At 53.4% G+C, this 104,379-nt stretch overlaps 6 protein-coding genes across 8 annotated transcripts in view; 4 read left to right on the forward strand and 2 right to left on the reverse strand.

Annotated features, from left to right (window-relative positions):
- Positions 1-11,540: 11,540 nt before the first annotated feature.
- On the reverse strand, positions 11,541-15,306 carry IRGC (immunity related GTPase cinema). Its single transcript, XM_084770680.1, has 2 exons — positions 15,063-15,306; positions 11,541-13,068 (listed from the first exon to the last, which is right to left on the reverse strand). Exon 2 carries the CDS (start codon positions 13,005-13,007, stop codon positions 11,616-11,618), a length of 1,392 nt encoding a protein of 463 aa, XP_084626806.1. The 5' UTR covers positions 13,008-13,068; positions 15,063-15,306; the 3' UTR covers positions 11,541-11,615.
- A 17,969-nt stretch (positions 15,307-33,275) lies between these two features.
- On the forward strand, positions 33,276-51,572 carry PLAUR (plasminogen activator, urokinase receptor). Its single transcript, XM_084770681.1, is given in 11 exon segments — positions 33,276-33,319; positions 34,847-34,909; positions 35,686-35,771; positions 38,341-38,453; positions 40,896-41,006; positions 41,219-41,362; positions 47,558-47,713; positions 48,308-48,442; positions 50,124-50,170; positions 50,176-50,269; positions 51,168-51,572. Coding segments are annotated over 8 exon segments (984 nt in total). The 5' UTR covers positions 33,276-33,319; positions 34,847-34,909; positions 35,686-35,771; positions 38,341-38,386; the 3' UTR covers positions 51,398-51,572.
- Positions 51,573-59,189: 7,617 nt separating this feature from the next.
- Positions 59,190-80,563, forward strand: CADM4 (cell adhesion molecule 4). Its single transcript, XM_084769990.1, is given in 10 exon segments — positions 59,190-59,342; positions 75,429-75,575; positions 75,778-75,930; positions 76,208-76,222; positions 76,225-76,341; positions 76,809-76,973; positions 77,084-77,174; positions 78,308-78,480; positions 78,844-78,972; positions 79,538-80,563. Coding segments are annotated over 10 exon segments (1,164 nt in total). The 5' UTR covers positions 59,190-59,278; the 3' UTR covers positions 79,648-80,563.
- A 6,503-nt stretch (positions 80,564-87,066) lies between these two features.
- ZNF428 (zinc finger protein 428) lies at positions 87,067-92,426 on the forward strand. 2 transcript variants are annotated; one of them, XM_084771446.1, is made up of 2 exons: positions 87,067-87,200; positions 91,863-92,426. In XM_084771446.1, the coding sequence occupies exons 1-2, from the start codon at positions 87,128-87,130 to the stop codon at positions 92,360-92,362; spliced, it is 573 nt and encodes a 190-aa protein (XP_084627572.1). In that variant the 5' UTR covers positions 87,067-87,127; the 3' UTR covers positions 92,363-92,426. The 2 variants fall into 2 exon arrangements, with proteins under 2 accessions (XP_084627572.1, XP_084627573.1); XM_084771447.1 differs by having other exon boundaries at positions 87,073-87,200; positions 91,902-92,425.
- Positions 87,206-89,136, reverse strand: SRRM5 (serine/arginine repetitive matrix 5; the record flags this gene model as incomplete). Its single annotated transcript, XM_084770084.1, has 1 exon — positions 87,206-89,136. A coding segment is annotated over exon 1 (1,644 nt), but the record flags the coding sequence as incomplete, so codon positions are not given.
- Positions 92,427-101,525: 9,099 nt separating the features above from the next.
- Positions 101,526-104,379, forward strand: part of IRGQ (immunity related GTPase Q) — a 9,547-nt gene continuing 6,693 nt past the window's right edge. The window contains exons 1-2 of one of the 2 annotated variants that reach the window (XM_084771393.1): positions 101,526-102,625; positions 103,051-103,588. In XM_084771393.1, coding sequence (XP_084627519.1) covers positions 103,053-103,588 — 536 coding nt within the window. In that variant the 5' untranslated portion in view covers positions 101,526-102,625; positions 103,051-103,052. The other variant, XM_084771392.1, reaches the window with a different exon arrangement.

The following is a 104,379-nucleotide window of genomic DNA, read 5'->3' on the forward strand; positions in this document are numbered from 1 at the left end:
GCCTGGCCTTCACATCCCAAACAGTGTGTGCCCTCCTCCGCTCACTTGTACAATGTGGCCTTTCTCAGTCTGCTTCCCAAAGCAGGTCTCCAGCAGGGCCCGGTCAGCCCCGCTCGGTCCTTAAGCCACAGCACACCAGCCTGCCTGGCTGCACTTGGCCTCCCATTTCCTCCTTGGAGGCTGTCCTTGCTGTTCTGTGCCCATATAAGGGCCTCTTGAAAAAGCAAAGCTGAGGGGAGCAGTAAAGGGCAGGCCAGAAGTGGGGCATCCGTGTGGGTATACAGAGAGCAGAGCTTATTGTTGGGGAGGTCCAAGCCCCAAGGCATACTGTGGCCTGCAGTTCCCAGACGCCCCACTCGGTTCTTGCCCCATGCAGAAGATTTTTTTTTCCATGAATCTGTTTTACAAATACCCTAGAGAATTGTGCAACACCACCTACATCGGATGCAGTCTGGGGCCACAAGTCCACATACTCTTGCACCCAGACCTGTGATGGCAGAGCCTTTGGTGTCGCCATACTGTCTACTGTGATCCCTGTATTATTTTCAAAATAAAGGGATGCCCATTTTCCTGCTGTTGAGCCCCCACTGCTGGGTAGCTCTTTTCTCTCAGCTCTGGTTTGCCTTTCAGAACTGACTATTCCCCCGTGTAGCCCGCACCACCAGCAGGAAGTCTGTCGGCCACTCCTTCCCTGACTCCCTTCACAGACGTGATAAACTCAGATGTGGCCTCTGTGTTGTCAGCACAGCTAATCACAGTTCCAACCAGAAGACCCAGGGAAAACCAGAATTTCTCTCTGGAGGGCACACCATGTCCTCGTTTTGACATCTGGAATGCCCAGAAGGAGTCGGGAAGGAAGGAAGTGACAAGGACAGTGGGACGTGAACGTCTAGATGGTCACAAGGCCGCTCACACAGCACTTTCAAATCTGTATTCCGCATCACGTCCCCCTCTGCGTCAAAAACCTGTCAAAACTTGTGTCTCTAGCCATACGCAGTGGCACACAGCTGGAGGCCCAGCACTGCAGAGGGGGCAGGCTCATGAATTCCAGGCCAGCCTTGGCTACCTAGAGAGTAGACCCTGTCTCGGGGATCCAAGAACAGACCAGCCTATGCTCACCGAGGTTGCAGAGGGCATCCTGTGATTGGGAGTTTGGCCCAGAGTAGGGCAAGCGAAACAGGCCAACAGCCAGGAGAGGGGGAGCCTGAGCTCTAGTCCTGACCCCACCCAGCCCTGACCCACAGCTGGGTCAGCTCCATGTCTCACACAGGGCATCCGGGACAGTAAGGGAGATGCCTTGTGTCCAGGGCAATGACAGCAGAGACACGTCACGCATCAGTGTTTTCCATCAGCGCCATCTAGGGCTTATGGAGGGGCTGGTTGAGTTGCTCAGCCTGTCTGACAAGGAGTCAGGCGATGGATGACTTCAGAGCTGGGGAGCGTGTCCAGATCCCTGAGCACCTACCCCCCACCCCCTGCTGCCCAGCATGGGACAGGTTGAGAGTTGCATTGGCACCTGGCCAAATGAGCTCTGGAGAGCTCTTCTCTTAAGAGGAGGCATGAGATGCCCAGGAAATGCCACCCAGGGCTCTGCAGCTCCTCATCCTCGGCAGCAGCCAGCCCAGCGGGAGTCAGGTTTAACCACAGCCAGCAGGGAGACCTTTGTGTCCACTGCAGGAAACGCCACCCACTTCCCTCCTGTCCCACTTGGCAGCTGCCCTTTCTTACGCTCTGGAGAGCACAGCGTGTAGGATAAGCATGTGAGCCCTGCAACCAGGCCGCCTCTGCTCAGATCCCAGGCCTACCAATGGCGTGTGGCTTTAGGCAAGTGACCAGACACCTCTGAGCATCTGCTTTCCCTGCAAGCGTTTCTGACTTGGGCCTCCGCTGGGTCAGAGCTGAGAATGCGGATTTCCCCAGAGCCCTGACTTGCCAAATTTACACATGTGGCTGTCCTCTGTGGCCAGTGCGAGATGAGCGACTGACAGGAAGTAGACCCTGGGAACACTCCTTCAATGTGGGTTTTGGTCCAGTCACACAGCGTGACTTGGAACGCTTCGCCCACTCTCAACCTGCTCTGGAAGGTAGAATTATTTTGCCCAGCCCAGACCCACACCTGCAAGCGCCATCCTACATGGGAAGCTGCCGGGCTTCTGGAGGCAGGAAAGGCTGCGCTTGTCTCCCAACAAATGAGGTAGAATCAATTGCCCTGGCAGGCATAGTGTAATCACAGCACCTGGGAGGCTGAGGCAGGAGGATTGCCACAAGTTCTGGGTCAGTATGGGCTACAAAGTGAGAACCCCCTTCCCCCCCCCTCTTTTTTTTTTTTTTTTCCGAGACAGGGTCTCTCTGTGTAGCCTTGGCTGTCCTGGACTCAATTTGTAGACCAGGCTGGCCTCGAACTCACAGGAATCTACCTGCCTCTGCCTCTCAAGCGCTGGGGATTAAAGGCGTGCACCACCAAGCCCAGCTGAGACCCTATCTTTTAAAAATGGGGCCCAGGGAGAAGTTGAGAAGTAAAGTTGCTTGCTAAAAACCTGAGTTTAATTAATCTGCTGGGCCCACATATAACGAAAGACCTGCCTCGAACAGCCTGTCCTTTGACCTCCACATGCACGCCACCGCGCACACGTGCACGCATACAACATACATACACGTGATAAATGAGCATTGAAAAGGAAAGCCAGTGGGCCTGACTCCAGCAAGCGAAGTGTGGGCCCATGCCTGGACAGCTGCTGTTGGCAGGTACCCCACCGGCAGCTTCCCACAGCCCTGTGCCCCAGCAGCAGGATGAACTAGGCAGCCTGAGCCCTGCCAGGGCTGCCAGGCACCGCCATGCTCCCAGCATTCAGAGCGTCACCTTCCACAGGATGGGGATGGCAGAGCATTCTTTTTTTTTTTTTTTTTTTTTTTTTTTTGGTTTTTCGAGACAGGGTCTCTCTGTGTAGCCTTGGCTGTCCTGGACTCACTTTGTAGACCAGGCTGGCCTCGAACTCACAGCGATCCGCCTGCCTCTGCCTCCCGAGTGCTGGGACTAAAGGCGTGCGCCACCACGCCCGGCTTAGGGCATTCTCTTGAGTTGCCTGCTCTCTAGCTCCGTCCGCGTGCCTGTTCTAGATTATTCAGTATTCATGATAAGTTCATCTCCCTGCCTTGCCTTCCGTCTTTACATCTGTTGTAAGCTGTTTGAAGGCCAGGTGTAACTCTGGGCCATGTGTCTCGCCCTGCGGTGGTTTGAGACACAGCCCCTGCGCTTTCATCTCAGTGACGGGAGCCCTAGCACGTCTCACGGCACCCGACCACATCACAGTCGCATAAACAGTTTCCATTTCAAGGCCCTGGAATAGTGCCAGTGGAACTTAGTCAAAACCATAGCCCTGCATGTATCAGTTCCTGCCTCTCTCTCCTCTTCTCCCTATCACCTCTTCAAAGAAAAAGAAATCAAAACAGTAAGTGAGCTTCATACCCCGGCCCTGGATTCCAGCTACTTGAGAGGCTGAGGAAAGAGGATTGCAAGTTCAAGGCCTACCTGGGCCACACAGTGAACTGGAGCCAGTTTGTGACACCCTGTCTGAGAATAGATTTTTTTTTTTTTTTTTTTTTTTTTGGTTTTTCGAGACAGGGTTTCTCTGTGTGCCCTTGGCTGTCCTGGACTCACTTTTTAGACCAGGCTGGCCTCGAACTCACAGTGATCTGCCTGCCTCTGCCTCCCGAGTGCTGGAATTAAAGGCGTGCGCCACCATGCCCGGCAGAATAGAAAATGTTTAAAAAGACACCTGGAGATATAGTTCATCTGTAGAACACCTGCCTTGAATTGCCTACTGAGGGGCTGGGGATGTGGCTCAGTGGTAGAGCCCCTGCCTAGAATCCCCCAGTGAGGGGCTGGGGGCGTGGCTCAGTGGTAGAGCCCCTGCCTAGAATCCCCCAGTGAGGGGCTGGGGTGTGGCTCAGTGGTAGAGCCTCTGCCTAGAATCCCTCAGTGAGGGGCTGGGGATGTGGCTCAGTGGTAGAGCCCCTACCTAGAATCCCTCAGTGAGGGGCTGGGGGCGTGGCTCAGTGGTAGAGCCCCTGCCTAGAATCCCCCAGTGAGGGGCTGGGGGCGTGGCTCAGTGGTAGAGCCCCTGCCTAGAATCCCCCAGTGAGGGGCTGGGGCGTGGCTCAGTGATAGAGCCCCTGCCTAGAATCCCCCAGTGAGGGGCTGGGGGTGTGGCAGAGGCAGGCCGATCACTGTGAGTTTGAGGCCATCCTGGTCTATAAAGCAAGCCTAGGACAGCCAAGATAACACAGAGAAACTCTGTCTTGAAAAACTTTTTTTAAAAAAAAGAAAGAAAAATAAACAAATGAGCAATAAAAGTTGAAGTGACGATGTACACAGTACTTGAGGCTCTGCTGGCTGCAGGACTGAGAACAACATGGCTGACTTTCAGTAACATATGCTCACTGATAGTGCTGGCTCCTAACAGCTGGGAAAGGAAATTCCCTGCCTACTGGCACTGGGAGGAGGAATTACACGCTGAGGGCCACCAGCTAGCATACAGAGCGTTTAAGGATGGAACCCAAAGCCCTGCCTCAGTCTCCCATATGCAAGTGTTACAGGCGTGCGCCACCACGTCCAGCCTCACACTCAGAACATCACCATCTCAGAGAGCAGGAAACTGAGACCTAGAGGTTAAAAGTCTGTTCCGTAAAACCTTCAGCCCGCTCAGAGCCAGGACGTGGTCCAGCACTCACAGGTCTTTTTTGGCTTACAGCCCTCCTCCTCCATGGCCTCACAGCTGCATACTCGTCTGGGCCAGACCTCCAGTCAGCACGGGACCACCCTGGCCACCCACCTTTTAAGTACCAGTGTCTGCTCAGAAATGACAGGTCTGCAAACCCCAGCAAATCCTGCCTCCGGGCCTTGCTACCCTGATGAGTATGGTGGCCTGGGACAGTTGGAGTAGACGTTCCGTCATTGTGTGACCATGTGTGTCCCCAGCCAAGACATCAGGCAGGTCACGTCCTCGAGGCGGGCTGTGTGTGTTCTTGTGTGTGCATGTGTGTGTGCAGGTGCAGGCATGCGCAGTGCTGGTGCGTGGAGGTCAGACAGCCCCGAGAGTTGGTCCTCAGGGGCCTTCCATCACCTGTTTGAGACAGAGCCTCTAATTGGCCTGGCACTTTGCCATGTAGGCCAGGCTAGCCCATCCCTCAAAATCCCCCCTCACCCCCAGGGATCTGCCTATCTCCGGCTCCCATCTCATCATGGCTGGGATAACAGGGCCTTTATTTTATATTGTGTTTTGAGTCAGGCCGGCCCCTGGCTTCCTGTGTAGCAAAGGGTGACCTTTATCTTCTTTTTTTTTTAATTGATTTATTCATGTTACATCTCAATGGTTATCCCATCCCTTGTATCCTCCCATTCTTCCCTTCCCCCCCATTTCCCCCTTATTCCCCTCCCCTATGACTGTTCCTGAGGGGGATTACCTCCCCCTGTATATGCTCATAGGGTATCAAGTCTCTTCTTGGTAACCTGCTGTCCTTCCTCTGAGTGCCACCAGGTCTCCCCATTCAGGGGACGTGGTCAAAGGTGAGGCACCAGAGTTCATGTGAAAGTCAGACCCCACTCTCCACTCAACTGTGGAGAATGTTCTGTCCATTTGCTAGATCTGGGTAGGGGTTTAAAGTTTTACGGCCTCTATAGTCCTTGGCTGGTGCCTTAGTTTGAGCGGGACCCCTGGGCCCAAATCTGCCTATCATAATGTTCTACTTGTAGGTTTCTAGGACCCTCTGGATCCTTCTACTTTGCCATTCTCCCATGCTTCTCTCATCTAGAGTCCCAATAGGACAGAGTGGAGGGCCTTTATCTTCTGATCCTCCTGCCTCAGCTGAGTGCCAGGGTTATAGACACCACACCATTCAGAGGTTAAGTGGCGTTGGGACAGACGGAACTCGGCGCATTGACATGCCAACACCACACCCACTGCTACGCTCTTCCTCATCCTCAATTTTCTTTTTTTTCTTTTTTCTTTTTTCTTTTCTTTTCTTTTTTTTTTTTTTTTTTTTTTGCGTTCAAATCTGAACCAATGAGTAGGCAAGCATCCTACAGCAGATGCCATGCAGTCTTGACTCCCCCTTTCCACAGAGGGCTGGGTGGGAGGGTGGGGGGGCTGTTTTCTTACTTGTTCTGAGGAGAGGGAGTTCCCAGGAGCCCCCTGGGGAGACATTTACACAGGGGCCATCTTAGGGAGGGCCTGGCATGGCGGGCTGGGAAGCCACAGAAAAGTCGGAGCAGCAGGGGCACGCACACACACACACACACACACACACACACACACACACACACACACACACACAAATTCTCCTGTTGTCCTATATGACATGGGCATGACCAAGAAAGCAGTTAAGTGGAGCTAACTGGGGATGTGGCTCAGTGGTAGAGCCCCTGCCATAAGCTCTGAACCGTAAGAAACTGGGGGGTAGGCCGCGCAGTGGTGGCGCACGCCTTTTATCCCAGCACTGGGGAGGCAGCAGGCGCATCTCCGTGAGTTCGAAGCCAGCCTGGTCTACAAAGCGAGTCCAGGGCAGCCAAGGCTACACAGAGAAACCCTATCTCCAAAAAAAAAAAAAAAAAAAGAAAGAAAGAGGAGGAAAGAAGGAAGAAACTGGGAAGGTGAGGTGGAGGAGGGACACAGGGAAGGAAGGAGACAGGAAGTGGGGACCCATTGGCTGAGGGAGTAGACTGAGTTCGTACAGGCAAGCCCACAGTGCTCCTGGCCACCTTAAGACCTGGAGCGAGACTATTCCGTTCCTGGTTCTAACTCTTCAGCCCCACACAGAGCCAGCGCACCCTGCGGGTGGGATGTCAGCAGTCCATGGGGCACTGCATTGTGGGCTGATTTGAAAGGGACCGTCTGAAGGCCTGCGCTTTTTTATTTTTATTTATTTATTTACTTATTTTGGTTTTTCGAAACAGGGTTTCTCTGTGTACCCTTGGCTGTCCTAGACTCACTTTGTAGACGACCAGGCTGGCCTCGAACTCACAGCGATCCACCTGCCTCTGCCTCCCAAGTACTGGGATTAAAGGCGTGCGCCACCACCAGCCGGCTGGTCTGCTCTTTTTTTAATACATGTGAACACCTGCTTCTATATCTGTGTGTCCCATGCATGTCTGGTGCCTGCAGAAGCCAGAAGAGGCCAATGTTCTTAACCTCTGAGCCATTTCTCCAGTCCTGAGCTGGGGCTTTTATTTTAGGGGATGGTTTTGTTTCTTGTGTCTTTAAAACTGTTTTTGTTTTTGAGCTATCTGGGATGACCTCAAAGGTTTGTTTTTTTTTTAAGATTTATTTATTTATTTATTTATTTATTATTGTGTATACAGTGCTCTGCCTGCATGTACACCCAGAGGCCAGAAGAGGACTTCAGATCTCATTATAGATGGTTGTGAGCCACCATGTGGTTGCTGGGAATCGAACTGAGGACCTCTGGAGGAGCAGACACTGCCCTTAACCTCTGAGCCATCTCTCCAGCCCCACTCTTTATAAGGCAGATGCTTCTAACCCTGAGCACAGCCCCAACTTAAATTCTCAATGGCGCTGAGGGCAACCTTGAACTCCCGTCCTCCTGCCTCCACCTCTGCTGCAATTACAGGCGTGCCTCACGGTGTCCGGCCAGGTCTGTTTTGGTTTTGGTTTTTGGTTGTTGTTGTTGTTGTTTTCCCTACCCCTGCAGACAGGGCCATGAGTGCTCCTAAGTAATTCTGGCAGAGACAAAACAAGGGAGAGAAAGGCCTCCTGGGAAAAGGGGGAGGTCCGGGTAAAGGTACTTGCACACAAGCCTGGTGCCCTGAGTTCAATCCCCCTCCCACCCTCAGAATTGACATAAAGATGGGAGGAGAGAACTCACAAAGTTAACCATGTGTGCTCAGTGGCATGCATACTTACACACACACACACACACACACACACACACACACACACACACACACACACGAGGAGAGGAGAGGGAGGGGGACCGGTGAGAGAGGGGGCCAGAGAGGGGAGCAGAGAAGAGAGAGAGAGAGAGACAGAGAGACGGCCTCCCAGGGGCCGTTTGCTAGGTCACTCCGGGTTAGATCTATCCTCAAATTCTGGAATCCTCCAGAAGCAGATGGGACTGACTTGGGTGAGCCCAGCTCCCTTGTCCCACATCCTTGTCTGCCACCTGCCTTGTACAGTCTCCAGAACCTTCTTGGGAGCTTCATGACGCTTGGAAAATTTCCCATAATGTAGCTGCCAAGCGAGATCCAAGCCCAGCCTTCCTCCTCACGGGACAGGAGGCAGAGTCTGGAGGACTCTGTTTGCTGCTTCCTCTGCAAGCCAGCCAGACCCCCAGGCTGCCCTCCAGAAGGAGGCTGTCTCCGCTGCTGAGGCTGCTCAGGCTCCGAGGCGAGCCTGTCTCCCAGAGGAGCCCATCCTGTCCATCTACCTGCCCAGCCTCTCTGCCTCCCGCGAACCACAAACTGGGCTTCTCTCACATTACCAAGTTCCGGACAGCACAGGGTTGGCTCTGCAGCTCTGGAATGCAGGCCTTTCTTCTAGATATTTCCAGGCTGTTCTAGGCTGGCCACGCTGGGCTGCAAATTGAAAAGTCAGCTTCCTTACAGCCCCCAGGCCTGAGTCAGGCATTTCCCTCCCAGAAACTCTTTTACGTATGTCTTTCTTTCTTTCTTTTCTTTTCTTTTTCTTTTTCTTTTCCTTTTTTTTTTTTTGTTTTTTTTTTTTGTTTTTTGTTTTTTGTTTTGATTTTTGAGACAGGGTTTCTCTGTGTAGCCTTGGCTGTTCTGGACTCACTTTGTAGACCAGGCTGGCCTCAAACTCACAGTGATCTGCCTGCCTCTGCCTCCTGAATGCTGGGATTAAACATATGTGCCACCACGCCTGGCCTTCTTTTTTTCGAGACAGGGTTTCTCTGTGTAGCCCTAGCTGTCCTGGAACTCACTCTGTAGACCAGGCTGGCCTTGGACACAGATACTCACATCTCCCAATTACTGGGGTTAAAAGTGTGTGCCACCCCACCTGGCTTTCTGGTAGATTGAACACAGGTGGCCTTTCCTTAATAGGGAGTTCAGGCGTGAGCAGGCCAATGTCCACATCACTTTTGCGGACCGCCACAATAGCCACCACCAAGACCCAAGCACAGAGGAAGGCCCTAGAAAGTGCCTGGGGGCCTAATCTCCCTGGCACACTTGAGCCACACCCCTTATGGCATACATGCCATAGACAAGTGTTGGTGGATGCATCCCCGAACACCAGACACCCTCCTTGGCCCATCACCATCCCCATGACCACACTCACCCACCCTACTGTGGTCCGGATCTTAAGCACCACCCAAAAGGCCTCTGTGTTAAAGGCTGCAGTCCTCGGTGTTCAGAGGTGGGGAGCTGGGGTAGGATGCTCACCTAGCATAAAGCAAGCCCCGCCCCCCAATAAACCAGATGTGATGGTGCGCACCTGTAATCTCATCACTATGGAGATGGAGGCAGGAGGACCACAAGTTCAAGATGCTTCAAGATGCAGTTCGATGTCAAGGTAGCCTATGTGAGGCCTCGGCTCGATGGTGACACTTCTAGAAGTGGTTGGGCCGTGAAGGGCCTGAAGATGGCATCGGCGGACTGCCTCATCGATGGACTCGTGATACGGTGCATAGGGTTAGGGGTGGGAACCATAGCTCGGGAATGTGTGGCTCTGAAGGGCATATCTTACTCCTGGCCTTCCATTCTTCTCTCTCTCTCCCTCCCCCGCCCCCCTCTCTCTCTCTCTCTCTCTCTCTGTGTGTGTGTGTGTGTGTGTGTATGTGCCAGTCTGTGTGTCTGCTTCCCGGGTCCCATGGAGCAAGCAGGCTCACTCGACATGTACTCCTAGAGCCAAGAGGTTCTGTCTCACCATGGGACTGTAGCTATGACGCCAACAAACCTGACCTGAAGCCTTTGAAACTGTGAGCCAAAAGGAATCCTCTTGAATCTTCAAGCATTTCCTGCAGATCCACCACCTCAAAATCATGGAGACATACAGGATTCTAGATGATGAGGTACATTAGCTGTAGAGCCCCTGCCTAGAGTCCCCTAGTGAGGGGCTGGGGACGTGGCTCAGTGGTAGAGCCCCTGCCTAGAATCCCCCAGTGAGGGGCTGGGGTGTGACTCGGTGGGTAGAGCCCCTGCCTAGAATCCCCCAGTGAGGGGCTGGGGTGTGACTCGGTGGGTAGAGCCCCTGCCTAGAATCCCCCAGTGAGGGGCTGGGGTGTGACTCGGTGGGTAGAGCCCCTGCCTAGAATCCCCCAGTGAGGGGCTGGGGGCGTGGCTCCGTGGTAGAGCCCCTGCCTAGAATCCCCCAGTGAGGGGCTGGGGCGTGGCTCCGTGGTAGAGCCCCTGCCTAGAATCCCCCAGTGAGGGGCTGGGGCGTGGCTCAGTGGTAGAGCCCCTGCCTAGAATCCCCCAGTGAGGGGCTGGGGCGTGGCTCAGTGGTAGAGCCCCTGCCTAGGATCCCCCAGTGAGGGGCTGGGGCGTGGCTGTGGTAGAGCCCCTGCCTAGGATCCCCCAGTGAGGGGCTGGGGGCGTGGCTCAGTGGCAGAGCCCCTGCCTAGAATCCCCCAGTGAGGGGCTGGGGTGTGACTCGGTGGGTAAAGCACTTTTCTACTCTGTGTGAAGCTCTAGATTTAATCCACTGTGGAGAAAAAAAAACCTCCCACTGAAAGGCTCAATCTGGGCTATTGAGGGGCATCCATCTGCCTCTCTTCTTCTCGTTGTGAGGCTCCCCATTCTGCCAGTCGTCTTCCACAACCCACACAGAAGGAAGCCCCAGGCTTTGTCATCCTCCCTCCTCACCCACCTTTGTCCCCTGCTATTAGGGAAGGCTCAAAATGTCTCCTGTCTGCCATCCTGTCACTCCCAGGTGCCTGTTAACCATCTCTGCAGAAGTAGCCTTTAGGGTATGAGTCCATCAGAGTGGGACAAGGGTAAAGAAAGTTCAGTACACGGAGTTGGGGTGCAGCTCAGGGGTAGAGAATGCTTAGGGCAGGGCCCCACTTCCATGCTCAACACCAAATTATTATAATATAGGCTACCTCAGAAAGGTCCACACCTCTCCCTCTCTCTCTCTCTCTCTCTCTCTCTCTCTCTCTCTCTCTCTCTCTCTCTCCCTCCCTCCCTCCCTCCCTCCCTCCCCCCTCTCTCTCTCTCTCTCTCTCTCTCTCTCTCTCTCTCTCTCTCTCTCTCTCTCTCTCTCTCTCTCTCTCTCTCTCACACACACACACACACACACACACACACAGCCTCCCAGGCAATTGACTGTTCCCATCTTGGCCTGGGCATCAGGAAGAGAACCCCGCTGAGGAGCCTTGGGCACCCCCCTCCATCCCTCAGCCTCCCTTTCTTGGGGGGGGGGGGAGTGTCACGTTCAGTATTTGCCCCCTAGACCCAGTGTCACACCCTCGAATTCCACCCTGCAAGACTCTTGCCACCCAGCCCCAGCCCCTGCCCAACAACTGCAACTGTCGCCGGTTTGATCACAGTAGCCTTGTTTGCTTGGTGTTGGTTTTGTTTAAGGGCTCGTGGGTGAGATGGAGGCGGGGCGGGGGCGGGGAGGGGGGCGGGGCGTGCGCTTTCATTTGTCTTCTGACAAGTCACGCCTCTTCCAGCTGTCAAGAATGTACTTGAGGAGGAGGCCGAGCTTCCTGCGGGTGGACAGCGGGGCTTCCTCGCAGCTTCCCTCCCCGGAGGCCCGCTTTTCCACTCCAGGGTCACCAGCCGCCTCCAAGGCCAATTCAGCCTGGGGTTCGTCTTCCTCCAGGGCTTTGATGCGGACGCGTTGGGCATCCTCAGCCATCTCATTCAGACAGCCCTGGAGCATGGTGTAGACCGTGCCGAAGCTGATGCCCCCGGCCACCAGAGTGCCGAACACAGGGATGCCCCTCTCGAAGGCACGGGCCACCCGCATGGCTCCGTCCGAAGACTGAGAGTAGAGTCGCAGGACAGTCTCCGGTGAGACCTCGTTGGCCAGAGGGGAGCGGATGACGGAGCGCAGGTCCCCTGCCTGCTTGCCCACTTGCTCAGCCAGCTTGGCCAGCGAGTCGTCGTCTAAGCCGAAGCTGCGATGGTAGCCGCGCAGAGAGCGGATGAGCAGGGCGTCGTCGTAGGCGGCTGCCAGTCCCGGCACGGGCAGGGCCTGGATGACCCCGGACACCAAGGCCGTCTTCAGTACTTGCTCTTGTAGCATGTCCTTCTTCTTCTGCAGGGCCTCCAGCGAGATGTCAGGCAGGGACAGCAGGCCGGCATGGCGACGGTGGGCGGGCAGGTCGTGCTCCCAGGTGGACACGAGTAACGGGAAGTCATAGCGGGCCGGCGACAGGTTGGACACCAGGAAGATGCGTGGATCATTCACGCCGGCCGCCCGCAGCCGCTCCGCGCAGTGATCGCGGATCTCCTGGAGGATGGCGGCCTCGCTAAAGCCCGAGGGCCGCTGGCTGCGGGTGGCCGCCAGATCTTCATCCACCTTGGTGCGCACGAAGTAGAACTTCTTCCCCTGGCGCAGGATCTCCGCGGCCAGGCGGCTCTCCACGGCCCCGCAGCGGCGTGGGGAGACGAGCAGGAAGAAGTCATAGCGTCCGAAATCCACCTGCTTCAGGTATTTGTCTGCTGAGCAGCCTGGAGAACCGGCCCCCGGCAGGTCCCACAGGGTCACGTCGGGAAACTGTGGGTGAGGGTAAGGCGAAGGCTGCATGGTGGTCTCCACGACGCCGGTGAGAGCTGCACCAGGATCCTCGGCCCCGAGGCCACGCAGAGCATTGATGAGGGACGACTTGCCGGCTCCCGACTCGCCCGTGACGCCCACCTCCAGCCGGGTGCTCTCCGAGTTAGCCAGCAGCTCCCGGAGGCGTGAGGCGGCCTGAGGGATGTCGCCAGACTCGAAGGCCGAGCGCAAGGCCTCCAGCTCTTCCTTGGTCATGAGGATGGTGGTTTCCTCCTCAGGCACCGCGGGCAACTTGGCAGTTGCCATGGTTCAGAGTTGGGCAGAAAGATGGGGGAGTCAGTGACAGGATGCCGGGACTCCTCGGTGTCTACAGGGGAGGAGGGAGACGGCCGTACATCATGCCCTTGGACAGATGTGGAAGAGGTTTGAAAAGACTCTCTACACCGCCACCAGCGCTCGCTCGCTCGTGCTCTCTCTCTCTCTCTCTCTCTCTCTCTCTCTCTCTCTCTCTCTCTCTCTCTCTCTCTCTCTCTCTCTCCAAGGATCCGGGTACCCTGGTTTTTACCTCTAATCCAGCACCTGGGAGCTTGAGGCAGGAGGATCATCACCATGAGTTCTAGGACAGTGAGACTCTTATCTCAGAACAATGCCTGGGTGACACACCCTTTTAGTCCCAATATTGGAAGGCTGAGGCAGATTTATGTGAGTTCGAGGCCAGCCTGGACTACACAGTGAGTTTTGAGGTAGCCAGAGCTTCATAGTTGAGACTCTGGCTCTAAAAACAGCAGCAAGGCGGCTGGTGTGGTGACTCACACCTGTATTCCTAGCGCTCGGGAACTGGAGGTAGGGGGACTCGCTTGATTGGGAAAGTTCAAGGCTAGCCTGGGCTACACGCAACCCTGTCTCAAAACTGTAGGGGTGTCTGTAGCCTAGGGAGGGAACAGCTTTGTGAGGGATGTGTACCCCGTGCCCACGGTGAGGCTGGATGCTCTGCTAAGCAAGACCCAAACCTGGGTCTCACTGTGTAGCCTAGGCTATACTGTGTAGCCCAGGCTAGCCTGGAATCATAGTTGTCCTGAGTGCTGGCAATACAACCAAGAGCCACCAAGCTCTTTCTTCCAAATATTTGAACCAGAGCCGTCCAGCCCTACTGTAGCCGGGCCTCCCGTCCTGGCTGGGCAGGGCCTGGCCTGTGAGCTCAGGCCAAACTCAGAGAGTCAATGTGCTTTTCAACTGCTGTGGTTGCCTGGGAGCCAGTGTGAGGTAACAGGGTCACCTCTCCCACATACTGAGCCAGCACTGCCTCGTTTCCCCCTTATCTGTGAGATGTGGCTGCGCCTGTCCTCACGGCAGAATATCTCCAACGGGCTACGATATTAGTAAAAACAATGCCGCAGACAGCTGGTGTTGTAACATCCAGTGTTGTGCTTAGTATCTGTGGTCTATGGTTTTCTTACGACAGAGTCTGGCTGTGTAGCCCAGGCTGGCCTCTAACTCCCAGCAGCTCTTTCACCTCAGCCTCCCAAGTACTGAGATTTCAAGAGTGACTCCGTGCCTGGTTAGGCTTCTCTCCTGTTGAGGCCTGAGTGCCTCCTCTGAGGCATCCTCCAAGGCCTCTTGGGCCCATCTTAGGCCTACCTGTGTTGCCATGTTGCCCCCACCCACCCAGCCAACAGTGAAGACATTCTTAATTCAGCCTGCCCAAGACTGGCTTTGCTGGACCCTCTGTCTGTCTCTGTCTCTCTCTGTCTCTCTCGCTCGCTCTCTCTCTCTCTCTCCCTCCCTCGTCTCCTGCTCCTCAGTGCTCCTGATGGTGCCCCCTCAATCCCTTCACTGTCACCCTGAGTTCCAGCTCTCCCTCTCCTTATCCACGCACCATGTGCCCCCCACCACCACCACCACCACCTCGAAAATATAGTCACCCACCCAGATGTGGTGGCACATACCTGTAATCCTTAGCCCTTAGGAAGCCGAGTCAGGGAAATCACCGTGAGTTCCAGGCCAGCCTGGGCTACTTCCTAAGTGAGCTCCTATCTCAAACAAAAAAGCAACCCCTTCCTCCCTGACACCTCCCCCCACCCCAAAAAAAAACCCCCTCAAATCCTCCAAATAAATAATCAATGAAATCCCTTGCTTATAGAGAACAGCCTTGAAGTCAGCACCCACTTCATCTGGCAGGGAGAGGAACCTAGGCTCAGATAACACAAGGGGGCTGTCTCCCCCCACTCACAGACATGTCCCCCTTCTCCTCAGCTCGCCAGGGTTCCCCTTCTCCTCCTCTTCTTCCTCCTCCTCCTCCTGGGTGGCCCTCCTCACCTCTGGTCCTCAGGCATCCCTTCCCAGGCTCCTTCCCTAACCTACCTCAGGTGTGACCTGGGACAGGCCCCAGCAGCTAGAGGCAGAGGCAGAACAGTCAGTGGTGGTGGCGGGGTCAGCTTTTGGAAGCCTGGGTCTCTGTGCACTGACCAGCAGGGCCCAGCTGGAGAGCCTGGCCCCTCAGGGACTCACCTGCCCTGCAGGCTCTCCCTTTCCCCTCACACTATCCCCGCTGGTGGGGTCTCCTCCCCGGTTAGCCCAAGATCACAAGCCGTTGCTAGGACCCATTATAACAGTGAGCCTCAGCCCATTGGTCAGCTGGGTGCCATGCAATAATGAGCCGATGACATCAGAGGGCCAGGGCCCCAGGGAGCAGAGACTCCAGACCCCAGATGTGCACAGAACCAGTATGGGCCCTCAGAAGGATTTTTTTTTTCTTTGTGACAGGGTTTCTCTGTGTAGCCTTCGCTGCCCTGGACTCGCTTTGTAGACCAGGCTGACCTTGAACTCACATTGATCCGCCTGCCTCTGCCTCCCGAGTGCTGGGATTAAAGGCGTGCGCCACCACCGCCCGGCAGAAAGATCTTTTTCTAATAGACTTGTTCAAAGGCCCCTGTGGCACGAGGATGTAGCTCGTGGATGGAGGATTGTCTAGCACGCCAGCCTGGTGGCACACAGCCAGTGAGCCCCGCACTCAGTAGTTAGAGGCGGAAGGGTCAGAGGTCAAGGTCACCCTTGCCTAACATAGCAAGTTTTGAGGCCAGCCTGGGTTTCATAAACCCTAATCAAAACAAAACAAAACGCCCTACATGAATAAAGAGAAACTCTCTGTGGGCCCCATCATCCCCAGAACAAAATCCTAAATTAATAACTTGAACATCTAAGGGTCTGGCCTTGCTCACCACTCTACGCTAGAGCCCAGGGATCTTGCCAGCTTTTCCTTCATGTCCACTCATCTAAGGTGTCACAAGTGCTCTGGGGCATGAGGGCGAATGTTAGCTTGGCTAGCACTGACCGGGACAGGAGGATATGGGCAACGGGAGGGAAGAGCTTGCCATCCGGCCATGGAGGCTTACAACTGTGATCCTAGCGCTTGGGCGGTAGATCCCAAGTTCAAGGACAGCCTCCCCTACATAGGGAGTTGGAGGCCAAACTGAGTTACCGGAGACCTTGCCTTAAAACATGCACAGGCACATGTGCGCCTGCCTCTGCCTCCCAAGTGCTGGGATTAAAGGCGTGTGCCACCACGCCCGGCATATATTATATATTCATTATTCATTTATTATGTATACAGTGCTCTGCCTGCACATACACCACAGGCCAGAAGAGGGCACCAGAGCTCATCGTAGATGGTTGTGAGCCACTCTGTGGTTGCTAGGAATTGAACTCAGGACCTCTGGAGGAGCAGACAGTGCTCTTAACCACTGAGCCATCTCTCCAGCCCCCCTCCCCCCACTTTTGTTGTTGTTGTTTTGTTTTGTTCTGTTTTTCAAGACGAGGCCTCTCTGTGTAGCCTTGGCTGTCCTGGACTCACTTTGTAGACCAGGCTGGCCTCGAACTCACAGCGATCCGCCTGCCTCTGCCTCCCGAGTGCTGGGATTAAAGGCGTGCGCCACCACCGCCTGTCACATGTGTTTTCTATGATGAACTTCAGGCTTCTAAAACTCCAAGGCTCATTCTGGCCATTTGTGGCCTCTCCCTGGTTCCCCACTCCACTGCACCCCCTATCGTGGGATCAAGGCCATAGGTCCCCGAAGACAAAGGGAGTAGAGGTAGCGGAGGTGTGGCAGGGACTTGGAGGGAGAGCCGTGAACTTGATGGACATGACCTTCTGGAATCAGCTTCCGGGAGGCAGGTCAACTTTATCCCAGGGTTGAGGGGAATATGTAAGACTTTGGGGCAATGTGGGTAAATGTTATTGGCTGAAGAGCTAAGAAACTGAGGCTGGAGAGACGGCTCAGCGGTTAAGAGCACTGACTGCTCTTCCAGAGGTCCTGAGTTCAATTCCCGGCAACCACATGGTGGCTCACAACCATCTATAATGTTTTTGTTGTTTTTTTTTTGAGACAGGGTTTCTCTGTGTAGCCTTGGCTGTCCTGGACTCACTTTGTAGACCAGGCTGGCCTCGAACTCACAGCGATCAGCCTGCCTCTGCCTCCCGAGTGCTGGGATTAAAGGCGTGCACCACCACGCCCGGCTACAACCATCTATAATGTAATCTGAAATAAATAAACCTAAAAAAAAGAAAGAAAGAAAAAGAAAGGGGGCTGGAGAGATGGCTCAGTAGTTAAGAACGCCGCCTGCTCTTCCAAAGGTCCTGAGTTCAATTTCCAGCAACCACATGGTGGCTCACAACCATCTGTAATGGGATAGGGCGCCCTCTTCTGGCTTGCAGGAGTACATGCAGGCAGAGCACTGTATACATAATAATAAAGAAAGAAAGAATCCCAGGTGCTTGCTGAACAGGTTCTACTGAGAGAAAGGGAGTTGGCTGGAGCAGTAATTTCCCTAAAGACATGCGACATGAGGTTCCTCAGGGAGAGGGTGTGGAGATTCCAGCTCCCCAGATCAGCCAGAGAAAAGCGAGAGACTTCCTGGTAATGCCCAACTTCAACCTTAGCAGAAGGGTTGCCCCCCACCCTCACCCCCACCCCTGTCCCCAGCCATCAGAGGAACCTCCAGCCCTGAGGAAAGAGGCCACAAAAGGAATAGATTGTCTGGACTTAGGGCAGAAATGGCTGCTGTCCACCGTGTCCAGCATTTCCAAGCTTCTGACAGCAGCTGCGAGCTCCATGGCAAACGGGCAGTCTCGGAGGTTCCCCGGCCCTGAGCAGACTGGGGTGGCATGTCCCCCCCCCACGACTTCTTCTCCAGACTCGCAGACGCGCGCTCGCACGGCCCAGGAGGGAAAAGGGGGAGGCTCTACAAGTCCAGTGAACATAGCACCATCCAACAGATCCGCAGACACAAGCCATGTGCCCGGGGGAGGTGGTGCCAAGGTTAAGAGCACCCGCCGCTCTTGCGGAAGACTCAGGTTCGATTCCCAGCACACGTGGCGGCTCGTCGAGATCTGTCTCTCCGGCTCCAGGGAATCTCACACCCTCTTTGGACCTTCATGAACACCATGTACACACAGAGAGCAAATACATACATGCAGACAAAACATCCATACACACAAAATAATAGCCAGGCGGTGGTGGTGCACGCCTTTCATCCCAGGACTCAGGAGGCAGAGGCAGGGGGATCTCTGTCAGTTCGAGGCCAGCCTGGTCTACAAAGTGGGTCCAGGACAGCCAAGGCTACACAGAGAAACCTCTGTGTGTGGGCTGGGTGAGGGGCGTAGCTTAGTAGATAAAGGAGCTTGCTGACAAGGCTGGTAACTCAATTTTGATCCTAAGACCCACATGGTGGATGGAGAAAACTGACGCCCACAGCCTGTCCTCTGACTTTCGTATGGGCACCACAAGGCAACACACACACAGGCATTCACACGCACAATAAAAATGCATGAAGAAGAAGAAGAAGAAGAAGAAGAAGAAGAAGAAGAAGAAGGAAGAAGAAGAAGAAAGGGAAGAAGAAGAAGAAGAAACAGGCAAACAAGATCAGCCTGAAGAAGAAGAAGAAGAAGAAGAAGGAAGAAGAAGAAGAAAGGAGAAGAAGAAGAAGAAGAAGAAGAAGAAGAAGAAGAAGAAGAAGAAGAAGGAAGAAGAAGAAGAAAGGGAAGAAGAAGAAGAAACAGGCAAACAAGATCAGCCTGAAGAAGAAGAAGAAGAAGAAGGAAGAAGAAGAAGAAAGGGAAGAAGAAGAAGAAGAAGAAGAAGAAGAAGAAGAAGAAGAAGAAGAAGAAGAAGAAGAAGAAGAAGAAGAAACAAGCAAACAAGATCAGCCTGATGCTCACACCTGCCATCTAAGCGCTTGGGAGATGGAAGCAGGAGCATCCTCCGGGCTCACTGGCCAGTCCCTCTAGCCTACCTGGCAAGCCCAGGTGGCCACGCACAGCCTTGACATGGACGTTGAGACTTGAATTTAGCTCCCCATGCTTGCTTAGCAAGGACTCTTGCCCACAATGAAACTATTTCTATTTAATTTAATTTTGTTTTTGTTGTTTTCGAGACAGGGTTTCTCTGTGTAGCCTTGGCTGTCCTGGACTTGCTTTGTAGACCAGGCTGGCCTCGAACTCACAGCGATCCACCTGCCTCTGCCTCCCAAGTGCTGGGATCAGGCGCCACCATGCTGGATTAATTTAATTAAAAAAAAAAAAAGAATTTAGCATTATGTGCATGCTTAACATGCAGGAGCGGTTGGGTTTCATTTTCAGCGCCAGAGAGAGAGCAAAGGAAGGGAGAGGGGAGGGAAAGGGTGGGGAGGAAGCAGAGGAGCTGGAGGCAGAGGTCAAAGGAGGCCGAGGAGGAGGTGTGGAGTCCAGGAGATGACAGATGAGCTTGTCACGTTTACCCCTCCCTTCCTTCTGAATAACCCAAGATGCCTGTGGTTGTTGGACACATCTTTTTTGATCCCACTAACAAAGGAAGAGAAAAATAAAAAAAAAATGAGGCTGCCAATAAAACCACAACGTGACATTTCCTTATCACTTAAAATGTTTATTCTGAGAGAGCTCTGGGGAGCTTATTTGGGAAACACAGATCCTTATCACCCGTCAATTGTATACTCATAAAAATAGAGAGCGGTGCGGGAGGGTCGTGCCGCAGAGAAGGGAATTGAGAATCCAGGGTCAGCCTGAGCTACACAGACCCTGTTTTAAAAAAAAAAATATATATATATATATATATATATATATATATACATACATACACATATCATCTGGCCGGGCGGTGGTGGCGCACGCCTTTCATCCCAGCACTCGGGAGGCAGAGGCAGGCGGGTCGCTGTGAGTTTGAGGCCAGCCTGGTCTACAATGCGAGTCCAGGACAGCCAGGGCTACACAGAGAGACCCTGTCTCAAAACCGAACAAACAGTGGGAGGGTGAGATAGCTCAGTAAATAAAGGCACCTGCCAAGCTAACGTGAGGGCCTGAATTGGATCCCTAGGGGAAAACCAACACTGGACAGAAGTTGTCTTTTGACCTACACATACACACACACACACACACACACACACACACACACACACACACACAAAGTAAAAGAAAACAAAAGCAGGTAACAGCAACAACAGCCCTAAAGCAATTCCTTAAGCTTGTCTGTCAGGTGTGTTTCACCGTCTCTCCATTCCCAGCAACCCAACCCTGCCAGGCTGTGCCCTTCCTGGGTGTTCACTGTACAGATCACCTCTTTTTTTATTATTTTATTTGTTTGGAGCTCTCTCCCCTCTGTCTCTGTCTCTGTCTCTCTCTTGTTTTATTTTATTTTATTTTTTGGTTTTTCGAGACAGGGTTTCTCTGTGTAGCCTTGGCTGTCCTGGACTCACTTTGTAGACCAGGCTGGCCTCGAACTCACAGCGATCCACCTGCCTCTGCCTCCCGAGTGCTGGGATTAAAGGCGTGCGCCACCACTGCCCGGCCTCTCCTCTTTCTTTCTCTCTCTTTCCTTTTTGACAAAAATCGAGGTAGTCCAAGCTGACCTTGAGTCCTGTAGCTGAAGGTGACCTTGAACTCTGATCCTCCTGCTGGCACTTTCTGGGTGCTGGAATTACAGGGGTGTGTGTGTGTGTGTGTGTGTGTGTGTGTGTGTGTGTGTGTGTGTGTGTAAGAGAAGGACAGACAGACAGACAGAGACAGAGATAGGGACAGAAAGAGACAGAGACAGAATGAAATCAGCCTCCAGGGTTTCAATCATTCATTCAAGCACTGGCTGCCTTACAGGCACCGGTCCGGCTCTAGGCAGGGATAGCATAGCGGATAAGACTCTACGTCTCAGGCTATCCCAGTCCTGAAACGCACTATGTAGCCCAGGCTGTCCCTCCCTTGTTTTTTTTTTTTTTTTGGTTTGTTTGTTTGTGTGTGTGTGTGTGTGGAATTTATGTTTTTTGAACGCTATAGGTAATAAAAATAATTCAGACGAGGCCAAGTAGAAATGAGAAGAGAGATGAAAAGGAAATCAGGGAGGAGGCCATGCGGGTGGGAAGCCTCACGGTGCCTGCCACACGCGGGGTTCCCTCCCTCCCTGTGGGGGGGAGGACCCCATGCTTCCCAGGAGACAAGGAATTCTCTTGAATTCTGAGCTATCCTTGGGACTTGCAGTCACTGGTAAGGTTCTGGGACGGTGAGAGGGTACTGGCTCCATATTCTCTTTTGGGGGCACCCTGACCTGTTGGGGAAGAGGTCGCCTACCTTCCTGGCATAGGGACGTCAGCTGCCAGATGAGCCAAGGTGAACTAGCATGCCCCAGCCACTAGGGGGCACCAGCTGAATGCAGTCAGTGTGCAATGCCGGGGGAGGCCAAAAGAGGGCGCCCTGTCCACAGTGTGTGGCTGCAGGGAGCTAGGTGTTGAGAGCCCCAAGCATCCTTAACCACTGGGCCATCGCTCCAGACCTCTATTTTACACTTTAGGGCTTCCTCATCCTCCCTGCGTCCCTCCTTCTCCCTTTCTTCCTCTTTTTCTTCTTTTGTTTTGTTTTGCTTTGTTGGTTTTTTCGAGACATGGTCTCTCTGTGTAGCCTTGGCTGTCCTAGACTTGCTTTGCTTTGTAGACCAGGCTGGCCTCGAACTCACAGTGATCCACCTGCCTCTGCCTCCCAAGTGCTGGGATTAAAGACATGCGCCACCACAGCGCGGCTCTTCTCTCTTTTCTTGCTGTCTTTTTTTTTTTTTTTCCTTTCCTTTTCCTTTTTTTCTCTCCTGATCCTCTTGCTCCCACCTCCCAGGCATGCTCCATCACAGCCAGCTGAAATTCTTTCTTTCTTTCAACGCACGGGTGGGTTATGTCATCCAAGCTTTTAAAGATTTACTGGAAATTATTTGTGACCCGCGAAAACGGAAGAGACATCAGTCGGCGTTCCGTCATCAGGATGTTTTAATGCTGAGCCTCTCCTCGAGGGAGGAAGATAAAGGGGAATTGCGTGAAAAAATGCCCGGCAAAGGACGGCAGACCAAGGGGGTGACTGCGTGGACACCAGTACGTCTACCTGTTGTCGTGAGGCCCATGCCACACAGCCGAGGGCCGGGAGGGAGCTGATGACTTGGGAATCCCCATCAGATGGTTAAAAAAAACAAAACAAAAAAAACCCAAAAAAAACACGAGTGAAGCGAAGGTGGAGCCAGTCCGCATGGCGTACATTTTTTTTCCTCAGCACTGGAGAAGCCTGTGGTTTTGAATCGGTTCCTGGTGATCTATCCGCCCTTCCCCCCTCATACCATCCCATTCTAAGAGAAACTTCTGCTAACAGGCAAGTGCGGACATTCCCAAAGACTAGAGAAAGAACCTTTCCTTTTTTTTTTTTAAAGGTTTATTTATTTATTATGTATACAGCGTTCTGCCTGCATGTACACCTGTACACCAGAAGAGGGCACCAGATCTCATTGTATATGGTTGTGAGCCACCATGTGGTGGCTGGGAATTGAACTCAGGACCTTTGGAAGAGCTTAGGCAGTGCTCTTAACCACTGAGCCATCTCTCCAGCCCGAACCTTTCCTTTTAAAGTATCTACCTATCTATCTATCTATCTATCTATCTATCTATCTATCTATCTATCTATCTATCTATCTTTAAGCCTGAAAACCAAGAAGAGAAAGACCAGCTCCACAATTATCCAAGTAAAGCAAGTTTTATTTTAAGGTGCGCCTGGGACTAGCCAGCCGGCTGTCTGACCGACCCTGAGTTGGGATTGTGAAGAGCAGCCCCTCCTGGCTTTTACGGTCTCTTTCACGGGAAAGTGGTAAGAGATTAACAGCCGAGTCAGAGCGGTGGTGGCGCAAGCCTTTAATTCCAGCCACGTGGGAGGCGGAGGCAGGTGATCGCTCTGGTCTACAGAGTGAGTTCTAGGACAGCCAGGGCTACACAGAGAGACCTTGTCTAGAGGGGGTCGGGGTGAGGAGATTAACAGCTGTCAGAGACTGTTAGAAATACCAAGAAATAGGAAGAATAAACATCATGTGAATGGGGCCACATTTCTTCAGTTTACATCAGATTTAAGGAACAGAAACTTTTTTTTTTTAATGAGCTACTAGCCGCTTATTTATTTATTTATTTATTTATTTTTATGTTTGGCTTTTCGAGACAGGGTGTCTGTGTGTGGAGGACAGTGGTCCCTCGGATTTCCCGTGACTCCTTCCAACTCAGCTGGCACAGCTCATCTGTGGTCTCTTGTTAAGTAATATTAGCTGTCCTGCCTGACCCACCTCAGGGCCTTTGCGTGCACAGTTGCCTCTGCCTTAGAACGCCGCACCCTGAGCTGGGCATGCTGGCTCCTCCTGTCTTTAATCCCAGCACTCTAGGGGGTGAGGGAGGCAGAGGCAGGCGAATCTCCGTGAGTTCAAGGCCAGCCAGGGTTACAGAGTGAGACCTTTGCCTCAAGGAAACAAACAAAACCCCAAACCCTATAAACCTCCACGTCTTGGGCAACAGTTCTGTTCCTCTTTGCTGCACTGTTTCTCCAGAGCACACACTTCCTCCTGACGTGCATGCTTTGCTTTCTCCTCTGTCTCCGGCACTACCTCGCAGTCTCCACGCGCTTGTCACCTTGGCTGCTTCTGAGACCAGCTAAGAATCAAGGCCGAAGCCGGGCAGTGGTGGCACACACGCCTTTAATCCCAGCACGCGGGAGGCAGAGGCAGGCGGATCGCTGTGAGTTCGAGGCCAGCCTGGTCTACGAAGCGAGTCCAGGGCAGACAAGGTTACACAGAGAGACCCTATCTTGGGGGAAAAAAATAATAGTAATAAGGGTCAAAGCCACAGGGGAACCTGTGAGGAGTTTGCTTTGTTAAATTAGCTGAAGTGGGAAAACACATCCTGAATGGGGGAGGGGCACAGTCTTCACACAGCTCCTCTGTGTGGCACCCTGTCAGCTACAGGGGTGTCAGGAGGTCAAGAAAGAGAGCTTAGGGCTGGAGAGATGGCTCAGAGGTTAAGCGTACTGACTGCTCTTCCAGAGGTCCTGAGTTCGATTCCCAGCATCCACATGGTGGCTCACAACCATCTGTAATGAGATCTGGCGCCCTCTTCTGGCCTGCAGGTGTACATGCAGAGAGAGCACTGTATACACAATAGTAAATAAATAAATCTTTAAAAAATAAGAAATTAGTCGCAGAGAGGAAGTCCAGCTTGGTGTCCCCACTGTCCCCAGAGGCTACCAGGTCTCACGGTGGCCCAGAGGAAGGTCCAGCAAGGCTCTTCAGGCAGTGCAAGAGTGCTACACTCGAGTGGCTCTGTGGCTAAGCCTGGGCGGTAAATTGCCTCTGCAGTGTCTCCAGCAGGTAGCCTGGGAGCACTGGTGCCTCACGGTCACCCCCAAGTCCCGGCACAGGTTGCAAAAGCCACTTATCATGTAGAGAGGTGTTCTGCTAGTGTGAAGAGATGGTAAGGGAGAGATTTAGGGGTGACACCCAGGCATAAGTTCACACCAGCACACGGAAATATCTTACACACACACATACCTCACAGACTCAGTTTCCACATGTGTACACTCTGCACATGAACAATATTCTTTTTTAATTTTTTTTTATTTTTTGGTTTTTCGAGACAGGGTCTCTCTGTGTAGCCTTGGCTGTCCTGGACTCACTTTGTAGGCCAGGCTGGCCTCGAACTCACATTGACCCGCCTGCCTCTGCCTCCCGAGTACTGGGATTAAAGGCGTGGGCCACCACTGCCCGGCTTCTACGGGCTAGTATCAACTATGCCCTTCAGTGTTCTTTTTCTCACTTAGATGTGTGCTTTCCCTTAGAGCAATACTGACAACATCTGTGACACGCCCCCCCCCCCAGGCGGCTGTTTCACACACACCTGCCTCCCTTACACAACTACATCCTATGCTTCCTCAAAGCAGTGGACGAGCTCATGGTGTGACAGCCCGTCTGTAGTCTCAAAACAAACACAAAGGTGAATAGCTTGTAGAGGATTTGCTGGACAACTCGCAAGCAATATGCTTTTATTTTTCTAATGGAAAACTCCTGAGGCCAAACATGGCCGTGTGCGCCTTTAACCCCAGCACTCAGGAGGCAGATGCAGGTGGACCTCTGAGTTTGAGGCCAGCCTGGTCTGCACAGTGAGACTCTGCCTGAAAACACAATCTAAAAGGACCTCAGAAGGGGTCAGGTTGTAATCAAGAGGTAGAGCCCCTGCCTAGAATGCCCCAGTGAGGGGCTGGGGGTGTGGCTCAGTGGTAGAGCCCCTGCCTAGAATCCCCCAGTGAGGGGCTGGGGGCGTGGTCCAGTGGTAGAGCCCCTGCCTAGAATCCCCCAGTGAGGGGCTGGGGGCGTGGCTCAGTGGTGGAGCCCCTGCCTAGAATCCCCCAGGGAGGGGCTGGGATTGTGGCTCAGTGGTAGAACCCCTGCCTAGAATCCCCTAGTGAGGGGCTGGGGGCGTGGCTCAGTGGTAGAGCCCTTGCCTAGAATCCCCTAGTGAGGGGCTGGGGGCGTGGCTCCATGGCAGAGTGTTTCCCTAGCATTCAAAGAGCCCTTGGTTCTAACCCCAGAAAATGAAAAATAAGGAATCTCACATAATCATAGATCATGTAAGTCCTTATCATATATGTGTGTATACATTCATGCAAACACACAAGCATGTGTGTGTGTGTGTGTGTGTGTGTGTGTGTGTGTGTATGAGCTTGGGCTAGCTTCAAACCTACAATCCTCCTGCCTCCGCCTCTCAATGCTACAATTTAGATGTGCAGCACCATGCCTGGGACACGCACCAAGTACATCTGCACACTTCTGCACAGGACCACCTTCCTATTTTCCCGTCGATATCAGCTTAGAGTCCCTGCAGTTTCATCCATGGCACCTGCTAAGCTCCTGAATGACACTACTCAATGTGTGCACGGCGAGCCGCAGGTGCTCTCCTGAGCACTGAAGAATTTGCTAGTTAGTCTGCATCAACATGTATTGTGTAAAGAAAAACAACAAACTTCTGAGAAAAATTGAATGCAGTTTATACTTTCTTTCCTTTTGTTTTTTTTTTGTTTTTTGTTTTTTGGTTTTTTTGGTTTTTTGAGACAGGGTCTCTCTGTGTAGCCTTGGCTGTCCTGGACTCGCTTTGTAGACCAGGCTGACCTCGAACTCATAGCGATCCGCCTGCCTCTCTTCTTTATTTGTTTACTCAAAACAGGGGTTCTCTGTGTAGTCCTGGATGTCCTGGACTCACTTTGTAGACCAGGGCAGCCTCGAACTCACAGCGATCCAGCCTACCTCTGACTACCAAGTGCTGGGATTAAAGTCCTTTGCCTAAGTGTTTGTCAATGTACCAGTTGTTTGCAGTACTCATGATGACCAGAAGAGGGCGACTGTCTAAGTTGATTTTCTATTGCTGTGAAAAGACACCATGGCCAAGGCAACTTAAAGAAAGCATTTAATTAGGGACTTACAGTTTCAGAGGGTTAGTCCATAACCTTCATTGTTGTGGTGCATCTTGGCAGACATAGTGTTGAAACTGTAGCTAAAATTTCACAGCTGATTGGCAAGATGTGGGCAGAGACACTGCGCCTGGCATCGGCTTTTGAAACCTCAATGCCCACCTCCTCCGAGAAAGCCACACCCACTAATCCTTCCCAAACACTGCCACTGACTGGGGACCAAGCATTCAAACATAGGAGCCTATGGGAGCCAATTTTATTCAAAGTACCACATCATCAGATCCCATGGGCCCCACAAATAGAATCAAAACTGAGGTATGTCTTTGTCCCTAAGTAGCGTGTTCAAGGTTACTTATACACACACACATGTGCACACATTGCTCCATTCCAAGACCAGATCCAGGCAGACACAGAGTCTCCCCACAAAGCCACTGACGCATTGCAGAGCCCTGGATGGCCCTCAAGATAGGTAAGACTCTGCCTGCCTCTGCCTCCCGAGTGCTGGGATTAAAGGCGTGCGCCACCACGCCCAGTTGACACGTTTTATTTTTATTTATGTGTACATGCACATAGGTGCAGTACCCAGACAGGCCAGAAGAGGGCGCCAGATTCCCAGGCGCTACAGTTACAGGTGGTTACGAGCTGACCAATGTGGATGCTGGGAACTGAACTCAGGTCCTCTGCCATAGCAGCAAGAGGTCTTAACTGACTGAGACATCTTCCCAGACCCCCTACAAAAGTCCTTTTGTGTGTGCTTTTCTGCAGCGCTGATGTTCACAAGGGAGAATTCGCAGGGCTGTTTCTCCTCAGCCCATCCCCCACACACATCCACACAGTTATTTAGAACCGTCTGTGGGAGGGCGAGGGCTCCGCACTTCCCCTGGGCCCCACGTGATTAGGTATCCACTTGTCTGAACAGATAGATTTAGACACACGCGCTGACAGCTGGTCGCTGCCTCTCTGTGTGTGTTCTCTCGCTGGGTGTGGCTGTGTCTGCACCAAGATGTGGGGTGCTTGGCTGAACTGATGAGCAGCTGCAAGTGTTCCGGGTTCTCAACGATTCCTTTCAGAGGCCAGTGTAGTCTTTGCGCTTCTGCATGCTCATTAATTTTTCTAGACAGGGGCTCTACCACTGAGCCACATCCCCAGCCCCTCACTGGGGGATTCTAGGCAGGCCTTCTATTGCTGACCTACACCCTCAGCCCTTTGAGAATGGATCTAGGAATGGACATGTGTACATATGAATACCTCATGTCCAAATCCATAGGGACAATGTATGTAAAAATTCCACATTCCTAGTTTTCCTCCTAGTAATCTCCTCTTGTCCTTTTCCTACCCTGCTGTAAATTTCAAGCTCCCACATCTGCCTCTTTTTTTCTTCATTGTGATAATTAATTTAATCTGCTGCTTAGTTTTGAAGGTAAAAGCTGTTGACAGCTGGGAATTTTGGGACCTGAAGGTGAGAATGCTCAGGCGCTGCAGATTTAGCATTGTGGAGCATCTGCCTCTCAGAATGTTCCTTGCTGAGCAGTGTCTAAGAAGACATCTTCTGCATCTCTGAGTGGAGAGAACATTGTTCTACCGGGGAAAATACCTTTCTCATGTCTATACTATCTACAGTTGCGTTGGTTGATTCACTTTCTAACTGCCCAGGGTTTTTCTAAGTCTGTCTCTGTCTCTCTGTACCACCCCCAGCCCCTCACTGGGGGATTCTAGGCAGGGGCTCTACCACTGAGCCATGCCCCCAGCCCCTCACTGGGGGATTCTAGGCAGGGGCTTTACCACTGAGCCACGCCCCCAGCCCCTCACTGGGGGATTCTAGGCAGGGGCTCTACCACTGAGCCACACCCCAGCCCCACACTGGGGGATTCTAGGCAGGAGCTCTACCACTGAGCCACGCCCCCAGCCCCTCACTGGGGGATTCTAGGCAGGGGCTCTACCACTGAGCCACGCCCTCAGCCCCTCACTGGGGGATTCTAGGCAGAGGCTCTACCACTGAGCCACGCCCCCAGCCCCTCACTGGGGGAATTCTAGATATGGTTCTAATTTGCATGAGCTTCATCCTAGTAAACACCTCTTCTTTTTCTTTCTTTTCTCTTTTTCGAGATAGGGTTTCTCTGTGTAGCCTTGGCTGTCCTGGACTCACTTTGTAGAATAGGCTGGCCTCGAACTCAGTGATCTGCCTGCCTCTGCCTTCCAGAGTGCCGAGATTAAAAGGTGTGCGCCACCATGCCCAGCTAATAAAAACTTTTAAAATCAGCATTCCTATCAGTAAGACAAACACAGTGGTGACTGCTCTTTGGCGATGTCAAAGGAGAAGATTAGCAAACGCACTTTCCTACACAAGTAGGGAAGTGAAGTAAGAAAGAACTAGACCACGAGATATTTTTCGTTCCTTAAATAGAGCCTGGGCCTCCAATCTCACAGCTTAAAATTCCTGCAGCTGTGGAGATTCGCAGCGGGTGCTGGTATAGAAGTGTGAGTCTGTAGCGCGTGCCAGTCGCGTTCTGCTTTTGAATGTGTGAAGCGCTGGATACGTGGCTCCTCTTTAGAGCGCTTTTGGCACCGAACGCTCAGGGGACACGGGCACTGTCGCGAAGAGCATATGCAGAGCTGAACAGAGCAGGTTTGGAACACCCACAGGAGCGGGAGGGGCCGCGTGGTTTCGTGGGCGTGGCTTCACAGCTTGGTGGGAGGAGTCTCAGGGTTCTGGTCAGTCTGAGCTTTGAAACTGATCGTGTCTTCTGGACCCAGGTGTCATTCTCTTGTAGGTGGCTGCCTTCGGGTGTAACACAGCCCTCCAGGATTTAGAAATACCTTGCAAAACGGGGGGGGGGGGGGGGGGAGTGACAGGAGCCATTCAGAGGTGTGCCATCTTGTCTTGGTAGTTCTATATGGCCTCTGCTTTTTTTTTTTTTTTCCCGAGACAGAGTTTCTCTGTGTAGCCTTCGCTGTCCTGGACTCGCTTTGTAGACCAGGCTGGCCTCGGACTCACAGAGATCCACCTGCCTCTGCCCAGCGGTCTCTGCTATTTTTTTTTAAGCCTTTCTTTGTTTGCTCTTTTTTTCCCCCTTCTGCATTTATTTACAGGAAAGAGTGCACATCTATACCACAAATGTGCGTGTGCATCTGTACCACAGATGTACGTGTGGAGGACTGGGGATTGAATTTGGGCTTGGCAGCAAGTGCATTTTTCAGTGAGCTATCTGTTCCTAGGAATCTTCGGGAATCTTAACGTCTGAAGTAGTCCTCCCTTCAACCAACATCTTCCTAGAATGCCTCTGTTTCAACAATGTGTCTGTAACCAGGCCACGGTGATGCCCACCTGTGGGCAGACCCCCAGCTACTTGGGAGGCTGAGGCAGGAGGATAACTTAAACCTACATGTTGTGAGCAGCTTAGACTACACACTGAGACCGTGAATCAAAGTAAATAAGCAGAGATGAGCGTGGGTGATCCCAGCACTTGGAGAGGAAAGGGAATAGTTCAAGGCCAGCCTGGTTAATACAGCCACACCATGCCTCAAAAATGCAAAATACAGACAGACGGACGTGGTGGCGCACGCCTTTAATCTCAACAGTCAGGAAGGCAGAGGCAGGAGAATCGTTGTGAGTTCGAGGCCAGCCTGGTCTACAAAGCGAGTCCTAGACAGCCAAGGCTACACAGAGAGACCCTGTCTCCAAAAACCAAAACCAAAACACAAACAAAGCAAGGTATAGGGCCTGGAGAGATGGCTCAGCGGGTAAAGGGTGCTATGGAGCCCAACAACCTGAGTCCTAACCCCAGGACCTACAAGATAGAAGGGAAGAACTGACTCCCTTAAGTTGACCTCTGACCTCTGACCTTTGCGCATGCATGTATGCATATACACCTTTTCTTTTTGGTTTTTCGAGACAGGAGTTCTCTGTGTAGACCAGGCTGGCCTCGAACTCACAGAGACCCACCTGCCTTTGCCACCCCAGTGCTGCGATTAAAGGCGTGCACCACCACCGCTCAGCCCTGTGATGATTCTTAGTGAAAATATCTGACAAGCAACCCCTGTGGGCGCCGGGACCCACAGGTTGAGAACCGCTGGTCTACAAACACACAGTCTCACGTAGCCCAGGCTGATCCTTTAAAGGGTTATGTAGCTCAGGATGACCCAGTGCTCCTAGTTAACCTGCCTGCGCCTTTAGAATTCTGGAATTAACAGCATGCACCCCCAACCTCAGTTTACAGGGTTGCTAGGGCGAGACCCCCGGGCTTTGTGCATGCTAAACAAGTTTTTTTTTGTGTGTGTGTGCATGCTAAACAAGTGCTCAACGCCTGAAGTATACTTGGCCAGCTAGGAAGCAGCAGAGCTCCTGGGGCCCTCTCTCTCCTCTGTGTGACATTCCTGAGGTCCTGCCAGCAAGCAGCCAGCCCTCTTTGAGAATAGCCCGAGTGTTCCTGCTGTCACAGGAACCAGGAAGGATGCCCCAGGTCAGGGGGGAAAAAAAAACCTGCCTGCTCCATCATCTCATGAGTCAAGCAAGATCTATTCTCCAGGACAGTCTCCTTTCTACGATGGAAAACCTGAAGCTGTAAGTCCCACCCTACCCCACCCCACCCCCAGGCCCTCTGTCCATCTCTAGACATCACAGGTGTCACCACAGGGCCCCCGTGTCAGCCACTGGTGACACCAAGTTGACATTCGAGGCCACATGCAACCTCAGGGTACCCCCAAAGCCTACCCACTTTTCTTGGTTCACAGCTGACTGAACAAAAAAGAGCCTTGAACGGAAGAGGTGCAAATGTGCCGCAGAGAGCATGCTGAAGTGCCTTCCGGGGCATGCTGGAGAGATGGCTCAGTGGTTAGAGCACTGGCTGCTCTTCCAGAGGACCCAAGTCCATTTCCCAGCGTCGACATGGCAGCTCACGACTGTCTGTAACTCCAGGTCCAGGGGGGGGGGGGTCTGACACCCTCACACATGCAGGCAAAACATCAATGTGCACAAAATAGAATAAAAGTAAATAGATTTAAAAAGTCTCCTCTGGGCCAAGGAAAGAACAAAAACCACCTACTCACACCACAGTCTGAAATTAGGGGGGCGGAGGGGTGTGGCTGAGTGTCAATCAGGAACATATTTTGCTATTTTGGGTTTAAGGGTTCTTCTTCTTCTTCTTCTTCTTCTTCTTCTTCTTCTTCTTCTTCTTCTTCTTCTTCTTCTTCTTCTTCTCTTCCTCCTCCTCCTCCTCCTCCTGCTCCTCCTCCTTCTTTGTTTTGTAGTAAGTAGCCTTTGTGGGTCTCACTATATAGCCCTGGTTAGCCTGAAACTCCCTGTGTAGACCAGGCTAGCCCCAAACTCCAGCTATCCACCTGCCTCTGCGTCCTGAGGCATGCTGGAGTTAAAGGCGTGTACCACCACTGTTTGATTTTGTTTTGTTTTGTTTTTGTGATAGTCTTTTTTTTTTTTTTTTTGAGACAGTATTTCTCTGTTACACAGATTCCTGGACTCTCTTTGTAGACCAGGCTGGCCTTGAACTCACAGAGATCCACCTGCTTCCCAAGTGCTGGGATTAAAGGCCTGCGCCACCACGCCCGGCTCTGGTGGCTCACACCCTTAATCCCACTCGGGAGGCAGAGGCAGGTGGATCGCTGTGAGTTCGAGGCCAGCCTGGTCTACAAAGTGAGTCCAGGACAGCCAACGCTACACAGAGAGACCCTGTCTCAAAAAAAAAAAAAGAAAAGAAAAGAAACAAACAAACAAACAAAAGTCACTGCACTCCATGCCTGCCCAGACTAAGCCAATGGCGGTAGATACAGAGCTCCCCACAAGCTGGGCTGAGGGAGCGTTCTCTCTCCCAGCCAGCCTTCGACTTGACCTCCACAGGGACCTCTGAGAGTCTTGGATGAAAGCTCCGGGCTGGAAGAGAACCAACTTTTCCCTACACACTTTCCCATGCTAGATGACGAATCTGCGCCCTGGGGCTTAGGGTCTCAGTCAAGGTCACACACTGAATTCCCTACTGGGATCCAGGCCACTTAATTCTTAACCCAGGGCAGAGCTAGAAGAATCAGAGCCAAAGGGAAATGGACGCTCCAGGAGAAGCCCAAGACCTGTGAAACCGCCCTTGAATATTACTTCTCGTTCCCTGTTTGTTTGTTTTTTCGAGACAGGGTAGCCGCAGCACCCAGCTCACCCAGGCTTCGAGCTGACAGAGGCAGGGTGTTAGAGCCCAGGCCTGAGGGGTCAGGTAGGAAGCCGAAGTCTGGCTACTCGGCTCAGCCACCTTGCCCTACAGACCCCACAGCCCTTGGTTCTGGAGAGCTGGGAAGATGAGCGAGCAAGGGAGACCCCACAAGACGGGGAGGCCAGCTGGGGAGTTCCATGATCCGCTGCGGGATTCCACGGCAGAGGTCTCTTAGCCTCGGAGGTAACCAAGCTGGTCCCTCGGCTGCCTCAACGGGACCCAGGGTGCACTCACAGGACACAGTGACTTAAAGAGTGGAGGGGCATTTCCTACCCTGAACTGGAAAGAGGGGTGAAGCCTCAGTGTGCAGTCCGGGTGGATCTCAACCTCCCAATCCTCCTGCCTCAGACTCCTCAATGTCCGATTACGGTGGTTTTTGCTTTTTTTTTTTTTTTTTTTTTTGGTGGTAGCAGTCATACATACCACAGGAAGGTGCCTGATTTCGAGAAGCGAACACATCCTGCGTAGAAAGCGTTTTTACGAAACACAGCTCACCCCGGTTTCATGGAAAGTGTGGGGTGAACACTGGGTGACCGGAAGCAGGGGCCGGAAGGGGGTGGGGCTAGGGACAACTGAAGAGGCCGGAAGGGAGCTTGGATCCCCTAGAGCTGGAGTTACAGGTGGTGGTGAGTTACACAGTGTGGGTGTTAGGAACCGAACCCGGGTTTTCTGGGAGAGCAGCAAGCCCTCCTAACCATGGAGGCGTCTCTCCAGCCCTCATTTAGAATCCTCTTAAAAAATATTTTTAGAGGTTTGCTTATTTTATGAGTATAAGGGAAGGGCATGGTGGCATAAACCTTTAATCCCAGCACTCGAGAGGCAAGGGTGGATTGATGTGAGTCCGAGGCTAGCTTTGTCTACAGAGTGAGTCTAGGACAGCCAAGGCTACACAGAGAAACCCTGTCTAAAAAGAAAGAAAGAAAAGAAAAGAAAAGAAAAGGTTTACCTGCATGTACACTCTGGTGCCCAGAGAGGCCAGAGGAGGTGCGTGGTCCATTGGAAATGGGGTTGTAGACAGTTTCAAGCAACCATGAGGGTGCTGGGAATTAAACCTGGTCCTCCATAAGAGCATAGTGGTCTTAACTATGGCGCCATCTCCCCGACCCCAAGAGTCTTTTCCATTTAAGGTCACGTGGGCAGGTTTGGGGGCAGAGGGGGGTGGACATCCTTGAAATCACCATTTGTAATGCCACATGTCCCTCAGCCTCCTTTTTCTCACCTGTGGTGAGGACTGGGGACTGCGTAAGCCCCGTATGTCCCCAGAAAAGACCCCACACCACACAGGCACCCCGTGAAGTACCTCGTTTAAAAAGCCCCTCATTGGATTGGGAGGTTGAGGCAAACCTGGGCTACATGAAAAACCAAAGACAGAGGCTGGGGGAGACTGAGGCAGGATGTTTGCCAGGAGCTAGAAGCTGGGCTGGGATACACAGTAGCCCTGTTTCAGCCCGGAGGGGCACGCTTTAAATCCCACCCAGCACTCAAGAAAACAAAAAAACAAACAAAAACAGTCCTGTTTCTTGTTTTTTGTTTTGTTTTGTTTTGTTTTGTTTTTTTGAGACAGGGTTTCTCTGTGTAGCCCTGGCTGTCCTGGAACTCACCCTGTAGTCCAGGCTGGCCTCGAACTCACAGAGCTCCACCTGCCTCTGCCTCCCGAGTGCTGAGATTAAAGCCCTGTCCTACCACACACAGCATTCCTTTGTAAAGAGGTGGGGAGCTGGAGAGATGGCTTTAACAGCTGAGAGGAGCTGTTGCTGCTCTTCCAGGGAATCCAGGTACGGTTCCCAAAATGCACGGAACTCCCCTCCTTCTAGGGAGCCCAGTGCCCTCTGCTGCCTCTGCTCTCTTTTCCCCCCCTCAAACCCAGGGCCCAGGGTTTCCTAAGCAAGTGTCCTGCTACTGAGCTGTATCTGAGCCCTCTCAAGACTTTCTCACTCAGGGTTTCTCCTTCCCACTCCATCCTTAGCCCTAAGCCCCTTGGCCCCCTTCACTTCTGTTGTGCTCTGTACTCGGATGTACCAGTCCCCCCTCCTCTCCCTCCCCCTCTTCCTCTCCCCCCCCTTCCTCTCTTCCTCCCCATCCATCACCCCCTTGCCCCGCCCCCCCATCTCATACTGTCATCCTTACATGCAATCTTGTCTTTCCTTCCTCAGGCCGGGGAAGCCCCACAGGCTTGGCCTCACCCACAGTCCAGCAGCCGGCTGGGTGAGACTCAGGTGAGTCACCGAAAGGAAGGAGTGGACATTCCTGCAATTTTTCTACAGGTATCAGTGACTTGGCACCTTCCTGTCCCCTCCCAAAAATCCCGGAACTTCCCAAAAGTCACACAGCTGAGGAGGGACCGCGTAGAGAGATAGTTATGCCGAGGCAGATCGAGGGGGCATACCCTGGTAATGCCCAACACTCCCGATCCCCCTGCCTCAGCTTCCGGGACTCTGGGATTACAGGTTGTCCTTCGCCCTGCCTGGGGATTACAGCTAAAACTTCACGAACGCTAGACAAACACTGCGCCACGACCCAGCCTAGCCCAGTGTTCTTTCAATCTACACACCATCCCCAGAGGCCCCCCTGCCCTCCCCGTGCTCCCCCTCCCCCCCCACGCACCATTTTTTTTTTCCAAGTAAGGAAACAGAAGGACTGTGTTGTTTCAGGGTGACACAGCCAGGGAGTGGTCCAGCCTGGCCACCACCAGCATGACAACCACTGACCTCAGACTCCCTGGCTGGGGCCAGCTTCCTTGTCACTAAGGAAGAGCAATGCGGGGGAGGGGGCATGGATGGCGTGGGGGTGGGGGGAGCAGGGGGGGGGCGGATCGCGCGCGCGCGCGCGGGGGCGGAGCGGGGGCGGGGCTGGTGTAAAACACATCCCTCCCTCAAAGAGGATGAACGGGTCCTTCTGGAGCGAACCACGAGTGACCATGGACCGGGAACACACGTTCACGATGCCCTAAGCACGCATGCTTCCACACTTGACAGTACCGTGCCATTCACAGGAATGGAACGAGGAAGACGGTTCAACACCTCGCCTGTCAAACACACCAGTGGATGCTCAGAGCCACGTGGGGGATAATATTCTGCGGTAAGCCCCGGATTCTATCTGACGACACTTTTGAGCTTCTGGGATTGGTAGACGCTAGGGATGGGTTTGCACATCCCCCAAAACCATCCAACGGCCTCCAGAATATGAACTCAAACACCGAGATAAGCAATGAAAGACCATGGGTAGCCCAAGATAAATTTGCCTCTGGACCTGTAACAGTCCAACGCTCCACAATTAGTCAATCTGCTTTGTAGAATGTTTGATACGGACGAGGCTTTTTTCTTTCTTTCTTTCTTTTTCTTTTCTTTTTTGGTCTTTTTTTGAGACAGGGTTTCTCCGTGTAGCCTTGGCTGTCCTGAACTCCCTTTGTAGACCAGGCTGGCCTCGAACTCACAGCGGTCCACCTGCCTCTTGCCTCCCGAGTGCTGGTATTAAACACGTGCGCCACCAAGCCTGCCTTGACAGCCACCTGCTTCCAGAGCACACACTATGCCCGAGGCCCTAAAGCAATCATATGTTCTGGTTCCTCAGATTCCTTCTATCCCTGTATGTGACATCTTTGTGAAGCTCAGGCTGCCCTCAAACTTATGATATAGCCCAGGATAGCTTCTAACTCTCCACCCTCCTGCCTTGCCTGCCTGAACACTAGAATGTTAGGCAGGCACCACTACGCCTAGACGGATCTCCCATTGGACTCCATTTCACTCTTGCAGATGAGGCTAAGAAAGACACCTGCTAATGATTAGTCACACAGCCCTCGCAATCTGGGACCGGGCCCCCTCTCTTACTCACTGAATTATGACCTCTTAGGAGAAAGTATTTGTGGCTTTTTTTTTTTCCATTTTGGCTTATCTCAAACTTACTAAATCCAGGGCTGAATGGCTCAATGGTAGAGCCCCTGCCTAGAATCCCCCAGGGAGGGGCTGGGGGCGTGGCTCAGTGGTAGAGCCCCTGCCTAGAATCCCCCAGTGAGGGGCTGGGGGCGTGGCTCAGTGGTAGAGCCCCTGCCTAGAATCCCCCAGTGAGGGGCTGGGGGCGTGGCTCAGTGGTAGAGCCCCTGCCTAGAATCCCCCAGTGAGGGGCTGGGGGCGTGGCTCAGTGGTAGAGCCCCTGCCTAGAATCCCCCAGTGAGGGGCTGGGGGCGTGGCTCAGTGGTAGAGCTCCTGCCTAGAATCCCCCAGTGAGGGGCTGGGGGCGTGGCTCAGTGGTAGACTGCTTACCCTATCATGCAGGAGGCCTTGGGCTCCCTCCTTCCCAGCTGAGGCTGATTCAGTGACTCAGGACACTCACAGTACGCAGTGAGATCACTACTGTAGGTGGCTGCCACTCAGTCCTAGCTCGCTTCTCTCTCTGGCTCCCACTCATCAGCTACACTGAGCTGTGGATGATTCTGTGCCCTCAGGGCCTTTGCAAGACCCTTCCCTCTCCCCTGTAAAGTTTCCCTAGGCACGCACTAGACTTAATTAAATCACAGCTTAAGTGTCCCTCTCAGGGACTCATCTCATCGTCTCGATCTCCCCCACCTGCGGTTTACCCAACTCTTGTAATTTTGTTTCTTCTCTGAAGGTTTATCTCCATCACATTAGGTAACAAATGCAGCCTCCCCACCCTAGGAGCCTTAGGGGTGGGACCCTTGCTATTTCCTGTTGTGTCCTAACTCCTGGATCAGTGCCCAGCACAAAGGAAGTCCTTGGTAGGGTGCTAAAGGAACTTGGGGGGGGGGGTCCCTCTACTAGGTTTTCCTGCATGAAATTACTCTGCCTGGGCAAGGTGTAGTGGCATGCTGGGTCTTGAGACTAATCTGAGCTGCATACCAAGACCCTAGAAACTCAAATAAAACAAAATTTAAAAAGCTAAACTCCTATCTGGCCAAGGATTCTAACCTTTACGCTCTCTCTCTCTCTCTCTCTCTCTCTCTCCCTCCCTCTATCCTTCCCCTTTCTCCCTCCCTCCCCCTCCCCCCTCAATTAGCTCATGCTAGCCTTGAGCACAGAGATACCCCTTGTCTTCTGCCACACACAAGGCTGAAAAGGACTGTCGTTTTGTTGTTGTTGTTGTTTTTGGGTTTTCGAAACAGGGTTTCTCTGTGTAGCCTTGGCTGTCCTGGATTCGCTTTGTAGACCAGGCTAGCCTCGAACTCCACAGTGCCTCTGCCTCCCGAGGGCTGGGGTTAAAGATGTGGGCCACCACACCCGGTGAAAAGGACTGTCTTTAGGTGGACATTCTGTTACTTTACGTCCAAAGAGACTAACACAAAGCTCACTTTCCCTAGTAAACAAATTCCTGTGGTTCCCTCACCCACAGCCTCTAGCAAAACCCTAAGCCCTAATTTGCTTGCTGCTTAGCCACTTTCAGCTTCCTGGGTCTACCACCAAAGTGGAGTAAACTGCCCCAGCAAGAAAGCGAGACAGACACCTGGGATTTGAACCCCAGCGAGTCAGATTGACAGGGTTGGGAACTCAGAGTCCCTGAATCAGGACTCTTGGGAAGAGTAGTAGTTTTGTGGGTTATGGAAGAGCAAGGGGAGGCGCCCACAGAACCCAGGTTGACTCACTCTTAAGCAAACGGTGGGAGGAGCCCTGGGGCCACAAAACGGCCTCCTCTCTAGGGTCAGTCTGGAGCAGAGGTGAAAGGAGCCGAACCCAGACGCGAGCATGTGTCTCCCGAGGAGGCAGCTGCTGCCGTGGCTGCTGCTGCTGCTGCTGGCGGCCTGCGTCCCAGGTAAGGGCTGGGTGGGCGACACCCGGGGTGAGTTGGCGGGAGGATGTCCCAGCGCTCCACCCTTCTCCTCCCATTCCTGCTATTCTCGGGGTGTGTTCTTCAGCCGAGGCACAGTCAGACACCCGCGGGCATTCGTTTAGTAAGGTCGGATTCCAGGCGCCACCGTTCCAGGCTTCCCTGCAAAGACAAAACCGGAGGGCGGGGAAGGGCAGCGAGGTCGGAAACCACGGGGCCAGGGGTTGAAAGACTGGGCATGTGACCTCGCGGACGCTCCCCCACAGCGTCCTGTTCTCTGTGGGGACCCCGCTTTGGGACAGGAGGGAGACCGACATCTCGACCGGCCCAGAGTTCAGCGGGAGCCCAGGGCCTGTCCCCCGAGTACACTTGGCTTTGGCTGCTTCCTCACCTGCTTCCCCCCCACCCCAGCCCCCGGAAATGTGGGGAAGGGAGCAGAGGAAAAGGAGAAGGAACTGAGTCAGGGTTTGGCACCGTGAATTACACGGAAAAGCCCTCTCCGGTCCGCGGGAGGCCGGGGATGAGTAATGGGGCGGGAAAGGGACCTCCGCGGGGGGCCCGGGTGGTCAGGGAGCTGGAGGGGGTAGGAGTTAGGGGCGCAAAGGGGGAGGGGGCTGCTATTGCAGAAAGGAGAATTGGCCCAGAGGGGACCGGCTCGGAATTGCAGATAGGATCTCGGGGCGCAGACAGCTCATATTGCCAAACAGCCCGGGGAGGACCGGCGCGTGGTCAGAACCGTTATTTAGCCTTTTTCTTTCCGGAATGTATCTGGGAGATGGGGGCGGGCCTGCGGAGGGGTGCGGCACTAATATCCTGATTAGAAACCAGGCGAGCTGAGGGAAGGGCTATGACACTAGGGAGGAATTGGGGGACGGGTCAGAGCCTAGAGGTGGACCTGTGGGCGGGGCTTCTTCGGTCCTGGGGCAGGACTAGTATTTGGGGGCTGAAGTGGGTCTATGGCAGTGGTTCTCAACCTTCCTAATGCGGCGACCCTATAATACGATTTCTTATATTGTGGTGATCCCCAACCATAAAGTTATTTCGTTGCTACCTCATAGCTGTAAGTTTGCTACTGTTACGAATCTTTTTTCTTGTTGTTGTTGGTGTTGGTGGGTTTTGTTTTGTTTTGTTTTGTTTTTTTGGTTTTTGGTTTTTGGTTTTTGGTGACAGGGTTTCCCTGGGTAGCCCTGGCTGTCCTGGACTTGCTTTGTAGACCAGGCAGGCCTCGAACTCAGAGCAATCCTCCTGCCTCTGCTTCCCAAGTGCTGGGATTAAAGCCATGTGCCACCATGCCCGGCCCTGTTATGAATCTTAATATAAAATGTCTGATATGCAGGATGTCTGATATACGACTCGCGACCTACGGGTTGAGAGCCGCTGGTCTATGATATTCCGGGGAATCTTGAGCAGGGTTTGTCTATTGAGAATAGAGCAGAGAGGGGGCTGGAGAGATGGCTCAGTGGTTAAGAGCACGGCCTGCTCTTCCAAAGGACCTCGGTTCAATTCCCAGCACCCACATGACAGTTCACAACTGCACCCTCACACCAACACACATAAATTAAAATTAAATAAAATATTAAAAAGAATAGAGCACAGTGCGGTGGCAAAACACAGAATAGCTGGGTAGCTGTAATCCGAGTCCCTGTGGATCTCTGAATCTGAGGCCAGCTTGGTTTACACAGAGTTCCGGACCAGCCATATGGAGTGAGGGTTAGGGGCCGGAGGGCGGGGCTAGAGTCTAGATGAAATCTTGAAGCAAGGCTGAGGAAAGCCAAGGGTGGAGCTAGAATATTGGGACCGGAAGATTGGAAAGCTGTGGGGGCGGGGCTAGGACCTAGGGGAGGTGTTGGGGGGAAGGTGGAGAGGATGGTTTCGGAAGTCACCTCGTTTGAGGTTATCTTGGTGGGGGTTGGTGAGCGGGATTAGAGCTTCAGGATGGAAGCTCGGGCCTTGGAGAAAGTACTGAAGAGAAGCTACGGAAGAGAGTGAAACGAGGGGATAAGAGATAAAGATCCACTTGGCTCAGCGGTTAAGAGCCACTTGTCTGCTCATCCAAAGGTCCTGAGTTCAATTCCCAGCAACCACATGGTGGCTCACAGCCATCTATAATGAGATCTGGTGCCCTCTTCTGGTGTGTAGGTGTATGTGCAGGCATAACACTATACATAATAAATAAGTATGTAAAAAAAAAATCCCAGCACACAGGAGCCTGAGGCAGGAGAATTGCTCCGAGTTTGAGGTTGGAGAGGAGGAAGGAGTGGGAGGGAGGGAGGGGAGGAAGGAGGGGGGAAGGGAAAAGAGAACCAAGGGCAGCCAAAACATGATACACTAATCTGAGGGGACCAGGCCTCCAGACCAGTTTCACCGCGCTGAGTGAGAGGCAGATGGCGGCTCTGCACTCGCTGACGGCCGCTTCTCTGCTCCCAGCTTGCCAGGGCCTGCGGTGCTTGCAGTGTGAGAGTAACCAGAACTGCCAGGCAGAGGAGTGTGCCCTGGGTCAGGACCTCTGCAGGACCACCAAGCTGCGCGAGTGGCAAGGTGAGGTTGAACCCCGCCCTGCCCCGCCCTCCGCCCCCAAGTGAGAGTTCGAGGCCAGCCTGCCCAACACAGAGAGACCCCGGCTCGAAAAACAGAAACAAAACAAAAAAACAAAAAGAAAAGTCCCCAAGGATTGGCCAGTGAGGGAGGGAGTGTCAGGGCCGGCTAGGACTACGGGGTCTCTTGGGGACCAAAAGCTTCAATCCTCACAGATGATGACGAACTGGAGGTGGTGACGCGAGGCTGTGCCCACACAGAGAAGACCAACCGGACCATGAGCTACCGCATGGGGTCATCGATCATCAGCCTGGCAGAGACTGTGTGTGCCACGAACTTGTGCAACCGACCCAGACCCGGTGAGTCGGGCGTCCCCGCCGCCCCCCAGCCAAAGCCCGTCGGTACCTCAGTTCTACCCCACACTGCAGCACCAAGCCCATCACTTTCCCCAGTCACACACACCCCGCCCCCCACCCTGCAATATCCCCAAGACCTCTCGGGTTGTTTGGTTGAGACTGTTTAGCCCAGGCTGGCTGAGAAGGGGGTGGGGTGGGGGTGGGGGGAGGAGGGAATCCTGCTGCCTCAGCTTCTTGAGTGCTGGGATTAGAGCTTTGAGCTGCCACACCCAGCCCCTGCCCTGACCGGAACATCATCCTTAGGCCATGGCCATGGGGTAGCAAACATGGCTGTGCCGTGTAGAAGACAACACATCCGCCGGACTTGGTGGCGTGTGCCTGTGGTCCTAGCTCCTCAGGAGGAGCACGCAGGAAGATTACAAGTGGAAGGTCAGCCTCGGGTGACTTAGGCTCCGTCTCAAAGTAAAAACTGGAGGAGGAGCAGAGAGGTGGCTCCCTGGGTAAAGGTACTTGTTGCTCAAGCCTAGCGACCTGGGTTCAATCCCTGAATCTCATGCAAAGGTGGAAGGAGGGAAGTGATTCCCTACAAAGTTGTTCTCTGATCCACACACACATGCATACACACACCAGTGATAACAGTAACAACAAGAATAATAAATTTAAAATTTTTAATCTAAAACGTAGGGCTGGGGGCGTGGCTCAGTGGTAGAGCCCCTGCCTAGAATCCCCCAGTGAGGGGCTGGGGGTGTGGCTCAGTGGTAGAGCCCCTGCCTAGAATCCTCCAGTGAGGGGCTGGGGGTGTGACTCAGTGGTAGAGCCCCTACCCAGAATCCCCCAGTGTGGGGCTGGGGGTGTGTCTCAGTGGTAGAGCCCCTGCCTAGAATCCCCCAGTGAGGGGCTGGGGGTGTGGCTCAGTGGTAGAGCCCCTGCCTAGACTCCCCCAGTGAGGGGCTGGGGGTGTGGCTCAGTGGTAGAGCCCCTGCCTAGAATCCTCCAGTGAGGGGCTGGGGGTGTGGCTCAGTGGTAGAGCCCCTACCTAGAATCCCCCAGTGAGGGGCTGGGGGCGTGGCTCAGTGGTAGGGCCCCTGCCTAGAATCCCCCAGTGAGGGGCTGGGGGCGTGGCTCAGTGATAGAGCCCCTGCCTAGAATCCCCCAGTGAGGGGCTGGGGGTGTGGCTCAGTGGTAGGGCCCCTGCCTAGAATCCCCCAGTGAGGGGCTGGGGGCGTGGCTCAGTGGTAGAGCCCCTACCCAGAATCCCCTAGTGAGGGGCTGGGGGCGTGGCTCAGTGGTAGAGCCCCTGCCTAGAATCCCCCAGTGAGGGGCTGGGGGCGTGGCTCAGTGGTAGAGCCCCTACCCAGAATCCCCTAGTGAGGGGCTGGGGGCGTGGCTCAGCGGTTGAGCGCCTGCCTAGCCCATGTGATATCTTTGTTCTTCTCCCCAACAATCTTAAAAAGAAAAGAAAGAAAGAAAATGATGCTCCTTGACAAGGAAAGTATGAGGAGTGTGTGGAGAGAGAGAAGCTTCCATAAAGCGTTTTATTGAGCCCTGTGGCTTTAGGCCATGGTCATTGGACAAAGTCCCCACAGCGAAGGTGAGGGAGGAGCAACACTCCTGTTCCTCCTGAGCATCTGGGTCCTGGATGGAAACTGATGACAGGCCTGCTGTCCCAGGGTCCTCACGAGGGAAGAGACTGCCTGGTTCTGCCTGGTTCGTCTTCTTTCGCCTCCATCCCTCCTCCAAACCATCTTCTGCTGCAAAGCTCAGTCGTGTGCAGGGATTTTTCTCTTGAACCAAACCGAACCGAACGAGACAACCGAATTTAGGCTTGCCATGGCACATGGTGTGACGGTCAAAGGACAGCTTGTAGGAGTCGGTCCTCTTATTCTACTGAGTGGGTCCCGGGGCTTGAACCCAGGTCTTCAGGTTTTGGCTACAAGCACCTTTACCTGCTAAGCCATCTTGGTGGCCCCGGGTTTTGTTTGTTTGTTTGTTTGCATTTAGGTTTTGTTGTTGTTTTGTTTTTGGTTTTTGTTTTTTGAGACAGGGTTTCTCTGTGTAGCCTCGGCTGTCCTAGACTCGCTTTTGTAGACCAGGCTGGCCTCGAACTCGCAGAGATCCAGCTGCCCCTGCCTCCCGAGTGCTGGGATTAAAGGCGTGCGCCGCCACCGCCAGGCGTCTCTTTCTAGCCTTTTGTATTCCTGTCCCACTTCTGCTTTTGGCAAGGCATTCTGCCCTTAGCTTGGGAGGCAGAGAAGAAGGACGTTAGAGCACAGGTGGGTGAGGCTGCCTGCACCAAGGGTCCCCAGACAGCGGTGTCCGCCAGGCTGGGGCAGCAGTGTCTTGATGTTGGCAGGTAGATAAGGGGACCTCAGTGGTGTGTGTGACCTTGTGTGTGACCTGTGCACAGAGGCTTCTTTCATGGGCGCGAGAGAGTCCCTTGTGTCGGTGGAATGCTTCTGAGGGCAGCAGCTATAAAGAGGAACAAGTGGCAGCCAGTGATCTGAGGTCTCTGAAGAGCACAAAGCGGGAGGCAGGACCTGGGGGAGTCGGGGGGTGGGGTGGGGGGCTGGGGGCGGAGGGCCTGTGATCCTTGGAAGAGGGAAACCAGACGCAGAGCGTCTCGCAGGTGGCAAGGCTTGTTCCAACTCACCACCTCAGCGCTGGGAGAGGGAAACAGAAAACTCTGAGCCTGAGACCACAGGGAGAGAGGGTGGGTGGCAGGGTCCCCATATTTGGAGAGAGGTTTCCCACTGTTTTTTTGTTTGTTTGTTTTTGTTGTTGTTTGTTTTGTTTTGTTTTTGGCAAGCACACATGCAGCGAGGGCCCCCCTGAGCTGGAGAGGTGTGGGTAGCCAGCTCAGATCTCCTGAGACCCAGCCAGGAGGTGAAGGCAGGGCTGACACAGATCAGCCCCTCAGCAGCTCGGAGGCTGTGTGCTCCTGTGAGGGAAACATTTGGGGAGCTGGGTGAGGAAGGTGGCAAACTCTAGAACAGGCTCTGATTGACGAAAAGGGACAGAAAAAAAAAATAACTTAGAGCTGTATGTGTGTGTGTGTGTGTGTGTGTGTCTGTCTGTCTGTCTGTATGTATGTATGTATGTGTGCATGCGTGCATGTGTTGTGTGTACCTGTCTGGTGTGTGTGTATGTGAGTGTGTTGTGTGTATATGTGTGAGTGTGTGTGAGTGTACGTATACGTCTTGTGTATGCCTGTATCTGTGCGCGTGTGTATGTATGTCCCTATGTATGTTGTATGTGTGCATATGTGGTTGTGTGCTTGCATGTGTGCATGTGTGTGCATGTGTGTATGTGTGTGCATATGTGTGTATGTGCGTGTGTGTTAGTGTGCTGTCTGCATGTGTATGCAAGTGCATGTGTGTGCAAAAGTATATATGTCTGTGCATATATATGGGTATATGAGTGTGTTTATGTGTGCGCGCACGTGCACAAAGAGGCCAGAGGAACATGGTGACTGTCTTACTCTGTCACTCGCCACTTGATTCTCTTCAGAGAGAGAGAGTCTCACTGCACCTGAGGCTACACAGGGAGCCAGCAAGGCCGAGGGATCCTCCCGGCTCCACCTCCCCGGATCTGGGATTTACAGGCACCCGCCTCTGGGGACCAAACTCAGGTCTCACGCTTGTCTACACCTGAGCCGTAAAGAGAAGAGCTACAGCCTGGCAGGTGGCGCACACCTGTAATGCCAGCATTTGGGAGGATGCAGCACAAGGATTTTCCATATTTCCAAGGCCAGCCTGGTCTACCTAGCAGGTTCCAGACTGCAGAGCGAGACCTGGTCTTAAATAACATTATAATAAATGCAACCCAAATAAATTAAAATAGAAAAAAAAGGGGGGTTATGTAACTCACAGTGTGGGAGACAGGACGAGCCATATCGTACACCCCAGTACCCTGTTACCTCATGGCTGTCTCCTGAGGGGGAATTCAAACCATGGGAAGCCACTGATCTGGAATGGCTCAGTAGTTAACAAACTGGCTGCTCTTCCAGAGGACCCAGGTTCAGTTCCCAACACCCACATGATGGCTGACAGCCTCCATTAACTCTGGTTCTGGGGAGGGCAGTGTCTATCGCCCTCTTCTGACTTTCTCTGGTACTGCGTGCCCATGGTGCACAAACCCGCAAAACACCCATGCACATAAAATACAATGAAGGAGAGAAAAAAAAATTAAAAACAGCTTTCTTACTTGGGAGCCAGCTTGGAGTCCCCTCCAGCATTAATTTATTCTTTTGCAAGCAGCGCTGCAGATGACCCGGCCACTCCCCACTAGTTTCCTGCTTTAAAGGTCAGTCGCCTCTCACTCTGCCACGCTGAAAACCAATCCAAACACATGGCCCTCAAGGAAACAAAGCACATCCAAGTCATGGCAGAGGCAGGTGGAGACGCAGGCATGTGAGGCCAGGAGAACCAAGAGGCCCTTAGTACTTAGAATACTTAGAGTACCTGAGTACTTAGGTCTGCACGTCAGGCATTTGTTTTTAGTAGTGTAAATGGAAAGTAGGGACTTACAAGTAGTACTTTGTACTGCTGAGCCACGCCCAGCCTCTCACTGGGGGATTCTAGGCAGGGGCTCTACCACTGAGCCACGCCCCAGCCCCTCACTGGGGGATTCTAGGCAGGGGCTCTACCACTTAGCCACGCCCCCAGCCCCTCACTGGGGGATTCTAGGCAAGGGCTCTACCACTGAGCCACACCCCAGCCCCTCACTGGGGGATTCTAGGCAGGGGCTCTACCACTGAGCCACGCCCCCAGCCGCTCACTGGGGGATTCTAGGCAGGGGCTCTACCACTGAGCCACGCCCCCAGCCCCTCACTGGGGGATTCTAGGCAGGGGCTCTACCATTGAGCCACGCCCCAGCCCTTCACTGGGGGATTCTAGGCAGGGGCTCTACCACTGAATTACAGCCCAGCCCATTCCTAGCCCCTCACTATGGAATTCTCCTGCCTCAGCCCTCCCAAGTGGTTCTCTGCACTGGCATCACCAAAAGTTGTTAGATCACTTGTGAGACTGGGGAGAGATTTGTGAATGAGCAATTAGGGAATTAAAAAAAGGGACTGAGCATACTCCTGAAGGTCACATGACCCATGATTAGAAGAGCACCCTGAGAACACCCCCAGTCTCCCACACTCACACCCAGAGGGCTGGGGCGCACCCCACATGGCTATCCTGGAAATTCCTGTTTCTATTCTTTTTTTCCTTTTGAGATCCAGTGTTATACTGTGTACCCCAGGCTAGCCTCAAACCTGCAATCTTCCAGCCTCAGCCATCAAGGTCCAAGAATAACGAGAGTGTTCCGCCATGCCTGGAGGAAGATCTGCTTTTGGTTTTCGTGGAAGTTTGTGGGAAGACACAGGCTGTTGCGGGCCTTTTAGGCATTTTCTTTGAATGAGATAGATGAGTTGGCTCTACATGGGATGATTCACCTAATTGCCTTGAGCCTGCCAGTGGGCTGCCTCAGCTCAGACGCGGCTCCAATCTCCCGGGTCAGGAAGGAGAGGCACTTGGCTGGAGCGTGGTGTGAGCCAAAGCCTGGGCAAAGGATGGCACGGGTGTTTCCAGGGAAAAGTAACTCATCCAGTTGGCCTCAGTTGGAAGCTTTGAGCAAAATAGTCACAGATCAATCAAGTGAGGCTTTGACCTTCCAGGTCGCCCGTCACCGAGTGATAATTGTGATTCAAGGTAGCCTGTCCCAGGAGCAAAGGCAAAGATAAAAATGTGCTATTTTATGAAATAGCTGGAAGTTACATTGAGAGACCCTGTATCAAAAGGGGGGGGGCATTGAGAATGCAACTTGATAGTAGAGCTCTGCCTAGAATCCCCCAGTGAGGGGCTGAGGGCGTGGCTCAGTGGTAGAGTCCCTGCCTAGAATCCCCCAGTGAGGGGCTGGGGGCGTGGCTCAGTGGTAGAGTCCCTGCCTAGAATCCCCCAGTGAGGGGCTGGGGTGTGGTTCAGTGGTAGAGTCCCTGCCTAGAATCCCCCAGTGAGGGGCTGGGGCGTGACCTCCTTCTAGGGCAGTGTGAGAGGGATTAGGGTGGAGCCGGTAGTGACAAGGACGGATGCTGGTATTGAGGGGTACCCAAGGCTGACCTGGACAGGATGACTTCCAGGAAGAGTTGGATAAGTAGGCTTGGTGTCTGCCCCACTGCGTGGTTCAGCGGGGACCTCTTCCTTCTCTTCCCAGGAGCCCGAGCGCCTGTTTTTTCCCGAGGCCGTTACCTTGAGTGCATGTCCTGCACCTCTTTGGACCAGAGTTGTGAGAGGGGCCGGGAGCAGAGCCTGCAATGCCGCTATCCTGAAGAACAGTGTATTGAGGTGGTGACCCTCCAGAGCAAAGAGAGTAAGTTCCCACCTGCTGGCAAGGCCATTTCTAGGCTGTTCCCAACAGAGCTCTTCAGATACCGGGAATCTAAGCAAGAGACGACACCTTAATCCCACACACTAACGCGCCATGCCCCTGCCACGCCCCCTGTCCCGCACGCCGCCCCCCCCAGGGTCACTGAGTCATCTTGAGAGAGTGCCCAGGAACCCAGATGCCTTGCCATGTCTCACAGATAGATTTTTTTTTTCTTCTGATGATGATGATTGCCTCATGGCACAATAAGGCTGCCAGAGCTCCAGACCTCGTGTCCATGTTCCACGCAGAAGAAAAGTGAAAAGAAGGCGGGGCGGGGGCGGGGGCAGGGGCGGAGCCAGGAGACCCATTCTTTCTTTTCGTAAAGGATTTTTTCTTTCTGGAAAATATTCACAAACGCGAGCAGTTCCATTTATCATATGGGCCTCCTTTACCACACACAGGACAAAGGGAGAATGGAAAAGGGGAATCCATTGGCTAGGGACGGGGTTACTTTAAGTAACAGGGGGGCCTCTGATGAAGGGGGCGTGGCCCGCAGGGTGCCCTTACCCACGATCTGACGACCCCTGCCCCTTACAGGGAGCTTGAAGGATGAGGACTACACCAGAGGCTGTGGCAGTCTTCCCGGGTGCCCAGGCACAGCAGGTTTCCATAGCAACCACACCTTTCACTTCCTGAAATGCTGCAACTACACCCACTGCAACAGTGGCCCAGGTGAGGGGCAGGATGAAGCTATGGGCTCCTTCTAGAACTCCTGGTCTTCTCTTCCCCCCTCTCCCCCCACCTCCTAGTCCTCCCGATCTTCCAGTGTCAGCATCACCTCTTCCCGGGCGCCTGCCCTGACCCCATGAGGCTGGTTCCAGACCACTCTTTCAACACAGGCAGGCCACTCAACTCCTCCCCCCCCCTCCCCGCTCTGTCAGCCCTGGGTGGGCGGGGCTCTCTGGTGACGAAGCTGTGTGTCCTGGGACTGTAGAGCCAGGGTGTCCTGGCCAAGGTGGGGTCCCAACACCGTAAGCATGAGGATAAGGCCAAAGGAACCATTTCATAGAGATTCAACTGTTCTATAAACGGGGCTGGAGAGATGGCTCAGTGGTTAGGAGCACTGGCTGCTCTGACAAAGGACCCATGTTTGATTCCCAGCAACCAGCAACCATACGCTGCTTGTGTCTGTTAACTACAGTTTCAGGGACTCTGATGCTCTCTTCTGGACACCACGGGCACTGCATGCATATGGAGCACAGACACATGTGCAGGCAAAATTCATATACATAAAATAAATGTTTGGTTGTTTTGTTTTTTTTTTTTTCCGAGACAGGGTTTCTCTGTGTAGCTTTGGCTGTCCTGAACTCGCTTAGTAGACCAGACTGGCCTTGAACTCAATAAAGTGGGTTTTTTTTAATGTTAATATTATGCAAAACCCTGCTTTTGATTCCTGGGGCAGACTGTGGGAGGCAGAATCTTGCACATTTCAGAAAGGTCCTTAGGCTTGGCAGCAAGCACCTTTACCCACTTGGCTATCTCAGTCCTAAACTTAATTTTTTTTGTTTTGTTTTGTTTTTTTGGTTTTTGTTTTTCTAGACAGGGTCTCTCTATGTTATCTTGGCTGTCCTAGGCTCCTTCTGTAGGCCAGGCTGGCCTCGAACTCACAGAGATCCGCCTGCCTCTGCCTCCCGAGTGCTGGGATTAAAGGCGTGCGCCACCACCGCCCGGCTCTAAACTTATTATTTAACGTTAATTCATTCGAACCTAAACACCGTCTCAGCGCACCAAAGATGGAGGCAGAAGTCATCCTATGCATAATGAGTTTCAAGGCTAGCCCGGCTACATGAGACCCTGTCTCAGAGAAAAGCTAGGAGTCATGGGGGCAACACCTTTGACCCCAGCACTGTAGACTCTCTCTTTGTCCAACGGTACTTTCCACGGCAATAGACATTGTTTGTATTGAGGGCTGAAGAGTCGGCCCAGCAGTTAAGAGTAGATACCGGATCTGGGTTCAGTTCCCAACACTCACGGTTGGACAGCTCCTGGGGTTCAACTCAAGTCATCAGACTTGGTCAAAAGCTCCTCCTCTGCCTGCTGAGCCATCTCACCAGCTCTAGGTTTATATTCAACGCTAATGCACTTAAACCTTAAACACGGGTGGCCAGTGGCTGATGGTAACTGTTGGGAGGGTATAGCCTGTTTGTCCGGATCCAGCATCAGTTGCCTAGACAGATGTGAGTGGGGCTCAGAGCCCTGGAGAGCCAGACCCCCCAAAAGAAAGTGTAGTTCCCAGACATGACCACCAGGCGGCGCCCTGGTACCTAGGGCTGAGCGTGGGTGGGAGGCTGGATGGATGCGTGGACCTAGTATTAATCTTTGCTCCCTGTCTTTTTTTTTTTCGTGTTTTAAGTTCTGGATCTTCAGGCCTTACCACCGAATGGCTTCCAGTGTTACAGCTGTGAGGGAACAGCACCCACGGGTGTTCCCCCCAAGAGACGTCCCTCATTGACTGCAGGGGACCCATGAATCAGTGCCTGGAAGCCACGGGCTTAGATGGTGAGACCCTGTGTGGGCTGGGCGGGGACCCACTGAGGCACAGGGCGCTGATCAGACTGATCGGGTGCATCTTCCTATTGAAAAAGAGACACTTTAGCCGGGCATGAAGATACACGCCTTTAATCCCAGCACTCGGGAGGCAGAGGCAAGCCGATCTCTGTGAGTTTCGAGGCCAGCCTGGTCTACAAAGCGAGTTCCCGTACAGCCAGGGCTACACAGAGAAACCCTGCCTTGCGGTCGGGGCTTGGGGGAGAGAAAAAAAAAAAGAAAAGGCGCCGCTTACTGGCAGGAAAGGCAAATGACAGTTAAGAGGGTTGCCCTGTCAGCCCAACATGACTAATTTCCTTCATTACACCTTAGCAAACATATTTTTTCCCTTGGAGGCTGCATCTCACTATGTCTCCCTGGCTGTCCTGGAACTCACTCTGTAGGCCAGGCTTGTTATGAACACAGAGATCCTCCTGCCTCTGTCTCCCGAGTGCTGGGATTATAGGCGTGCGCCGCCACAGCTGGCCTCATAAATAATTGTTTTGATAGGGGGAGAAAGATGCCTGTGTTTTTCATAATGAAAAAGTGCCAAGGGAGGGAGGGGGGACTGTCATTGTTTACTCTGTGGCAACCCTCTTCCCTTCTGGCTTTAATAGCAGACAGCTGGTCCTCATCTCTGCTTCCGTGCGGAGCCTGTTACAATATCACATGTCCCGGGGTTTCTCTGGAAAAGTGTCTCTCGCACGCTCAAAAGCTTGGAAGAGCCAAAAGGCGTCTTAGCGTTATCCTGGTGTGAGTCTGAGGCACTGCCAGGGCTCCCTGGAACACACCATTCATGAGAGGAGGTAGCTGTGGCCTCTGTGTGCCTTGAGAACTGTCACACAGGCTCACTTTCCTTTCCTTTCCTCAGTGCCGGGAAACCGGAGCTACACCGTGAGAGGCTGCGCCACGGCTTCCTGGTGCCAAGGCTCTCACGTGGTTGATGCCTTCCTCCTGACCTACCTCAACGTCTCCTGCTGTGACGGCAGTGGCTGTAACCACCCCACGGGTGGCGCCCCCAGGCCAGGGCCTGCTCACCTCAGCCTCATGGCCTCCCTGCTCCTGACCTTCAGACTATGGGGCATCCTCCTCGGGTCCTGAGTCCTGAGGCGCCACCGGCCCTGGCTGGACCCAGGGACTTTGTCCTCCCTTCCCTCGGTTCCATCTTTGTGGACGCGTGTGTCATGTCGTTGTGTTGTCTTCTCTGGGCCTCAATTTTTTTTTTCCCCCCAAGAACCAGAAGAGAGGTCGAACAAAGGCTGCAGGCAGCTGGGGGTGGGGGTGGGGGAGGGAGCTCTTGGTTGAGTAAAACGTTATTGCTGTTATTATTATCATTATTTCTCTAATTTATTTTTTATATATAAATAAATAAAAGATTTTTGTACCAGTGAGCAAGGCCGGGGCTCCCTTCTGTCACATTTAGCTCTGGGAAGATGAAAGGAGAGGGCAAGGATCAGGGGGGTTTCTTTTTTGTTGGATTTTGTTTTAAGACAGTTATGTCACCATGATGCCTCGCAGAAGACGCTGAGGCTAAGGTTTCCCCTCCCATAATGCCTTGCCCTGTAGAAATGGCCACCCCACAGCACCTTCTGGCAGAAGGTCCTGTCCGGCAGCCTGTGCTAGGCCTCTGTGTCGCAGGCTCCTGAGTTGCTCTTCCAGGATCTTCGGCTGCAAGAGAGATAAAAATCGCTTTGTGCTGACTTAAGCAGAAACCGTTATTGGGAGTCAGAATCTAAGCAAAGCCCTGGGTCTCCTGGGCTTCGCCAGGGACAAGAAAAAAAAAACCTGAACGCTGTGTAAATCAGAAAAAGCTCCCTCCCTACGCCGTGACCACCCCTCCCCCGCAGATTCTGTCCCTCCCCCCACCCTCCGGTCCTCGTGTGTGTGTGTGTGTGTGTGTGTGTGTGTGTGTGTGTGTGTGTGTGCAGGTGGGCGGGCGGGAGGGCGTGTGCTTATGTGTATGTGTGTGCGCACGCACACGGATGTATACCTGCATGCCTGTGTGGGCAAGAGATCAACCTTGGGTGTCATTCCTCAAGCAGGTGGCCTCCATCTTGGTTTTGAGACAGCCCCATTCTCACTTCTTACCGCCCTGGAGCTCACACAGTAGGCTGGGCTAGCTGGTCAGGAAGCCCCTGGGATCCTCCAACCTCCCCAGTGATGGGATTACAAGTGTGGGCTACACACCACACCTCAGCTTTTGGGCTGTTTTTTTTGTTTTTGTTTTTGTTTTTAAAGATTTATTTATTTATTTATTATGTATACAGTGCCCTGCCTGCGTGTACACCTGCAAGCCAGAAGAGGGCGCCCTATCACATTACAGAGTCACCATGTGGTTGCTGGGAATTGAACTCAGGACCTTTGGAAGAGCAGGTGGCACTCTTAACCGCTGAGCCATCTCTCCAGCCCTGTTTTTGTTTTTTGTTTGTTTTTTTTTTTAAACATGGGTCTGGGCATCTAACTCAGATTCTCACACTTGTGCACCAGATACTGCGTAATGAGCCATGTCTGCCCAGACTTCAGCATCTCCCTTCCCTTTCCCCTAAACCCCCCTCTCTCTTTCCCTTTGGCTCTCTCACCCTCCCGCCCTGCCTCCATCCCTCTCACAGCTTCACCCTCCCCCACCCCTCCCCCCTGCTCCCCACCCCTCCCCCTCCCCCACCTTACCCCCCAACCTCCCCCCACCCCTGCTTCTCTCCAGTCCGCCCACTTTGACTCCCCACACCGTTAACAGATCTGCCTACTGTGGGGCTAAAGGGACCAAACGACTTGAATCCCTTTTCTCCAGGTCCTCACATTGGATCCACCAAGGCCAGTTCTGCCCACGGCTTCCCCTCTGCTTAGGGCCAGGGAAGGTCACTTCCCTGTCCTGCAGTTCTCACGACTTACAGCCCACGCTCATGGGGAGCCAGGAAACAGACCCTGTGGGAGGGATCCTGCCACAAGTAAGAAGTGACTGAGAAAAGAAAAAAGGAGAGAGAGAGAAAAAAAAAAAGCCAGAAAAATTTCCCACCACTTAGAATGTTCTAGTTAGCACACGAGATCACGCGTCCACGTAATCAGTATGAATCATGTGGCCAAGACTGCACCCCACTCAAAATGGCTGATAGAAGAAAGAAAAAAAAAAAAGGAAATTGATTTTTCTCATAGAAAAAGCAGCCGTCAGTTAGGGGATTCCCGAGTTGATTAGCTCAGTGGTTCCACCATGTCCAAACCGGCTCAGGCTTGTCTACCTCATGATCACAAGATGGCTGCCTCTATTCCCGACATCACCCATCTCGTTGGGAGGCAATGGCAAAGGGGTCGTCGACTCAGGTGCTTTCTTTGGGGGAAAAAAACAAAAACAAAAACAAAAACAAGGAAAGCCTACTTTTGAATACTCAGTAGACAAACCCTGCTTGGTGTCGCATTTGCCTGATTTGTCTCACGTACCCTTGTATCATCTGGCACTACAGCAAGATCAGTGCTCTCCCTAGAAAAGAGCGAAGGGGGAGGGGGAGAGAAACAGGAATGCGGGGGTAAAGGAACTGGGAAACACTGTACAAATACCCCTCCCATGACATCCGCATGGATAATCAGTTCGCGGTCCATGGCTCTCTCTTTCCTAACCCCAGAGAGTCGGGCCCAGCAACTTTATCTGTGGCATCCGTCTGTGTTTCGGCGGGCGGTGGTGGCGCACGCCTTGAATCCCAGCACTTGGGAGGCAGAGGCAGGTGGTTCCCTGTGAGTTCGAGGCCAGCCTGGCCTACAATGCGAGTCCAGGACAGCCAGGGCTACACAAAGAAACCCTGTCTCGAAAAACCAAAAAAATAAAATAAATAATAAATAAATAAATAAATAAAAATCTGTGTTTGAGAAGGCTGATTTCCTCTCTAGCCAGAGGCAGAAACTATGGTCCTCTCTGGTGTTATTAGCATAGCCCCGCCCCCTTGGTCATTGTTTTAGTTATGTGATAAAAACACTATGGCCAAAGCCACATATGATAGAAGGCCTTTAGTTGGGCTTATCTTAGAGTTAGAGTTCATGGGGGGGGGGGGGGGAAACAGATGCAAGGTGACCGGAAGAGCTGAGAACAAACATGAGCCAAGGGGGAATAGCATCAGTCTTCTGAACCCTCAAAGCCTGCCTCCAAGAAGGCCACACCCCCCTAATCCTTCCCAGACAGTTCCATGGACTAAAGCCCCAGTATTCAAATATACGAGCCTAAGGGAGCCATGTTCACTCAAACCCCCGTAGCCATGGATACCGACTTGGGGATAGGTGAGTAGCAATGCTCTAAGGCAACCAGATTGAAATCCCAGGACACAAGAGGTAAAGGCAGGGGCTGGAGTTTGAGGTCAGTCTGGGTCCCAAAGGGAGATAGATTCTTTGTGTGTTGAGACAGGGGAGAGACGGAGGGGGGGAGAGGCTGAGAAATGGCTCAGTGGTTAAGAGTTCCATCTGCACAATCCTGAGGACCAGACTTGGGATCGTAGCACGCATGTAACAAGCCAGGCCTGGAGCAAACGCCTGAAATTCCAGCCCCAGGGGAACTGATGTTGCCTTCTGGCTTCCAAGCATGAGAGCACGCGCGCATGCGCACACGACCACACACGGGGGGGGGGGGGGGGAGTGCACATGACAGCAATGGCCCGTAGCTTTGGCGTGACCCGGCCACTTGTCTACCTTGAGAAAGGATGGTTGCCCTCATCTTGAAAGATGGCTGGCAGACAGCCCGCCGGGCTAGAATTACTAGTGAGGCCAGGCAGGGGAAGGAAAGGGACAATTGAACAAAGAAGTCTACTGAAGGAAACTCAAAGCAAACACTTCCCCCTCCCTCACTGAAACCAGGCCACCTGGAGGCCACGCGGGCTCCAAACTATGGAGTGGAAGCGGACCTTGAACTCCCGAAACTCCCGGTGAGTGCTGAAATTACAGGTGTGTGCCACAGGGCCACGATTCTGTGGTGCTGGGGATCAGGCCTGGGCTTTGTGCCTACTGCGTGAGCACTCTACCCACAGAGTGTCCCCAGCCCGCTTGAGTCATTTCTCTCTCTCTCTCTCTCTCTCTCTCTCTCTGTCTCTCTGTCTCTCTGTCTCTCTCTCTCTCTCTCTCTCTCTCTCACTCTCACTCTCTGTCCCTCTCTCTCTCTCTCTCTGTCTCTCTGTCTCTCTCTCTCTCTCTCTCACCAGTTGGGTTGTGTGGTGTGTGTGTGTGTGTGTGTGTGTGTGTGTGTGTGTGTGTACCTTTTACACCAAAACCCTATGGAACGAATGCCTTGAAGGGACATGACCCCTACTCTCCTAGTGATCTGCCTTCCTCAGAAGACACAGAGCCTGACAGATGAGATCCAAGGCCAGCATGCCCACAGCTGGGGAAGAAGACACGAGCCGGAGACTAACGGATGGGAACCCCACCTGCCTGTGTAGGGGAAAGGTCACTATAAGTAACCACGGTAACTATGAGTTACCCTCTTGTGGTAATATCATAGGTCTAGCTTGACTGTGCGGCAGCAAGTTCGGTTGAAAGCCCATCCTGGGCTGGGGAGGTGGGTCAGTTGGTGAAGTGTTCGGCTTACAAGCACGAGGGCCTGTGTTCGATTGCCAAAACTCATGTAAAAAAAAAAAAAAAGGAGCCTGACATGGTGACATGTGCTCGTCACCCCAGGATCTGGGAGACTCAGACGGGAGGAACCCTGGGGCTTGTACCAGGCAGCCTAGTCTAGTTGATGAGCATCAGCCTAGCGACAGGACTTATCTCAAAAAGCAAGAAAGATGGACAGACACTGTTTGTTTTGTTTCGAGACGGGGTTTCTCTGTGTAGCCTTGGCTGTCCTGGACTCGCTTTGTAGACCAGGCTGGCCTCGAACTCACAGCGATCCGCCTGCCTCTGCCTCCCGAGTGCTGGGATTAAAGGTATGCGCCACCACACCCAGCTAAGGACAGCACTGTTAGGAGGGAAAGCACCTGCTCAGGATGAGCCAAGACCAAGGTCTCAGCACAAAGGAGATGTATTAGCCCCAGAGGGACAGAGGCCAGGGAACAGGAGACAAAGACAGGAGACAGAGGACTAAGGAGAAGGGGAAGAGGACAGGGGAGAGAGGGAAGCAGTATCTGTCCCAGAGGGGGAGCAGGCAAAGGACTGTCTCTGGTTAGAGAGGAGACAGACGTGGCCGTTAGGCAAATGGCGGTTTATAAAGGTACAAGGGGCGGGGGAACTCTGTGTTAAGGTAAGGTGTTTAGGGGCTGGAGAGATGGCTCAGAGGTTAAGAGCACTGGCTGCTCTTCCAAAGGTCCTGAGTTCAATTCCCAGAAACCACAGGGTGGGTTACAACCTTCTATAGTGAGATCTGGTGCCCTCTTCTGGCCTGAAGGTGTACACGCAGACAGAACACTGTATACATAAATAAATAAGTTGTTTTTGTAAAAGATGAGGTGTTTAGTTTTAATTGGGCATGTTAATTAGGTGAGCCAAAGGGGGCTTTGGATTGCTGGACTTTGGTACTTTGATAGCTGGGCCTTGGTAGTGGTCCCCAGAGGGGAAAGTGGCCAAATAAGGGAACGGATCTTGGTGGCCGGCTTTAGGCATGTAATCTAATATTTAGCAAGGCAGAGGGAACGGGAGAGAAGGGCAGGGCCTGCCAGACCCTGTCACCACGCTCTAGCTGGCCAGAGTCCCTTCAGACGCACCTGAGGAGGACTGACACCTAAGGTTTTGTCCTCCAGAATCCACACGTAGGTGCACACACACACTTGTGCACCCGCACATGTCAGAGCACACACAGAAACACGTATCCACACAGACATACACAAAAACACACACATTCACACAGACATACAGACACATACAAACACAGAAGCACACAGAAACACACACACATGTGTTCACACAGAAATACACAGACATACACACACACACACACAAAAAAAACCCCACAGACATACAGACACATATGAACACAGAAAGACAAACACACAATCACACAGAAACACACAGACATACACAGAAACACACATATTCCCACAGACATACACACACACACACACACACACACACACACACACACAAGGGCGCGCGCATGCGTGCATGTTAATCCCCTGGTAAGCCACTAAAAGGATGGAAACTTAATCCAACTACAGTGCTAGCGCTTAGAGGTGGGGCCTCTGAGCATCAATGAAATCACCAGGGTGGAGCCAGCTGGCAGCTGGGTAAGGAGAGAGACCAGGAGAGACACGTGTGTTCTCCGGCTCCCACCATGTGACAACCTGAGGTCTCTCAGCAAGAAAGCTATTGGCAGATGCGCACCCCCGCCCCCCCCCCCCCCCGAGTGCTTGACAAAACGAACCTCCCCTCCTAACTCATCCAGTCTCTGTCTGGCGGGTGTCACTGGCAACGGGAAACAGGCTAATACACCTCTCACATTTCACTCGCACCTCACCCAAGTCACCCCATTCCTCGAGCTAAGTAGGAAGCCGGAAAGAAATAAAGCGGTTCAGGGCTGCGGTTTTGGAGCCATGGTAGAGGGCCGAGGTCCGGAGGACAGAGAGGATGCTGGGAGCCACGGTCCTGAGACCACAGGAGTTAAGGGGAGCTTTAGGATTGAGAACAGAAGGGATGTTGGGAGCTAGGCATTGGACAAGAAATGTGTTAGTGGTGATGGCCCTTGGTTGACCTGGTTATACAACAGTTCAGAAGTGATGGAGGGAAAAAAAAAAGCATAGCTTTTCAGAATTGGCGTACGTGGACCCGGTTTCCCTGCTCTCCGTGAGTCCTGTGAGAGACAGAGGCCTCCCACATCACAGTTTCTCACTCTTCTGTGTCCTGTGGGTTCTAAGCCTGCTCCAAGGCCTTCTTCAGGTGTCCCCGGGGGTTCATGGGAACCCGTACCCAAAAGAGAGAAAGGACCAAAGTGTGGAGGATGAGTCAGCCCACAGGCTGGGGAAGGGAACTTGGACCATAGAGTGACACCGACAGACTGGACATGCCGTGAGAAGGGTGCAGAGCCTGGGTGCCACACCTGGAAGGTCGCCCCAGCGGCTTCTCCCTCCCCAGGGCGTAGGATTAAGACTTCCTTCCTGTCTGGTTAGCTAGTGAGCTTTCTGGGAGCCCCTCCCAGGGAAACAAGACTGAAACTTGAGGTATCATGGTCAGGATCAGAGGGAGGGAGCTGACCCTATGCTATGCCCTGCCCAGAGAAGTCCGCACCTGCCCAGCCACCCTCTGCCCAGCCTCTCACTCTTTCCCTGCCCACATTCACCGTTGGGGCATCACATTCCAACCCCCCCCCCCCAGAAGCTCACACTCGCTGCACACGCCGGCACCCTGCACCTTTGCGCGCTTCCGCCCTCCCGCGCATCTGCGGAGCATCTCCCACGCACCCCCAGTGGGTCTCCCGTGCATCTTCTGCACACCCCTCGTGCATCTGCCGCGCATCTCCCGTGAGTCTTCTGTGCCTTCCCCTGTGCGTCTCCCGCGCCTCTCCCACGCATCTCTCGCGCATCTTCCGCGCACACTCCGGTGCATCTCTTGCGCATCTTCCGCGCATCTCCCGCGCAGCATCCTCTGGGGAGCCCCACTCGCCCAGGCTACGCCTGCGCGCACACGCGTGCACACCTTTGCACCTTCACACGACCCTCCCGACCTTCCGCTCTCCCAAGTCCTCCCCCACTGGCTCCCAAGATGCTGCCACGCTCACGCCCGCGCGCCCTCGTCCCCGCACTATCCTGGGCTCTCTACGCCCCCCCCCCCGCCCCGCAAAGCCCCCTCCGCCCGCGTGCGCGCCCCATGCGCGCTCCCGTCCTCCCTCTCCCCGCATTGTCTGAGGCTCACTAACCCCGTTCCGGCCCCGCCCCTCAGATGACGCCACGCCCACCCAGGCGCGCAGTGGGCGGGGAAAGGGGCGGGCCCGGGCTCGGGGGCGGGGCCAGCGGCGCGGGAGGTGCAGGTGCCGGGCCGGGAGCGAGCGGCGGCGGCGGCGGCGGTGGCGGCGGCGGCGGCGGCACCATGGGCCGGGCCCGGCGCTTCCAGTGGCCGCTGCTGCTGCTGTGGGCGGCCGCGGCGGGGCCAGGTAGGGTGACGGAGGTGGGGGCCGGGTCGGTGGGCTGGATCCGGGTGACGAGGGAGGTGTGCGTATTGCAGTCGGGCTGGGGAGGGGGTCGCGCCGCGGTGACAGCCGGGTCGCCTGGGGGCCTGCAGAGGCCCGAACAATGCGCTTGAGTCGGGGGGTTGAGGGGAGGGAAGGTTTGGTTTGCTGCGGGAGACCCTCGTCCCCGGGACAAAGCGCAGCGCGGGCCAGGAGCCCGGAGCCGCGGGCAGGGGAGGGGGGACGCGGGCCCGGGCCGCCGTGCCGCAGCACCCCCCACCCCGCAAAGGCCCCGATCCCGCGGGGACAAAGGGCCCGAGACCCTCTTTCCCCTCATGTCCCCAAGCCCGCCTTCTTCAAGCCGGTCCCACTGTCCTTCGGTCCTGGTCTTTAGATCCCTCTCTTTCTGTCTGCTTCCCCCACCTCCCCCCCCCCCCCACACCTTGTCCTCTGTCCCTCAGTCTTCAAGTCTATCCTCCATTCTCCTTGTCTCCCCCTTCCCGTCTCTCCATTCTGCCTTTGTCCCCCACCTCTGTCCCCTTTTCCTGGGTCACTCTGCCTGCCGCCCCCCCCCCACACACCATTCACTCTGTTCTGTCTCCCTCTATGTCCCCATCACCGTCTCTCTCCCTGTCTCCTTGACACCCTGTATCACTTCCCTTCTCTGTCCCCCATCTGTCTCATCCCCTTGTCTTTTCTGTTCCCTATCAATTCACCCATTTCTCTAGCCGCCTCTTGTTACCTAGATGCCTCCTTTCTCCTCCCTATCCCACTGTCTCCCTGGAACCCCCGCCCCCCTCCTCTCCCCGTGCATCCTCCGTCGAAGTATTTTCCTCCTTGCTCTTTGAGTGGAGTCAGGCGAGGCAGCCACAGTCTAGATGTGTGAGGTGGGATAAGGAACGCTGACATGTGGGCACACACGTGGATTCCACAAATGTCTCCCCCAAACCCTCCCACCCGTTCACACACACCCAGGCCACGTTTCACAGAGGAGCCCCCCTCTAGGACACCCACGTGTCTTTCTCCCTCACCGTGGGAAGGTGAAGACCCCCCACCCACCCACCCACCCACCCCCCTACCCGAGACAGGGTGACCCTGAGGCTGGGGACAAGGTCAGGAAATGTCACCTGAACGCTCACACTTAGGGACCCTATGTGTCTCCTCTCTACCATGGGACACTCTTTCCTCGGTGGTGGGTCAAGTTACTTTGCCTAGGAATACATGACCCGGGAGGTGGCTGAGCTAAGAAAAGCGGGACTGAGGTCTCCCAGGGGGAGTTGAGAGCCCAGGTGGCCCAGGGCTGGGAGCCCTCTTGCCTGGCTCCAAGTTCTGCCAAGTGAAGGGATCGAGCTCCATGCCTGACGATGTGAGGGTTGCAGCTGAGGTCGAGGCTGGGGGGCCAAGCCGACTTTAGAAGTTCTGCCTTTCTTCTGTCGAATTCTGTAGTTGCTTCCCAACTTTCATCAGTCTCCCCCCCCCCCCCTTTGCGGCCGGCATGCCCCAATTTCCCAGGTGAGAGCTTTTGGCGCCCTTGGCACATTTCCGTCCATTTTTATTCTTCTTTATTCTGACGCATGGAAACCAGGCTCCTAGGCTCCTGGAGCCAGTGAACCCAGTAAACAAAGAGCCTGGGGTTATTTAAAACGTGGACACGCTTGTTAGATACTGGAAGTCCTTAGAACCTTAACATCTGTACATTTCTAGAATTGTGGGGTTTTTTTTTTTTTTTGGTAGGTGGGGTGGGGCATGATGGCCTGCAATCCCCAGCAGCTCTGGAGGCCAAGGCAGGAGGAACATGAGTTCCAGACTTGCTAGGATTACTACAGAGTGAGTTCGAGGCCAGCCTGGGCAAGTTAGTGATATTCTGTTTAAAAATAAAGATGTAAGAGAGAGAGAAAGAAAGAAAGAAAGAAAGAAAGAAAGGAAGGAAGGAAGGAAGGAAGAGGTGCTAAGGAAATAGCTTATTTGTAATAGGTGTCTAGGATCCACCAATGAGGGGCTGGGGGTGTGGCTCAGTGAGCACTTGGCCTTGAACTAGCAGCCAGTGAGGGGCTGGGACTATAGCTTAGCGGCAACGCAGTTGGCCATAGGTTCAATCACCAGTAGTGGAAAATGTGTGTGTGTGTGAGAGAGAAAGAGAGAGAGAGAGAGAGACAGAGACACAGAGACAGAGACAGACAGACAGACAGACAGAAAGACAAAAAAGTTCTAGACTCCCAATGATGGGACCATTCGAGTTGACATCTGTGAAATCAAATTTTGACCCACTGAGGTTGTGCAGCCCCTGGGCCCTTGAACCTCAGAGTAGCTGGCCAGTTCAGGATTCAAATCTCAGGCGCTTCTGGGAGGTGGCTTTGTCCCTGGCTTGGTTTTAAAGGCACCGCTTCCTGGCACCTTAACCCTTTCTGTAAATGACCTCTAAATTACACGCTGTGGGACTTTACAAGTGGGAGGTGAGCTTGGCGTCTTGGGGGAGAACTCCAGCCTGGCTGCTTAAAGAACTGGGTGCCAGCTTTGGCATTCCTCTCTGACATAGTTTACTGTCGGTTTCTGTCCTTCTCTGGGCCTCAGTTTCTCTTTCTCGTGTCCTCAAGGGTTCACATTTGTGATGCTTCTTTTGATATACCTCTTCTTTCTTTCTTTCTTTCTTTCTTTCTTTCTTTCTCTCCTTTCCTTCTCCTTCTCCTCCTCCTTCTTCTTCTTCTTCTCTTATTTTTGGATATAAGGCCTCACCATGTGCAAAAGGCTGGCCTTAAAGTCACTATGCAGCCCCCAGCTGGTCTCAAACTCATAGCAATCCTCCTGCCTCAGACTCCCAAGTACTGGGATTATATGTCTGGTCCCCCACCCCCACCCCCGCCCACCTTTTTTTTTTTTAATCAGATTTTTATGAAGGGCCCTGACCATCCGTTTTATGGAGGTATTAGTGGTCACCACATCTCCTTACCGGCACCGTGTCTCTCCTGGCTCACTCACCTGCTGAGATATGAAAGGGGGATGAGGTTGACACTGTCCAGGTGGATAGAAATATGTGCAAAGCGGCAGGTGCCCCCTCCCTGAGATCACATGGGGCTGGGGGTTGGGGTGGCCCACAGCTGAAAACTGGGTAAGAACAGAAGGAAACAGAGAAAGGTATGCAGATACTGGGAAAGAACAAAGGGGCTGTTAAGACTTGGGGAGCCCTGCGGAAGGGGACTTTATTAATTCCAAGTTTCTCTTCTGGGGTGACTCACTTCTCCCTGTCCTGGTTGTAAGCTGCCATTTAGAGCCTAGAGGGACCCTCCTCTAATTGTGACTCACCCCAAAGAATGAGAGATAGATAGCTATCACTGTCCCCCACCCCACCCCACAACCCACTCATAGACTAGATCCTGGGTCCCCAGAGTATGGGGGTGGAGGTCAGGGTCCAGCACAGATTCCAAGACCTTCGACTCAGCAGCAAGGCTCTGGCCCAGGGGTGGGTTAATGTCGTGCGAGCCTGGCCTGTCCCCGACTCTCGGGGAACACAAAGGCAGCTTTCTCTCTCCCCGGGTGTATGTGTGTGTCTGGGGGGGGGGGTGTTGGAAGCAGCCAGACCCGCCAGCATCCAATGGCCCCCATGGCACCAGAACCCGAGCCACCCATGTCTTCTGCCTGTAGACATGGGGCATCTGATCCCCTCTGTGGGCACTCAGGGGGATGGGGTGGTGGGCTGCCGGGGGGTCTTGGTGGGGAGCAAAGTGCAGAGGGGTAACTGCTGTGTTCAAGGGGGAAGTTTCCGTTCTTCCGGGAACCCCACGCTCAGGGTGACCGACCCTCTGAGGGACTCCTCGCCCACAGGCTGGGCCAGAAGCCTGGAATCCAGGGAGTCCCAAGTATCCCAGGAACGTGGGGGCCACAGGGAGGACTTTGTGTAAGGCTGCTGACTCACCTCTGGACGCCCCCAGCTAAAGCCCGGGTCCCCAGACACCGGGGAGACAAAAATATGGAAGGCAGGATGGTGGTTTAGGAGTCCAAAGTTTTCAAGAGGGGAGAAGCTGGGGGCTTGGACCCCAAGGTCTGAATGAGGAAGATTGGGGTCTGGATGCCTGTGTCTGAGGCAGGGGTGGGGGGGACTGGGGCCTGGGCCCCTGTGTTTGGTGGAGAAGGGCTGGGGTCTGAACCCATGTATCTGAGGGAGGATGGTGGGGGTCTGGTTCTGTGTCTGGGGGATGATGGGGGGGGGTCTGGGCTCCTGAGGTCCCTGAGTCAGGGGTGTGTGTGTGTGTGTGTGTGTGTGTGTGTGTGTGTGTATGTGTGTGTGTGTGTGTGCGTGCGCGCGCGCTGGGGTTAGATACCTTGACTGTGGGAGGATGGTGGGGGGTCTGGGCCCTTGTGTCTGAGGGGGCTGGGGGCTGGACCCCTGTGTCTGAGGAGGAGGGCTGGAAAGTGGATTTATGGGTCTGAAGAAGGAGGGGCTGGGGTCTAAATCTGAGCTCTGAGGTAACTGGGAGGCCATACTTGTGGGTACTGAAAGAGGAAAGAGAAGCTCAGCCTCCTTGGTGGACAGAGGAAGGGGCTGGGGGTTTCCGAGGGAGGTTGAGCTGGGACCCTGGATGCCTAGGTCCTGCAAATACAGGCGCCTTCACAAGGCTGGTCTGCTGGAAGAATTGATGCTTTGTGCAAGGATGCTCGGACTCCGCCACTGATGGGGGGCTGAGGGGGGGGTTCAGGCAGGACCCAGGAATGTACCAGCTTCCCAGGGGAGGGAAAAGGAAAGAGGCATGGTGCCAGGGGCCCCCTGGGGAACGGATATAGAGGGGGGTGGCTATGACCTTCCCAGAACTGTGACCTTGAGACTCCCTTGGGTATTCGCTGACTCAGGACCCAGGAAGTACTCCCCCATCCTGCTTAGTCTCTGTGGAAACATCCACCAGCTGTGCAGTGTGAACCCCTGTCTCAAGAGTCTGAGGGAGGAGGGCTGGGCCTGGACCCCTGTGTCTAAGGGGAAGGCTGGGTCTGAACCCCTGTTTTTGAGGGAGAAGGGCTGGCCCTGGACCCCTGTGTCTGAGGGAAGAGGGCTGGGCCTGGACCCCTGTGTCTGAGGGAGGAGGGCTGTCCTGGATCATGTGTCTGAGGGAGAAGGGCTGTGTGTGGACCCCTGTGTCTGAGGAAAGCAGGCTGTCCTAAACCTCTGTCTGAGGGAGGAGGCCTGGGCCTAGACCCTTGTGTCTGAGGGAGGAGGCCTGTGCCTAGACCCTTGTGTCTGAGGGAGGAGGCCTGTGCCTAGACCCTTGTGTCTGAGGGAGGAGGCCTGTGCCTAGACCCTTGTGTCTGAGGGAGGAGGCCTGTGCCTAGACCCTTGTGTCTGAGGGAGGAAGCCTGGGCCATGGGACAGTTGTTGTCTATGGTTGTATGAGGGTGGAGGATGCTGAGTCCCTCCATGTCACCTGACAGTCCCCTTTCCCGAACCCTCCTATCTGCTTTTTCTGAGCACAGTACCCATAATAACTTCTGGCTGTCAACACCATTTCAAGGTCCATGCCCCGTCCCAAAAGTCCAGCCCCTCTCTGACCAGAAAGTCCCACCCCCCACCCCCCCCTAACCAGAAACAAAAGACTTGGGCCAATTAGTATTCCAGGGAGAAACACGGTCGCTTACTGACTCCTCAGGAGGGGGAGGGAATCAAACAAAAGCCCCCCCCAACTTTACCCCATCTGCACCCTCAAGCAGAGAGCAGTTGGGGGAATATAGTGGTCCCCATAATCTCCCCATACGAAATGGCAAACATTGCCATTAACTCTTCTTGGGGGACCCCCTCCTGCAACCCTCACTCTCCAGGTCTGTAAAATGGGGGGGGGGGGCGGGGGGGGTGTAATCTACACTAGGTGTGAGGTCTGGCAGAGGTAGGCTTTCAGATTTTGTTTGGTTAATTTTTGTTTTGTTTTGTTTTGTTTTTCTTTTTTCTTTTTCTTTTTTTCTTTTTTGAGACCATCTCATATAGCCCAGGCTGGCTTAGTTAAGGGTAACCTTAAACTCTTGATCCACCTCCCAAACACTGTAAATACAGGTGTGTATCATTATGTCTGGCTTGTGCAGTGTTCGGGACTCAAACTCAGGACCTCAGGAAATGCTAGGCAAGCACTTTACGAAGCGGACCAAATCCCAGTTCCAAGGCTGGAGAGATGGCTCAGAGGTTAAGAGCACTGCCTGCTCTTCCAAAGGTCCTGAGTTCAATTCCCAGCAACCACAGGTGGCTCACAACCCACCTATAATGGAGTCTGATTCCCTCTTCTGGTGTGCTGTAAAAATAGAGCACTCCCATACATAAAACAAACAAATAAATCTTTTAAAGAGAGAGAGAGAGAGAGAGAGAGAGAGAGAGAGAGAGAGAGAGAGAGAGAGAGAGAGAGAGAGCGCTTTGATTTTGTGAGATGGGGTTTTACTACAGAGGCCCTGGCCTGCCTGGGACTGTCCACCAGGATGGCCAGAAACACAGAGAGATTCACCTGCCTCTGCCTCCAGGGTGCTGTGATTAGATAGATGTACACCACCACACCTGGCAAGATGTTTCTTTTTTGAAAGTCTTGACCATGCAGACAAGCTTTCACAGGGCCTGGCTTGTCCTCGTAGCCTGTAATAACAGCCTTCAGAGGGGACTCTTCCTGAGTATTGGGCACTAGGCTGACCCCTGCAAAGCTATCTCTCGCATCACTGTCATCTCACAGATGGCGTGGGCTCAGCTAATAAAGACCAGGGAGCTTCCTCAAGGTCATATGGATGACAGGGGCTGGAGCTGGGACCTGCCTGGCTTTTACAATGAGGTCCCCAGGCAGGGTGTGGCAGGACACGCCTGTGACCCCATCGCCAGGGGAGGCTGACATGGGGAGACCAGAAGTTCAAGGCCAGCCTGGACTATATAGTGAGTTTGAGGATAGCTCGGTCTGCATAGTGAGACACCATCTCAAGGAAGAGCAGAACTCACAAACCCAAGGTTCGTAACTGTTTGGAGCCTAACCGAGACCCTGACTGAGTCGTGTGGCATCTTCTGCAAGGTCGCTATATGTCTTTTATTTATCTTTAAACTTTTATTGCTATACTTATTTATTTGTTTTGTGTATGTGGATCCTGGGGAATCAAACTTGGCTTGCTGTCTTTACCCACTGAGCCATCTCGATGGCCCAGTTTTGATTTTTGTTTTGTTTTGTTTTGTTTTGTTTGAGTCACGGTCTCTGTTTGGTAATCTTGGTTGGTTTCAAACTCACTGTGTACACCAAGCTCTGAAGTGCTGGGTTTAAAGATTGTGACACCTTGCCTGGTCTTGTGTATGTGCGTGTGCATGTGTGTGTGCGCGCACGCGTGCGTGTGTTCTCACACTTGGTAGGCACATGCTGCGGCACTGAGCTATGTCCCGAGCTTCTCTTTAGAAAACAAAAATATTTTTTTTTCTTGAATTTGGGTGTAAGTACCATATTTTAATACACTAGTGACAGCTATGAAAATGTGAATTTAAATCACAGAATATGCAAAAATATTTTTACTTTTACGTGTGTGTGTGTGTGTGTGTGTGTGTTTGTGAATGTATGCCCCATGTGTGCAGGTGCCTGCAGAAGTCAGATGGGGTATCAAATATCCCAGAGATGGATTTACAGACAGCTGGATACAATCTGATTCAGGTGCTGGGAACTGAACTCATGTCCTTTGGAAGAACAGCAAGTGCTCCTAACCTCAGGGCCATCTCTCAAGCCCTGATATATATATATATATTTTTTTTAAAGATTTATTATTTTTTAAAAATTACATGTGTGTTAGGATATGTATACATATGCAGCTACCTGCAGAGACCAGGGGCATCAGATCCCCTAGACCCGGAACTCCTGGACGTTGGGAGCTGCCTGAAGTTGTGGGTGCTGGGACTCAAACCCAGCTCGTGTCTGCCAGAGCAGCAAGCGATCCTCTTAACCGAGGAACTGTCTCTCCAGCTCCTCAGAGATGCAGTTTTGAGACAGTGTCTCCTGTAGCCCAGGCTGGCTTCCAACAAGCACACAGTGGAGGATGACCTTAAACCGCTGATCCTCCTGACTCTGCCACCCAGATCGTGACTGAGGGCTAAGCACACTTCCTGTGTGTTATTTCCATAATGGGAAGGAGCCAAAGAGATGGGGAGTGAGGGAGGAGGTCAGAGGTCAGAGGTCAGAGACTTGAAGGAGCACAGAAGACAGCCTTGGGATGATGGGAGCAGAAGAGAGTAACCAGGAAGAGAAAATGGCAAGTAAAGGCTAGGAAGTGGGAGCAAGTTCAGTGTGCCTGAGGGACGGTGAGGCCAGTTAGCGTAAAGGGTCAGAAGGGCCAGGCCTGTTCGGTACTCAGAAGGGCCCATACAGGCCTTTGTTTGTGATAGACTGCCGTGAGAAGGCTGGCTGCGGCTACTGGGCTGGCCTAGGCTCTGAGGCCTTGCACAGCACCCAGCAAGGGCCCAACCACTGAGCTTCATTCATCCCTGTTAGGTGGTTTGAATATGGGCCTAGCGACCCACACCTGTCCTCACAGCACTCCGGAGGCTAAAGCGGAGAAGGTCATGTGTTCAAGGCCAGCCAGGGTATGAGAGACAGGCATGCAAGATGATACCGTAAGCAGGCTCTTTGTGTGTCTACATGTAAGTGTGTGCACGTGCACGTGTGTGTGTGTGTGTGTGCATGTACTTGTGGGGGCCAGAGGTCCAAGGTGTATGACTTTCTCAATTGCTCTCCGCCTTGCTTTTTGCTTTCATTTATATACTTATTTTATCTGAGACAGTATCATTGTGGCCCTTGCTAGATTAGAACTCACGACATAGACCAGGCTGGCCTCGAACTCACAGAGATCCACTTGCCTTTTCCTCTTGAGTGCTTGGATTAAAGGTATTTGCCACCACACCTGCCTTTTTGTTTGTTTGTTTGTTTGTCTTTGTTTACATTTTTATTTTATATGTATGAGTGTTTGGGTCATATGTATGTCTGTATACCATGTGTGTGCCTGGTGCCCTCGGAGTCCAGAAGTGGTACACATGCGTATATGCAGGCAATATGCTTACACACATAAAATAGAAATAAATCTTAATTTTAAAAAGAGGAAGCTAGGAAGTGGTGGGACTTGGGAGGTAGAAGCAGGTGGATCTCTCTGAGCCAGAGGCCAGCCTTGTCTACAGAACTAGTTCCAGGATAGCCAAGGCTACACAGAGAAACCCTGTCTCGGAAAACAAAAGTCCACCTAGTCAGGTACAGTGGCACAAACCTTTACTCCTGGCCAAATCTACATATCAGGTTCCAGGTCAGCTAGGTGCCCAGGTAGCCAGGTGGTGGCATGGCACACCCTTTGATCCCAACAGTCAGGAGGCAGAGGCAGGCGGACCTCTGTGGGTTCGAGGCTAGCTTGATCTACGGAACAAGTTCCAGGACGGCCAAGGCTACACAGAGAAAAACCTTTCTTGAAAAAAATCAAAACAGAAGAGGAGGAGGGGGAAAAGGGAAAGAAATGAAATGAAAAAGGAAAAAAGAAGAAGAAGAAGAAGAAGAAGAAGAAGAAGAAGAAGAAGAAGAAGAAGAAGAAGAAGAAGAAGAAGAAGAAGAAGCAGCAGCAGCCATACAGTCTGGGCATGATGGTGTGCCTGTTTATCTTAGTTAGCATGCGGGAGGCACGCGCTACGGGTCAGCCTGGATGTGAGAGGCAGGCTTGGAAGTTGAGATCCACAGCGAGGTTCTGGATGCGTCCAGATGCGAGGCGATGCCAGGAGAGGGTGCTGGGAGGCGAGACAGTCAAAGCCGAATAGATTCAGATATGTTATAAAGGCGAAACGTGGCAGACCTCGCTGAAGGGGCGGGCGTTAGGGCCGAGGGAAAGGTCAAACGCTCGGGTGGCCTGTCGTCCTTTGGCCTGAGCCACTGAGTCGGGTGGTTTGTGGCAAAACTGAACTTGTAAAAACGTAGGGAAGGAAATACGTGAGGCAAGGATGCCGTGTGTCGAGTTGTCATCCTAGGAGACACTAGACAAAACGCAGAGGGTGGCTGAGATTCTGCCAACACAAAAAGATGTGGCTGCCCGACACCGTCCAACAAAGACCCGGATGCTTCCTACTGTCGGTTCCATCACTCCTCCTGTCCTTTGTTTCTGGGACCCAAAATGGCTGCCAGAATTCCACATATCCCATCCTATTTCCAGGATGCATGGGGGGTGTCCCAGTTAAAAAAAAAAAAAAGCAGGGCATGGTGGCGCACACGTCTTTAATCCCAGCACTCGGGAGGCAGAGGCAGGCGGATCACTGTGAGTTCGAGGCCAGCCTGGTCTACAAAGTGAGTCCAGGACAGCCAAGGCTACACAGAGAGACCCTGTCTTGAAAAAACAAAAAAAAAAAAAAACAAAAACAAACAAACAAACAAACAAAAAGGACTTGTCTCTTTTTTATTAGGAATTACTCTACAAATGACTAGATGACATTTTTGCATAGGTCCAACTGGAATAAACTTTGTCGCGTGGCTTTGCCTAGCTGCAAGGGAGTCAGAAATATCTTCCTGCACAGGGGGACAGCCATAAGTACAGTGAAGATTCTTTGGTGATAAGTGGAAGAGTGTTGAGATATGAAACCGACAGCCCCCTGTTTGCATCCCTCTAGGTTACCTATGCTCTTAGCAGGGAGGGTACCACTTCTGACAGGACAGTGCACTGATTCATGGCTCGTTCCCAAGGGACTGGACCTCCTCTGACTTATCTCTGGGTACCAGCCTCAGAAACCTCCCGGACAACTAACCCACGAGACAGAATAGACGAGGCACGGAAAATCACTTAGCTTATTTTGTTTCCTCGAGGCAGAGGCTCCTGATACAGCCCTGGGTGGACTGGAAGAGCCTCCTTCCTCGGCGTCCCCGGAGTGTGGGGATTGCAGGGGCGATCTATCACGCCATCAGCCAGCTGCTACCATTTAAGGATAACGGAAATGGGCTTAAATCTATCTCCCAGGGCTCAGTGGGTGCAGGATACCATTCTGCGGGAAAAGGCAAACTGTGAGTTCCAGGTTCAGGGAGACACCTTGCCCAAAGGATTAAGGTGGAGATGGACAGAACCCTAATACCCTCCTCTGGGTTCTGTGTGTACACTCATGCATGAGTAGGTACACAAGTGTGTGTAACACACACACACACACACACGCATGCATGCACACACACACACACACACACACACACACACACACGCATGCATGCACACACAGAATAAGTATCAATCCAGAGACTGGAGAGATGGCTTAGTGGTTAAGAGCACCAGCTGCTCTTCCAGAGGACCCGGGTTTTCATACCCAGCACCCACATGCTGGTGACTCACAACCATTGTGATTCCCATTTCAAGGTTCAGGTGCCCTCTTCTGGTCTCTGTGGCCACCAGACACACACACACACACGATGCACACGCATACACGCAGGCCAAATATCCCGCACACGCACATAAAATAAAGTAGAAATTTTTAAAAAACGAGTAAATACATTCAAATAACTAACCATCCACAGTAGTATATGTCTCTGCCTCCAGCACCAGAGAGGCTGAGATAAGAGCATCACTTGAGTCCTGAAGTTCAGAACCTCTGGGCAACCCGGAGAGATCAGACTCAGCTAACACCACAAAAAAACAATATGCAATCAATATAGCGATTTTCCGTGCTTCTCGCCATGGCAGGCCCGTCACATGCAAACGCCATAGCCCCTGCCCAATGCTGGACATTTACTCACATGGCCCAAAGGGATGCAGGGGCAGGACCAGAGGTCATAGGGTCCCAGATTTTGCAGTCTTGATGGTGGCCAATTTCCCCCACCTATGTCTACACTGGGATCTGGGCTGTGAGGCCCTGGGTTCAGCCACTGGTCCTGATTCATTGTCGGGGGAATTGGGGAAATGGGTGTTGAAGCAGAGTCCCGTTGCTGGGCAGTGATAGCACATCAGGCCTTTACTTTGAGCTCTCCTGAGGCAGAGCTCTGTGAGTTCAAGCCCAGCCTGGTTTACAGAACAAGGTCCAGGACAGCCAGGGTTACATAGAGAAGCCCTGTCTCGAAAAATTTAAATAGATAAATAAATAAATAGAAAAAAAAAAGGAGCCAGGCGGCGGTGGCACACGCCTTTAATCCCAGCACTCCAGAGGCAGAGGCAGGCGGATCATTGTGAGTTCAAGACCAGCCTGGTCTACAAAGTGAGTCCAGGACAGCCAAGTAGCCAAAGTTAATACAGAGAGAACCTGTCTCTAAAAACCAAAAATAAATAAATAAATAAAGAAGGAAGGAAGGACATTGCAATGCCTTTACCACAGAACCTCCAACAGCAAAAGACTATTCAATGGTAGCTGTGGTAGTGTTGTGTTGGAGAAGACACTGGGGGTCCTGCGAGCACTTGGCTTTTGGTTTTTTTCTTTGCTAATAGAAATGGAACCCACGACCTTGCCCAGGTCAAGCAAACGCTGAGCCACGCTCCCCAGCTCTTCACTGGGGGATTCTAGGCAGCGGCTCTACCACTGAGCCACGCCCCCAGCCCCTCACTGGGGGATTCTAGGCAGGGGCTCTACCACTGAGCCACACCCCCAGCCCCTCACTGGGGGATTCTAGGCAGGGGCTCTACCACTGAGCCACACCCCAGCCGCTCACTGGGGGATTCTAGGCAGGAGCTCTACCACTGAGCCACGCCCCAGCCCCTCACTGGGGGATTCTAGGCAGAGGCTCTACCACTGAGCCACACCCCAGCCCCTCACTGGGGGATTCTAGGCAGAGGTTCTACCACTGAGCCATACCCCCAGCCCCTCACAGGGGGATTCTAGGCAGGGGCTCTACCACTGAGCCACGCTCTCCAGCCCCTCACTGGGGGATTCTAGGCAGGGGCCCCACCTACTCCCAATATTACCTTTCCAGACTTGTAATTTGTTCTTCTAATGGTTATTCAGGGTAGGCTAACTGCTGTCACAAATAATCCTGAACTTGTGTTAACAATAAATCAGAGATCTGAGTTGAGCATGGTGATGCACATCTTTTTAAATTTTTCTATGATGATGATGTTTTTATTTTGTTTTCGAGATGAGGTTTTTCCAGGTAACCCTGGCCCTTCTGGGACACACTCTGTAGACCAGGCTGGCCTTAAACTCAGAGTACTGGGATTAAAGATGTACACTGGCAAGCCAAGTGTGGTGGCACACGCCTTTAATCCCAGCACTTGGGAGGCAGAACCAGGTCTATCTTTGTGACTTTGAAGGCAGCTTGGTCTACACAAGAGTCCTAGGTCAGACAGGGCTTTGCAGAGAGACCCTATCTTATGAAATGAGAGTAAGTCACAGGCAGGCCATGGAGACCCGGCAACTGTGGGGCTCTTGTGCGGGGTCCTGCCTTTCTGTGAGCGCCTCAGATTGTCATGGCCCCAGTAGGTGTGTAGACTTGTGGGGGAGCAAGGACAAGTGGGAAGAATTACATCCATCCATCGGCCCTAAGTCAGTCACGTGACACCCCCCCCTCCACGGGGATGCTGGGGGAAGCAGCATGGGTATGTGGCAGCGCCAAGGATGTTATAGTGGAACAGACCACTCGGCACTTAGTGGTTTTGGAAAATGACTGCCGAGGGCTGGAGAGATGGCTCAGAGGTTAAGAGCGCTGACTGCTCTTCCAGAGGTCATGAGTTCAATTCCTAGCAACCACATGGTGGCTCACAGCCATCTGTAATGTGATCTGATGCCCTCTTCTGGGTGTGCAGGTGTACATGCAGGCAGAGCACTGTATACATAAAGAAGGAAGGAAGGAAGAAAGAAAGAAAGAAAGAAAGAAGGAAGGAAGGAAAGAAAATTACTGCTGAGAGCCAGGGGACAAAGTCATACGCTTGTAGCCACACCACTGTGGGAGTGAGGCGGGAGGGTCAGGTGTTCAAGACCAGCTGAGTAACACAGCAAGACTTTGTCCCGGAACACCAAAGTGGTAGGGGAAGCGCTTTATTTATTTGTTTGTTTGTTTTTATGGTTTTTTTTTTTTTTGGGTTTTTGAGAGAGGGTCTCTCTGTGTAGCCTTGGCTGTCCTGGACTCACTTTGTAGACCAGGCTGGCCTCGAACTCACAGCGATCTGCCTGCCTCTGCCTCCCAAGCACTGGGATTAAAGGCGTGCGCCACTACTGCCCAATTTGGGAAGCGCTTTATTGACTCAGACTCTGTCGGAGATTGGGACTGACTGGTTCAGGTTAGCAGGCTTCTCTTGGTTTACCCGCGTGGGTCACCCGGAGGGGTTCAGTGAGATTGTGAGGTTCACGATGGGCTCCCATCCTCACAGGATGGGTGGCAAGGAGCTTCAAAGGGGCTGGCTGTTCTGGGCATCTTTACCCAACAGCTTCCGGGTAGCAGATGGTGCAGAGGAAGCTGTTAGGTAAGCCTGGGCTCCGTGACTCTTACCAGATCATTTCTAGGAAAAAAAAAAAGCCTCTCCCTTGTCAGGTTTGCCTCCTACTACCCGCCATGTAACTGAGGATGACCTTGAACTTCAGACCTCCTGCCTCCACCTCCAGTGCTGCTGGGGTTACAAGGCATTCACCACCAGACCCATCTTACACAGTGCTGGGGGACCTAACGCCGAGCTTCATGCTTGCTAGACAAACACTCTTCCTACAGACATCCCCACTCCTCTGTGTGTGTGTGTGTACACACACGCATGTGTTCATTTACGTGCATGTGTGCACACGTGTGCTATTATTTATTTTCTTTTTTTTAATATTTTATTTAATTTTAACTTATGTGCATTGGTGTGAGGGTGTCAGATCTTGCCATTACAGACAGTTGTGAGCTGCCATGTGGGTGCTGGGAATTGAACCCGGGTCCTCTGAAAGAGCAAGCAGTGCTCTTAACCACTGAGCCATCTCTCCAGCCCCTATTATTTATTTTCTTTCTTCGGTTTGTGAGACAGGGTCTAGCTTTTGATCTTAATGCATAGCCCAGGCTGGCCTTGAACTGCAGATCCTTCTAGCCTCTGCCTTCCAAATGATGGAACATCATCTCTGTGCCAGCATGCCCCGTCTAGAAGATTCTGTTGGTCACCGCAAGCCATAATAAGCCAGCCTGGGTTCAGGGAGGTAGAGACTCCTTAAAGGGAGGGTCAGCTGAATCGGCTTACAAAAGGTCCCTCCGCCTGTAGACCAGGCTTGCCTTGGGACATCAGGGGAGGAGCACCACAGCAGGAGGGGACAGAGCGAATTTGTAGCTGGCTGCGATGATGTAAGTCTGTGACCTTAGCATTGGAGAGGCACAGGCAGGAGGATGCTGTGACTTCCAGGCCAGCCTGGTCTATATATGTTCCAGCCATATGTGGTAAGACAAACCCGTTAGGTGACCCTCAGTGGGTGCCCTGGTGTGAAAGAAGGCGGCCTCCTACGGCAGGTGAATTCAGCTCCAAGATTCAGTGGGGTTTCTTCTGTCCGTTCCCCTGCCTAGTGCCCCCTTTGCTCCCACAGACACGTGCCACATGGAATGCTGCCTGGATCCTCTAGAAACCATTTTGCCCCTTCAGATTAGAGAGAGAGAGAGAGAGAGAGAGAGAGAGAGAGAGAGAGAGAGAGAGAGAGAGAGAGAGAGAGAGAGAGAGAACTAAAGGCCACGTTTGGTGGCTCGTGTTTGTAATCTCAGCACCCATGAAACTGAGACAGGAGAGTTTGAGGCTGATCTGGTCTACAGGGCATCTGGTCTACAGGGCGAGAGACTCGCCTCAACAAGAAGCAAAGCAGGGATTAGGGAGATGTTCCAGCAAGGGTTCAGATCCCCAGCACCCACATAAGTCGACCCTGGTCATGGAAGCTTGCGCCAAAGACAGAGATCCATCCCATGGTCAGAGGAAGCTGGCAGGTGAAGCTGGCTGCTTATCAAGTCTGACCCCTAGCTGTGTTCTGGGGGGGGGGGGGGAAACAGCTGAGAGACTCTGCTTCAACGAATAAGGTTGAACCATAGAGGAAGAGAGTCCCCATGTCATGGGGGGGGCTCAACACTGGAATGTGAAAACACACACACACACACACACACACACACACACACACACACACACGACTGAATGTCATCACAGGAACTCTCCTTTCTGTTTTTCTTGGTTCAGGGACGGGGCAGGAAGTGCAGACAGAGAACGTGACAGTAGCCGAGGGTGGGGTGGCTGAGATCACCTGCCGCCTGCATCAGTACGATGGATCCATAGTTGTTATCCAGAACCCGGCCCGGCAGACCCTCTTTTTCAATGGTACCCGAGGTGAGTACGGGGGGACTCCCATGGTCCTGCGGGGCTGGAGGGGGGAAGGGGTTGGAATGAGTTCCCAAGGGAGTCAGACTCAGCCGTGGTTGGGGAAAAGGCGCGCAGGGGCTGCATCCGCCCTGGATGATGGCGGTGGCGGTCTGGGGAACAGAACTCCCCCCTCCCCGCCCGCCAAAGTTCAAGCGCCCTTTTGCTCTAGCTCTGAAGGACGAGAGATTCCAGCTGGAGGAGTTTTCCCCGCGTCGAGTGCGCATCAGGCTCTCAGACGCCCGCCTGGAGGACGAGGGGGGCTACTTCTGCCAGCTCTACACGGAGGACACCCACCACCAGATCGCCACGCTGACCGTCTTAGGTACAACCCCCCGCCCTACCCCCCCCCCCCGCGCAGCCCCCAGCGCCCACCCGTCACTCACTCAACGCTCTTCATTTGTCCTGTGAGGCCCGTTCGCCTTGGCTGCTTTTAACCTCTTGGACATCTGGCTCCACCAGGCCTCTGGTCTCTGCGTTTGACCCCTGCCACCTGTGGGACCCTGGCTCCCATTGGTCCCTGGGATTCAGCAGCCAGACTGACCTGGGCCTACCTCCGTGCCTCCCTTGACACCCCCGTGCGCCCCCCTTTCTCTGCACAGTGGCTCCGGAGAATCCGTGGTGGAGGTCCGAGAGCAAGCGGTGGAGGGCGGCGAGGTGGAACTCAGCTGCCTGGTTCCGCGGTCGCGCCCCGCAGCGGCCCTACGCTGGTATCGCGACCGCAAGGAGCTGAAAGGTGCCCAGGGCTAAGCCCGGGTGGTCGAGCGGGGTGGGGAGTGGGGGTGGGGTCGGGGCGCCCGGAGCTTAGGAAAGAGGTGGGGTGGGGTGGGGTGGGGTGGGGGTGAGGTGGGTGGTGGGCGGGGCCTGGGGAATAGCGCACAGGTTCTGACACCTCCCGGTCCGTGTTTAGCTGTTGAGCCAGGAGGGATGGCACACGCGCTTGTCACCCCCAGCATTTGGGAAGAGGGTAGGAAGGAGGGGATCAGCAGTTCAAGGTCATGCTCAGCTACCTAGCGAGTTCAAGGCCAAGCTGGACCACTTGAGACCCTGCCTCAAAGCAAACTTAGACCAGACTCCTTAAGGCGTTAGAGTGACAAGAGGCGTGGCTAGGGTGATTAAGGGGAGGCTTGGCCTGCAGCCTGGCTTAGGATCGGGAGGCCGGGCAGAACCCCTGGCCTGACGTCACTGGGCTGGGTCGGGCAGGAGTGAGCAGCGGCCAGGAGAACGGCAAGGTGTGGAGCGTGGCGAGCACCGTGCGGTTCCGTGTGGACCGCAAGGACGACGGCGGGATCGTCATTTGTGAAGCGCAGAACCAGGCGCTGCCCTCGGGACACAGCAAGCAGACGCAGTACGTGCTGGATGTGCAGTGTAAGTCGCTCAGGGGTCTGCGCGCCAGCCGCCCGCCCCGAAAGGTTCCCCCATCCCCGCCACACGATCTCTCTCTCTCTTTTGTTTTTTTTTTTCCTCCTGCGCTGCAGACTCCCCCACGGCGCGGATCCACGCCTCTCAAGCTGTAGTGAGGGAGGGAGACACTCTGGTGCTGACGTGTGCTGTCACAGGGAACCCCAGGTGAGATCTGACTTGTGGCTCCTAGGCGATAAAGAGGCTTGGGGCTTGCACTGCTGGGTCCTATGGAAAGAGATTGCGAAGCCGGACTCCTGAGGAAAAGGCCTTGGAAGTGGTATAGGGCTCTTCCAGCTCTGGTTGCAAGTAAAAGCTGGCCTCAAGCCTGTTGGTTTTCCATTAGGAAAAGGTCGCGAGACAGCACCTTTTATTTGAATAAATAGGATTATGTGTTTAGGAATGGCTCAGCTGCTCATCCAGAAGACCCTAATTCAATTCCCGGCACCCAGACAGCGGCTAGCAAGCCTCTGTAAGGCCAATCCTTGGGGATCTGACGTCCTCTTCTGGTTTCTGAGGGCACTGTACGCCCGAGGTGTGTGGCATACACACAGACAAAACTCTCATACATTTACAGTACATAATTGGCAGCCCGGGTGGGGTGGGCTGGAGAGGTGGCTCAGAGGTTAAGAGCACCCTGTCTGTTCTCCCAAAGGTCCTGAGTTCAATTCCCAGCAACCACATGGTGGCTCACATCCATCTATAGTGAGCTCTGGTGCCCTCTTCTGGTGTGTAGGCACGCATGCAGGCAGACAGCTGTATAAATAATAAATGTTTAAAAAAAAAGATAATTTGCAGGGGGTGGGAGGCGTACCATTACACAGGTAATAAAGGTCAGAGGACAATTCGTGAGAATTCGTTCTGCCCCTCCAAGATGTGGCTCCCAGGAATCTAACACGTAATCAAGCTCATTGACACGCCTCGTCATTACCCATTTAGGTATCTCGTAGAGTCGTTGGGTCTTCCTTTTCCCATTTTCATTGCCAGGCACTGAACCTAGCAGCTTATGCATAGCTGGCAAAGGGTCTAACTAACACACACACACACACACACACACACACACACACACACATTGCCAGGCACTGAACCTAGCAGCTTATGCATAGCTGGCAAAGGGTCTAACACACACACACACACACACACACACACACACACACACACACACACACACACCGGCGGTAACAGCCGCTTATTTGGAGGTTAATGCTGGATCAGAGCTGCATATCCAGATCTCTGAGACGTAGGATTCTTGGGTTCCTAACCCTGCTTTTTTTTTTTTTTCTTACCCACGCCCCGCCCAGGCCAAACCAGATCCGCTGGAACCGTGGGAATGAGTCTCTACCGGAGAGAGCGGAGGCGGTGGGGGAGACGCTCACGCTGCCTGGCCTGGTATCTGCCGATAATGGCACCTACACCTGCGAGGCTGCGAACAAGCACGGCCACGCGAGGGCGCTCTACGTGCTTGTGGTCTATGGTAAGGGCGGGGCGGGGGCGGGCTGCAGTTGGTGTGAGGGCCCGTAAATCCGCTTAAGGCCATGAACACAAAATAAGCAACATGGTTTTTGAAAACCCCCAAAGTTTAGAGTGGGATGGAATGGGGTGAGGAGTGGAAGGGCGAGGAGGTGGGTAGATACTAGGAATGGAAGACCCACCAAGCGTGAAAGATTCTCAAGTAACTGGAGCAACCGGAGAGAGAACTAAAGAAAAGAGGGGTGGGGGTGGGCGGGCTACGCGGCGGCTGGCCAACAAGGAGTAAATCTGTGTGCAAAATGGCTTGATGGCCTGGCCGCAGTAGGCTGGATTAGGCTCTTTTTTGACGACCTTGTGCCTCTGACAGACCCCGGTGCAGTGGTAGAGGCTCAGACGTCGGTTCCCTACGCCATTGTGGGCGGCATCCTGGCGCTCCTGGTGTTTCTGATCATATGTGTGCTTGTGGGCATGGTCTGGTGCTCCGTGCGACAGAAGGGTAAGTGCGGACAGGGCCTAAATCAACCAAGGGTGTGGTGCGTTTGCTTGTGGACGGCAAGGGGGCGGGGCCTAGAGGCTGGATTGCATTTGAAATCACGCAAATATTTTTTGCATGATACTGTTTGTGAGGGGTGGGGCTTTTGGTCCTGGGCCCTGAAAGGGCTGAGATTTAGCACAATAAGGGGAGGGATTCTGACTAATTTGTTTTTCAAATTGCCGGCTTTATTGACAGCATAGACTTACGGGAATGCTATCAAAAAAAAGAAAAGGTTCGGGGAGGAGATAAAGGTGCCAAGGAATGGGGCGCAGTTGATAGACTGCCTAGCTTGCACGTGGGGGATAAAGGTGGTTTTTTTCTGTGATTTTTTTTATTTTGGAGTCTTCCTAATTTCTCTTTTACCTCTTTCTCTGCCACACTGTCTTGTGCTTCACTGAACTACACTCTGGCTCCCTCTCTCCCCCTTCCTCCATATGATGTGTCTCTTGCCGGTCCTTTTCCTATATCCACTTCCTGGGCTCACACACACATCCCCTCCGCCCCTGGGGCGTGCTTCCGCCCCCAGGCTCCTATCTGACCCACGAGGCCAGTGGCTTGGATGAGCAGGGAGAAGCCAGGGAAGCCTTCCTCAATGGTAGCGACGGACACAAGCGGAAGGAAGAATTCTTCATCTGACTCCACCCCCCCACCTGGCAGCTGCAAGGAACCCGCAAAGACATTGACCAGAGTCCGGCATGGTGGGCTTCTCCCCCACTGCTAACACCTCAGGCACTTGGGCAGGGATTAGGGGGTGTTGGATGCCTGGATCTCTCCCAGGGCCAAAGGCTAGGGTCCAGAGGCTTAGGGTCCCCTAGGAGACAGGGACTGAAGGTCCCTGCAAGACCCCGAGTCCAAGGACGGGTAATAGGGATTTGGGTTGGGGGAAGAAAACTAGGGGAAGGCCAGAACCCCTAGGTACAGAACCAGGTCTTGTGGGGAGGGGGTCAGATTCTGGGAAGGGTGGGGTGGGCGGGGAAGGGAAACAGATTTCTTTGGGGTCCCGGAACCCCACGCCAGCCATTGTAAGAGTTCCGCAGAGCTCTGGGCACCTCTTTGCAAAGCCATGTTTGCACGGTGGGGGGAGGGGCAGGGGAGGGCGTGGAAATGGGAATTCTGTGTCTTTGTGTAAAAAAACTCTGATGGGGGCAGTGAGGGAGACAACCCCAACTCTTATCAGCCCTTCTCCAGGTTCCTGGGCGGCTCCTCTTCCCTCCACCTTGACCCCCCCCCCCACATCTTTCCCTCCCATAATTGTCTGTCCACCCACTCCTGGGGGGGCCTTCCCAGTCTCTCCTCCCAGGCCCCCCGGGGAGGGGGAAAGGAGATTGGAGGGGATGTGTGGTCTCTATGGTTTTATATATAATATATTAAAAAAAATTCAAAAATCTGTATGAAAAATATCAGATTGCACCCCTCTCCCTCCCCATTCCTGGCTTTTGCCCCTTTTTCTTGTTTAAAAACGAAACAAAACACATTTTTGTACGGGGCGGGGCGGGGAGAGGGAGGGGGGTTGGCAATCCCACTAACCACCATTAAACTGAGGAGAGAATAAGTCTTGGGGTGGTTGTGTGTCTGTCCCTCTCTCTGCCCACTGCTGTGCCACTGGGGAGCGGGAGACGCCGGGGCATGGGAGGGAGGTGCTAATGCACCTAAGTGGGAAGGGGCCAGACGTCACCAAGGCTACCTCCGTCCACTATTCCCCACAATTCCAGACTTGGTTCTTTGGGTTTGGGGGGGTGGGGGAAGGAATGGTGAAGGTTTTTGTTTTTGTTTTGTTTTGTTTCTGCATTTTGAGACTGCATCTTATACTTTAACCCAAGGCTGGTCTAGAGCTCCGTGCCTTGGCTTCTAAAAGGCTGGGTTACCGGCGGCAATTTGTGCGGCTTTTACCAGCGCTGTCTTCGTCCAGTCGCTATGGCAGTGTCTCTGGTCCTACGTTCCCAGCTCACACTAGCATCCTGTCACTGCCAAGTGCTTGAACCTAAGAGATTAGGGTCAGCCTGGGCAATGTAATAAACCAGCATGAGGGGTACATTCCTGTAATCCTAGCAATTGTGCAGGTGAGGCAGGAGGATGCATGTGAGTTTGGGGGTCCTCTATTCTGACCCTCATGAGACTTCCACGAAGGAAACAAGACTATAAGCAACTAAGCAGTGAAAACAGGTTCCGAGCCGGCCCGGCATGGTGGTGGTGTACATACATCTGGGAAGCCAGCATTCAGAAAGCAGAGGCACAAGCTGGAAGCAAGTTCCAGGGCAGGCTGGTCTACAAAGCAAGTTCGGAGCCCTCTAGAGGCTGAGGCAGGGACTGCCTGGGCTACATTAAGTTCCTGTTTCAGAAAGAATTGGGGGGGGGGGCGGGGGCAGAGGAGATAGGACGTCTTGTGTAGTGGCGCACACCTTTAATCCCAGGACCTGGGAGACAACAAAAGGCTTTAGTAGCTCTAGACCAGGGTAATACAGTGAGACCCTGCCTAAAACACACACAAACACACACTAACCCATAGAGATGTGGGGTATGTCTTATTTTGCTGTTAATGGAAATTTTCGTGCAAAGTGAAAGAGACAGAAAGGACCCCAGAGTCCCAGGCACCCTCACCCCATTTTCACCCACCATCAAAAGCACCTCATTTATTCAAACAGGTGCTATGCCAGTTTCCCCGATTCACTCAATCTGCGGGTGCTATATCATCAAGGATGGCCCCTCAGATCGACATCAGTGCCCAGAGAGAGAGAGTAAGCATTGAGCAGCAGGAGAAAGTGCAAGATCAAAGGCCTGAGACAGAAGACGGATTGCTGCGCTTGTAGTGCTGGGGATCTGGACCTGATTTTAAAAAAAAAGAAAAAGAAAAAAGAAAAAAAAGGTACCCAGAACCTTGAGAGCCTAGGTACCATGACACGTTCCAGGCATCCCAGCACTAGAGTGAGTTCCCGTCTACCCGGGGAGACTGTGTCTCAGAAACAAAACCAAGCACCGTGTAATGAGACCCCACTGGGGAGTTGTAGGTTGCTAGTGATAAAAGCAGTTCTCTCGAGCACAGTGGGGGATTGTAGCGATGGCTACCTATAGTCAGCATAGAGTTATAGCTCTTTAAAGTCACCTGCAGAAGCTCGGCTTGTGGCCATATACCTGTAATGTCAGCACTCAGCGTTGAAGGTCATTCTCTTTGACCCAGGAGTTAAAGGCTAGCCTGAGCTACATGAGACTCTGCCGTGAAAGAAAGAAAGAAAAAAAAGAAAGAAAGAAAAAAAAAGAAAGAAAAACATTTCAGGAGACTTTCTTCTGTGTGCCACGCAGAAGCTGCTTTGGGCATCTGTGTTAACTATCACCTCTGCCAAGAGGCTTCCATTCTATTCAGCTCCAGTTCAGACTTGCCTTAAAAAACGAGCCCTTGGAAGCCTTTGCAGAACTGGAGCAGGCGCTTCTGGCACCCACAACCCCCTGCTCTCTCTATTACCTCTTCCAGATCTGACCTTTCTAAGCATTAGTCTAATCAAATGTGGCTGGTCTTCCTTAGATTAGGGGGGACCAGGTCGCTGGAAACGGAGGAACGGCGTGTTGCCTGATTCACACGAGACCAATAAAGACCATTCCTGGGTGGCGGGGGGGGGGGGGGGGGGGGGCCGTGGAACGGGTAGTTAGCTCATGAACCGTCCGTAGTTTCAGGACCAGGCTGCCAGGCCACTTCGCTCAAGTCTGCAGTCCCTAAGCGCATGCGCTTTGCTCAAGTGGGCACCCCCCACACACACACACACATACCCCCCCCTCCCCACCTCCCGGCCCCTCTCCCTTCCTCATCCATATGCTAATCACTGCGCTCCGAAGGGCGGCCTCTCCGGGGATATGCAAATCACATCCTCCAGCGCTGGAGTCCTCCCTTTGTCCGCGCTAGGATTATGCAAATGAGCAAAACCTCCAGCCCCCGGGGGATCCGAGCTTTAGGCTTTAGGACCCCCACCTCCCCAGCCCAAGGCATCACCCCCCTCCCGCCCCCCGGCGCTCCCCCCCCACATTTATAACGCGCGCACGCTCGCACACACGCACGCGCCGGTTCTGAAGCTTCTCGACCCTTCGCGCTGCGGACTGTACCAAGTCCAGCGGGGCCGGCAAACCCCCCTTCTCCACCCCCCCACTCATCCCCCCAACCCCCCCACCTCCCCACGCCGGCGCGAGCTCCGCAGCCTGCGCGGCCCTCCGAGCCCTCTTCCCACAGCCAGCCGTGGAGGGGGGGGGGAAATGGTCCGTCTGGCCGCGCACGCGCCCTGAGCGCGCGCCCCGCTTCGCCCTAGCCTCCCTGAAACGCAGGCGCAGTGCCCGGGCGTGCATCCGCTACGGCCGCCGCCGAGCCCGTGCCCAGGGGCCGCCGGCGTCGGTGAGTTGTCCCGGCTTGGGGTGCCGGGGGCATGCTGGGAAGCGGGCGCTACGGCCCAGCTGCATGACGGGAGCCCGCGGCGGCTTGGCGGAGTGACCGAACCCCGGGAGTCATTTTGCTTCTCCCGGAACGAGGCTGCCACAGCTTCGCCTCCCGGCGTGGTTGGGAGCCGGTGGGCCAGGCGTTACGGGCCTGGGGCACTCTGGGAGGGAGGGGTCTGGGATCCTTGGAAGGGGGGGGTCCCCTCCGCCACCACCACCATCCCTTTTTTTTTTTTTTTTTTTTTTGGTCGCACACGCTTTCGCCGAGAAGCCTCACGTGTGGGAGCGTTTCGGTGCTTGGTGGGTTTGTTTGTTTGTTTGTTTGTTTGTTTTTTAATGGTGGTCGTTAAAGGCCCGAGGCATCGTGGGGAAATTGTCACGGGGTATTGTGGGAGCAGATCCTTATTGTTTGGCATCGGCGTGGGGGGGGGTTGTCCTTGTCCCACCCAGCGGTGTGCAGAAAGGTACCCCATTGTGCACACCCTGTGGGGTCGGCTGAGTTTGCAAGGAGGGGTAGCGCCACGCCCAGCTGGCTTTCGCCTGTAGAACTGGGGACCTTCTCCCGGTGTTCACCTGCAAGCGCTGGGGACGTTATCCTATAACCCCTCCCCCCCACCTTGCATCTCCGGAAACCGTTCTGTCGGCGCACAAGATTTCGGTATTGAGGGATGATGATTGCACCTGATACCCGGAACATCCGGAAGGTGCTTCGTTATAACGTGGCTTTTGGAAAGGGATGGTTGTCCCCAAGTAACCCCAGAGAAGTCCTGACGATCCCTGCTGTGAGAGTCCAGTAGAATAACAGTTGAAGCGCGGTGTGGTGTCGCATGCCCGTAATTCCAACGCTCTTGAGGAGGCTGGGCCAGGAGGGTTAGGTATTCTAGGCCAGTTTTTATTTTTATTTGGGGGGTGGGGGGGATTTCGGATCTCAAAGAAAGAAGGGTGAGTTTGAATTTGAGTTTAGAGAGTGAGTAGTCTAGGTACTGCATGGAACATGCATATTAAATATCTAAAATAGAAACGTAACCAGTTGTCAGTTTTGTTTGTGGTTTTTGTATTTTTGGGTTTTCTTTCCTTTTTTTTTTTTTTTTTTTTTTTTTTTGCTAACGTAGAGCTCCAGAAATCGAGGGGCCTACATGCGGCCGATAATCATGAGAGGCCCTCCTTGCCAATAACTAATTCTCTGTCCTTAAAAGCCCTGATCCAGGATCTAGGTGTCTTTAGTAACTAATGCCAGCCCTTCCCTCCAGCAACAACTGCAATTCTCCCGCGCCCCCCCCCCCCCCCCGCTGTGAAAAGATAGTGTGCTTTCCACCACTGTTCGTGTCCCACTGCCTAACATTACAGGCTTTGCAGAGTTTTTTAGTGAGGCTGAGCCAGGTGTGGTCCTCTTCCCTAGTCCCAGCCCCTGGGAAGAAGTTGGAGAATTGCTAGTCCAAGGCCAGCCTGAACTACATCGCAAGCGCCTGTGGCCGAGTGTAAAGGGTACTGCGGTTTAGTCGCACCCTGAATGCCCCCACCCCCACCCCAGGGCCCTCTTGCAGTGTAGCAGAGGGAAGAAATGTGTGCGGGAGGAGAAAATTCCAGGTGGCAAGTGCAGGATGTACAAAGACCCTCCCCTGTCTAGTTATAAAAAGCCTGTATGCACGGCCTCCCCCCCAAACCCCAACCACCAAGTCTGAAGTGGCTGCAAGGATGGGAAAGGGCCACCCACATACTGCAAGTTCTATGAATCCGTTTTTGTTTGTTTGTTTTGAGACAGGGTCTCATAAAGCTCAGCCTGGCCTCAAATTTTGTATAGCCCCGTAATGACCTTTAAGTGCAGATCTCCTGCCAACCTGATTGCAGGTGTGGACTGCCCTGTGTCCGAGCCCTACTGCTGTTCAAAGCATGGCTTTGAATCCTTGTTCAGTCACCAGTCTGGTGATCTTGGCCTTTGGATCACCTGCGGGTACCGTCTGTTCCTCACTTCCTCTCGGGCTTCTAAGGGAGCGGTTTCTATGTGGTTCAGAGTGTACCAGGCAAGGCCTGGAAGCAAGGCTTTGCAGAGCAGGAAACAGCCAAGAGACGTTGGATCTCTGTTGAAGCTCTAACCAGAAAAATGATGGAGTTGAGTGGGGTTCAAACCTAGGCAAGGCTGGGCTGGAGAGATGGCTCAGAGGGTTAAGAGCACCGTTTGCTCTTCCGAAGGTCTGAGTTCAATTCCCAGCCAACCACACGGTAGCTCACAACCGTCTGTAATGAGATCTGGTGTCTTCTTGTGGTGGGCAGGTGCACATGTGGGCAGAATACTGTATAAATAATAAATCTTAAAAAAAAAAAACCTAGGCAAGGCTATCTTTCACAAAAGTAGTGTAGGTTGATGCCTGAAACACACCAGGCGTGGTGGTGCACTTGTGATCCTGGCACTTGAGAGACAGGAAGATCTGGCATTCAAGGTCATTTGAGGCTACTTAGTGACCGTATATCCAGCCTGGGATATATGAGGCTTCTTTTTTTTTCTCTCTCTTTTCCTTTTTTTGTTTTTTGTTTTTTTGTTTTTGTTTTTGTTTTTTGTTGTTGTTTTGTTTTGTTTTGTTTTTTTTGAGACAGGATTTCTCTGTGTAGCCTTGATCGTCCTGGACTCACTTTGTAGACCAGGCTGGCCTCGAACTCACAACGATCCGCCTGCCGCTGCCTCCCGAGTGAGTGCTGGGATTAAAGGCGTGCGCCGCCACCGCCTGGCCTTGAGGTCTCATTTCAAACAAGCAAAAATTGCATCGCTGTAGCTCAGTTGGCAGAGCGCTTGCCTAGCTTGCGTGCAGCCCTAGCATTTGATCTCTAGCACTCGGGAGGTAGGTCAAGGCGATTCAGAAATTCAAGGTCAGCCTAGGGTATTTGAGACTCTTGTCTCATAGAAAGCAGAGCTCTTTGGAACCCTTCCAGGCTAGTGTCTCAGCTGTACCAAGTGTTCTGCGTCCCTAATAGTTAGCGACTCATAACCCTTCACCCGCGGGCCTTTCCTCTTTCAGCCCCAGACCTTCCTAGAGCTACAGGGTTAACGTCTGGCACAGGTGTCTTCTTTCACAGTTATGATTGGCACTCATGCCAGGACTTACCTTTAAATAACCGGGATGTCAGCCAGGGGTAGGGGTGGAATGGCGCAGGCCTTTAACCCCAGCACTCAGGGAGGCAGAGGCAGGCGGATCGCTGTGAGTTCGAGGCCAGCCTGGTCTACAAAGAGAGACCAGGACAGTCAAGGCTACACAGAGAACCCCTGTCTTGGGGTGGGGGGGGGGAAGCAGAAACAAAATAAATAAGTAACTGGGATGTCATCTCTCCTACCGCACTGAATAAAAGCCACGAGGCAGTATGTTGCTCAGATACGGAATTCAAGGCCTCCCGGGAGACAAGGCGTGCAGAACGGAATTCTGTCTGCGGTCAAGACAGAACAGAGGCTATCTTTGCCTCATCCCCAACACGGAGCACACGCTGGTCTTGGAGTGGGGACAAGGGTTTATGTAAAAATTTATTGAGTCACCACAGGCCTTTCCTTCCCTCCCCCCACCCCACCCCCCCGCTTTGTCCAGCACCCCTCTCTATCTGCCAACATCCTGTGTTAAGAGGAGCCTGTGGCTGGAGGTGTGACCGTGGGAGAGCTGGCCAGGGAGGGCCCCTGCCCAGTCGCTGCCCTGTTCCTGTCTCCTGTCCCCCTCCCCTGGCCATGACAGAGACCCGTGAGCCTGCTGAGACTGGAGGCTACGCCAGCCTGGAAGAGGACGAGGAAGACCTTTCCCAGGTGAGGTGGTTTTCGTGGTAAAGCCATGCTCCTCGGCTTGGGTGTGTCCCTGGGTTTGGGTGTGCTCCTGGGCTTGGGTGGTCTTGGTCCTGGTGGGAGCTGGCTTCTCCTGGGGGCTCTCCTGGGTGGGTTCTCCGTCCTTGCTGGAGTGTCTGAGGGCCGTCTCCCTGCTGTGGGGTCTAGAGCGACTGCGGGAGCTCTCCTCGCTGGTAGTTCTAGAACGGCCCCCCTGGCGGTTCCCCTCGCCAGAGATTCTGGATTGGCTCCGCTCTTTCTTCTCGGAGAAGGTTCTAGACTGGCTGTGGGCCGAGTCTGTGCTGGAGCCTCTAGACTGGCTGTTTCCACTCTCACTGCTAGACCTACTAGCCTAGACCCCCTGTGACCTTTCTTCCTGAGGGTTCTTGACCTGCTGTGCCCTCTCTTCTTGCGACTGCTGGACCGGTGGTGGCTTTTCTCCTCGCTGGAACTCCTAGACCACACTCGGCTTCTTTCCAAAGTTCTCTGAGAGCTGTGACTTCTCCCCTGGCTGCGGTTTCTGGACTCACTTTTTGTCATCTGGGTGGGCGTGCCCCTCCGGGTACGACTTCTAGCCCTACTGCGATTTCTCTTGCTGCTGTGACTTCTCGACCGGCTGTGGGTCCTCTTGTGACTGTGACTTCTGGACCGTCTGGGGGTCCTAGAGCGGCTGTGGCTTCGGGTCCTGCTGGGGGTCCTAGAGTGGCTGAGGCTTTGGGTCCTGCTGAGGCTTCTGGCCCGCTTGAAACTCTGGCTCACGCCGGACATGTCAGTCAGATCCGTCTGGGTGTGAGTCGCCTGCTCCTTGCTGGGGGAAGTCACCTGGCTAATAGCTCCTGGCTCTCCTGGATGCAGTGGGAGATTTGCCAGGGCTCTTGAGGGCCGTCCTGTTCGGGCTGTAGCTCTTAGCCCTACTGGGGGTTGCAGGTAGCCTAAGCTGCTCATGCCTGAAGCTTCTGGAAGCTCGAGACTCTTTTCCTGGTGCGTGTTTCTAGGCTGGCTAACACTCCTTTCCTGGGTGCTGGTCCTAGGCCGGCTGTAACTCTTGCCTCGGCTCTCTTTGCGCTGGGAAGTAGGGGCCTTCGCGTTTTTGGCCACAGCTGGTTTGGCAGAATGGGTCCTCTTTCTGCTAGGAGTGCCGGTCCTGTGTGGGGACATCTTGGAGCCCTGGCTTCCCTCCTGCCTGGTGTCCTCCCCCGGCTGTGGTGTGCCTCTCCGCTGATGCCTTCCCACACTTCCAGTCTTGCCTCCCTTCCTGCTCTTGCTGGTCGTCCTGGCCTTGGTGTCCGTCCTCACCTGACTGGATGTCATAGTCTTGCTGCGGCCTTGGGACCTGCTGCTGGGCCGGGTTGAAGGGGCTGTCTTGGTACCAGCTGATCTGGTAGATTTAGAACTACTCGGGCTCATTAGCAAGTTAGGGGACTTGGGGTCCCCGAGGAGCTGTTGGGTACCGCTGTTTTGGTGCTCTTCAGGGGAGTCGGAGGTGTGGGAGCCTTGGGAGCCATGCTGGGCTTGGAGGATCTCTTTGATGGAGAATGCATGGCGAGTGCAAAGGGCCTGAGCGCCTGGGAGAACTGGCAAGAGATTGGTAGCAAGGACAACCACCAGATGGCTCATCACAAGCCACCCCATGAAGTCATAGTGGGCTGTGAGGTCAGAGGTGAAAGAAGGTTAGGGCCCTGGCACAAGGCTTGGATGGAGCCTGTGGGCAAATGGAATCGCAGCCACTCCCGACTCAGCAGGGCTGAGCGAGCTAGCTGGAGCTGGCCTTACCAAGGGCCTGCCTGGGGGACTCCTCGGGCCTAGGGGATGATGTTGCCAGGGTGGGCAGGCTAGGAGCAGCCCAGGGAGAGACACTGACAACCTTGAAGGGGCCAGGGAGGCGTCATAAGAGAAGGTGACACCCAGCTGGGCCTCACAAAGGGAAGAGTACAGAAGGGAGCCTCACACGGAGAGGCCTGGACCCGGGGGGGGGGGGGGGGGAGTGGGAGTGGGGGGGCTCTTGAGCATGGGTTCACCATCAGTTACGTCCCCCTGCCAGACGAAGGTGGGAACCCCAAGATCAGGTCTACCTTGAGTTCCTAAGCTGATGAGGGAGACAGAACGGGGGTTGGGGGGTTAGGGGGGTGGGGGAGGTTGGGCCACTAAGGTAGTGGCAGCGCTGGGTCCTAAAGCCTGACTAAGGAAGAGCCAGGCATAGTGTAGTTCAGTTGCGGAGAGACCTTAGGCCTCAGGGTGTGTCTGTGGAAGATGGCAGCAGAACCAGTCGGTGACAACAACGAGGCAGTCCTGAGACTGGGAGGGATGCACAGTGGACACTGGGGCCCTGCTCTAGGGTTGGGGAGGGAACTGGGCATGGACGCCACAGCCCTGGGGCTCACAGAGGGGACAGCGGAAGGGCAGTAGAAGACAAGAGACAACATGTGGGAGGCCAATATCCATCCCACAGATGCTGAGCATGCAGAGGGCCCCCCCCCCCCAACAACCACCACTCCTCCTGGGGACAACTAACTGGGGTGCAGTTGATTGGACTGCAGGACAACCTAAGGCCCCTAGGGCAAGGGCAGTGCTGGGGAGGGCGGCGGGGAGCCAGTGTGTTACCAGCAGAGCCTGAGGCGGCGGGGAGCCCATGGTGTCTGGTGAAGGCGGGTGACGAGGTCAGAGGGGCCCCTGAACACCTCTTACCACTGTGGGGATGTGAGTGAGGACAGAAACACCCATGCTGTGGGGCAGGACGGATGTAGAGGGAGGGTGTTGTCACAGTCCTGTGGGCGCTTCCTCCCAGAGGCCCGTTCCAGTGTGGCTGAAGCGCCATCTTAAGGACGGCAAGCTCCTTGACGGTGGAGACACCAGCCCCTCGTGTGTACACAGACAGGCTGCTCATGTCTACATCATGTCACGATTTTTCTTGTTTCAAAGCTTTTTTTTTTGGCTTTTCGAGACAGGGTGTCTCTGTGTATGTAGCCTTGGCTGTCCTGGACTCGCTTTGTAGACCAGGCTGGCCTCGAACTCACAGCTATCCGCCTGCCTCTGCCTCCCAAGTGCTGGGATTAAAGGCGTGTGCCACCACGCCCGGCTTGTTTCAAAGCTTTTGCTATGCTTTATTTATTGATTTAATGAGGGTGGGAACACCCTCCCGGTACCAGGAGCGGAGGTCACAGGACAACTATTGGGAGTTGGTTCTTTTCCTCTGCTCTGTGGGTCCTGGGAATCAAACTCAGGTCATCAGGCTTTTCTGCAAGCTTCTTTACCACTGAACCCTCTTGCCACCCCAAGCCCAAACTTGTCTATATGCACTTTCTGCTCTAAAATTACAGTAATATGTCTATACTTAAAATTGAGCATTTTTCCTGACTTGTATATTGACATGGATATTATCTGTATTCCCAGAAGTTGGAGGCTGAGGCATCATGGTGGAATTCATACATGTGTATATATATACATACATGTGTATGCACATGGTAGGGGGGACATATATGTTCTATCTTCTAAAAACAAAAAAGAAGAGCCAATTATAGTGGTGCTGGCCTGTAATCAAGCTTTTGGGAGGTGAAGGCAGGAAGATCAGGACTTCAAGGCCAACTCTAGGCTTCATGAGAACCGGTCCCCCCTCCCCCTAAAAAAAGGTGGGGGTAGCCAGGCTTTAATCCCAGCACTCGGGAGGCAGAGGCAGGTGGATCTCTGTGAGTTCGAGGCCAGCCTGGTCTACAAAGCTAGTCAAGGACAGCCAAGGCTGCACAGAGAGACCCTGTCTTGAAAAAAAAGGGGGGGGGGAGGGTGCTGGAGAGATGAGTAGGTGAAATGCTTGCTGTGAAAGCATGAATAGAGAGGTTTGGATCCCCAGCACCAGGTAAAGCCTAGCGTGGTCTCTGCCCTGGAAATGCCACCGCTGGAAGGCCCAGACAGAGGGGCTTGGGGTTGGCCCGTCGGATTAGTCAAATTGGTGAGCTCTGGGCTTCGTGAGTGACACCATCTAAAAAGTAAGACAGCGGCCGGGCGGTGGTGGCACACGCCTTTAATCCCAGCACTCGGGAGGCAGAGGCAGGTAGATTGCTATGAGTTCGAGGCCAGCCTGGTCTACAAAGGGAGTCCAGGACAGTCAAGGCTACGCAGAGAAACCCTGTCTTGGGGGGGGGGGAGGATGTAAGATGGTAAGTGGTGAAAGGAAACATCACCAACACCAATTTACTACTTAGCTACCTATTCCGACGGTTGGTCTTCCTGGAATGGTGCAGTGCAGGCTAGGTAGCTCTCTGTGGTAGACTGTGTGACTGTAAGTGAGTAGGCCAAGGAACTGCTCTCTGGCTTGGTTTCCATGTTGGCCCGGGTGTTGCCGTAAGGGCTGTGTGAGCCCACGCGTTCTGTCTTTGCCGCCCACCCCATCCCGGATGCCCAACTGTCTCCTTTGTATTTTGAGGCAGGCTCCCATTCTCCCTAAGCCAGCTGGCCTTGGAGCTTGCAGTGATTCCCCTGCCTCAGCCTCCTTGAGTACTGGCATCACAGACAACAGACGCTGCTCCCGCCAGACACACGGACACATCGCATCTGTGTTGTGCCAAGCTATCCTGCCCGCACAGTGAGCTTGCGTGGGGCTCAGAGGCCAGCTGAACACAGCCCTGATGCCATGTCTCTCCACCTGCCCCAACAGGCCCAGAGCATTCTTCTGACTCTGAATACACTCTTTCAGAGCCTGACTCTGAGGAGGAGGAGGAGGAAGAGGAAGAGGAAGAGGAGACCACCGATGACCCCGAATATGACCCCGGCTACAAGGTGAAACAGCGCATAGGTGGGGGCAGGGGAGGCCCATCCCGCCGGGCCCCCCGAGCGGCCCAGCCTGCTGGTCCACCCACACAGCCCTGTCAGCTCTGTGGCCGATCACCGCTGGGGGAGGCCCCACCGGGTACCCCGCCTTGTCGACTCTGCTGCCCTGCAACAGCAACCCAAGAAGCCCCAACCTCTGAAGGCAGGGCTCTTGGGGAGGAAGAAGAGGAACCTTCTCGCACTGGGGAGAGCCAGCCAGCAGGGCACGATGACGAAGAGGAGGAGGAGGAGGGCATCTACCACTGTACAGAGTGTGAGGACTCCTTTGACAACCTCGGGGAGCTGCATGGCCACTTCATGCTGCATGCCCGGGGCGAGGTGTAGGTAGGGCCGCTAAGGGAGCTGGTAAGAGGGGTAGGTGGGGGCAGGGGGTCTGAGGAAGCTGGAAATGGGGGCTGGGGGGTCCCACCCCTCTGTTGTCTTAGCAGTAGATGTGTGAAGGGCAGAATAAAAGCCAGATTCTGTGGGCTGGCCCAACGTGTGTTTGAGCTGCACGTGTGTGGTGTGTGACTGAGCACGGTGGGCGTGGTCTACACCAGCATCTCTGCCTCCACCCGCTGCTTGCCAGGATCACTCACAGGCAACCACCCTGGTTTTATGTGGTGCTGGGGGGGTTAAACCCGGGTCTCTGAGCAAGCGAGGCAGGCACTCTATCAACTGAGCTACACCCTCAGCCCTTTCCGTTTGGTTTAGTTTTTCTCCTGAGACAAAGTTTGGCTGGCTTTGAATTTGTCTCTCTTGCCTTAGCCCTGGAATCACAGGCACAAAGCCACCATACTTAGCTAGGAGTTCTGAGGTTGAGGCCACCCCTAAAGCTTGAGCCTCCCGCCCCCCAATGATCCACCCTGGGTGCCCTGCCTGGCTCTTGCTGGTAGAGCCTGCAAGAAGTGCCTGACAGTGTCACAGGCCACTCCCCTCACAGTGCCTCTGCTGGAAAGTCAGTTGCATGCTTGCAGTCAACTGCAAAGAAGCCTGGGAAAGGCTGGCTAGCCTCTCCCCTCAGAGCGGAAGTGGTTTGCAGGGGCCATGAAAGCCACGAGTATTTTAACACCACATCACCTGCTCTGCTGAGGGCCACCATTAACATGGTGACGGGCTCCCCCTGTGACTCCTAGGTGTCTAGTGCCTTGCCAAGGGCGTTATCTCTATGGAGTCAAGGAATCCAGGAACTCAAAGTAGAGCTGCGTTATGATCCCAGTGGCCTATCACAGCACTGCTTGCATTAGCTGGGCCCCTTGGAGAACTGGACCCTCTAACAAACAGTTTTGAATACCTCCCTTGTGCTAAGCATAGTAAATGCACCATTAAATTAGATGCCTGCGTGTGTAGTACCCAAGGTGGCCCTAAGAGGGCGCCAGATTCCCTGGAACTGCACTTAACAAGCTGTTGTGAGCCTGCCACTGGGCTTGGTTGCTAGAAACTGAACTTGGGTCCTCTGCAAGGGGAGCAGGGACTCTTCACCAGTGAACCATCATAGCTCACGTGAGCCCTATGGGGTGGACATGAAGCTAAGTAAAATAAGATGCCACGCATCTTGGGTGAAGCTATCCTAGTCACTGTTCTGTCATTGTGAAGAGACACCATGACCAAAGTAACTCTTTTATTTTCTTTGATTTCCGAGGCAGGGTTTCTCTGTGTAGCCTTGGCTGTCCTGGACTCACTTTGTACACCAGGCTGGCCTTGAACTCACAGCGATCTGCCTGCCTCTGCCTCCCAAGTGCTGGGATTACAGGCGTGCGCCACTGTGCCTGGCTCTAAGGCAACTCTTAGAAAAGAAAGCCGTTATCATGGCGGGACCGTGGTAGCAGGCAGGCCTGGTGCTGAAGAAGTAGATGAAAGCTATATCCTGATTCTAGGCAGAAGGCAGAGGGACACAGACAGACAGGAGGGACAGACAGACAGGAGTAACAGACACTGGGCTTGGCATTGGGTTTTTGAGCCCTCAAAGCCAGTCCCTAGTATAGTGACACGTTTGCTCCAACAAGGCCACACCTCCTAATCCTTCTAATCCTTTCAAACAGTGCCATTCCCTGGTGACTAAACATTCAAATAGATGAGCCTGTGGGGGCCGTTCTCATCCAAACCACCCCAATGGGGCTGTACTTTTAAATCTCCTAATCCCACCTGCATGGAAGGAGGCATTTGTGCACAGAGTGAACCGTGTTCTGGGCTCGGCAAGGCGGGATCCCATCTGGGATAGATAAGGAAGGCCAGGATCGCCTGAGGTTGAGGCTAGCAGAGGGCCCACGCAATACGGCCTTCTGGAAACATGGGTGTTAATGATACTAGGTGATTCCGGCTCGACATCCCCGCACGCTGAAGGCTGTGTCAGGTGAGTGAGAGAGTTCAAGGCCATCCTAGGCTTAAGAGAGTGATGTCCCTTTCTCAGAACACACACACACACACACACACACACACACACACACACACACACACACACAGAAGCCAGGCTCCTCCTTTTGAGATAGGAAACACTAATTCACAGAAGCCTGGCACCAAAGCTGCTTTGAAAATAGAAGGCTGATTATAATGATAGCTCCCATTTACCCAGCATTTACCGTCGCCAAGCACTGCTCTGAGGCGCTTTACACGTGTTGGCTCGTAGAAACTTGGCAGGCAGGAGCTTCTAGGAACAGGACCGTAATTACCAGGACAGCATCCTGAGGCCCATGCTCACAGTGGACTGGGAGACCACCATCCATGCCCTGCAAAGTCTTGGGAACCTTGACATCTGAGGGGTGTGAGGAGTGTACCTGACCAGGCCACTGTCTGGGGAGAGCACCTGTCAAATTATGGTATTAGTTGGGGCCGTTTCTAATAACCTGCCCTAGCTCCCAAACAGTTGATACTGAGACCCGTGAGATTTATACAAGTTTAAGCACTCTAGCTGGGCAGGTAGTCATCTATTCTAACCCAGTTGTGCTAGTGTGCCTACTTCCCAGCCACGTGCCCGTTTGCCATCTCAGTCTCAACTTGGCCGCTGCCATAACTGTCTTCATGGCAAACTCCTGCTTGTCTTCCTCATGGCTGGCGCGCTCTCTCTTCCTCCCTCCCTCTCTCCTCTCGTTCTGTCTCTTCTCTCTCTCTCCTCCCCTTCTCTCTCTCTCCCAGCTTCTTTATATGAGATTCTTCATAGAAATGACAGCGCCCAGCCATGTGTGTTGGCACACACCTTTAATGCATGTGAGAGACAGAGACAGGTGGATCTCTGTGAGTTCGAGGCCAGCCTAGTCTACAAAGCCAGTCCAGGGCAGCCAAGGATACACAGAGAAACCCTATCTTGAAAAACGAGAGAGAGAGAGAGAGAGAGAGAGAGAGAGAGAAAGAGAGAGAAAGAGAGAGAAAGGAAGGAAGGCAGCATCTGGATACACAGTGCACATCCTACAACAAACACTGGAGGTGGAAACACGGTTTTCCCCAGGTGCCGGAAGGGAAGGTTTCAATGCCGTAAAACTGGTGCCTTGGAGAAAAAAAAAATGATGGCCAGATGACTGCACACCCATTTCCCCATTTATCACCCCAGCAAAAGAGCTCCAGGTTAGCCCTGCCACACGTCTACACACACCAGGCCGAAGTGGCATTTCCATGTGAGAATTGCTGTCCAGACTCAAACAGGTCTGAGAAGGTGAAGCCAGCAGTTGGACAGGGGCCGGGTGAGCACTTAACGGTGAAAGGTCAAGTGATCTTGGTCCTGAGGTCTCTGAGGCAGCTTCTTGTTTTGTTAGTGTGAAGGCAGCCAGACAGTAAACAGTTGAGTCCAAGTGTGTTCCAAAACTTTATTTGTAAAACCAAGCAACATGCTTGAACTGGACATAGTTTGTAAGATGCCTGTCTTTTGCTGTGAATTCTCCTGTATAGGACAAAAACCTAAAAGAACAGTGGCTTAATTAAGGCAAAGTTTCTATTTCTCTCTTACATAGTAACAACGTCTATGAGGGTAACAGTGGCCCAGGCTCCTACTGTCTTATTGCTCTGTCATCCTTTTGGTTTTGTTTTGCTTTTGTTTTTTCCAGACAGGGTTTCTCTATAAAGAAGCCCTTGCTGGCCTGGACTCACACTGTAGACCAGGCTGGCCTGGAACTCACAGAGATCCACCTGCCTCTGCCTTCTATGTGCTGGGATTGAAGGCGTGCGCCACCACCACTTGGCTGCCCTACCAGTCTGTGCTGCTTTTGTGCTCATGGTGAAGATGGCTGGGTAGCCATATCCACCTTCCACTTAGAAATGAAGAGGAAAGGTAAGTCTCTTTTCCACACTTGGGGACTCTACCCAGGAGTTTTGTCAGAACTCAGTCACAAGGCTACAGCTAGCTGCAAGGGAGTCTGGAAAATGTGGGGGTTTTTTGTTTGTTTGTCTCATTAAAATTTGAGAGACAGCAATCATTTCTTTTCTTTTCTTTTTTTCCTTTCCTTGTTTGTTTGTTTGTTGTTTTGAGACAGGGTTTCACCATGTAGCCTTGGCTATCCTGGACTCGCTTTGTAGACCAGGCTGGCCTCGAACTCACAAAGATCCGCCTGCCTCTGCCTCCCGAGTGCTGGGATTAAAGGCGTGCGCCACCACCGCCCGGCTGAGACAGGGATCATTTGTACCACAACCACGTCACCTGTGGGCTTTTAAAATATTCCTCGGGTGGTAATAAAGGCTTAGTGGGGCCCATTCCCAGGGCATGGGTAATGATGCTCTGCCCCCTAATGGCCGCTCCTCGTGGGATCTTGCAGGAGAGCCAAAAGGACAGGGTCTCCACGGGAGATTTTCAGTGCCGGCCAACTGAAACACAAAGCAGAAGGCATCCCCGTGTGATTGCAAACTAGTCCTTCTACAAGGCCGGGCCAGCTCTGCCCTGTGTCCCCTCCTCTCCGTTTCCATATGGTCTCTGGCAGCTCCCACTCAAAAGTCAGGTCTCCCCCCCCCCCTTTAGATGCATTAATATGGATGTTTTGTTTTTAAACACCTTTCTGTTGGTTTAGTCGAGCCACCTCGTTTGTGCACATAAAAATATCCCATCAGTAGAATGGTACACAAAATTAGTTAAGTAGGGTGTAAATTACTTGGCAGTGGGTAGCACCGAGCAGTGCCATTGCCCCTCTGCGTCAGGGAAATCTGGCACAGCGCTGGAAGAGAAAGGGGCGAAAGCTGTGAGTCCACCCCCACCACCCACTCCTGGTACCCCAGGGTCCAGCTCACGCCTACTTCTCGTCCCCCAAAGGCCCAAATCAGGCCTGGAACTCACCCAGCATCGCTTCACTTCCCTGCCCCCACCCAGGCACAGAGCCAGGGCAATTTCCTCCTACAGCTCCTGGCATCCATCTGGGAAAAATTAAAGGTGATTATAGAATCTGAAGCCATTTAACTGAGAATAAGGGAGACAGGAATAATTTTTCCCTTTTGCTTTCTCAATGCATCTATTTATCTGGTGTTGCTGCTTCTGGAAGGGCCCGGTACGCTCCAAAAAAAAAAAACTGCAGATGTGACTCTCGCCTTCTGCTTTCCTGGCAGTGTAATTAAATCCTCCCAGGGGACCTGTGCCCTTAGCATGAGGTGGATCCCTGGCTGTAGAGCCCCATCACTGCAACGAGGGTTCACACCTACTCAGAGCTCCCCCTGAGGATGCCCAATGGAGCCCTGCTTTTTTTTTTTTTTTTTTTTAGCAAAGTCCCAACCGACCACACTCAGTGCAGGCAAAGGGGCCAGGGATGGTGTGCGTGGGCATCGTGTGCCTGGCGTTGCTGCCTCAGAGAAGTTGACTGGGTCTTGATGGATGAACACAATGGGGGAGGGTTTGGAGGCTGGACCGTGGCTGCGTTGGCAGAAAAACATCTTGGAGGAGGGGAGGTAACCAAGAGTGAAGAGGGCTCCCCCGCAGCTTCCGCTCCACAAAAATCTTCCAACTGTTCTTGCTTCACGTGACACTCTGAAACTTGGAATCAAATCTGCCAAGGTAACAGGGCAGTGGGTGCACTATGGAACCTCTAGGTGGCCTGAGGGATATGGGGGGATGTTGATGCTCTTTTTAAACTATATTTGGGTAGGGCTCCCTTCCACCAGCCCCTTATTATTATAGAGGTTAGTGAGGAGAGAGGGCACAGACCCCTTCTCCCGGCTGTTTAGGGTCAATTGGGGTCTTTTGGGTAAATACCAATCTCCATCAACAGCAAACAGCTGTCTCCTCTGAGCCACTGTGTTGAAACGTTTCTCTCCGTCTGTCTCCAAGCCACCACACCATCAGTCTCTGGTCTCCGAACTGCTGCAGTCCACACTTTCTCTCTCCAGGTTCTCCTGTTTATCCTCCTCAGAATCCTACATCACACCCCTCTCCATACCACACGAGGCAGACCATCAACAGCTGGCAAAGACTACACCCCACAGGCAACTCTATCAGCCGTGGACATACGAAAGCCCAAACAAAAATCCACACTTGGGACTATAACAAAAACAGATTTATATAACATAACGAAGTTTACAAAGAACCAAAACTTCCATTACAGGGGAAGGCAGGCCAGGAGGAATCTTCAAGACCTGTCCTGGGTCTTTGAACCATTCCAGTAAGCACCAATGACTGCTCGATACGGACCGCGCTACATATAGGCCTGCTGTGTGGGGGTGAGCAGACTGATGCTCAAAGGCGCAGCCAGTATTAGAACCCAAAGTCTCCCTGTCTGACAAAGCGGCACGGTGACTGAGACACTGCCTGGCGTCCTGTGTAGGCCCAATTTTCTTATCAATTATAGTTTATTATGAACTTATTAAATGAGCCTACCTCCCTAACAACCTGACTAACACAGTCAGAAAAGGATATTAAAGGACACTACGATGAAATCTTAAGGATATCACTGGTGTAGTAAGCAGGATTTCAGCAGACCAGCAATTCCACCAAAGTTGCTGCTGGAACCACAAGCCTCAGTTGGAGTCCAAAGCCTTGAAGCTTTCCCTGGAGCAGTTCTCTTTAGGACCTCTTGAATTGCAGGGATGAGCAGGCAAAAACCAAGTCCCAACCAAAATTCTCCTCTCCTGTTTTGAGCATATATTTATCCTCTCAGTCTGTTCAAGGGTGTTTTTCACCAAGCTCCCCCAGGAAGTAGTTTGACTTCTATGTGGAAAAACACCCTGCTTTCTCACATCTAAGTGGTAAACACCCTGCCCTCTTCTCCGTCCCACACTTGGGATCAAAATAGAAACCGGTTTATCTCCCCTTCAGTCCTGACCATAGTAAATCCGCAACATTGTAATGCTATGCAGTGCTGGCAATTACTGCTCCCGAGGCAGTGACAGCAGCCCTGACGCGTGGGAGTTGACACTGCTAGGCCTCCGTCCAGAGCACAGACACAATTTCACAGAGCATCTGCAAGAGACAAAGCCACGATGGGAGGTAAACAGGAATGAGTAATACTGCCCAAGCCAGTAACGGGACTGGCTAACAAGAGTAGCCACTGCTGTAGCAATCTCAGCTTCAGCCCCACTTCCTCCCTCCTCCTGTGTAGGGTTTCTCTGTGTAGCCTTGGCTGTCCTAGTCTCACTCTGTAGACCAGGCTGGCCTCGAACTCACAGCGATCCACCTGCCTCTGCCTCCTGGGTGCTGGGATTAAAGGCGTGCGCCACCACGCCTGGCCTCCACTGGATTTCTTAAGAAGTCATTGCCAGATGTGGTGGCACATAACCTTTAGACCCAGCACTTGGGAAGCAGAGGCAGGTGGACCAGCCTGATCTATAGGCCAGTTGGGGCTACACATTTGACTGACTCTCAGATGTCAGAACTGCTTGTCACTGTCACCGTTAATTATAGACACTAACTGGCTACTGAGACTTTGTCTCAAAAAAAGAACAAGAAGAAAAAAAAATCTAATTATGGATTCCTCTGCTTTCTGGTAACATCCAAATCTGAGCAATACCCACCCCTCTCTGACCCATTCCTAAACACACACACAAATTCCTATAAACACTTTTTGACACTTTTCCTAGGTCTTTCTACATGGTATGTTTTGCAATGCCCAATAAACTTGAATGTAAGTCAGTGGTAGAGCCCCTGCCTAGAATCCTCCAGTGAGAGGCTGGGGGCGTGGCTCAGTGGTAGAGCCCCTGCCTAGAATCCCCCAGTGAGGGGCTGGGGGCGTGGCTCAGTGGTAGAGCCCCTGCCTAGAATCCCCCAGTGAGGGGCTGGGGGCGTGGCTCAGTGGTAGAGCCCCTGCCTAGAATCCCCCAGTGAGGGGCTGGGGGTATGGCTCAGTGGTAGAGCCCCTGCCTAGAATCCCCCAGTGAGGGGCTGGGGGTGTGGCTCAGTGGTAGAACACCTGCCTACCATACACAAGTCCCTGATTTTGGTTCCTATTTTTTGTGCATATATTTTTATTCTATTTTATCTACGTATATGTATTGTACCATATGCATGCCTGATGCCTGAAGAGGTCAGAAGTCGGCATTGGCTCTCCTGGAACTAGTTATGTATGATATGAGCCACTATTCAGGTGTTAAGAAGCAAACCCAAGGCTAGAGAGATGGCTCCGTGGTTGAGAGCCCTAGCTTTTCTTCAGAGGTCCTGAATTCAATTCCCAGCAACCACATGGTGACTCACAACCGTCCATAATGGAATCTGATGCCCTTTTCTGGTGTTAATGAGAACGGAGCACTCACAAACAGGTGGTGCACAGCTATAATCCCAGCCGAGGCAGAGACAGAGGCAGGCAGATCGATATGAGTTCAAGGCCAGCCTGGTCTACAAAGGAAGTCCAGGACAGCCAAGATAACATAGAGAAACACTGTCTCAAAAAACTGAAAGAAAAAGAAAGAAAGAAAAAGAACCAAACCCAAGACCTCTGCAAAAGCAACAAGTACTCTTAACTCTTGAGAGATCGCTCCAGCTCCCTGCTTTTTTGTGCTGAGCACCACAAAATAAGTGTTGGGGTTTGTTTGTTTGTTTTTCTCCAGACAAGAGTGCTCTGTGTAACGGCCCTGGTTGTCCTAGAACTCACTGTGTAGACTAGGCTGGCTTCGAACTCACAGAGAGATCCTCCTGCCTCTGCCTCCCACATGCTGGAATTAAAGATGTGCTACCACCACCGCCCTACTCTTGCACCCGCTTGAGACGGGAAATTGCAGCGCAGTCATATTGAAAGTCTAGGAAACATTTAAGACAGGAACCTTGGGGACTCATTCCAAGTCAGTGTCATACCCCACATCCCAAGTCTCGCCTGGAAGCTCCTTGGCTTTCTCTGAATGGCACCCTACTTCGGCTTGTGTGCCCAGAGCAGAGGTCATCGCTGGCCCGTAGCCAGGATCACTGCAGGCGCTTCTGGCAGGGAGGGGCGGTGATATAATGAGATCCTCTTTGGGGCGGAGCTCAAAAAGAGGGGGTTGCCTCCTGCGCTGTCTGGACTCCTCCCCATGGGAGGAGCTTGTCGCTCTAAGGTCTCCCCCAGAGTAATTTTCTGGTCAAGCCAAGAGTAGGGTGAGGCTACCTGAGTGTCACCAGCCATAGATGGCCCTTTAATTTTATTTATTTATTTATTTATTTATTTTTGCCACCCATGACACCCACTGAGCTCTGATAAAACAGGCTCACTAGAAGAGCTTCAGCCGTCTCCTACGGGAGAGACCCTTCGGTTTGTGGCGCCTCCATCTTCAAATCCCGGTGACCTCATCTTCACGAAACCGAATCCCCGCGAAGGCGGAAACCTTGCTCTTTCATACCAGCCCCATGCTGGTTTCTCGCGTGTCAGTCCTAACCAACAGACAATCAGTGGTGCTCACACTTTAGGCCGCCTCTTCCCAAGAGGCAACCCTGTCTAACCTGTGATTCCTGTTTCACCCAGAGCCGCCGTCGCCCACGCTCACTACCAGCTCATTTCTAGGTCCCGCTGCTGCCACGCACTGCTCCTAGCTCGCAATGGTCACCCGGGCCTCTTGGCTTTCTTCCTGGTTGCAAGAAGGCTGTCCCTTCGCTGTGCCTGACAGTCGATCGCCACGGCGCTGCCACCGGAGGAAAGCAGGGCAGAGTTTCCCCCATTCTCCGGACCCTGTGGCCCCCACCAGTGTCTCCGAGGCAGGTTCAAGGTTGCAGGATGGCACTAGTACAGCCGGGCCAGCCAGGACCTCCGAAGAGCCAGTGGAGAGGTCCTTTTCTGTACTGGGGGATACGTGATGATGACATTGGTTGCATGCTCCGTACAACGCTAGGCTCACTGTGCGGGTGCACCGCTTCCGGTCCCCTTTTGCCGTACAAGTCTTAAATTTACTGCGCAGGCGTATTGGTTGCGGGTCCAGGTTAGGGCGCCACCGTAAAGCTCTCTGCGCACGCGCGTGGGCTTTATTGTTCCTATGCCCAAACAGCCTCAGCTAGGAAGACCGAGCGCTGCCCCAAGAACTTTTGAGTCTCAGCTGCAGCGCTCTCGGACACACCCTGTCTTGGAAGGAGTGACGTCACCACAGAGCCACCCGAAGGCGTCCGGCTGTCTCTAAATCCGGACACTCCTGCCCTGTCGGCCTCCGTCAGCTGATCATCAGGGGTGGGGCCTCAGTGTGGCTGACCCCCCACCCCACCCCCCCGCCGCCCGGCAGAGCTCTCTCTGCTGTCCAGGCGTGTCACCTCATTGCTAGGTTGGTGATTTGGAACGGGGACGGGGGAGGGGCATCCTCGAGTCCCTGGAGAGATTGGCAGCCAGATTTCTGAGATTTCCCAAATAGAGAAATGCGTTCGTGTGGAGAATGGACAGACGCTTGGTTCTCGAGGGGAACAGGCCCTGGGCGTTGGGTTTCTAGGTCCTACTGGGTGACGGTGGATAGGCTGGAGGATTGATGCTCGGAGCTACAGCGAGGCAGCCAGGAAAGGAAGGGCGTTACGGGTGTGTCGGTGCACACCTTTGATCTTAGCAGTCAGGGAGCCAGAGGCGAGAGGAGGATCTCAGAGTTCAGGCCAGCCCAGCCAGGAGTACACAGCGAGATGCTGTCTTCAAGAAGCAAACAGACCCAGAAAGCCTTACGTGCTCCCTGACCGATGTCTTTCCCCGCCTCTTACTTTCCAGCAATGTCTCTGCCGCGGGGTGACGTGACTGCCTTGTTCCTGGGGCCTCCGGGCTCGGGAAAATCTGCGCTGATCGCCGCGTTGTGCGACAAGAATGTGGACATGGTAGACATCCCTGAAGGACGGCGGGACTCTGGGGTCCCCAGCCTGAGAGCTGCGGCTCCAGGCCTCTTCCTGGGTGAGCTCAGCTGCCCACCCGCAGCTCCTGGGCCCTGGGCGGCGGAGGCCAACTTGCTAGTATTGGTGCTACCAGGATCTAAGGGGACCGAGGAGCCCATAACCCCAGCTCTGGGAGAGGCAGCGAGGGCCGCCCTGGCCAGAGGGACCCCGCTGCTGGCCGTACGGAAGTTGCGTCCTGGAGATTCCCAGAATGCATCTCAGGCCCGGGATGAGACTGCTGCCTTGCTGGACAGTGCTGGGTTGGGAGCTGCAACTCTCTTTGTGTTGCCGGAGGACTGCGGCGGCAGCGGCGGCGACAGCTGTGAGGAGCTAGAGCGTCTGCAGGTGGCGCTGCGGACGCAGGCGGAGGCGCTGCAGAGGTGAGGGGGTCTATTGGGGCTGGGTGGGGTGGCCTAGAACCAACTCAGCTAGCGGGGTCTTTGGGGGTTCTTGAGCCCCGTTCCTAGAAAGTTAGAGGGCACAGATCTTGAGATCAGAGAGCCTCCGCCACAAGCCATCCTTTTTTTTTTTTTGGTTATTTAAAGCCTGCACTCGGCAAGGGTCAACTGGAGTGTCGCTTCAAAGAGCCTATCTCTTTGAGCAAACTGTCTGACATCACAAGCCCCCTCTCTGGTGGGACTTTGAGACGAGGCCCAGACATATGCAAATACTGTTGAGAGACAAAAAGCTGGACTCCATCTCCCTGTGACATCCGTGGTCCATCCTCCCCACCCCCACCCCCACCCCGGGATTTTACCGGAAGTCTCCTGTGGAGCACTCCGGTTCTCAAGCGACTCCTCCCAACACCCCCAGCACCGCACCAGACCCTCAAAGAGCTTTATTTCTCGTAGATCGTCCTGGTCTTCCATTTCTCCAATTTTCTCTCAGGTCAGTGCTGCCTACTGGCTTCTCCTCCTAAGTCCACCCCCTTCCCAGCTGCCCGGCTGCTTTTTTTTTTTTCCTTCCTTCTGGTTTTTCTAGACAAGGTTTCTCTATGTAGCCTTGGCGCTCCTAGACTCACTTTGTAGACCAGGCTGGTCTCGAACTCACAGCGATCCGCCTGCCTCTGCCTCCCGAGTGCTGGGATTAAAGGCGTGGGCCACCACACCCGACCCAGTTGCCCAATTTTATGGATCTCAAAATGTAGCTCAGGAAGAAGCGGCTGCATCTG

The sequence above is a fragment of the Acomys minous genome (genome assembly GCF_964271855.1).
Source record: "Acomys minous genome assembly, chromosome: 20".
In the NCBI taxonomy this organism is placed as follows: domain Eukaryota; kingdom Metazoa; phylum Chordata; class Mammalia; order Rodentia; family Muridae; genus Acomys; species Acomys minous.

What these genes read in the sequence shown, in the direction of transcription:
- ZNF428 (XM_084771446.1), top strand. Translation starts at nt 87,128, where the DNA reads ATGACAGAGACCCGTGAGCCTGCTGAGACTGGAGGCTACGCCAGCCTG. An exon ending in GGACGAGGAAGACCTTTCCC is followed by an intron (nt 87,201 to 91,862) that starts AGGTGAGGTGGT and finishes CACCTGCCCCAA; the next exon opens with CAGGCCCAGAGCATTCTTCT.
- IRGC (XM_084770680.1), bottom strand. Translation starts at nt 13,007, where the DNA reads ATGGCAACTGCCAAGTTGCCCGCGGTGCCTGAGGAGGAAACCACCATC.